A 141,000-nucleotide genomic window follows, 5' to 3' on the forward strand; every position below is an offset into this window, starting at 1 on the left:
GTTTGTCTGGATCGTGTGTGAGGCTGAGGAGCTCCTTTGGGTTCTGTTAAAGTCAGATAAGGTGAGTGTATTAGTCACTGAGATGGGCTGTCTCTAAATAGTTGTTCAGCTGACGGCTCTGTCAGACAAACATGAAAACACACTTCAAGAATTTTAGGGAAGTTCCTGAGTTCTAATTTAGTTTCACTATCATCTCCACACAGAGATCACATGATTTATTTTAACACAACAAACTGTTTACACTGTCACACTCAGTGGATACTAACACTAGTATCCATATTTATCAATACTTAAACGGCATCAAACACTTTATCTTATGTACTTTATCAGTTTTCTATTCTGGTCAAAATGTGCTTCATTGTTTGATTGCAGTACAGCAGAGCTCCAGAGGTGAAGATAGAAGTCAGCAGCAGCCCAAGTGTCACCTGGCAGTTTATTGCTCTCTGCCAGGTGATTGGCTGAAGAGCTGTGAAAAGGTAGTGGGTGTGTGGGGTGAAGTGAGCGCTCTTCTGTGGAAAAAACCCAGAGGCAATTAATTCACTCAGGTGCGAGTGGGTATACTGTCGTGTGACCACGAATTTTAATAGAAGAATTGATCAAGCCCTAGATCGACTGCGCGCAGGGAAACTGATCAATATTCTGTGCTGTCTCTGCTGTCCTTTTTTCGTTCTTTTGATTGATTTGTGATTTTGTTTTGGTTAGAGTAGAGTGGTTATTGATTGAGAGTAAGTTGTGTAAGGGCGGACTAACCTCCCTTTTTGTTTTTTTGTTTAATTGTTTGTGCCACTTCCCTTTATCTCCCAGATCGCAGGCCATGCATAGCACTGATTCCCAGCTGCGCTGAGACCCGAATTGTTTGCAGTGTGTGTCGCTAAGCGGGGTGTGACGGGTTGCAGTGTTGTTATTTTCGCACAGTTTGTGTGGTAAGTCTCATGTGCAGCTGGGATATCAGCACGATGTGTTGTAAGTCCTGTCTGGAAATGACTGGGAATTTGTATGTCTAACTCATGTAATAAAGAAATGATCAATTTATTTCTTTGCCCCGTTTACTCATCCCTTGTCCTCTGTTACAAATAGAATATTTGTATAAAGTGAAGTAAATTAGAGGGGAAGAGAAGGAGAGAGAGAGCTGTATACAGACATCAAACATACCAACTAATTAGATTGCTTTTGAAGGTTTAGGTTAAACTGAGATTTGCAAAAGTGAAAAAAGATTAAATATTTTTGTAAGCATCATATTTCTTTAGTATTTAGTGCAATGCACTGTATGCATGACATACCCCCAAAGGTTTGATCCTGGAGTCGTCCCTAGAAAAAGTCTATAACTATAACTTTGCTAAACATAAACAAAAAACAAATAAAAGAAAACAACAACAAAAACAACTTTCCCCCTCTTTTAAAGAATATTATGCGTTATATGTGTTATACTTCAATCTTCAGGGACGGTTTCCTCCTTATCATTGCTCACTGATAAAGGTCAAGCTCCATGTTCACGTCACTCGGAGTCATTAGTTGTTACGCTCATAACAGCGTCAGACGTTTTTTGGTTGCATCTAGAGCGAGGATGGCGGGTCTGCTGCACAGGTAACACTCAGCGTGGTTCACTCACTGATGTGTGTGTGTGCTACATTTACTCGTCTGTTTTCACAGGTAAAGATGTGATCGGACTTTTTGTTATGTTTGGAAACTGCGCACCGGAGAGCGCGCGCTGTGCCCGATCATTCAGTGTCACAGTCTGACATCACAGTGATACTGAAACATGAAGCCGCTGATTAAAAACTTTGAATGTGAAGAAGAAACGGGAACTGTTGATCGAAGATCCCGCAACACTGCAGCGCGCACGCTGTTCTGACTCCAAGCCGGATTTTGCGCTTTTACGTGAAACCGGAAGTGTTCATTCAGATCTGTTTGTTGTTGTTTCGCAGTGTGACACTCCCAAGAGTGCCGACAAAACACGAAAAGTGTTACGACCCTCATGACCCAACAGTTAAATTTGTCGATAAGGAGGATGATTTGGACTGTAAGTATCACGTGAGCACTTTTCACGGCGATGTCAAACAGATAGAATTTAATGGAGAAACAGTAAAAAAGAAAACAATCAAATGCATAAACCAATGTAAGAACAGACATCAGCATATATTTCTGTGTAACACTGATTTTTGCTTCTGTGTGATTGTTCTCAGTTTTGTGTGAAGACTTCAAATCTCGCAGAGCTCAGATGTCCTGTGGTCACGCTGTGACCCCGACCTCTCTCACCAACTGGTGTCGCAAGTTGTTGGACCAGGTAGGCCACTAAAGGTTGTCTTTGTTAAAATAAACAGTATGTAGCAACAAAAACGAGTGATGGGGAAAAAGAGAGAAACAAACGATGATTACTAGGATGGTGGTGTGGTGATTGGGAGTGAAAAGCTTTACAATTACAAGGAAAATCCAGCAACGGAACCCAGGGAATGACAGCTATATATCTGGTTCAAACATATGGTAATTATCAAGGAGGCGCTCAGGTCTGCTATACTTTAGACAGAGACACGGCTAAGGTCATTTGACAGGTATTTAAAACAAACCAATTGCACATATACCATTAATCACTTCAGGGCTGCAGCTCACCAGTGAGCAAATGGACTGCCAGAAGAAGACCAGAGAATCACCAATCCACAGGTGCATCTCACCTCTAATTAACACTTAAATTAAAGTTTAGCTCAAACCAGGGCTGTCTACACCGGCTCTTGCTTACCCTTACCCATCCCTGTTGCTTGTCTTGTTCACACCTTGTTCCAAATTATTATGCAAATGATATTTTTCTCTGTTTTTCCTAAATAGTTGATTCAAATGACAGTCGGCATATTTTTCCAAGTCATCGACCAATAGAGTATAATTCAAATGTCACTGAACAAAACTCCCAATGAAAACAGTACGTTTTTCAAAAATAAAAAACTTAAAATGCACTGTTCCAAATTATTACGCACACAGAGTTTCAAAAGATTTTATAGGTTGTAGAGAATTGAAAATGGTCATTTGTTGAATTTGCAGCATTAGTAGATCAATTTCACAGACATCAAAAGCTATTTCAATCAAAAACATCTTAACAGGTCAAGTTACATATTAACATATGAACCCTTGTGCATTTTCTGCTGGGGTGTTTTTTCTGTTCTCAAACTGTTCTCCCATTAGGAGCTCAGTCTGAGTGGAGGTTTCTTTCTCCTCCTCTCACCTCATGTAGTGTATTTTCATTGTTTTTTTTTCCCCCTATCAGCCTACCTCTCTGACATGTCTTCCCAATGTGATGTTTGTGTAAAGTTTGGTCAGAGGGTTCCTTTGTAAGTGCGCATGCGCCATTAGTGTGCTACCTGCTGCAACCTATAATTTCCTTTGGGATTATTAAAGTATTTCTGATTCTGATAAATAACCACGGAACATGGAAGTATATCCCACCAGCAAAGCCACCCACTGACCTCCACTTTAAGCCTTCAGCTTCTGAATAAAATAAAACAAAAAAGTTGTTTATAGATCCAAAACATGAAGACAATCAATCATGGTAGTAACAAACTGGTCATCTGCAGCTATAAAAAGGTCCTTCCAGTGGTGTAAAAAACATTAGTATATTACAAACCAAAGGCTTTTCTTTTTAATCTTATTGGTGTGGCCTTTCACAACAGTCCCAGTTTCTTATGTGGCTCCTTGGGAAAATTAATTGTCCACCTCTGGGATCAGGTTTTACCGTAGCTGCTCTGGTGATTAACTGACTTTTTAAATAATGCTCTGCTAAACAACTTTATATCCACATTGTCCACGGCAAAGTTAAAGTATTTTGAGAAGTCATGTCCTTCTTTTGCACCTCAGGAGTTTTGGACTTATAAAACAGTATTTAAAGTTAGATTAGTAACCAGTGAATGTACAAGCCTGTATGGAAACACTGGGACTGTAGATTCTGGCTTACTGCTCTTACTGCCTTATTTGGCTTTTTTGAGACTCCAGTGCAGCTTTAATTACACCTGTGCTTTTATAGCTGTGACCTTTGAATGTTTTCTGTGTGAAGAGCCTTTGCACAGATGACTTTAAGACAGAATTAAGCAACAAAAATCACTACAGTGTTTCAACAAACAATGGCATATTTAGCAATGCATTTCTGACGGATGAGGAAATATTTTGATTATGATTTGTTTCATTAGGTGTTGAGCAACCTTTCTCCACAATATAGAGTTTAATATTTTAATATTTTAAGCTTAACTGGAAAAAAAGAGGAAAAAAATATTTCATCAACTTGTTTGGAACAAGTCTGATAATTCTCCCATCTCTCATTATCTCAATAAAGGGTGAAAGCAGATTTGTGTGTGGCGGGTCTGGTTGCAGTGCTGAGTGGACTTTTTCAGAGGTTTGGAAAATGGCTCTTCTGACCCCTCAAGAAACTGAGCATTTTCAAAACAAATTGGCTGTCAATGCTGCCTTGCAGACGCTTATTACCAAATCGGTAAGTATCTCATTAGAATAGTATAATGTCATGAAAATAGAAATGTATTTCTTGTAAGATTTAGTTCTTATTAAATATTGTAACTCTCTTGTCTCCATGTAGTGTCCTGTATGCAGATCCACTTTGATGAGAGAGAATGGATCAGATTTGAATGTCCTCTGTAAAGTGTGCACAGCAGTAAAAGGACGACCGTTTGAATTCTGCTGGCAGTGTTTGAGGGAGTGGAAGGGTCCACGGCCTCGGAAAGACCGCTGTGAAAATGATGGCTGCTGTAACCACTCACTAAAAACACTAAAAACCTGCCCAGATATCAGCTTTGATTCAGTTGAGGGAGTCAACGGGTGTCCCTCTGTACGTGCCTGTCCCACCTGTGGGTTACTGTTGGAGCACAACAAGAGGCATTGTAAATCTCTTGTTTGTCCTCGATGTAAGGTGAAGTTCTGTTTTGTGTGCCTGAAGATCTTCACTAAATGTATGAAAACAAGTGGCCCTTATGCAGCATGCTCCAGTGGTGTAGCCCCCAGACAGACATCGATACCTGTATGGAAAAAGAAATAATTAAAAAGACACAAAGCTCTCAAGTTTCACTTTTAATGCCTTTTCTGTAAATAATATACCATGATGTTTTTTGTTTTTTTTACATGACCTGTGGTTATAGTCACTTGTTATAATTCTCTATTGTGTTGGAACAGTTATCAGATATAATCAATGTTGGCTTATATTGATGAGAAATTTGCTACCAAATGTGATCTTTACAGCTGTATTATGTCTGAATCATAACGACAATAAACCTGAAAAATGTCGTTCATTCATAAATTTGAAAACAAGTTAATCATACATTCTGTGATAAACGCATTCTTTGCCTCAATATTTAGTTATTTTACATTATCCTGTCATTGTCTGTTGCATCTTTAGCATCAGCATCTTTGGCATTAGGATCTTCTAAATTGTTCTAAATTTTATACATTTAATTACAGGTTGTAAAGCTAAAATACAGATTAGAATAAATGCATTAACAAAATAAATAGCACAATAATAGCGCTTTGAAACACATTGAATAATTCATTGGCTACATTTTAAAATAACACTTTAAATACATTAACTATTCTAATTTTACAACAATTAAAGTTTATCTGACTCGGATCTCTGGACCTGTTCACTTTCATCCACCAGGTGGCACTTTGTTTACTCTGTACATGAGGTCTGTGAATTAGAGGGGTGTGTCCAGTTAGACACAAATGTTTTTAACCTTCCTGTTGTGTTCTGGTCAAAGACTCCCACCGGAATGTATCCACACTGCACCATGAAGGCTGCATGGTGTTTAAAAGCATTTGTGTGTAACTGGAAGCACCTCCCAGTGCTCTAATTCATGTGCAGAGTACACAAAGCTCCACTTGGTGGCTGAAGGTGAACAGGTCCAGAGATCGGAGGCAGATAAACTTCGACTATCCAAATTTTACAATACTTAATATATTCAAAGTGTTTTTTTAATGTAGGGAATGAATTATTCAGTGTGTTTCAAAGTGCACCACGCTTTCATTCATTTTTATCTTTCTTTATATTCTTCTGTAACAAGTTATTTATTTTTATCTGTCAGTTGTCAGAGGAGGGTTTGATCCCATATTCAGGCAGAAATGCAGATTAATCGTCCAGCGGCTTCCCCACGACAATCAGCTGGACTTCAGCCAGAAGATATCTTACACACACAACACGGGAGAGAGAGAACCTCACTAAATATATAAACGTGTCACAAATAATTATATCATGTTCCCCAACCACCACTGAAGATTATGTTTAAGATGCACATGACTTTGGCCACTGCTTAAAACTAAGTGTGAAAAACATTTATTTCATCTGCTTCATAAACCTGCAGCCCACAACAAAGGCTTAATAAGACAAACAAACCAAAACATGCTCCAGGACCGTCAGGGAAGTTCCTAATTTAATTTACTTTCACTATCACTTTCTTACAAGAAAACACTCCTCCGACCTTTGAGTTAGCAGTTGCTCAGTTCGCCACTGCGCCCAACCTCTTTAGGCTGTATCCAGAGCGTCCGGCAGAAAGATCGACGTTGGCGGCATTCACGTGTCCGGAGGTAACACAGCTTCGTTCAGTCAGTGATGTGTGTTGCACTTGGTCGGATATGCAATGGTGTGAGTTCACTGGTAACGACTCTTATGATCGCACTTTTTGTTATTGTTGGAAACACTGGAGAGTTCACTCTCTCCGTCTGACACACACACACACACACACACACACACACACACACACACACACACACACACACACACACACACACACACACACACCACTAAAGTGCACATTCTGGTTTGTTTATCATTTCGCAGACTGATGGCCTCAAATATGACAACGAAACAGGAGAAGTGTTATGATCCGAATGACCCAACACTTAAGTTTGTTGATAGAGAGGATGATTTGGATTGTAAGTAACACTTGGGCACTTTTCAAACTGGTGTCCGTGACGTTAAATTATATTTTAGAAATAATAAAATAAAATCATTTTAAGCCTTTGTATTACTATTGACATTGTGCAATGTAAAAATAAAACGGACATTCCTGCATAACACATTTTCTTTTAAATGGTGTGTTTGCTTGTTCTCAGTCTTGTGTGAAGGCTTCAAATCTCTCAGAGCTCAGATGTCCTGTGGTCACGCTGTGACCCCGACCTCTCTCACCAACTGGTGTCGCAGGTTGTTGGAGCAGGTAGGCCACTGAAGGTTGGCTTTGTTAAAATAAATACATTTAAAAAAAAACTGCATAAATAAAAATATACCTAAATAAATAAGAAACAGAAGTAATCAGGCATCGTGGCAGTATCCTGATTTTGGGATAAATCAGATAATAAATGAATAATTTGGGCCTTAATTATAGAAGTTAATGGTTTTAATGCTACCACCCACAACTATTTTAAGCACACGTTTGTGATAAACACACATGTGAATAAATGCAGAAAACATATTAAATCACTTAAATAAAGAGATCCAAAGCGCACTTAAATAAATACCATTTTACTGGAATGATTATTGTCATATAGGTGAGAAAGAGAGCGAGAAAGACTAACTGAAGTCAACAGAGGGAGTGGTGCACTTAACTTATCTCGATAGAAACCCCCTCTGCTTTCAAGGAACAAATAAAATGGGACAGAAATGTTCAGCTCTGATTTCTGTCTGCGTTGTTGTCGCTTGTAGCATTTATGTAATGTAACTCTTGCTTTAGTTAAGTGAAAGTTTCATAAACGGGAGTTTCTCAATATGTAACGCAAATGCTGCAGACGCATGACTCATCAGTGTGTACACAACATTTCAGTATATAATCCTCTGAGATGATTTAGATAAAGAAATGTTTGGTCACTGCTGAACAGCTGCTCTTCCACACTTATTGTTTTCAAAGAACAGTTTAGTAAGCAGAACAGGACTATGATCTACATCTTTTGGTCATTTCAATCCTCCACCCATGCTCCATACATTTTTAATATGTACATATATTGATTAACACTGATGTGCTGTTGAATCAGCAACTGTGATACACAGCAAAAAATTACACATCCGAGAGCCTCATGGGCACGTTCTGGGTTTGAACCTGTGCTTTGCTACACAACATTACATCCACAATTTCAACAGCAATATGAAAGTTTTTTTGAGAAATCTCTTTACTCTTTTGCATGTCACAAGTTTTTGGGAAAAGCTACTTAAAACTAGACGATGAATGTCAGGTAAAAAGAAATGTCCTGGCAGTTTTCTGTTTTTATACAGACGTTCACAGACTTTCCTGTTTATATTACTATTACAACATTTGTGTTCATTAGAACAGGACGGATGGATGACCACAGCCCTCTTAGCACAGGGCTGATAGGACTTTTCTCTCATATATTAAAAAATGAAATTCACAGATTAAAACATTAAAATAAACATATATTAAAACAGAGTGTTATAACATAGGTGTTTCACAGACAGGTGGTCAAAATGCAAAAACAAGTTTCTAATATTCTAAATGAATCAAATGTTTGGCCTCAAAGAATACGTCTGTGTCTGTATTATGTCCAGTATTACAGTGCTACACCAGGCTCTGACACCAAAGAACACTTCATCTGCATTTGTGACACATCAGCGGTATCTGTCAGAACGTTATTTAAAGTGCTGGGTTGGGACAAACTTACAGATAAAACTGCATTTACTGTATTTGTTTTGCCTGCTCTTGCTTTTCAAAAACAATGAGGAGCAAAGTACAATTAGTAGTGCTTGTCTTGATGAAGATTTAATCTGTTTAAACTGTAAACAGCAGCTAATTCAATTCAATTCAATTCAATTTTATTTATATAGCGCCAAATCACAACATAAGTCGCCTCAAGGCGCTTCATAAGTGAATAAGGACCTGTATCCACAACTCCTCAACAGTAACAACACTTAAAGTGCAGTACCTGTAATACTGCAGGTATTACAGGCATGCTCTAATAATTCTAATAGAATACTATCATCAGCAATATCGAATGCTGCACTAAGGTCTAGCAGGAAGAGAACAGAGATGAGTTCACTGTCAGAGGCCATAAGAAGATCATTTGTAACCTTCACTAAAGCTGTTTCTGTGCTGTGATGAGCTCTGAAACCTGACTGAAACTCTTCAAATAAACCATTCCTCTGCAGATGATCTGTTAGCTGTTTGACAACTACTACTATTTTTTAGCTAAGACAGCTGGGCCAAGAGATGACTTTTTAAGTAACGGTTTAACTACTGCCAGCTTTACATAGCCGATTATTAGAGACAGGTTGACCATTTTTAAGATTGAAGCATTAATGGTAGGACTTTTAGGTGTCTTGTAGGAATGGGGTCTAAAAGACACATTGATGGTTTGGAGGAAATAATTACTGAAGTTAACTCAGAAATATTAATTGGAGAAAAAGACTAAATATATATCAATTGTTACTAAAAGTAGCTGTAGATAATGTTACATCTGCAACATTATTATGAGTATTTTTTTCTCTATTTGTTCAAATCTGTGAAGAAGTTCATGAAGTCACTACTAGTTAGTGTTAAAGGGATGGTTGGCTCAACAGAGCTCTGACTTGTTTTAGCCTGGCTACAGTGCTGATGAGAAACCTAGGGTTGTTCTCAATATGAATAGTGAGATGTTCTAGCTAGCAGAGTAATTTTTTGATAAAGCAGGCATTTCTCCAGGCAAAATGGGGATCTTCTTGATTTGTGATATGCCATTTCTGCTCGATATGCTTTGAGGTGCGTGTTTTAGAGTTACCGGTATACCAGGGAATCAGGTCCTTCTGATTTGATACTCTCTTTTTCACAGGAGCTACAGTATCCAGTCATATGTAGTGAAGAGGTAAAATTATTAACAAGACAATCGACCTCTGTTGGAGTAGCATTCATGTAGCTGCACTGCTCTGAGAAGCAGAAAGATGAAAGTCTTTTTTTTGCTGTTGTTATTAACTTTTAAACTAAAAATAAAACGAATAAAGCTACAATAGAACAGCACAGAAAAGCCCTTTATTATCATTGTACATGTACAACAAAATTATAGGTGCTCCACACCAACCGTGCAGGTATAAAATATAATTAGCAAGACAACAGGAAAAAATAACAAACAGGAGAATTATATGCAAACTAGAGGAATGTATACAAAAAAGAGAACGGCACACATTGAAAAACAAAGTGTAAAGACTTGGTCTTTGTTTAACACTTTACAAAGTTTAATACTGAGCAAACTGAGGTGGAAAATGACTTGAAAACAAATTAAAATTGAATGGATTTGTATACCCTTCCATTGAAATCCAGCAAGAAATAACAGAGTATTACACAGCATTCAGTTGTAATATGAGCAGTTTATTATTAAAGTAACACACGTTCCTTGAAAAACTAAAACAAATCATAACATGAAACTCACCTCGTTTCTGTGGAGAGGTTGAACAGGGTTTTTCTTCATGTTCTCAGACCAGCTGGATCATCACCAGCTTGCATCTTCATACATCTTTCCTTCAGTGAAGTCTTTACCTTTGTTGCCATTCATCTGTGTTGGAAAACCAAAGTGTTGGTTCTAGCTTATGAGTCACTGTTGATCTCAAATAATCTCTAAGCAGCTGAATGTTAAAGAAAGACACACATATTTCTCCTTATCATAGGCTAAAAGCTTGATATAGACACAATGACTTGCATGTCAGCAGCATCCCCATAAGGCATATAAAGCCCTGCAACAAAAGTTAAAGCGAAGACATAGTTACATGGATAATGTATCTGCAAATATTAACTCAACATTTCTATGTGCTACAACATGGACATAATGGCACAATGATAAATCTGGTTTGTTTACAAAATGAGTCTAATAAATAATTTCTCGTTTACTATTTCAATAAAGGGTGAAAGCAGGTTTGTGTGTGGTGGGTCTGGTTGTGGTGCTGAGTGGACTTTTGCAGAGGTTTGTAAAATGGCTCTTCTGGACCCTCAAGAAACTAAGTATTTCCGAAGAACATTGACATTCAACGTCGCCAGGCAGACACTTGTTACCAGATTTGTAAGTATCTAATTAACATATTATATTGATTATAAAAATTTTGTTATGTATTAAATGTTGCCACTCTTTTGTCTCCATGTAGTGTCCTGTATGCAGATCCACTGTGGTGAGAGAGAATGGATCAGATTTGAATGTCCTCTGTAAAGTGTGCACAGCAGTAAAAGGACGACCGTTTGAATTCTGCTGGCAGTGTTTGAGGGAGTGGAAGGGTGCACGGCCTCGGACAGACCGCTGTGAAAACGATGGCTGCTGTAACGAATCACTAAAAACACTAAAAGAATGCCCAGATATCAGCTTTGATTCAGTTGAGGAAGTCCACGGGTGTCCCTCTGTCCGTGCCTGTCCCACCTGTGGGTTCCTGGTAGAGCACAGCAAGAGGCGCTGTAAATTTGTTGTTTGTCCTCGATGTAAGGTGAAATTCTGTTTTGTATGCCTGAAGAGCTATACTAAATGTATTAAAACCAGTGACTACTTTGGAGCATGCTTCAGTCGTGTAGCTCCCAGACAGACATCGATACCTGTATGGCAGAAGAAATAATGAAAAAGACACAAAGCTCAAGTGTGTGAGAGTGCCTTTCTGTAGTAATATACCATGTTGTTTCTTTTAATTATCTTTTGATAATTCTCTGTTCTGTTGGAACAGTTATCAGATATAATCAGTGTTGATTTTTCTTGATGAGAAATTTGCTACCACATGTGATCTTTACGGCTGCATTATGTCTGAATCATAACGACAATGAACCTGAAAAATGTTATTCAGTCATAAATTTGAAGTAAAGTTAATCATACATTCTGTGTGTACTCATCTTTTTCCTCAACATTTAGTTATTTTATGTTGTCTGCTGCTTCTTTAGCATTAGCTTCAGGATATTTAGCACTTATACTACTCAGGTCAGACTTTTCTTTCTTGTTTTGACTGCTTAGTTTTTTTTTGTAAAATGTTTAAAGAAATCAATGTTTAGTTTCTTGAAACCTTGTTATGCTAAATCAAAGTAGAAAAAAATGTGGTTTTGTATTTTCACCTTCAGCCACCAGATGGCACTGTTCACTCTGTACACGAGGCGTGTTAATTAGAGCACTCACAGGTGCGCCCAGTTAGACACAAATAATTTTTAATACCATGCAGCCTGCATAGTAAGTTTGAGATAGGATTTTGGCAGGTAATCAACAGCTACTGCCTAATACACATCAAAAGATTTATATAAATGTTACCATAGAATACATTTGTTATTTTTCTGCCTGCAAAATGCCTCTATAATAAACATACAGTGTTATTTATTGCTCACAGTAAGTAATACTGCATTTCATAAAAAGAACATCATGCCAACAGTTAAACGTGGTGGTAGCAGTGTAATGGTCTGGACTGCTTTGGTGCTTCAGGATGACCTGCTGCTGATGAATCCATGAATTCTGCTCTCTACGAGAAAATCCTAAATGAGAATGTCCAACCATCAGTTCATCCCATCCCATGAAGCTCACTTGTGTTATGCATCAGGACAATGAACTGACAGCAGCAGGTCCACCTCTGAGTAGATAAAAAAAAAAAAAATTAAGGTTTTGGAGTGTCCGAGTCAAAGTCTGGACTTAAATCAGATTGAGTTGCTCTAAGATGCATGACCCTAAACAGGATGCTAATGCTTGTAAACCCTGCAATGTAGCCAAAATTCCTCCACAGTGATGTAAAAGACTCACAAACGCTTGATTGCAGTTTTTGATGCAGTCCAGTTATCATGTTAATGGGGAATGAATTACTTTTTTTTGCAGGGTATATTTAGCTAAGTGTAACGCGGTTAAAGGACCAGGGCGCCTGACTGCAGCCTCATAGACAATGAGCTATCAGAATAAGATTCGACTATGGAGCCTGAGGGTGTGAATAAAACACAGGAAACAAAAGTAGAGCTCAAATAAATAAATATATATATATATATATATATATATATATATATATAATGTTTGTTATGAGAAGTGTATAGACGGACGTACAAAAGAAATAAAAACATATGCATATATATCACAAACAAAAACAATGTTGACAATACAAAACAGCTTAGTAGGTTCCAAAAGGAGGTGGGATGGGGTGTAGTCCAGTATGTGATTTAGTTTAGGTCCATGGACCTGTGATAGGTCATTGTCAACAATTTGTGATTCAGTCCATAGGTTCACAATTCCTACCGCAATGTAGCGGTGGTCGGGTGGCTCGCCATCTCGCGCTGATCAGGGCAGATCGCGGGAGAACAAAAAAAAAAAACCTGACCTAAACAAGGTCAAAAAACAGAAATTATCATTCACAGAAGAAAATGAAACCGCATTCTACTGCTGTGACAAAATAAATCCATAAATAACAAAGTCAAGTAATCAATGCCACGTTTCATACAACAATCAATAAACCATCATCTCTTATAATGAATGTCATTCTAAATACTATTCTAGAAAGATATTCTCATGGGTCCCATCAAAGTATATCAGCGTTAAAGCTAATAAATATTATCCAAAGTTAATCAAATATATTTACAAAACTCATTTAATCACAGGTGTTGCGCAACAGATTCAATAATGTAAATGGAATTTAACTCAATGCAAAATCTCATAGGCCGTTTCGGCATTTCATCAGAAAAGTAACAAAAAACATCCAAAACGGACAAAACTACAAAAATCAAATCACTCATTCAACTCTAGATACGTTAAATCAACATTCGGCCACAATGGAATAAACAAAAACAACAATATTCAATAGATGACACTAGTAATTGCACTTACTGTCGCTAGCCTAGCATTAGCTTACCGGCATTGTAGGATGTGCGATCGCGGCTCCGCATGTACCTTAATTGTGACAAAACAAAACAAACAAATAACTCACCGTTGAGTCGAGTGTGAGGTAGTGTAAAGATGAATGAATCGGCCGGGTTATTGCACGCTGTCAACTGGCCTGTAGTGCAAAATTTGTCGTGATCTGACAAGTACGCCAACCACAGGGACAACAGCAGCCAGAGAAGCAGGGACATGCAGCTGATTGACCCGGAACTTATACAGGATTCATTCCCGCCACAATAAAGGGACTGGCGGAAGTGGGGTCAGAAGTTACCGTGGTTACACAAGCAAAGCAAGGCTACTCAACAAGAACCCAAGAATAAATATACAGAGCTACAAATGAGCACAATGGGTTAAATTCAACAATCATTGCATTTATTTTTAAACAAGATGAAAGCAGAGCATTTATGAGAATCAGCTGGAAAGTCAAGATAACTAAATATTAACCAATGATTTCATCACTTTTTTTTAGGAACATTGATATTCATGGGGCTGCTGCGTAACCGTACATTTGTTGTCAGCTTTTGGTATTTCAACTACTAGTAAGTTACACAGGCTAGCAACGAAACAAAAAGAGAAATAAAAAAAAGAAATGTTATTATGCCCTATTTGTGCATCATTTACAACTTGTGATAATAAATTAGTGCTGATGTCTATATAGGTATGATAAAAGTCTTAAAATCTAAAGGAGGATACAAAAGTGTAGAAGAGAACCAAAGATCAAAGATGACACAGTCCCAGCTAGCAAAGATGATGCATTGCGTCCTTTGGTGTATCACATTCCAGTCCTGAGGTGAATCTTTTGGGTGGAGTTAAGTTCATCGATGATGATATCTGTTAGCCTCCGTGGACCTTCGCCACCATCTGCACCACAGACGAGGGTTTGATCCCATACTCTGACAGAGATGCAGAGTCATCGTCCAGCGGCTTTCCTGAGACAATCAGCCGGAATTCAGCCATAAGATATCCTACACACACACAGGAGAGCGAGAACCTCACTAAATATTTAAACATGTCTCAAATAATTATATCATGTCTCTGAACACCACTGAAGGTTGTTATTTTTAAGTTGCACTCAGACAGCACATGGCTGTGGCCACTGCTCAACTAAAACTAAACTTAGTGTGAAAAACATTTATTTCACCCGCTTTATAAACCAAAGTGTGCTCTCACAGTTTGTGCGACGAAAACACAATAACAGTGAGCTATCCAGTTGAATGTGTGTTTGAAGTTGTGTCGTATTATTGTGCTTCGTGATTTTTGCACGACACAAAAACCTCACATAACAACTAAACAAACTGAAACTGACACGGAACATAACGAACACCAAACTGAACCGAAAGAGTTTTGACAATAAACACTTGATACAGTTTAAAAAAGATATAAGATTCTTGAAATAAATGAGGACATTTGAATGAGTCTGTGTCATTTGTGTCACTTGATTTTCATTAGATTGCAACACGATCGCTCGACACATAGCTTCACTACTATTTCTTCTCTTTATAGTTTCTCTTTTGATATGTTTTGAGTTTTTGGGCTTACCTTTCTTTGGAAACAGTTGCGCTGCTTTCATCTTCAAGTCTTTCACGGTCTTCTGCTGCTTTTTGGAGTGATTTAATTTGATAACCCCCAACTCACCTGCAGGTGAGCGGACGGACAAGCTGTACTTGCACATTGTGTTTGTCTGGTGTGTGAGTCTGAAGAGCTCCTTCGGTTTCTGTTAAAGTCAGGTGAGTTCAGAGTGTATTAGTCACTGAGATGGGCTGTCTCTAAATAGTTGTTCACCTCATAACAAACGCTTTATCAGACAAACATACGAAAAGATCTCTTAGGAATCCAAATGTTAGCTAAGTTCTATATCTAATTTAGTTTCGCTATCATTTTCTTAGAGTTAAAAGAAATCACTTTCTTTCTTTATGATTAATTTTAACGTGATGTTGGGTTCACTTTGTTGGTTTGATAGTTTGTCGTCATTGTTGTTTATTCATAGGCCTGCTGTCTGTTCACCTTTTAATGTTTTATTAATAGCTTGCACATTAAACTGTATATAATAAACAAATCCGGCCACACGTTTGTGTTGACGTCACTCAGAGTCAGCTGTTACTAGGCTCATCGCGGCGCCACACGTCTGTTGACTGCACCGTGCGTGTCCCGCAGCAGGATCGACGATGGCCTTATTCACCTACCTGGCCGGTCTCCCGCACAGGTAACACTCAGCGTATTCACTCACTCATGCGCGTGTTACTTTTGGTTACATGTTCAATACTCTGATTTCACTGGTAACGACTTTTTGTCATGGTTAGAAAGTGCGGACCGGAGAGTTCGCTCTTTACTTCGATCATTTAGAGTCTGACGGTCTGACGTCACAGTGATCCTAAAACATAAAGCCTGTGATTAAAAACATAGTACTGAAAGTTCAGAACTTACTGTTACCAGGGCTGGAGTGGTAATTTGGCACACAGGGAATTTCACAGGCAGGGCGATGGATCAGTTCAAGGGCCCCCGAAGAGTGAGCAGCCTATTCGTTCATTTTCATTATCGACACTGTGTCGTCCAATAAAATATCTTTACGCAACCGGGACCTCCCCTACCTTCCCTGCGCGCTCCGGCGCTCGAGTTTAGTGTGGAAAAAAGTTCTGAAAAGATGGAGCTGAGAAACTGAAACCGAAAAATAAAAAAGAACTAAAAATAGATGCACAAAATATGTCAAAAGAACAGAGATATTATCTGCAGGGGTGCTGTTGAGGAGGGAGAAATTAAAGAGCTGGAGAGACGTCATTAAGATCCAAGGATCTTACTAAAAGCCGAAGTGTGGCTTTAAATTATGATATGCGACATTTCAGTGTAATTGAGAAATAACCCAGCAACAACCAATCTGATTAAAACCTGCTTCAATATCTCAATGCCTTTTTTTGTAGTTTTTTTGGCCCATTCCCACTCCGAAATCACACACACACACACACACACACACACACACACACACACACACACACACACACACAGCTCAAACTCGGAGGGGGGGGGGGGGGTTGTCTCTTTGAAGTGACACTGTGCTCTGTTACTGTTTCGCAGACTGATGGCCTCAAATACTTTAACAAAACAGGAGAAGTGTTACAACCCTCTCGACCTGACATTTAAATTTGTCGATAGAGAGGATGATTTGGACTGTAAGTATTACTTGGGTGCAGCAATAATGAGAATAATTACAATAATAACGGTGAAAATCATTTTAACCAACGTCACAAAACATTTATTCTTGAATTTGTGTGTGATTGTTCTCAGTTTTGTGTGAAGGCTTCAAATCTCTCAGAGCTCAGATGTCCTGTGGTCACGCTGTGACCCCGACCTCTCTCACCAACTGGTGTCGCAGGTTGTTGGAGCAGGTAGGCCACTAAAGGTTGACTTTGTTAAAATAGATAAAATAAAGTCAGCATAAATAACAGTGTACCTAAATAAATAAAAGCAGAAGGCATCGGGCGTGGTACCAGGTTTCTGATTTTGGGATAAATTAGATATTAAATTAATCTTGATAATATTTTTAATCCTACCACAACATACAAGCACACACATGTGTAAGTGATGAAAATAATACCTGATCTATTATCACATCTTGTTTTAAACATAATACACAGCAAGCGCTCTTTACTTGGTCTGCAGACACATCACTCAACAGTGTGTACACAACATTTTAGGGCCTATAATCACCTCGTGTTCAATCAGCACCTGTGAAGCACTTCAAGAAATCACACATCTAAGAGACTGATAAACCGTGCTCTTCTAAACAACCTTACAGCCACTTTTGTTTCCTTATTCTTTTGCATCTCACAAGTCTTTGGAAACAAAAGTACCAAAAACTAGATGAGCACCTAATGAAAGCCTGTATCAAAAATATTAACCTGAAACCTGTTATTTTTATCATATACTTTAGATTTCAGTGCAATGACTTACACCTTGTCCAGCTGTGACATTTTCAGTGTTTTATCAAACCACTGCATATCTAGCAATGCAGGTATTAGCTACAAGAAAAATTTTGCTAATGATAAATATAATTTCTTTTATTAGCTAATAAGTTAATGAATTACAGAGCATGTCTTACCCACAATATGGTATTTATTGATTAATGTGAGTTTAACTGAAACAACAAAAATCCAGCTCATCAAATTGTTTTGTGTTTTGTTTCCAACATGTGAGTCTAATAATCCTTTTACGTCTCATTATTTCAATAAAGGGTGACAGCAGGTTTGTGTGTGGTGCGTTTGGTTGCAGTGCTGAGTGGACTTTGGCAGAGGTTTGTAAAATGGCTCTGCTGGACCCTCAAGAAACCGAGTACTTCAGAAAAACCCTGGAATTCAACGCTGCCAGGCAGATGCTTATCACCCGATTTGTAAGTGTCTCATTAACATATTATATTTACTGTAAATTTGTTATTATTGTTAAATGTCATTCTCTTGTAGTGTCCTGGATGCGGATCCGCTGTGACGAGAGAGAATGGATCAGATTTGAATGTCCTCTGTAAAGTGTGCACATCAGTAAAAGGACAGACCTTTGAATTCTGCTGGCAGTGTTTGAAGGAGTGGAAAGGTGCACGGCCTCGGAAAGACCGCTGTGGAAATCGTGGCTGCTGCAACCAGTCACTAAAGACGCTAAAAGAATGCCCAGATATCATCTTTGATTCAGTGAAGGGTGTCCACGGGTGTCCCTCTGTCCGTGCCTGTCCCACCTGTGGGTTGCTGTTGGAGCACAGCAAGAGGAATTGTAAATCTCTTGTTTGTCCTCGTTGCAAGGTGAAGTTCTGCTTTGTGTGCCTGAAGATCTTCACCGAATGCACCACAACAAGTGGCATTTCTGCACCTTGCTCTAGTGGTGTAGCTCCCAGACAGACATCGATACCTGTATGGCAGAAGAAATAATAGTAACAACACAAGGCCATCAAACTTCACTTTGTTTTGGTGTGAAAGTGCCTTGGAGTTGATGCACTTTAAACTATATCGTAATTATATTAAAAAAAATAACTTTTTGCTCCCACATTTACCTAGCAACTGCCAGAAACCAGTCAACAATTCCCAGAATTTCACTCTGACTGGAGATTGCCAGGTCACTGAACTTATACTAGGTCTGCATGGTTAAGCTACTTCCAGTATCCACTTGTCAACCAGTCAGGAAATAAACATGTTTCATAGAAACCTGTGGTTGGCATTTATCTGTAATAATATATCATGTAATATAATGCTAAAGAAATGCCTGATTTGTAAAATCTCAAAAATACATTTTAAATGTGAAGTTAAACACACATTCTTTCTTTTTGCAAAACCTTGTTGGGTTAAAACAAAAGTTAAGATGTAAAACATGCAGCTCATTTAAATAAATTGTCAAAATGTTGTCATTTATCATGTTGTGCTGGGTAGGTGATATCAGTTTTTGTTTTAATTAAAGAAATAATCTCTTTGGGTTTTTAAAAAAAATTATTTACAGTTTCAGTTTGTTTCAGTTTGATTCCAGTATTTGAATTATTTTATGGAGATTAAATGATTTTTAAACATTTTTTATTCACTTACATATAATTTCCAGTTGGTGGAAATTGGGCGAAAAGTCCTTAAATGTCTCAAATACAAATCACTGTACATGACGGGCCTTTATCATGAGTATCAGGCTTTTATGTATCATTTTACATAATATACATGACAGTCTGACTCTGACTCTCTGACAGTCTGAAGTAATAGGCTACAAAGCAAATCAGAATTTTATTTCTTGCGTAACTTGCAACTAACTAATCTAAAAGTGCAATCCAGTCCATGACAAGTACAGTGGTATATGTTTGTTTTTATTTACATCACAAAAGCACAAATGATAAAAATCAGTACATGATTTACTTTCTTGAGGTTGTTCTGTGTGCCTTTACATTTTCTCATTTCTTGGTGGTTATCATGTGGCTAATAATATTGCCACATGATTGATTTATTATTTATAATCTTTGGCTCTGAGCACAGAAGCCCATGAGGTGGAGCATTTAATTTCCCCGGTGTGTGTAATCTTACATTTGTTATTGGTGTCCCACACAATTTATCAACAAAACAAAAAAAAGAGAAAAAAGAAAAAAGTAGCTAATGAATTGTTTACACCCTGAGAAACAGCTCGAAATAACTGCACAGGTTTAACAGCGTACAAAAGCATTTTTGTCCTTGGTCTGTGTTAAACGGTTGGAGCTCGACGATGGAGCTCAGTCAGCCTCCGTGAACCTTGGTCACCATCTGCACAACAGAGTTGGGCTTGATTTTACAGTCTGACAACGACGCAGAGTCGTCATCCAGTGGGTTTCCTTCAACGACCAGACGGATTTCACCCAAATATTTCTCTACACATGGGACACAAGGAAAACAGAAAGTTACTCCGCAAGCCTTAGAATAAATAAACAGGCTACATGTCCCCGCATTAAAGGTTTTAACGCGGGCATTAAAATACTGGACTTATTTAAATGCCTCTGTTAAAGCCGCATCGCAGAGAACAGCAGTTCAGTTAGTAACACTTTCACTGTCTATGCTTCCGGACAGTCTCCAGGTTGTGGACCAGCCTCGTCAGTTCCACGTTTATAATGTTTCAACAACTGACAACTGAACTGATCGTAATTCTAAAAATAATTTTAAACATACAAATCACATTTCACAAATCACAAAAAATAGGCAGCATGATTTAAATGTATTGTTTTGTTGTGTAACAGATTGCTACAGTGTTTATTTTTATTTTTTCAAATCTTATTTTAGGTTCGCCTACCTGTGGGAAACGCTTTGAGCGCTTCCTTCCTCAGCTGGCCCACCGTCGGTTGTTGGACGGGCAGCTGTTTGGAGTACAGGCGGACTGTTTTCATCCCGCCTGAAGGCGAGACAACAGCGACATCATATCGACACATCGTGTGGGGGAAGCTGAGAGTTCCTTTCACTGTCTCCGTCTGAATGTTATGCGCAGTTACGCTAAATTTTTATACAGCGGACCCGGAAACATGCGTCTGAAATGGTTTGTTTCGCTTTAAGAAGGAAACAATAATGTAACCATGACATTTATTTATTTGTTTATTTATGAGAATAAAATAATGTGGATGTTATTGACACTTAATCCAACTAAATCGGCCTACAACTAATCGATTACAGTGTGAGGGAGTAACAGAAATATAAGAGTGAAAGTTGTTGTTGTATTTGAATTGGACTCATATCGAGTTGACCGACTCTTTGGAATCACTGCACAGGTTAATTCAATATTATCTCCCGTGAATCACAGTGACTTTAATCTAAAACACTGTATATGGTCTCCTTATGATTTACAAAGCAAACCTAAACCAAGAGCTTAGCGTTAGTCTTTAAATGAGTCTGCGGGTCACGTGTGGATATGAGTTACACAAGTAAACTGTTCTTTATCTTGTTCGTGTTAAACCATTTTATTAAAAAACAGTCTGTAAATCTGCTTTTTCTATCATAATCATAATATCGTTTCAGAATTATAAAACGGTAATTGCGCAGATGTTGCAGTTGCGCAGTTCTGCCGATAGTAGTGAAGCTATCAGATAAGTAATGAAGTGTCGGTGTGTCAGGGGAGTCTGGCGTTTCTCGTCTTTGATTTAGAAGAAATCACGTGATTATTCACCTTCACCGTGTGGTCAGCAGTTTTTCTGCCAATCGATCAGACATTTGCTTTGAAACAGCGGGCTTAGTGTCGGTTACAGGATTTTATTTATCCATATATCACGTCTGCACATCCTTTAATGTTGTATCTGTCGCTGCGTTTGGTAGCCTATAATAATCTTATTTCTAGGCATTTGAAGATATGATACTCCACTGCTTTAGTAAATATACTCCAGCCCACACAAGTCTTCTCAGTTCACCGCTGTTCACGTTATTTCAACAACCGCTACTCGAGTCTCGCTGTGATAATGTCCACATCGTAAGTGGATCAGTCACAGCTCTGCTGCTCAGGTAAAGCACGATGTGGTCTAATAACTACATTGTTGATGTGCATATTAGATCGGACTGCCTGGTTATTGTTTTAATATTTTGGAGGATGGAGGTTTTCTAACGGTAGGAAACTGCGCACCAGAGAGCGCATCCTCTACCCTCATCTCTCAGTCACGTCTTTTAAAATGCTGAAAGGCCCTTTGTAACAAATGCTCACCACAATACAGGAGAAAATGTAGTTGTTTATACAGAGAGATGGTGGTGTGTTGTAAGAACGTCCTGGTCCGAATCCACCTTCAGGCTGGCCTGCGACAGGCTGGTGCTTTGTTTATGTCTATCCTGCGTTTCACTCCAGTTTTGCTGGGGACCCTGAATTGAATAAGTGGAAGGGAACAGATGGCTGAACTATGGAGCTTTTCATTCTTAAATATGAATGTAACTGAACAAAATTTTTAAATTTTACATTTATTATTGTTTAATCTTTCTTTTTGTCCCTGGTCATACTGTTACCCATGTGTTTCTCATTAAGGTTGGACAGGCCAGGGCACACATAAAACCCATTTACAGTCATGCATGTCAGTGGACTCTGGAAGGAAGCCAGATTTTTGAGTAGCATAGGGAGAACATAAAAACTCCAGACTGGTGGATTAAAACCACGGACCTCTATGTATGAGGCATCATACTAATATTCTTGCAGTGCAGTTCTGAAACATGCAAATAAATATTCAGTTTCATTAGATGATACGTTAAGAAATGATACAGAATTCTGCTGGAATTATCTGAGGGAAGCATCCACGACCTCTTTGCTGCAGTCAGTCTCTAAAAGTACTGCCTTTGAGTCTGTGAAGGGAGTCCATGTCCCTCCATCCATGCCTTACTCACCTGTGGCTTAGTGTTGGGACACAGCCAGACACATTGCAAATCTCTTTGTTTGTCCTCAATGTAAGGTGAAGTTTTGTTTTGTGTGCCTGAAGACTGAATGCGTGACAACAAGTCAAATATCTGCACAATGCTCCAGTGTGTGGGCCGCCAAACAGACCTCTATACCTGTTAGGCAGAAGAAATGATGGAAAAAGACAGCAGCCTGCTGGAGCTTTGTTTTCTTTGCGTGTAACGTAATTTCCCATACTGTGTTTCATGTCCTTCTCTGGTTATAACATGAGGTCAGATTTGGCATATGTAATCATTATTGGCTTTTGTTGGTGAGATATTTTGCTGTCACATGTGATTTTTTTTTGCCTATACTGCTTTTAGTTTAAGTCACAAGGACCATAACAAGTCTGAAACTTTTCATTTATTCATAAATCTGAAATATGGTTGAACCTGCATATACTTTATGTATGCATTCCTTCATTTCAGTTTAATTCCATGAGATAGTATATTTTACTTAGTTTCAGTTATTTAAAGCCATAATTAAAGCCTTGTTTTCCCGGCATGAATAGGTTGCGGATAAAATTCCCCACAGATCCACCTTTATCCTAAATGCTGGTTAAGTGGCACAAAGAAGAACATTTCAGCAGACTCAAGGGTATTACAGAAAATATGCAATAAGATTTAAATATGGAACCGAAGATGACGCGTAAACCAGAAAATTAAAATAACTTTCAAACATATAAATAACGCTCATCATAATGCCTGCTAGCTCAGTTTCGAGTTGAATCACTTTATCAGGCATGATGCTGTCATTGAGATGAAAACTGGAAACTACCTAATACACCCGCACCAATGTGTGTTATGTAACCAGAACAATGTTTGGTTTGGTTTTTTTGCTGTTTCACATCCTGGTTGTCTTGCCAAATGATAGGTATGAGTGGATTCATCAGTAATCTTATTATCATATCATTTTTTTATCCAGTTTGATACACATTCATAACACCACAATGGCAAAAGTAACACAATAACCATTTCAATCTCTCCAAACAAGACAATAAATCCAGTTGATAAGCCAGCCCAGTGAAGCTGATTGGTAGATCGGGTACTTTCCACAACTTTGGCTACATGGTGCAAGGTTCCAAAAGTAGAGTGATAAAACCAATAAATGCACAAAATAAGATATTAAACCTGGACTCGCTGCAGAACTAACACTGATTACATAAAATAAAATGTACAAAATAATCCTGGCTGCTAATCTGCAGTTGCATGAGTTTTCGTAGCTGGTGGAGAGAAACCGAAAGTGATAACGAATAAATAAAAAACAATCTAGGGCATTTCCTGGTGTGTGCAGACAACAGCTTCTGTGTTTACTGCTCATTCTAAACCTGAGAAGGATACCAGGTGAATGGTGATAATTCAGAGAAAACTGAAAGGACAGCTGAAAGAGAGGGACTGAGAATCTGCTACAGCAGAAAGAAGGGTTGTTTTGGGAGTGCAGTGAGGAAAGAGATCACAGAATGACAAAGCTGAGTGCGGCACGAGCTGAGTAATGAAAAAGGATTCAACGTAGATGCCGCAATCAAGGAAACAAAGGCAACAAATGTCAGGGTGCCGCGAGGGGAAAACCCAAGCCATATTGAGAAGTGTGTTGAAGACAACAGAATCAAAACAACAGCAAAGTGGCAAAAATACATATATTTGTGCAGGTAAAAAATGGCTTTACTATGATATGAGGTCTGCCCAGTTAAAGACAGATCAACATGTTTAAGATCCTCCCACAGATTTCATTTATGTTCACATCAGAGGACCGTGAGGCCTCAAAAGCTTCATTTTATGCACTGTAGGTAATAGTGGAAATTTATGTCTGCTTTGGGTTGAACCACCAGCCTTCTGATTAGTACATGAACTGCTATACTGCATAAGCCACCAGCAGAAACTGGTGTGGTAATAATATTGCTTAACGGCAACTGCAATCTAAAGGCAGCACCCAACAGTCCAAAAAGAAACTGTGGCTGGGTGTCATGGCAGAGACTGATGAGGAAGCGGTCCTGAGCTGTAGCTGGATGCTGTTCCGATCCCAAGCAGACAGAATAACCCCACGGTTTGCATTTTCACCTTTAGCTACCAGCCAGCTCTTCTTCATATTACTCTGTATATCAGGTATGTGAATTAGAGCAGTGATAGGTGGTGCCTATTAGAAACAAACAGATTTTTAATGCCTGCGTGTAGCAGTGTGGAATCTGTAGTATACATGGACTATTGAGATTAGTTTTCAGAACACAAACTGTAAAAAAAGAAATTTTTTTTATTATTGAATAAGATGGAAAAATATCTCAAATGATATACATTCATAGTTATTTTTGATATACCAACAAATAGCAAGTTACACAGCTTAGCAGGGAAATAAACACAAAATACATTATTACATCCTAATTATTCATCATTTACAGCTCATCATAATTAATTAGTGCTGAACTCTAAGCAGGTATGGGACAAGTCTTGAAAGAGCCAAAGATGATGGATTTTGTCCTTTGGTGTCTCATATTTCAGTCCTGCTGTGAGTCTTGTGGATGCAGTTGAGTGCATCAGTGATGATCAGCCACCGTGGACCTTCGCCACCATCTGCACCACAGACGAGGGTTTGATCCCATATTCAGACAGAGTTGCAGATTCATCATCCAGCGGTTTCCCTGCGACAACCAGCCGGACTTCACCCAGAAGATATCCTACACACACAACGCAGGAGAGAGAGGAACCTCACTAAGTAAATAAAGATGTGACAAATAATTATATCATGTTTCCTGAACACGACTGAAGGTTGTTATTTTTAAGTTGCACTCAGACAGCACATGACTGTGGCCACTGCTCAACTAAAACTAAACTAAGTGTGAAAAACATTTAATTCAACTGTAAAAAACAAAACCTCAACAACACAGTTTGTGCGACTTACTGAAACAGCAACACAGTACACAGGAAACGTGTTTGTAATTGTGGTCATATCTGTTAACACAGCCTGTCTGAGCTGGCTTGAGCTCACATGTTTACTCAGACTGAGATGTCCACTTGAATGTGTGGTTGAAGTTGGTGTGTTGCATTATTGTGCTACACAAATACCTCACATAACAATGACGCCAAACTAAATCGTTCTTAACTATATTATTATTACCAATAAAATTAAACACTTCATGTAGTTTTTTTTTTAAATATATAATTTAAAAGATTCATAAAATAGGCAAAAACATTTGAATGTAGGCTTACAACAGAGCCATGTGATCACTCAAGAAGTAATTTTTCTCTTTGATCTGTTTTGGGGTTTAGGCTTACCTTTCTTGGGAAACAGCTTCAGCGCTCCTTTCTTCAGGTCACTGACCGTCTTCCGCTGCTTCTTGGAGGGGTTTAACTTAAGAATCCTCATCTCCCCTGCAGGTGAGAGAACAGACAAGCTAAACTTGCACATTTTGTTTGTCTGGATCGTGTGTGAGCGGTACGAGCTCCTTCAGGTTATGTTAAAGTCAGAATGGGCGTGGGCTGAATTTATAATTGAGATGGCTTTTTCCTTTTAGGAGGGTTGTCCCAAATAGCTGTTCACAAAGACTAGCAGCAGCAGCTTATATGAGCCTACAATGGTGACTTTATCAAAAAGCCACACCAACAGATGTGTTTGGACTGTTAGGGAAGTTCCACATCTAATTTAGTTTCACTATCGTTTTAAATCGAGTTATAAGAAATCGCATGGTTTACTTTTGCCACACATTATGTTTACACTGTAGGGTGGATAGTTTACATCAGCTGAACGGACAAACCCAGGGCTGGACTGGGACAAAAAATCAGCCCGGGCATTTTGACTAGAGACCAGGTATTATAGGAAAAGCCATAAAGCCTTTGAATGAAAACAAACGCTGTTGTGACAGTGACGTCCACTATCTTGTCGGTATAAATGAATGATTTCTATACATTTTACATCAGATGACCACTTTGGTTGAAAGATTTAGATAATTATTTATTAAAAGCGAGACATTTTAAATGAGAATAAGGAAGAAAAGTATTTATTTTTGTCCCCCTTCCCTGTTAATGCCCTACCTGACCCCCTGGCATAACTTTGCTAGACCCGCCCCTGCACAGTTACCAGCTGTCAGCTACTTAGAAAAGGATCCTGGTGTTATTTGTCTCTCAGAAACAGTTCATAACTTCAACTCATTCATGTCATCTAAAAGGTAAACCTGTTTCTCCATCACAGCTCTGATGATTCAGTAAGGACATCTCCTGGTTTCATCTTCATGTTTCCTCTCACCAGATAATCAAACCGACATCATGACCAGCAGCTTTACAGCTGTGGCTCCAGCAAACATCAGCTGGTCCTAGAAAGTAATATTAAATAAATTATAACAACAACTGATCAAGCTTAAACATGCTGTTGTTGTTCAGCGTGAAATCTGCTGGTTTCCTCTTTCTGGTGCAAAGTGGGCGATAAACAAACAAGAGAGAAAAGCCGATCAGCTGATCATTGATCAGTTTCATGATTGAAGTAGCAACAGAAGAGGGAGGGGAGAGGATAAGCGAAGAAGAGGCAGCTGTGCAGTATAAAATCACAGAATAACTCCAGCTTTGTCTTTTTTTTCTATTCTAGCTGAAGTACGGGACAAATCGTGTTCCTTTTCACCTCAATACCATGTTATTCTGTCTGTCTGTGACAAGACTGCTTTTAGAGCCATTGCCCAAGCAAGGAGGAAGGTGCATATTGTGTGCATATTTAAAGACAAGATCCAGAAAGCTATTCTTAAAGGTTTATTATGGCAATGAGGTGAATGGATGGATGTGTGATTTTGTCTAGACATTCAAATAAGAACACACAATAACAATTAAGGATCAAACCAAATCACAGTGCTATCATGCTACTGAAAGGATTCAGTAGATCACTGAATCCACTGAATCTACACTAATGCATCCAACATCTTAGCATTTCCATTTCTTTAAATTTATGGCTCTGGTGTAACACAACCAGGGGGAGGGAAGATCTATTTACATTGCATGGCAACCAGATATAAGGTTAAACAGAGTCATCTTTGTTTACCTTCTCTGGTGAGGAGGTAAAAGCCTACCAGGCCAAAGTGGAATTATAAAGACTCCTGGGTATTTCCAACAGCTGGTGCTGGTGTAAGGAAGTTGGATTCCTGCCTGTGGCCATCTCCCTGTACACCTCATCCACCTAACACACTGCATACTGTAATAGCCACACCCTTTTTGCACATACTCTTATTTCTTTCTTTGTTAGTCAGATATTTATCAGTAAGTGACTTATATGTATGTATATATAGCATATATTGTGCTATTTCTTACTTCTTGTATTGTCTGCACGCTCGTGCAGTAAAGAGAGTGTATGTTGTAACACAAGACACAAAAAGAGAGCTGATTAAGTTGTCTAACTAACTCATCTACACCAGGCATGCTGTAGGATATGTAGCAGCACTGAGGAGGTGGTTTGACTCGATTAAAAAATAAATCAAAAAAGGTATTTCGACTTTTTTCATTTTTGATTTTCAACTATTTCGAGTTCAATCTCGAAACTTAGAATTAGTTCTCAAAATGAACACTAATGAATGAAATTAAATAATTAAATTTTTTTTTTCAATAAAATCAGGACTCGTCGTAAAAACCAGCAGGCAAGGCTAAACTCGAATTTTACCAACGACAGAGGTGCGGCCCTGAAAACACACACACACACACACACACACACACACACACACACACACACACACACACACACACACACACACACACACACACAGTGGGAGAGAGAAAGAGATGGGAGGGAGGGAGGAGTATCGCTGCTCATATTCACCGCAGAACAACACGATTCTTAGTCGACCGCTGGATATACTCCCGTGAACAGATAGTGCGCAGTGACAGTAAAAGCCAAGCCAGATGTTCAACCGGACCACACCTTTGTGTTCACCTCACCAAGATTCGGGTGTTGCTCCGTTCATCAACGTGCCAGATGTCTATTACTTGTATCCAGTGTGTCCCGCAGACAGAGCGCCGATGTACTTGCCCCCGCCTTTGCTGCTGCACAGGTAACAACTCAGGTTACATCTGCTGCTCCGATTTCACTGCTAACGATTTTTATGCTCTGACTTTTCGTTACGGTTGTAAACTGCACAATGCGATAATTCAGTGTCACAGTCTGACATCACAGTGATGCTGAAACACGAAGCCGCTGATCAAAAACTTTATGTTAAGAAGAAACGCGAGCTGTGTGCAAGTATCAAAAACTGCGCAACACTGCAGCTCACACACTCTCTTTTTTGAAGTGAAACCGGAAGTGTTCATTCTGATCTGTTTGTTGTTGTTTCGCAGTGTGACGCCCCCAAGCGTGCCAACAACACAGAAGTGTTACAACCCTCATGACAAAACACTTAAATTTGTCGATGGAGAGGATGATTTGGACTGTAAGTGTCACGTGGGCACTTTTCAAAGTGACATCGAACAGATTCACATTTGATATAGAATTCATGACATTAATTAAATACAATAATTTTACCTGTGCTCACATTAGTCTAGGTTAAACAAAATCGGCATTAGCATTTATTCGCGTGTAACACTGATTTTTTGCTTGTGTGTGATTGTTCTCAGTTTTGTATGAAGGCTTCAAATCTCTCAGAGCTCAGATGTCCTGTGGTCACGCTGTGACTCCGACCTCTCTCACCAACTGGTGTCGCAGGTTGTTGAACCAGGTAGGTGATTAAGGGTCAGCTTCATTAAAATAAATAAATAACAGACAACATCAGACACAGTGGCAGAATTCAGATTTTAAACAGGGCAGAATAGTTTTGCCTGTGTCTTGAAATTACAGAAGTTAATGTTTTTAATGCTACACGCACGTGAATAAATCAAGAAAACAACGCCCAATATATCATCATTATTAGTATTATTTTCCTGTGGATTGGATTGGAACGATACTATTTCATTTGTTGATAATATGCAGTAACCCTCACACAACATAGTGTTTATAGTTTTATTAATCAAAGATTAACCTAAAGATATTAACTGCAATTCCTGAGATTGTTCTCTCGTTTGTTTTCAACCCCTGAACTGTATAAATAACGCACCTTTCTATATTTCAATAAAGGGTGAAAGCAGGTTTGTGTGTGGTGCGTCTGGTTGTAACGTTGAGTGGACTTTTGCAGAGGTTTGTAAAATGGCTCTGCTGACGCCTCAAGAAAATGCATATTTTAGAAGAACCATGGCGTTCAATGCTGCCAGGCAGACACATACGACTAAGATGGTAAGTGATTCATTAACATATATATTTCATGTAAATGGAGAATTGTTAGACATTTCATCATGTATTACATATTGTCCCACCTCTGTCTCCATGTAGTGTCCTGGCTGCAGATCCACTGTGACGAGAGAGAATGGATCAGATTTGAATGTCCTCTGTAAAGTGTGCACATCAGTAAAAGGACGGCTGTTTGAATTCTGCTGGCAGTGTTTGAGGGAGTGGAAGGGTGCACGGCCTCGGAAGGACCGCTGTGGAAATCGTGGCTGCTGCAACCAGTCATTAGAGACACTAAATAAATGCCCAACTATCACCTTTGGTTCAGTGAAGGAGTGTCCCTCTGTTCGTGCCTGTCCCACCTGTGGGTTACTGTTGGAGCACAGCAAGATGTATTGTAAATCGGTTCACTGCCCTCGATGCAATCTGTCATTTTGTTTTGTATGTCTGAAGAGCTCCGGTACATGTTTGATAACCAGGTGTATTCTTGCCCCCAGACAGACCTCTATACCTGTCTGGCAGAAGAAATAATGGGAAAGACACGAGGCTGTTAAGTTTCACTTTCTTTAAATTAAGAGTGTCTTTTTTAAATCAATGTACCATGTTTTGTTTTTTAATTCTCTGCTTTAAATGTCATCGCATTAAAAATTAAAAAAAAAATATGGTAGTGAGAAATGTATTACCAAATATGATCTTTGCAGCTGTGTCATGTCTGAACTGTAATGATAAATCTGATAAATGCCATTCATTCATAAACTTAGAATAAAGTTAAACATTCTGTGTGCACATCCTGTCCTCTGGTTACTTACATATATAACACATGTCGTCTCCTTATCACACATTTTGTTTGTTTTGCAAACTACGTGATATTAAATCTGTTTAGAACAAATGTTTTCGTGTAGGAAAATCTTGTTTTGTTTAATCAGTGTCAATGCTCTTATTTCCTCTAAACTGTTTCGAGCAAATGTGTCTTTTAATAAAACCTTGTTATGTTTAATTAAAGTCATTGTGTAAAACATTCAGCATATTTAAGTTAATTGTTTCATTTTCGAAATTAAAAATAAAAATGTGTCTCTGAGGAAGAAAAGCTTGCAACACCATATTTAATACAAGCCTGTAGATTTTTTTTCTGCCTTTTTGTTCCTTAGTGTATAGAAAATGAACACTGTCATGTAAAATGTGATTCTTTACTATACATTGTTAAAAACAATATGGTCCAAATGAAATGTTGATTTGAAAGTTAAATTAATACAGTGACTGAGTTAAAATGCAGATTTTTAATTATTATTATTGTTAGGTTAGTCATACAGTCTCAGCAAGAGAAGGCTTCGTCACTTTGTGCTGTTGAGTTGGGGAATGCAGGAAAACCTGTTTTCATTCTGTTCTTCATTTAGACAATATAAAATATTTAACTCTTAATCTGATTAAAGTTTAGCTGTTTGAAGGTTAACTTAAATTTCAAGTTTCAGTGTGAATCCAGGGATATCAGTATATTTTTTACTCTTTTTAAATTATGTAAAATCATTGTTAACGTATTCACATGTAAGTCACAGCATGTATTGCACTGAGGTAAACATTTTACAGAAGAATTTCTATCTCTATTTAACATCCAAGCTCTGATATGTAATGTTCCAAGGAGCAAAGGTGTCTCGCTTTTTCCCCGGACATAAAGGTTTACTAGGCTAAATAAAAGAAAAAGAAAAACATCAGTCATCTTTGCTTCCAGAGTCCCACTGCTCTACTCTCGCAATGGTTGTCCACACCTGCTTCAACCTCTCCCTGACATAGGTGGTGCTACTTTTTGCACCAGGTTTGCTGATCTTGATCTTTGGAAAATAGCCCGAGCCCTTTAGACTTATTGCCAGGTTGCCAACCCGAGCTTTTGATCTCAGACATCCGTGATAAAGGCCTATGAGTCCGTGATACGCATATCAGTTAACCATTGTAAACTTATGTGTTTGTGTTCCCAGCATGAGGTCCTTTACCGCTAAGGAATGGATCAGCTCCAGAATGATCTACATTTGAAGCAAGTTGTTTCCCTAAGTGAGTTTAAATAAATGCTTAAAATTTTAAATCGGCAAAGATCGGCATGCAAATGTTTTAATGGATAAATTATCTGACTACTATGTGAAAATGATTTGGGACTTTTTTCTTTCTATTTCTATGTGGATGATCACTCATCTATCATAATTTGTAAAATTTTATGTATTTTAGTGTTGTTGTAAATGAGATTTTGAATCTGAATGGGGTTTTTTCCTGGTTGAATTAATCAGGAAAAAAAAATTGTATTTTATTTTTTTAAAAAGGAACGTGTTCTGGCTAAAATTCCCCACGTGTTCTCCTTTCCCCCTCAATGCTGGTTAAGTGATACTCTGCATTGCTTTGGTTTCCAGAAGAAGAAAAAAAGTTATATTAGAAAATACACAAAAAGATTTAAATATGGAACCCAAGACGAACTGTAAACAAAACAGTTAAACTTAAGCTGAAACATGTAAATGATGCTCATCATAACGCCTCAATTTCAAACACAATCGTTTAGCTGAAAACTGTAAACGACCTAACAACTAAAAATTGCCCGTATCAGCGTTTGTAATGTAGCCAGAACAATGTTTGGTTTGGTTTTTTTGCTTCTTTACATCCTGGTTGTTGTGCCAAATGATGGTTATGAGTCGACTCATCAGTCCCAGTTTACAAACATTCAGATTAAATAATTTTAACATCCAGTTTGATGGACATTCAGAACATTGCAGTGGCAAAGGGAACACAATAATTCCCCCAAACTCACCAAATAAAATAATAGATCCAGGTCATAATGCGACACAGCGTCACTGGTCAGACCAACTTTGACTACAAGGTGCAAGTTTACAAAATATATAGTGATAAAACCCATAAATCATCAAATAAATAAATAAACCTGGACTCTGGGCAGCACTAACACTTTTATTATATAAATTCAAATCATATAAGTGCTGATCTGCAGTCGTATGACTTCTTGTAACTGGTGGAGAGAAACTGAAAGTGACAAAAACAAAATAAACAAAACAGTTTTGGGGACGTTCCCTGGTGTGTGCAGAGGTCAGTGTCTGTGTTTACTGCTCAAACCTGAGAAGGATAACAGCTGGGAGCCAAACAAACAGAGTACAGATAATTCTGGGAAAACTGAACCTTTAAATTTGTCTTATTATGTGGTTTCACTGTGAAGGCAGTAAAAGTTTGACTTATAAAGTTTAGCATCTTGTTGCTTGCTGGGCAAGATCTTCTAAATTCACATAAGCTAAATGTGAAGAAGCTGGGGTGAGAATCAACACCTCCAAGTCTGAGGCCATGGTTCTCAGCTGGAAATGGGTGGAGTGCACATCAGCACCACTAGTCAGGGTTGAGCTGCTATGTTGGGTGGAGGACTTTAAGTGATGGGGGAGCGGAGCAAGAGATTGACAGGCAGTTTAGTGCTTTACTGGTTTGGTGTGGTGAAGAAAGCTGAGCGTAAAAGTAAAGCTGGTGATTTACATGTTGATGTATGTTCTTCCCCTCACCCGTGGTCACGAGCTGTGGGAAGTGACTGTAGAATTAGACTGTGGATACAAGCAGCAGAGTTTTTTTGTGAAGGATGAGGGCTCAGCTCTTGAGATAGAGAGGTATTATTGTTGTTGTTATACTCTTTCTTTAGAAATATTATCATCATTTTCTTGGACTCATTCAATAATAAATGATGGGAATTCCACTCGTTTTTTAGGGCTGGAATGAAGGCTATCAAATACACATGACAGTGGTTTGTAGAGAGCCAGGGGAAATCCTGTGTTTAAAGTAGTTTCACTATCACTTTCTCTTCAGACATTTAAAATAAATAACATGAGTTAATGTTAAATAATACTGTGTAAAAGCTGAGGAGCATTACATGGTTTATCCACACGTAACCAATGTCGCACCTTGTAATATTTTACTGAGTATTAAAGTCTTGTATGTGTAAATCTAAAACATAACATTCATTGTCAAATTTGATCCCTGGATTTGAACAAGTCAGCAAAACCTCATTTGATATGAGCCTGTGGATTTTCCTTCCTTCCTGCAACATTTTGCTGAGATCCCATATTGACAAATGAAAATGATCGTGTAAAATGAAATATTTTATAATACTTTATTTTTTATAAAGTGGTCCAATTGTGCCAATTGATGGGTCTGTCTAACACAACCCCTCGCTGGAACGAGACAATTCTATTACAACAGCAAAAGCAAGACGCAATTTACCAGAGCTCTTTGTGTTACTCGTGCACGAGGGAGAGAACTGGACGAGCGCCGTTCCTTCACTTGACACCAGTGCTCTCGTCTGCTCCCCCGTAACACTGCTCTTTATTGAGGTTACATGAATATGCATGACGTCTTACACAGATATACATGTGAACAAAGAGTACCTTGTCTGTGTGCTGTGTAGGTATATGTGTGTGTGTGATCAAGATGTGATCCTGTGAATGACTCCCCAAAATCTGCTGGCCTGGAAGTCCAGCAATTCATCTAAACAAAAGGTACTTATACTAAACAGATACAGAGTAGGTGTCCTCCTATAGTATAAATCAGTAAGAGAAGGTATGATCTCTCTCATGACCTTAAGTCATGTGTGTGCATGCCAGAACACTCTGGAAAGCACACAGTCTCTACAGACTACTACGGATCGAACCTCTATTATTATGCAATCGATTATAAAACTCTAAGCATATATGAGTAAAAATTTCCAAGCATAAATGACAATCAACAATATAAACCTTACACCAATGCTGATTTAGAAGTATTTACAGGAACAGCTAAAGTTGTACAATAATCAAGTTAAAGTGGAATCAAAAAGTTTAAATAAATATGAAACACGTGAACATCACGATGCTTTTTGGCTCAGTTTAGATTAAAATTGTTAAACCTGATTTCAAAATTATTTCAAATGTTGTCATTGACTTAAAAACGGTAAACTACTCAACGTGCAGACATCAGTGGTATGTGAGCAGAACAATGACATTTGGTAATGTGTATTTATTCATGCACATTACAAATAGCAAATATAAAATAGGTCTTTTTTCAGTATGTACTTTTTGGAGGTTGCTCTATATACAGTTACATTTATTCTGATTTCTTCCTGTGATGATAATAATCGGAGGCTCCTTAATTATTGTTTGTATCCTTTGTTTCAGATATGGGATGTGTGTAACGTCAGTGAGAGGAGATATTCCTAATATTCTCAGGCACACACCTCTGACTGTGAGAACAGAAGCCCCAGAAACTTGTTTGGAAAAAAAATGCACCCCAATTAATCATTATTTACTCCATATGATATTGAATTAGTGCTGAGTATAGGTATGACAAGAGGCGTAAAATGCAAAGAAAGCACAAAGGAGAAATAGACGCCAAGCTTCAATTAGAATTATGCGTTTTGTTCTTTACATGTATTTATAGTTCGGTGAATCCTGTAACTTTGATGTAATCAGATGAATTGATGATGGACTCCTTCATCCTCCGTGAACCATAATCACCATCTGCACAACTGAGCCGGTTTTGATTCCGTATTTTGTCACTGGTGCAGAGTCGTCGTCCAGTGGCGTGCCATCAACGTGCAGCTTGAAATCCTTCTCAGTGCATCAGAAAGAGATGACTAGACTAAATATAGCTACAAATATGTCATAAATAATTATATTACATTTCCTGCATTATTCATAACATAACATAACTTCATAACATTTTATAAATTTTTTAGTGAAATTTTTTTAAGACATTTGAATATAGAGTCATTAAGCACTGGTAATTACAATTTTAACGTATATATTTTTTGTTTTTTTTAGGTTACTAACCTTTCTCGTTGACCATTTTCTTCACTTTCTGTTTGAAAATGCTCACAATCATTACTTGCAGCTGTATGGCGCGCAGGAGCATCAGGCATCTCTGACCATTAGCCATGATAATGAAGATTTCACACATTGTTTTGGCTACCACCATCTGAAGGTTATGAGAGGTGATGGTTAGTACTTTGGTTAAACAGCACTTAACACATTTACTATACCACATATCATAAAAAATAAAGCACAAATATTTTAGAAACCTTTTCAGTGAGTCCTCTAAGTGCAACCATTTTGAAATGGAGTGAGGAAACTCAGTTCATGATTTTATACCAAAATATTAATAAGGAAATACGTGAATTATAATTTATTCCAGGTAGTATTAAATTAGTGTTGATCACAGGTGTGACAGGAGCTGTAAAATGTAAAGAAAGCTAAAATAACGATGGACCCTCCATCATAAACGTTTCTCACCATCTGCACAGCTGAACCGGACTTGATTCCACATTTGGACAGTGGTGCAGAGTCGTGGTCATGTGACTTTCCTCCATGATTCTTCGTATATCCTAAACACATATAACACAGGACAGAGGGGACTTTACTTTGCAGCCTTTAGACTAAATATAGCTCCACACATGTCATAGATAACTGTACCATGTTCCCTGCATTAGACTGAGCAGATGTTATTGTTGAAAGTAAAGGTGTCCAGTTTAAAAAGATTAAAAATGGTTTAAAACACTGGACACAGATTAACTGAGTATTGATAATTTCATTTTTATGTATTTATTTTCAGATTTTATTTACCTTGGTTGACGCGCGTTTTCAACACCTGGTTGAGCTCACGCAGGGTCGCATCTGGCAGCTGGTTCATGTGCAGGTTCACCCCCCACCTCTGGCTCACAGGCAGTACAACAGCAGCAGACATCGCTTTGTTTAGGAAGTGAGGCTGCGATCTTTTCAGGTTCTCAGTCTGAAGGTTATGTGAGGTGACGGTGTGGTCACGATGTTTATAACTTCGCCTGAGGGGCGGGGATTGCCCGTTAGTTGTTTCGTTTTAACCAGGAAATAACAATGAACAAAAACATATGAACAAGGTATTGATCTCGTTATCTGCGAGAATACTGTTTGTATCAATAACACGCCTTTAAAATTGTGAAAGCGTTTTGTGCGTCTTTTTTGTGTTGCTTTGCACGCAAACAGTTTCTAAGTTAATAACAAATACAATAAACAACAATCAACCACTAAAAACATTTTCTGTTGAGGAACGCAAACAAATGATTGTAATGTGACGTCTTTTAAAATAATAATGCAAGGTGTGAATATTTTTCTGCTTTTTTGTAAAAAAAGAAGAAGAAGAAATCATTAGTAAAATAATCATCCTTATCAAATAGTTTGCGCATTGGTGGATTAACCATTCTACATAGAAATTAAAAAAAAAAAGATTATGGTAATTACTAATAAAGTTTAAATTGAAATATAAAAACATTCAAATATAGTACACATCAGCTGTGGTATAAACCTGACACTGGCGGCCTAATTCATTTGTAAAGCACAACGGTGTGCGCACAAGGTCACTCACGGGTCTGCTGCCAAGGCGAAACAGCGTGGGTCAGTCAGTGCTGTGTGTGTCGTATGAGGCAGAGCGCTCACTGACTTAGATTTTAGATTTTTTAGTCTCTCTCTCTCTCTCTCATCCAAGACACACACACACACACACACACACACACACACACACACACACACACACACACACACACACACGCACGCACACACACACACACACACACACACACACACTCTTGCTTCAGACTGAAAATGAAAGTGTATCTCACAAAAAGTCCCGAAAGACTCAGCTCACAATGTTGCTGTTACTACTTCCAGAAGTGAACAGTAGCAGCAATCTCGTGGAACTATTTAAAACAATTTAGTGCATGTCATAAGTTCATGTGTGACACAGATTTTTTTCTTGTGTGTGATTGTTCTCAGTTTTGTGTGAGGCTTCAAATCTCTCAGAGCTCAGATGTCCTGTGGTCACGATGATGTTGTTAGACCATGTTGGACACTAAAGGTTGACTTCATCATTGAAAATAAGAGCACACTTTTAACAGACACATCAGAAAGGAACACATGCCCAGGTGTAATGGAGACAGGGATGGTTGTAACAGCATCACTTTCAATAAGAAGGGATATCCTAAGAGCCATGTAATCAGTTGTATGTATGAAAACATTCTCCATGGCCTTATATGTGAAACTGGGAAGCTGTGAAAAGAAGCATTAAGAGTTTTTAGCAAAATCACTGACTTCTAGTTAAGAAAGTGTATATTTTGATCATTCCTGCTCAGATTAGATTGTTTAAAATTGGTGTCTTGTGTAAATTGTCAGTAAACTTCAAACTATCTTGCTGTTGCGGCTAAAGTAAAAGGCTGACAGGCGTGAGAATAGTTATAACAACAACAAAAACAGTTAAAGCTACCTCCATGGTGACATTTAAATGCTTTTTTCCTTAATTTGCAGATTTGTTTGAGAATGTCGAGACAGTGGATGAGAAAAGCTTTACCACTGTGAGAGGAAAATAAATTGTTTATCTCATAGTGTAGTGTCTGTGAAGGTTCTCAGTCATCCAGGTCATCGCAGTCAAAGGAGCTTGCAAAGAAAAGCGTCTGGACTTCTTTAAGTTGCTTGATAGTTCATAGTACATATAGTGTAGTGCATATTTTAGAGCAGGAAGAAGTGTTGGTCAGCACACATTAAATGATTAGATGAACATATTGTGATATAGTAGCAATTTTTAACTGTTAATTACATTTTTATAACCAATATCTTCTCGCTCCTCGTCTAGTACAAACACATTCATGTAAAGTTAACGTGGGATTATAAATTGGCCATGGATGTGAAGGAGATAAATTGCTAAAATTTAAAATACTTTCAGTTAGTAAGACACGAAAATCACTTTATAAATGAGAAAAGTAATGACTTTTAAAACAACGCAAGCAGTGTCCAGACTCTTCTACTATGAAGCCACGCTGTTGCAGTTTAGCATTGTCTTGCCAAGAAAACGGCAGCATTTCTGAATCATGTTCACGTAAGGAGTCATATCTGTATGACAGAGCTTTAACTTGTATTTGTGGATGGTGCGGTGAATCTCTGGATGCGTTCCTGATCCCATGCAATGATTTCTATGGCAGAATCTTTTCTGTTTTTACTGCAGTGCTGTCTGACAGTCCAAAGATGACAAGCATCCAGTTTTGATTTTGGACCTTGTCCCTTGAATACCAAGATTTCTCCAGATCACTTGGATGTGTTGATGATACTGCACACGATGAGATATTCAGTCGTCACAGTTTTACACTGGTGAATTATTCAGAAATCTTTCCACAATTAGTAGAGGAATTTTTTGTGTTGTTGTTTTTGTTTGTTTTTCAGATTATTTACCTTTTGTTTCAAGCACTGGGCTTGCACATGCTGGTATCACGTTTTAAATGACATGACACCATCCATGTATCAGTTCTCTGGAATGCTGGGAGCAGTAATCAGTGTGATGATGTCCACACCTCCATCTCCTTGGCCTCCTGCTCCAGGTCTTCTGGAATACACTAAGTTGTTCCAAGGCAGCTGATAGACATCATCTATCTAGCATGTCCTGGGTCTGGGGCAGTGGTCCCCAACCCCTGGGCTACTGGCTGTGAGAGTTGAGGCTCGGGTGTGAAATTTATGGTTTTCAGGGTTTTTATTGTTATTTTTTAAATTGTTTTTATCGTTAACTCGGTTTCCCTGGGTCTATTCTCATGTGTTAGGAATAAATCTTCTTTTTTATGGTACTGGTACTGGTTTTATTTTGTTGTATTTATACGCGACACCTTAAAGGCCAGTCTGTGGAAATATTATCGGACATAAACTGGTCCGTGGTGCAAAAAAGGTTGGGGACCACTGGTCTGGGGTATTGTTTCACAGGGGTGTGCAAAGCAGATTTGTATGTGGCAGGTCTGGTTGTAACATTGAGTGGCCTTTTGCAGAGTTTGGTAAAATGGCTCCTCTGACCCCTGAAGAAATGGAGTACTTTCAAAAAACCATGGTGTTCAATGCTGCCAGGGAGACCCTTAATACCATTTTTAAGTATCTTCCTCATTTATTACAATTTATGCAAATAAATATTTATTATTGGGGTGGATGTAGCTCAGAAGGTAGAGCAAGTCATCCCTTGATCAGAAGGTTGTTGGTTTGATACCTGGCTGCATGCCAAATATCCTTGGGCAAGATGTTAACCCTAAGTTGCTCTCCGTTGCATCCATCGGAGTATGAAAAAACAAAATTAATTTCAACATGTTTAATCAAAATTAAATATATAAGACATGCAGTTCATTTAAATAACTATTTTAATTTAAAATAAAAAAACATCCCTGAAGTTAAACATGCAAGCAAACAGCACGTTTAATATATGTTTGTAACAATACTTCTTGAAAAGAAAGGAAAATAGATTTGTGGGTTGAGCAGCAGAGTTCAGCATCAGATCTCCTGAGCCAATGCCAAACTCCACACTTTGACCCTATGATCCAGCTGCTATAGGCAGAATCTGGATTCATTGCAGAACATAACGTTCCAGCATGTTCTGGTTCCAGTGCATCTTGCTGATAACAATACAAACAGTGCAGGGCAGTGACTGAATGTGTAGTGAGCCATCTGGCAGAGCCTCTTGAAAACCTTGACTGCGAATCTGTAGCAGACTGCCTAAAGATGGTAAATGCTGACAGGGAGAGGAAATGTGCCCACTTGGAGGTTGGTCTCTGACATTCCCTGTTATACTTGGCCTTCAGTTTGGAGATGGTACTAGTGCTTACACCAAATACTGCTGCAGTTTGGTTTTGCACAGCACCAGCTTGAAGTTGCCCTATAGCAGTAATGATCACAATGCCTGGTAATTCATTGTAGAAATAACTCTCCTTATTAAATTTAAATATTGTCATTCAGATGAAAACTGGAAACTACCTAACACACCCTCAACAGTCTCGTATGCAACCACAACAATGTTTGTTTTGTTCTTTTTGCTGCTTCACCGATTTGTTGTACCAAATGACGGCTATGAGTGAATTAATCAAACCTTTTGTAAAACCATATAAAAAGTAAAACATTTTGACATCCAGTTTGATGCACATTCAGAACACCACAATGGCAAAAGCAACACATGAAGCCCACAAACTGTCCAAGATAATCCAACCCAGAGTCACTGATCCAAAGATCGGGTACTTTCCTCAACTTTGACTCCGTGGTGCAATATAACCCATACATTATAAAGTAAATAAACAAACCTCAACTCTCAGTATTGCTAACACAGATTAAGTAAAACAAAAGTGTTTAAAATCATCACGACTGCAAATCTGAAGTCACATGACCTCTAATAAGTGATGGAGAGAAATCGAAAGTAATAAAGAGTGAATAAAAAAAATCTTAGGGGCATTCCCTGGTGTGTGCAGAGGGCAGGTTCGGTGTTTACTGTTCATTCAGACAGGTGAATGTATAACAGATGAAATCCAAACGAAACAATTGGAATCAATCCTGGGAAAACTGAAAGGACAGGGGAAGGAGGGGGAAAGGAGAGGGACGGAGAATCTGCTGACAGAGAGACCAGCGAGTACCTCCTCAACATGTCTTGAATTCCTCCAGAGGCCTGGCAATGAACTCATCTTTTGATTCAGGTGTGCTGACCCAGGGTGATATCTGAAATCTGCAGGACACTGGGCCTTGAGGCCTGGAGTTGCCCACCCCTGCGTTAAAGGAATAACAGTATTTTTAAGATCTTCCCACAGATTTTCACTGATGTACTGTGAGCTTTAGCAAATGTTTTCATTTGGTGTAGTTTATATTGAAGTCTAATGGCTGCTTTGGGTCATTGTTTGGTTCTAGGAGTTCATCGCTTTCTCAGCGTTCAACTTTACTGGCTGTAAAAGAGCCTCAGTATTTTCACCCTGAAGAACAACAAGTGCAAAGTGTTCTTTCATCAAATGCTGAACGATGAGTTCACTGCACTCAAATGACGTCTGAAGTTCTGCAGACATAAGAGGGTTCAATCCTTATTAGCAAGGTGTAGCTAATAAAATGTCGGGTGAGGGTATCCGTTTTTTTTTTAAAGCAGTTCACGTATCATTTGGTGCACAGCCCCACCTTGTGGAAGTAGCAAAAGTATTTTTTTACATACTTCGTGAACTATAAATTTAAACAGCCCTGATCAAAAGTTTAAGACCACTTGAAGATGGAAAAAAATCTAATTTTGTTCTATCTTTCCAAGAAGAGCTTCAACATGCAACAGAAAGAAATGGGAGTGAGACAAAACATTTTTTTGAGAATGCAATTTATTGAAAACAACTCTTAAACTGAAACATCCTGTTTTACAGCTGTTCAAAACTTTGATCAAACTCAGAGGATTTTAAATAAATTTTACAACCTTTAGCGTTATCGACAGTGAAGAGAGCCAGGTAGGTGAGCGTTTCCCGTGTTGCTGTACGGGTGCCAGTATCCAGACCTGGGGGTGGGGCCTTGTCGAAGATCAGGTGAGTTAAGTTATCCATCTTGTTTAGTGTCTAATTGCCTTTTCTGTTTTGTTTCAGTGACATTGATCTGGCAATACAGGCTCATTAACCGTTAAATTTTTAGGGGCCTTCTCTCAATTAATGTTATTGGCCAGGATGTGGCCTCTTTATTTGCTGTGATTTCCACGGTTGATCTTTCATGTCTGTGTAGTGTGCTTTTTCAGTGTGCTGTGGTGTAATCACTTGTAGTGCTTAGGTTCTTCGAGGAAGGGGAACCCCTGTAAACTGCAGAGTGGTTATTGGAGAGAGTAAAATTTTAACAAGGATGTTTTGGAAATTCTAAATAAATAATAATAAATAAATAAATTTCAAGTGCTTCAGCATTTCACTGTTTGAATAATACTTATTTTTGGTATCATAATGCAGACCAGTTTAACAAAGGTGCTGGCATTATACTGGTGGAAGCAGTGGGATACAATTTGAGTTTTCTATGGCTCTTTACCACAGCCTGCCTGAGCACATACTTCAGCACAAAACAAACTGAAGCTGACAACAAAAACAATGAAAAACAAACTAAATCTACAGATTTTAACAATATAAGTAAATATTTGACCTACTTTTTTGAAAAGATTCTTTTTTTTTCTGACATCCTTTCCTGACTGGCAGCTTTTACAATCAGAGTTGTGATCAAGGTCCATTCAAGTGACATCTAATGAGCATCCTGATGCAGTCATGTGACAAGTGAGTGGCTCTGACTACCCATGACATCATTTCCAAAACAGCAGCATACCTGGGGAGCTAATTTTAGAAACCTAGTTTTCTATTACCAAAGGTCAATTTCAACCAGTTCAAGAATAATAATGTGTCATTAAATAATGTGTCCTATCGCACATATAACCTAACCTCTAAAATAATTTCACAAAGAAGAATGTTGGAAAGACCGATCTTCTGAGCATGCTTCAGGCATCCACTGGAAGATTAGTAGTGAGGATGCATGCTGAAGTAGACTGTATCAGAGAAATCTTGTGTGGGAGTCTGCCGAATTGCTTCTCTCACAGTCATTCCTACTGCTGATATTGTGCTAGAGCAAATGCTGGATCATGAATAAATTCTCACACTGTATTTTGACACACTGCAGTGTATTCTAACCGATAGGCCAGGAAGTCATCCTTTCAGAGATCCACTTACATATACCGCTACCTGCAAGTAGTATTCAATATTGGTGATTCAAACAAGATGTGGTATAATTTCCTAGAATGAGAGAAACCTTTGAACATGCAACCATTTTCCTTCCAGCCTGAAGCAGTTAGGTCAAATACACTCATCTGCATATCTTCAGGACTATGACCTGAGACTAGGCTGCAGACATGTTGAGAAACTTGTACACATTCACACAGCAGCAGCAGTAGCCAAGGAAATGAAGCAACCCTGACTGGAGGAAGGAGCACAGTCAAGGTCTATGGGAAACTTTGGACTGATTTACTTCTAATGCATCCCAGCAAGAAAGACTGCCCTTGTTAAAGCAGCAGGAATTAGACACACAATGTCATATTTGCTGCCCTGCTAGTCTGTTCCTACAGACTGGTTGCCCTCCACAGTCATCTCCCTACCATCGGCCAAGGGAGAGAAAGCCCCATCCACCTCAGGAGCAGTGTTGGGCAAAATACTTAAAAAGTACTTCTAAAAAGTAACTGAGTTAGTAACTGAGTTAACTAACCCATCTACACCAGGCATTTTGTAGAGTATATAGAAGCGTGGGGCAGTGGTTTGACTTGAAACAATTTTTTTTTACTATTTTCCTTGAAAAGCATTTCGAGTTTAATCTCGAAATTTTGACTTGATTCTAAACCTGAACAATAATAATTACAAATTTAATGTATTATTTAATGTGGACCCAGGGCTGGAGTGGTAATCCGGCATACCGGGAATTTGCTCTGTGTGCTGATTCGTTCATTTTCATTATCGACAGTGTATTGTCCGATAAGATCTCTTTATGCAAACACAACCTCCTCTTCTCTGTGCGCTGGTGCACCTTGTAGAACAGAGTTTAGTGTGGAAACAAGTGGCGAAAAGGTGGAGCTGAAAAGCTGACACCTAAAAAGAAAATAAACTAAAAATAGCTGTGACAAATGTGTCAAATGGACCCACAATGTAGGGCTGCTTCTTCTTCACCGTCCACAGCAGCATCAGCAACAAGAGAGAAGAAGAGGGTGAAAATAAAGGGGTGGGGAGACGTAATCAGAAAGTGACATATTCAAGAATCTCTAAGAATCTAAAAGCCGAAGTTTCTTTTAGTCATTCAGAGGTACGGCCCTGAAACACACACACACGGGGCGAATAGAGAGAGAGGGAGGAGCATCGCTGCGTACATTCAGCGCAGACCAAAGCTACTCTCAGTCCATCGCTGCATATCCAAGCCAGATGTTCAACCGGACCGCACGTGTGCCTTCACCTTACCCAGATTCAAGTTTTGCTTCGTTCATCAACGTGCCAGATGTCTGTCGCCTATATCCAGAGTTCCCCGTGGACAGAGCGACGATGGACCCAGTATTCCCGCCTCTGCAGCACGGGTAACACGTGGTTCACTCACTGTTGTGTGTGTTACATCTGCTGCTCTGATTTCACTGACTTATTCTATTGTTGTACACTTCGCGATGTGATCGTTCAGTGTCACAGTCTGACATCACAGTGATACTCACGGTTTTTGATACGGGCGACACGGGCGGTTGCCCGGGGCGGCATCGTGGGGGGCGGCATCACGGGCATCGGCAAAAAATAATAATAAAAATAAATAAATAAATAAAATTGCTCGTACTCATGCTGCCCCGACGCCATGCCAGCGCAGTTTGGAAATGGCATAGGCGTGCTGCTTGCGGCACAGGGAGGAGAGGGCGGGGCGGCGGGAGATTCTCTCGCTGGCTGGAGAAGCGTCTAATAACCATCTCACAAAATAAAACAAAATAAAAACAAACCAACAAACACAAAAACAGCAGACATCATGATACAGACTTATAATTTGCACCGATGTTTTTTCGAAATTCTATACGCGAAAAGTGAGCACGAGAGCCCTCGGTGCGCCTGCTTGCTGCTGAAGTCAAAGTAAACTTTATTGTCATCTCCGCTACATACAGTCCAGACGAGAGAGACAAGAGGACGAGGCTCCAGTTACAACAGGGCAAGTAAACAAACAATAAATATAAGAAGAGTAAGAAAATAAATACACACTTTAGGACTCGGGGTAAAGGGATCAATAACAATTCAAAATGTATATTTTATACTTTGGTGATTTAATGTCTCACACACAACCTGTCGAAATGGGAGGATCCCCGGCTGCTTCCAATTAGAGCACATTTCATTCATAATGTTGTAAATCCAAGCCCATTATGTGTTCATGATTTGAATCCTGGGTTGTGTGAAATCCCAGAAATAAACCAAAGTGAATTTGTGAACTAAGGTGTAGGTCTGTTAGGTTATGTTGTGATGATTCTCAGGATGGGGGATGGGTGTTCATACTGGAGTGCAAAGTTAAAACCAAGATGGACAAGGAAAGTTCAAAGCCATCAGGTCCTCAGTTTAGAAAAAAGAGAAAAGAAGAGGAGGAGAAATGAGCAAAAGATACAGGTAAGCAGATGTGTCATTGGATAATGGCAGGTCATCCTGAAACAATCAGAATCAGAATACTTTATTAATCCCTAAGGAAATTGGAGTGTTCGCCCAGGGCGCCAGACAGGCTAGGACCGCCACTGGTGATACTGAAACACAAAACCGCTGATCACAAACTTTATGTTAAGAAGAAACTGTGTGAAATCAGAAGTGTTCATTTTGATCTCGTTTTTTTTGTTTCGCAGTGTGACGCCCCCAAGCGTGCCACCAAAACAGGAGAAGTGTTACGACTTTTGTGACCAAACACTTAAATTTGTTGATGGAGAAGATGATTTGGACTGTAAGTATCATGTGGGCACTTTTCAAAGTGATGCCCAACAAATTCAAATCCAAAATATAAATAATGATAAAAATAAAAGAAAACAGTTTTACCCATATTCACACTAACTAATGTTAAATAAAACTCATCAGCATTTATTCACGTGTAACACTGATCGTTTGCTTCTGTGTGATTGTTCTCAGTTTTGTGTGAAGACTTCAAATCTCTCAGAGCTCAGATGTCCTGTGGTCACGCTGTGACCCCGACCTCTCTCACCAACTGGTGTCGCAGATTGTTGGATCAGGTAGGCCACTAAAGGTTGGCTTTGCTAGAATAAACAAGCAAACAAGTAAATAAATAACAGTGTCATGCAGGATTGTGTTGATTTGTAACAGGACAATGTTATGAGCTCGAATAAATAAACAATAATGAAAACAGGGTCCAATATGTCATCATTTTTTGTTGTCGTGAATTGGATTGTAATGTTTGCTTTCATGTAGATGAGAAAGAAGCTACGCTGACTTAAATCAACACAGAGCAGCTCACTGCTCTGTAAATTCACGAACTTCTCTTAGCAGAAACCTGCTGTGCTCTCAGGGATATAAAACTGTCAGAAATGTTCAATTTCTGTCTTCTCTATTGTAACTTGTAGTGTTTAAATCAATTAAGTTGAATTGCCTCTGCAATTAAACCTGTAATACATCACATTTCTTTTCCAACTTTGTGACTGTGCATGCTGGCTGACTGATCTGCCCTCTGTGAGGCCTCAGTGTAGCTTTGAATTGGACCTGTACTGTTACAGCTGTGATCATTTCAGTATTTCTATAGAGTAAAGAACATAAATAGCTTTCAGACAAAATATAGCAACACAACTCTGTTTCATCAATACAGCAATACAGTTGTGATGTATGATGAAATATTTGAGTGTTTGTAGTTTTAACGCTTTCATGCGTAGTGGTCACTTCAGTGGACAGCAATTCAGAGGCTGTTTTCTTGGATTTATGTTGATGGCATACTTGCACATAAACCACTACATTGGACTGATGTGTCACTCCATACCCAATTCATAAGTAAAAATGTATGTTGTCCACCTAAGTGGACATGTAAAGAAAACAATTTGAAAAAGAACAGGTTTTAAAAAAGATGAAGTTCAAAAATCTTGTTTTCATGACTAAAAGTGAATAGAATAATTAAGAAACAAATCCAGATTGAGGTTCTCATAATTCATGCATGAAAGGGTTAATAACGTGCTGAAATTTTTTTTTTAAATTGTTTAGTGTTTTGTTTTCAACATGCGAGTCTATTAATTCTCACCTCTCCATATTTAATAAAGGGTGAAAGCAGGTTTGTGTGTGGTGGGTCTGGTTGTAGTGCTGAGTGGACTTTTGCAGAGGTTTGTAAAATGGCTCTTCTGGACCCTCAAGAAATGGAGTACTTCCAAAAAACCATGGAATTCAACGCTGCCAGGCAGACACTTACTACTAAGTTGGTAAGTGTTTCATCAACATGTTATTAAATACTGTGAATTTAGACTTAATAGACATTTTGCTATTTATAAAATGTTGCCCCACCTCTGTCTCCATGTAGTGTCCTGGATGTGGATTCGCTGTGACGAGAGAGAATGGGTCAGATTTGAATGTCCTCTGTGAAGTGTGCACAGCAGTAGCAGGACGGCCGTTTGAATTCTGCTGGCAGTGTTTGAGGGAGTGGAAGGGTGCACGGCCTCGGAAGGACCGCTGTGACAATGGTGGCTGCTGCAACCCATCACTAGAAACATTAGAAAAATGCCCAGATATCACATTGTGTCAGTATGAGTATGAGGATGACGATGAGGATGAGGATGGCGATGACGATGAGGATGAGGATGAGGATGGCGATGAGGATGAGGATGGCGATGAGGATGACGATGAGGATGGCGATGAGGATGACGATGAGGATGACAATGGCGATGACGATGAGGATGACGATGAGGATGGCGATGACGATGAGTGTGATTCTGGAGTCCGTGTGTGTCCCTCTGTCCGTGCCTGTCCCACCTGTGGTTTGCTGTTGGAGCACAGCAAGAAGTGTTGCCCATCAGTTGTTTGCCCTCGATGTAGTGGGACGTTTTGTTTTGTGTGTCTCAAGCGCTCTGGCAAATGTCAGATGACCCGGTGCATTCCTGCCCCCAGACAGACCTCTATACCTGTGTGGCAAAAGAAATAATGGGAAAGAAACACTGCTGTTAAGTTTCACTTTATTTTTACCGAGAGTGTCTTTTCTAAATACATTCACTATGTTGTGTTTTAAATTCTCTGCTTTGAAAAACATCAGGCTATAAACAAAAATTATTGTGTTATATTAGTGAGAAATTTACTACCAAATATGATCTTTTCAGATGTGTTATGCTGAACTGTAATGATAAATCTGAAAAATGTCGTTCATTTATAAATTCAGAATAAGGTTAAACATTCTGTGCGCACATGCTGCCCTCTGGTTACTTACAGATTTAACCTGTCACGTCTCATTTCCACACATTTTGTTTGTAGTCCTAGCTACATGATAATAAGTTGTTTAGAGAATATGTTTTTTTCAAAGTAGTTATGTTTAATCAACGTCAATGTGTAAATGTAAAAAAAAATGTATCTGTGGGGAAGGAAAGCCAGCAAAACACTGTTCAATGAAATCCTGTGGATTTTTATTTATTCCTTAGATCCTGTAAGTGAACACTGTCATGTAAAATGTGATATTTCATTATACATTATTTAAAAATGGTAGAAATGGACAGCTAAATTAATACAGTAACTGAGTTAAAATACAGATATTTTCATTATTGTTAGGTTACTCATACAGTCTCAGTAGGAGAAGGCTTCACCACTTTGTGGTGTTGGGTTGGGGAGTGCAGGTAAACCTGTTTTCATTCTTTGTTTTTCATTTCTAGTGAAACATTTTATAACGGACAATATAAAAATATTTAACTCTTAATCTGATTAAAGTTTAGCTGTTTAGAGGTTAACTTTAATTTCTAGTTGTTGGTGTAATTCCAGGATGTCAGTATATTTTTCACTCTGTTTAAATCGTTTAAAATCATAGTTAACTTATTTGCATGTAAATCACAGCATGAATTGCGCTGAGGCAAATATTTTAGTAATTTCTGTTTCCCCAAATCCAACTTACGATATCTGATATATAATACTTGTGTCAGAAAAGCCAGTCTGAGACTGTGAGATGAGGCTAAGCTCTTTGCCACTGCATTCAGCACCTGGTCGTGGTGCCACAGATAGCAGCCATCGTGGAGAGGCTGTGGGCAGCTGCTGAGAAGATGATCCAAGGAACCTCGTCTAAAGGGGAAGAAAGGGGTCTCACTCTTTCTCAAGATGACAATGGTTTACCAGTTTAGCCAAAACATCTATTTTTCCATACTCCCACAGTCCTACTGCTCTGCTCATTCCCCGTTTGTCCACACCTCCTTCAACCTCTTCCTGATGTAGGTGGTGTTACTTTTTGACCCAGGCCTCTAGGCCTATCACCAGGTTGCCGACACGGGCCTTTTGTCTCAGATGACCATGATGAAGGCCTATGATTCCATGATAATCAGTTAACCATTGTAAACTTAGGTGCTTGTTTTCCAAGCATGAATGTTCTGCTCTCCCCCTTAGTGCTGGTTAAGTGATACATTATGAAGAACATTGCCTGCATTGGTTTGGTTGCAGAAAATGTATTACAGAAAATACACACTAAGATTTAAATATGGAACTGAAGTCGACGTGTAAACGAAAAAGTTTAACTAAAGATGAAACATGTAAACGATGCTCATCATAATGCTTCTGAGTGTAGAAGTAAATCTGGTTTTCAACATGATTTCAAACACCGTCATTCAGCTGAACACTGGAAACTACCTATTAACTAGAACTGTCTGTATATGTGTTTGATATGTAACCAGAACAATGTTTGGTTTGGGTGTTTTTGCTTCTTTACATCCTGGTTGTTGTGCCAAATGGTGGCCCTGAGTGGATTCATAAGTCCTGTTGTACAAACATTCATATTAAGTAATTTCAACATCCAGTGTGATGCACATTCAGAACATTGCAGTGGCAAAAGGAACACAATAATCCCCCAAACTCTCTAAATAAAACAATAAATCCAGGTCATAATGCAAGAAACACAGCGTCACTAGTCGGATCAGCTTTGACTACCTGGTGTACGTTCATAAAAGAGTGATAAAAAATAAATGAACCTGGACTCTCAGCAGCACTAACCCTTTTATTACATATAGCAAAACCATATAAGTGCTGATCTGCAGTCGTATGACTTCTGGTAACTGCTGGAGAGAAAGTGAAAATGACAAAAGAAAAATAAACGAAACAATCTTGGGGACGTTCCCTGGTGTGTGCAGAGGTCAGTGTCTGTGTTTACTGCTCAAACCTGAGAAGGATAACAGGTGGGATCCAAATGAACAGAGTTCAGATATTTCCAGGAAAACTGAACCTTTAAATTTGTCTAAAGATGATGTGGTTTCACTATGAAAGCAATTAAAGTTTGATCTCTACAGCTTAGTATGTTGTTGTTTACAGGTTAAGATCTTCTAAATTTACATATTTTCTCAATGTTTGTGCAGGTAATGAACACCTTTACTGTGATGTGAGTCACTGATTACATAGTTTGAGCAGTTAAAGAAGTTGCAGTATTTTTAAGATCCTTCCACACATTTTCACTTCTCTTCAGGGAGTGTGAGGTCTCAAAAGCTTCAGCTTCTTTTTTTGAAGTCACAATTTTCAAAACAAGCTTTTACATAGCTCATTATTTTTAGGTAATGAGGCTGAGAATGAAGAAGCTGGCATGAGAATCAGCACCTCCAAGTCTGAGGCAATGGTTCGCAGCTGGAAATGGGTGGAGCTCCCATCAGCACCACTGGTCAGAGACGAGCTGCTGGAGTCGAGGACTTCAAGTCTCCTGGGGAGTTGTTCACGAGTGATGGGGGAGTGGAGCAAGAGATTAACAGGCAGTTTGGTGTTTTACTTGTTTGGTGTGGAGAAGAGAGCTAAGCGTAAAAGTGAAGCGGATAATTTACACGTTCTTCCCCTCACTGTGACGGTCACGAGCTGTGGGTAGTGACTGTGAGAATTAGACTGTGGATACAAGCAGCAGAAGTTTCTCCTGAAGGGTGAGGGCTCAGCCTTAGAGATAGAGTGGTATTATTGTTGTTGTTGTTGTATTCTTTGTTTAGAAATATTATTGTAATTTTATTAGAATCATGAAATGATAAATGCTGGGAATTCCACTCGTTTTATAGGCCCGGAATAAAGGCTATCAAATAAACATGACAGTGGTTTTTAGAGTCCCAGGGGAAATCCTGTGTTTAAAGTAGTTTCACTATCACTTTCTCTTTAGACATTTAGAATAAATGAGTTAACTTTTAATAATATTGTGTGAAAGCTGAGCAGCATTACATGGTTAGTATATGTCATTATTCAGTTTATCCACATGTAACCAATGTTGCACCTTTTAATATTTTACTTATTTTACCTGTGGGTTTTCCTTCCTTCCTGTAATGTTATTGCTGAGAGACCATATTGATAAGTGAAAACGTTAAATGTGATCTTTTGCAATACTTTATTGAAAAATGTGGTCCAAATGCAGCAATGTTGATTTATTGATTTACAATAATCAGGTTAAGCTGGAAATTTCCCCAGAGAATGTTTCTTTTCCCCAAAACTAAGGTTTTGGACTTCATTTTCTCCATGCCCCCTGACTCCTCTGAAACAGTCTTCTCTTTTGTCAAAGCAAACCATGAGAAAGCCAGATTTATTTTTGTTTCTTCGATATTTAACAGTCATTTAACATTTTATGAATATACATTTTTGTGGTTGCTAATAGAATAAAACATGTCACAGAAAATAAACAATTAGATTGAAAAACATGATCCAGGGTCATTTTTGAATAAAAAAAGTTTAAATAGATATGAAACACACAATGCTCATCATAATGCTATTCAGCTCAATTTAGATTAAATTAGTCAAACATGATTTCAAAATGTTTTCAAATGTTGTCATTGACATAAAAACTAAACCACTCGACATACAGAAATCAGAGGAATGTGAGCAGAATAATGACATTTGGTGATATGTATTTATTCATGTAGACTGTAAAAGGATAATGCGTGAAGTAGTAAATAGAAAATCACTTTTTTTCTCAGCATTTACTCTGTGGAGGTTGCTCTATGTACTGTTACATTTTTTTTCTGTTCTTCCTGTAATGATAATTTTACAAGGTTCCTTCCTTATTGTTTGTATCCTCAGTTTCAGACAGTGGATCTGCGTGATGTCACGCACACACCTCTGACTGTGAGCACAAATCCCCACCAACTTGTTAATAAAAATAACAAGTTGGTTAATTAAAAATGTACACCCCAATTAATCATTATTCCTTCCATGCAATATTGAATTAGTGCTGGTATGGTAGGAGGCATAAAATGCAAAGAAAGCACAAAGGAGAAGGAAAGCCATAGATGCCATACTTCAGAGTTTTGTTCTTTACATGTATTTATACTTTGGTGTATCCTGTAACTTTGATATAATCAGATGAATTCATGATGGACTCCTTCATCCTCCATGAACCTTAATCACCATCTGCACAACTGAGCCGGTTTTGATTCCGTATTTTGTCACTGGTGCAGAGTCGTCGTCCAGTGGCGTGCCATCAACGTGCAGCTTCATATTATCCTTTGTGTATCCTACAAAAGCTTAACAAAGCACAGAGAGGATTTTACTTTACTATGTCATAAATAATTTTATTCTGTTCCCTATGTTAGAGTGAGCCTCATCAGAATGTAATAATAAATAAAGCTGACTGGTAGCAATTTTATTAATGATACTAGGGTTGCTTTTGTATATGCGGTTAATGCCATTGGCAACACAATTCCTCCACTGTTTGTGTTCCCACACACACATTATGCAGACCACTGTGTCAGAGATGGACCAGTAGGAAGTATTGGTAGTGGAAATAAATCAGGATGGGTGCAAGAAACAGATTTCCTCATCTTTCTGAAGCACTTTGCAAACCACACCAAGGTAACCCAGGATAAAAAGTAATGGAATTGCGATGCTGGTGAACAACTACATTTTTTCAGCTTCATTGTTATGTTCAAAATTGGTGCAAGAGTTGTAGGTTATAATGCCCACTGAGCCAATGAGGCCAAACTCAAGGAAGACCAACCAAAATTAATGAAATATTCAGTTGCAGAAAATTCCATAATTTGTCTTTTTTGGGGGGTTGGAATATGTTCAAAAGCTAGATTTCTGCATTCTGTCACACACACACACACACACACACACACACACACACACACACACACACACACACACACACACACACACACACACACACACACACACACATAGCTACATAAATGGCTCTAAGTGCATTCATGTGTTGAATAAACAAAGATTACACGTTAATGTTTTGTTAGTACCCTTATTTCATTGTGTTACATTTTACCCCAGGATATGTTACAACTAACCCAGACTATGGGGTTAATTGTAACATTTCACTCTTCGTGTTTGAGACCATACCATGCAATGGGTAATTGTACTGCAGAGAAAATAGCTGCACTATTTAATAGCCGAGACATGTAAATACTTTGCATTACATTTTGAATCCACTACCTTAAAAGAGCTTCAATTTACAGACAGAAATGTCAAAAATGTTACAACTATCCCCGGTCTCCCCTACTATAGAGCTCCATAAACGATGGTAATTGATCACATGAGACCACCGCAGAAGAGCCTGTTGTCCGCTTATTTGATTCTGACATCACACCATGACTCACACAATAAATGATGTAATGTAACCCGGTAAAAATGAAAGCAGATAAATCAATTACTTACTTTTGTATCGGTTATTGCGTTGATGGATGCATCATGCATGCTGGGTACTTTATTGGACTGGCTTTATAAAATGTGCTACGCTCCTTTTCAAGTTGCGACATTTTATTTTTCTTAACCTTTTCCTTCATTCTGCTACAACTTTAACATATTCTGTCCAACTTCTCTTACCTGCAGTAAAAACCTGAATATGTAGTTTTTTATTTTTGTAATGTAAGACACAAAAACTCTAGAAAGAGTCAGCTGACGGTGTTGCTGTTACCAGTTCTAGAAGTAAAAGGTAATAATTTCATGGAATGGAGAATGATTTAAAACATTTTTGTGCATATATACGTACGTCAGAAGTGCATATATCTTGCCACACCGCATGTGCGGTAAGCTAGCTAAAGTAGTTACTGTTAGCCAATTACGTTCAACCTTATCACAGATTTTAAACCCTTATCCAGGGTACATTCGCATGGTTGCTGTTGTTTCCACTTGGTAAAGTTTGAGGGTTCTAATAAGGGTTGCCAGATTGGGTTGATGCTTAAAATCCTGCCAGATGTTATCTATCTATCTAGTTCTCAGAGAGAGAGAGAGAGAGAGAGAGAGAGAGAAAGTTAGATAACATTTATTATGATTGATTTCTATATGCTGTATCTCAGTGATTTCTATGATGGATTCATGTCTGTTTTTAGCGCAGTACTGTCTTACGGTCCATAGACCACAAGCATCCAATTTCGATTTTTCGGCCTTTTCCCTTGCATGTGCAGATTTTTCCAGATCTTCTGAATGTTTTGATTATACTGCACGTGATGAGATATTCAGTCATCACAGACATCATCCTTTTATCATTTTTCTGCCACTTATTTGTTGTGTTGCTGGGAGGAGTATTCAAGGTGATAATGTCCAGAACCTCGATCTCATTGGCTACCTTCTCCAGCTCTTCTGGGAGGACACCAAGGTGTTCCCAAGCAAGCTGACAGACATAATCTGTCAAGCATATCCTGGGTCTAGGGTATGTTATATTGTTTCAGAGGGGTCTGCAGTTACAGTGTACCTATTGCACAGACTTCTCACTGAAGTGTAAATCCCAAGTAACTCCACCATAGCAGAAACCCTCTGCCAACTAGCTGTGCCTAGAATTTCCAGAAAAGTTGTGAACATAATCATTGACAAAGGCAATGGTGGCAGAGTCCAACCCAAAACAGGAACAGATTTGACTACTGAAATAGGCTCTTGTTATGGTTGTAAAGGGACTGGTAATGTAATGTAGACCACGCAGGCAAATTCCCAAACATCCTCATAGAGCTGGACCAATGTTCTGCAACCCACACAGAAACAGCATTGCTTCTGAATCTGAGGTTCAGATAAGAGATCGACTCTCGTCTCCAGCACCCTGGCTTAGACCTTACTTGGGAAGCTGAAAGGGGAACCACCACTATGGTCTGCCACTTCAGAGGCACAGACCCACAACATCCAGTGCCTTAATGAATTCAGGGTGAATCCTATCCTGGTAAATGGTAAATGGCCTGCATCGACCCAAGGGGCCTGGCTACTGGATACTCGACGATTATATCACAGTTCAGTGCAGTTTTTTTTTTAATTTAATGATGATTGTTTACTAAATGATTTTAGTATGTTTAATTAAAACTTGATGTGTAAAACATGCAGTTCATTAAAATAAATTATTTCCATTTCAAAATAAAAAAGAATCCCTGAAGTTAAACATACAAGCAGTTTAATATATAGTTTTAACAATGCTTCTAAGAAAGGAAATAAATAAAGGAAAATGGATTTGTAGGTTGAGAAGCAGAGTTGAGTATCAAATCTTCTGAGCTAATCCCAAACAGCTCCACACTTTGACCCTACAATCCAGCTGCTATAGGCAGAATCTGGAGTCACTGCAGAACCTAAAGCTTCACCATGTTCTGGTTCCAGTGCATCATCCTACAGTTTCCCTATGACATTCCCCTGCTATACTTGGCCTTCAATTTGGAGATGGTACTGTAATTAATAATGCTGCTGCTTGCCCTTGAAGAGCCCAAGCTTAAAGGTGCTTTATGGTAGTAGTGTTCACATCACCATGCCAAGGAATTCAGTGTAGAAATAAATCTCCCTGTTAAGCAAGATTTTACATGTTATCATTCTGATGAAAACTACCTAACACACTCTCATTTGTAATGAACTGGTTCTTCTATAGCACTTTTCTACTCTATCTGAGCACTTCCACTTTATACAACTACTTCATTCACCCAATCACACAAGCACTTTTCTCCAAGCTGTTAAGTGCTTACTATCTAACATTCACACTTGGAAATAAAGTGCATTGGAGAGCAACATGGGGTTGGTATCTTGCCCAAGGATATTTGGCAAGCAGACTAGGATTGAACCACCAACCTTGCAGTTAGTAGCTGACCTGCAACCACCCCATTTTGTCTGCTTTTGTTGTTGTTGTTGTTGTTTTGTTTTTGTTTTTTGCTGCTTCACATCTGGTTTGTTGTGCCAAATGATGGCTATGAGTGAATTCATCAGTCTTTTTGTAAAAACATATAAAAAATAAAACATTTTAACAGCCAGTTTAATGCACATTCAGAACACCACAAGCAACACATGAAGCCCACAAACTCTCCAAGTAAGATAATTCACACAGAGTCTCTGATTGGTAGATCAGGTACTTTCCTCAACTTGAACTACTTGGTGGAAGGTTTCAAAAGTAGTGCAATAAAACCCATAAGTCATTAAACAAATGAATAAACATTGACCCCCCGCAGCACTAACAGGGATTGTGAAAGTGTATAAAATAATCACAACTTCTAATCTGTAGTCACATGACTTCTCATAACTGCTGAGTTGAAATCGAAAGAAATAAAGAATAAATAAATAAAAATCTTAGGGGCATTCCCTGGTGTGTGTGAAGGCAGTTTCAGTGTTTACTCGTCATTCGAACAGGTGAAAGGATAGCAGGTGAAATCCAAATGAACCGACTGGCAACAATCCCAGAAAACTGAAAGGACAGGGGAAGGAGAGGGACAAGGGTACTGGGAATCTGCTGACAGAGAGTAGTGAGGGTGATGCAGATGGAGGTGTGCAGTGAGGAAGGAATTTGGCAGAATGACCATGGTGCAGCATGAGCAAAGCACCACAGCACTCGTGCCAGCAAACAGGAGACTGTGAATGGAAAACCCAAACAAGAATAAATCTTTTGATGAAGATAACAGAACCAGAATCACAGCACAGTGGCAAGATGAGAAGATTCTACAAAGAGATATGACCTTCTGTGCAGCAGAGTATGCTGTTGCAAAGACCAAAGTCTTCTAAATTCACATTTGATATCTTTATTTGTGCAGATAATGAGCAGCTTTACTGTGATATGAGGCATGCACTGGCTGCACAATTAGACCAGTTAAAGCAAGAACAGTATTTTTAACCCACAGATTTTCCCTGATATGGAAAAGTACTGTGTATATATATATATATATATATATATATATATATATATATATATATATATATATATATATATATATATATACACAGTACCTGGCAATATTTGGATGGTCCTCAGAGTCACGTCAGCTGCCCCTCTATCTCCAGATGGCAGCGGACCCTGGGATGGCGGTGGCAAAGAAACTCATCCTACTGACTTGGAAGTCAACTACCCAACCAGGTTTGGAGTACTGGCTCAACAAGATGCTGTCTGTTCTACAACTGTGTTACGACTGTGACCGTAATTGTGTGTGGATTTGAGTGTCTAGGTGCTCCTCCGGGATTGACGATTTGGCGTTGGTAATGTGTTGTTTTTGCGTGACTGTTATGTGTTTCCTACTTTACTTTGAAAGTCTGTGTTATCTTAGTGTGTTCAGTTTACGTTTCCTTGTCTCGTCAGTTCTAATTTGCCCCAGCTGTGTTTCCCTCCTGTGGTCCATTCCCTGATTGCTCCTTCTATGTATTTAAGCCTTGTGTTTCAGTATGTCAGGGTCGCGATCTTCTTCCCCCCCGTTGTAAATAGTTTGGCGCCTTGTGTTGTGATGTAAATAAATATCATATTTTGCTTTAAAGAAAATAGTGGTCGATACTTTCGTTTTGGGATGATTTTTGTGGAAACCCGTATTAGTTTTTTCTCGTGTGTTTTTACCTTATTTTTATTTTCCTGCGTTGCACCCCGGTTGCCTAGGCCGGGGTGTAACATATGGGGGCTCGTCCAATCACTGTGGGGTCCGAGGGACCGCTCCAGCCTCCATCAGCTTCGTCTGCCTTCATCCGCCTTCGCTGGGGGGAGGGTCCGTGGGACCGCCCCAGCCTTTGTCGTCGCTGGAGGGTCCGTGGGACCGCTCCAGCCTTCATCCGCCTTCGCTGGAGGGTCCGAGGGACGGCTCCAGCCTTCGTCGTCTGCTGGAGGGTCCGTGGGACCGCTCCAGCCTTCATCCGCCTTCGCTGGAGTGTCCGAGGGACCGCTCCAGCCTTCATCAGCTTCGTTTGTCTTCGCTGGAGGATCCGAGGGACCGCCTCAGCCTTCGTCGTCTGCTTGAGGGTCCGTGGGACCGCTCCAGCCTTCATCCGCCTTCGCTGGAGGATCCGAGGGACCGCTCCAGCCTTCTGCAGCTGGTGGGCTGCGTGTCCGTGTGTGCAGCTGGTGGGCTGCGTGTCTGTTTTTGCAGCTAGTGAGCTGCTCGTCTGTCTTCGCTGGAGGGTCCGAGGGCCCGCTCCGGTTTTCCGTTTCCACTGGAGGACCCGTCCAGTCATCAGCGTCGCCTGCGGGACGGTGGCCGGTGCTGGACATGGAACAAACATTTTTCGTTGGGGTTGTATGTTTTAAATGTTTGTTTTTTTGGGTGGGGGGTATGTTAGGTCTATGCTGGGTCAAGTGTGCTGCCTGTGCAGGTGTTTACACAACCCACTGGTGTTCCTTTCCCAAATGTGCAACTCCAATCAAAGACTTATGCGCTGGTCCTTGTTGTTGCAAGATTTTAACTTGGAGATCAGTTACAAGAAAGGGAAGGATAACGTATTGGCTGACACCCTGTCTAGAGCACTGTCTCCTTGAATTAAACATTTTGGGGTTAATGTTAATTCTTGGGTAAGGGGGTGTTACGACTGTGACCGTAATTGTGTGTGGATTTGAGTGTCTAGGTGCTCCTCCGGGATTGACGATTTGGCGTTGGTAATGTGTTGTTTTTGCGTGACTGTTATGTGTTTCCTACTTTACTTTGAAAGTCTGTGTTATCTTAGTGTGTTCAGTTTACGTTTCCTTGTCTCGTCAGTTCTAATTTGCCCCAGCTGTGTTTCCCTCCTGTGGTCCATTCCCTGATTGCTCCTTCTATGTATTTAAGCCTTGTGTTTCAGTATGTCAGGGTCGCGATCTTCTTCCCCCCCGTTGTAAATAGTTTGGCGCCTTGTGTTGTGATGTAAATAAATATCATATTTTGCTTTAAAGAAAATAGTGGTCGATACTTTCGTTTTGGGATGATTTTTGTGGAAACCCGTATTAGTTTTTTCTCGTGTGTTTTTACCTTATTTTTATTTTCCTGCGTTGCACCCCGGTTGCCTAGGCCGGGGTGTAACAACTGGAAAAGCTCAGACTAAATAAACTTGGCACTCAAAACTAATTTGGGACGATGTGGGGGCCTTTTTTGGCCCAGTGTAACATCGATCTGCATTTATAAGAACATTTTATGTCAACACATTTTATGACAACTTTTTCTGTAAAGTTATTTGCCAATTCATTTGTTTACCTGAGGGTTCCCACATTAACTATGGCTACTATTGGGAAGGATATCCTTGGTTTCTGCACCTTCTCTTCTTTTTTGAGGTCTCTAATGTCTCAACATGTTTGTCTGTTTTTTGTGTGGAATATTTTTTTTAGTTAGTTCTTTATTTATATTCTGCACTAAAACTGCTAAATAAAATATTTTAAAAAATAGATGCACCAAACTTTGTTAAATGATCCGACATGTTAACTGCAGGGCTGCAGCTTCTGCACCATCTACGGCAGCACCAGCAACAAGAGAGAGGAAGAGACGGAGGAGTGTGAAACTAAGGGGTGGAGAGATGTATTTAGGAAGTGACAGATTCAAGGATCTGTAGCTTTGAGTCATGATATGTTGCACTGCGGTCCAAGAACGAACCTAACAACAACCAACCTGAATTTTTACGGATTTTTTTTTTTTTTTTTTGCTATTATTTTTAACAGAGCGACCATGGGTCAGACGCTCGACACCTTATACGCCAAACGTTACCCAGTGTCAGGTGTTGCTCCGGTGTTCGTCACCGCGACAGATGTCTCTCGGCTGTATCCAGACAGAGCGACGATGGCCCCGGCTCACAGGTAACACTCTGCGTGGTTTACTGACTGATGTGTGTGCGAGCTGCTGGTCTGATTTCACTGCTAACGATTCTTATGTTTGGACTTCTATTGTTGCAAATTGCGCGATGTGATCATTCAGTGTCACAGTCTGACATCACAGTGGTAGCTACTGAAACACGAAGCCGCGGATCAAAAAGTTTATATTAAGAAGAAACACAAAACGTGTGCACGTATCCGAAATTTGCGCAACACTGCCGCGAACACACTATTTTATCTTCAGGTGGATTTTCTTTTTCGAAGTGAAACCGTTAAGTGTTCATTCTGATCTGTTTGTTGTTGTTTGGCAGTGTGGCGCCACCAAGCGTGCCAACAAAACAGGAAAAGTGTTACGACCCTCATGACAAAACACTTAAATTTGTCGATGGAGAGGATGATTTGGACTGTAAGTATCACGTGGGCACTTTTCAAAGTGGCATCGAACAGATTCAACTATGATAATAATAAAATAAAATAATTTTACCTGCATTCACATGAACCAAGGTAAAACAAAACGCATCGGCATTTATTCCTGTGATATTGATTTTTTTTTTTTTTTGCTTGTGTGTGATTGTTCTCAGTTTTGTATGAAGGCTTCAAATCTCTCAGAGCTCAGATGTCCTGTGGTCACGCTGTGACCCCGACCTCTCTCACCAACTGGTGTCGCAGGTTGTTGGACCAGGTAGGCCACTGAAGGTTGGCTTTGTTAAAATAAACAAGCAGACATATATAAATGAATAACAAGGGTTGGCAGGGTTGCATTGATTTTTAACAGGACAATGTCACATGAATGTGAATAAATAAAGAAAATTTGAAAACAGTGGCAATTATATCATCGTTATTTTTTGTAATGAATTGGATTGTGACTTTTACTGTCATGTAAAGAGAAAGAGAGAAAGAAGCTACGCTGACCTAAATCAACACACAGAGCAAATTGTAATTAACTGTAAATTAATTATATTATCTCAGCAGAATCCTGCTGCCTGATCATGGAAATAAATAAAAAGGACAGAATTTTTCAGCTCCTGTCTTCTCTGTTTTAAGTTGTTGAATTTAAATCCTTTAAAGTTAAATTGCCTCTGCAATTAAACCTTTAATAGATCACACATTTCTTTTTCAACATGGTTGATTGTGCATGCTGGCTGACTGATCTGCCCTCTGCGAGGCTTCAGTGAAGCTTTGAATTACAGCTTTTCTGTTACAGCTGTGATAATCATGTGTGTGTTTCATCAAATAATTGCCACATATAGCAATACAGTTCTGATGTTTTATGAAATATTTCACTATTTATGATTTTTAATCTAACTTACAGGGGAAAACAAACAACTCATCAAATTGTTTGGTGTTTTGTTTCCAACATGTGAGTCTAATCATTCTCTCACCTCTACATATTTAATAAAGGGTGAAAGCAGGTTTGTGTGTGGTGGTTCTGGTTGTGGTGCTGAGTGGACTTTTGCAGAGGTTTGTAAAATGGCTCTTCTGGACCCTCAAGAAAAGACATACTTTCAAAAAACAATGGAATTCAACGTTGCCAGGCAGACAATTGCTACTAAGTTGGTAAGAGTTTCATTTTAATATTATGTTTACTGTAAATGTAGAATTGTAATTAGACATTTCATCAGGTATTAAATGTCTCACATCTGTCTCGATGTAGTGTCCTGGATGTGGATCTTCTGTGACGAGAGAGAATGGATCAGACTTGAATGTCCTCTGTAAAGTGTGCACAGCAGTAAAAGGACGGCCGTTTGAATTCTGCTGGCAGTGTTTGAAGGAATGGAAGGGTGCACGGCTTCGAAAAGACCGCTGTGAAAACAATGGCTGCTGCAACCCGTCACTAGACACATTAGAAAAATGCCCAGATATGACATTAAATTCATATCATGGTGTCTGTGTGTGTCCCTCGGTCCGTGCCTGTCCCACTTGTGGGTTACTGTTGGAGCACAGCAAGATACTTTGTAAATCGGTTGTTTGCCCTCGATGCAATTTGAGGTTTTGCTTTGTGTGTCTGAAGAAGCCTGTTGAATGTACAAAAACCGGGTGCATTCTTGCCCCCAGACAGACCTCTATACCTGTTTGGCACAAGAAATAATGGGAAAGAAACTTAAACACTGTGTGTAAGCACATGCTGTCCTCTGGTTAGTTACACATATAACCCGTGTCATCTCCTTAACACACATTTTTGTTTGTATTCCTAAGTATGTGAGGACTGCTCTTGTTTCCTCTAAACTGTTCCGAGCAAACTTCTCTTTTAATAAAACCTTGCTATTTTTAATAAAAGTTAATATAGAAATGTAAATAAAAACGCATCTCTGGGAAGAAAACACTGCAAAACCATTTTTAATCCTGTGTATTTTTCTTTCTTTCTGCCATTTTATTCCTTAGGTCCTGTAAGTGTAACACTGTCATGTAAAATGTGATCCTTTATGGTACATTCTTTTTTTAGTGGTACAAATGAAATGAAAATACAGTAACTGAGTTAAAATGCTGATATTTTCATTATTGTTAGGTTACTCATACAGTGTCAGCAGGAGAAGGCGTCATCACTTTGTGCTGTTTGAGTAGGAGAATGGAGGAAAACCTGTTTTTATTCTGTTTTTTTATTTGTACCCCAAAAATCTGATAATAGACAACATATACGTTTTTAACTCTTAATCTGAGTAAAGTTTAGCTGTTTGAAGGTTAACTTAAATTTCTAGTTTCAGTGTAATTCCAGGGGATCAGTATATGTTTTACTCTATTGAAATGATTTAAAAACATTTCACAGAAGATCTTCTATTTCCTCAAATCCAAGTTCTGATATGTGATATTCCAAACTGCATCCAGAGCAAAGGAACAGAAAGGTGTCTTGCCCTTTTCCCAGACATAAAGCTTTATCAGGCAAGGCAAAACGTCCATGCTTTCACAGCCACACTGCTCTACTCATTTAGTGTTTGTCCATGTCTGCTTCAACCTCTCCCTAAAATTGGTTGTGTTCCTCTTTGCACCAGGTTTTCCTAATCTTGATCTTTGGAAAATAGCCACTTAAATTTCTAGTTTCAGTGTGATTCAAGGGTATTTTTTACTCTGTTTAAATTATTTTGAAACATTGTTAACTTCTTCACATGTAAATCACAGCATTAATTGCACCGAGGTAAACATTTTAAAGAAGAACTTCTATTTCCCCAAATCCAGCTTATGATATATGCACACCTCAGAAAAGCAGGCCTGAGACTGTGAGATAAGGGTGAGCTCTCAGCCACTGCCTTCAGCAACTGATCGTGGTGCACAGGTAGTGTGCGGGCAGCTGCTGAGATGGTGCCTGCATTGCTATGGTTTCCGGCAGAACAAAAGTTGTAGAAAATACACATTAAGTTATAAACATGGAACCCAAGATGATGTGTAAACCAAAAAGTTCAACTAAAAGTAAAACAAGTAAACAATGCTCATCATAATGCCTCATAGCTGAGTATAGAAGTAAATCTTGTTGTACAACATAATTCAATTAAGATGAACACTGGAAACCACCCAACAACTAAAAACTGCCCACACCAGTGTTTGTTATGTAACCAGAACAATGTTTCATTTGGTTTATTTGTTTCTTTACATCCTGGTTGTTGTGCCAAATGGTTGCTGTGAGTGGATTCAAAAGTCCTGTTGTACAAACATTCAGATTAAATAATTTTAACATCCAGTTTGATGCACATTCAGAACATTGCAGTGGCACAATATCACAATAATCCCCCAAACGCTTCAAATAAAATAATAAATCCAGGTCATAACACTAAAAACACAGCACCACTGGTCAGATCAACTTTGACTACACCATGCAAGTTTACAAAAGATAAATGGATAAACCCCATTAATCATTACATAAATAAATAAACCTGGACTCTCAGCAGCACTAACACTTTTATTTATAAGTGCTGATCTGCAGTCGTATGACTTCTTGTAACTGCTGGAGAGAAACTGAAAGTAGCAAAAACAAAATAAACAAAACGATCTTGGGGACGTTCCCTGGTGTGTGCAGATGTCAGCATCTGTGTTTACTGCTCAAAACTGAGAAGGATAACAGCTGGGATCCAAATGAACAGAGTGTGGATAATTCTGGGAAAACTGAACCTTTAAATTTGTCTACAGATAATGTTGTTTCACTATGAAATCAATAAAAGTTTGATTTCTACAGTTTGTTGGTTGCAGGGCAAGATCTTCTAAATTCATTTTTTCCTTCTCAGTGTTTGTGCAGGTAATGAACGGCCAAACGTGGCTTTACTGCGATGTGAGTCATGAACCGATTACACAGTTTGATCAGTTAAAGAATTTGCAGTATTTTTAAGATCCTTCCACTCATTTTCACTTCACTTCATGGACTGTGAGGTCTCAAAAGCTTCAATTTTCAAAACAAGCTTTTTCATATCTCAGTTATTTTTAGGTATTTGAGCTGAGCATGAAGAAGCTGGACTGAGAATCAGCACCTCCGAGTGTGAGACCACAGTTCTCAGCTGGAAATGGGTGGAGTGCACATCAGCACCACTGGTCTGGATTGAGCTGCTGCCCTGAGTGGAAGATTTCAAGTATCTCAAGGACTTGTTCATTAATGATGGGGGAGTGGAACGAGAGATTGACAGGCACTTTGGTGCTTTTCTGGTTTCTTTATTTATTTTGCAATAATAAACATAGGAAACCATTTTGTAGGCCTGGAATGAAGGCTATTAAATAAGCATGGCAGGGAGTTGTAGAGTGCCAGAAGTTTTAAGCAGTTTTGCTATCATTTTCTCATTTTCTCTTCACACATTTAGAACAAGTAAAATGACTTATTGTTACATGGTATCGTCATTACTGATAGGGTCGTCTAGGGCACAACACCATCCCTGGAACAATCAGAGACAATTCTGCTACAATGGCAAAAGCAAGACGCACCAGAGCTCTGTGTGTGATCTCGTGCAGGAGAGAGAGAGCGAGACGAGCGCTGCTCCTGCCGCTTGAACCCCAGTCCCTCTCATTTAGCTCCCCCGGGGCACTGCTCTTTACTGTGGTACATGAATATGCATAGGTTCATTAACATATGACATCTTACACAAGCATACATGTGAACAAAGAGTACCTGCCTCTGTGTATTTGTAAGTACGCGTGTGCGTGTGTCAAAATATGACTCTGCGAATGACTCCCCAAAGCTAGGGTTCCGGTGCTAGGAACACAGCGGACCACCTAAACAAAAGGCTCATATACTTAAACAGATACAGAGTAGGTGTCCTCCCATAGTATAAATCAGAAAGAGAAGGTACGACCTCTCTCATGACCTAAGAATGTGTGTCCATGCCAGAATGCAGTGCTTGCAGACTACTAAGGATCAGACCTTCTATCAACATACAATTGATTATATACCTCTAAGCATATATGAGTATGTGTTTCTAAGCACAAATGACAATCCAACAATATAAACCTAAATTACATGCCCAGCACATCTTACAATTCGAGTTATGTGCAACCAATGTTGCATCTTCTTTTGCTGACTATTAAAGACTAGTATGTGTGTAAATATAAAACACAGCATTTATCGCCAAATTTGATGCATACATGTGAACAAGTTAGCAACACCTCATTTGATGTAAACCTTTGGCCTATTTTCTTCCTGCCTGCTTATTGATTGGAGCTCATATAGATAAATGATCTTATTAAATGTGATCCTTCATAATACTTTATCAAAAAATGCGGTCCAAATGTGCCAATGTTGATAGAAGTATTTACAGGAAGAGAAAATCTAGTACAAATTTTTCTCAAAATTCAAGTTGAAAACTGGAAGCCTTTATATTTAATTTTCTCTATGACTGTCTGACTCCTCTGAGACAGTCTTCTCTGTTATCAACGTTAAAAAATGCAAACCAGGAGAAAGCGAGATTTCTATTTCTTTTTTTCTATATTTACATTTTAGTCGTTTAACATATTCTGAGGATTACCTTAATTGCTTGGTTGCTAATAGAACAAAACATGCTGCAGAAAATAAACACATCAATTTAAAAACTTAATCCAGAATCATTTGTGCATCAACAAGTTTAATTATAACTGAAACACATAAACAATGATCATCATGATGCCTTTCAGCTCAGCTTAGAAAGAATTTATTAAACATGATTTCAAAAGCTGTCACTGACAGAAAAAGTGGAAACTACCAAACATTCAGGCATCAGTGATCAGAACATTAACATTTGCTGATATGCTTTATTTATCTACATCAGAAAAGGATAATGTGTAAAATGGGAACCTGAAAATACACTTGTTATTTCAGCATTTGTTTTGTGGATCTTGCTCTAAGTACCATTAGATTTATTTTGATTTCTTTCAAAAAACGTAATAATCTAAGGTCACACACACACACACACACACACACACACACACACACACACACACACACACACACACACACACCCCTCTGACTGTGAGCACAGAAGGTCCACCAACTTGTTGTTATAAAAAAATAGAAATTTACATGAAAAATGTACACAATAATTCATCATTAATTATTCCAATTAATATTTAATTAGTGTCAAGCATAGATATGACACAAACCGTAAAATGTAAAGAAAGTGCAAAGGAGAATGAAAACCACAGATGTCACACCAATGAGAATCATGCATTTTGTTACTTATGTGTATTTATAGTTCAGTGTTTCCTGTAACTTTGATGCATTCAGATGAATTTATTGTTGACTCCTTCAGCCTCCATCAACTTTCCTCGTCATCTGCACAGCTGAGCCGTCTTTGATTCCACAATCGGCCAGTGATGCAGAGTTGTCATCCAGTGGCTTGCCATTAAAGTGCAGTTTGATATTTTCCAAAGTGTAATCTAGAAAAACTTAACACAGATAGGGAGGGTTTTACTTTGCAGTTGCAGCTTTAGACTAAACATAACTGCACATATGTTATAAATAATCATATTATCTTCCCTGCATTAGAGTTTGATTGAAAATAAAGGTGACTGGTAGCAGTTAGCAGCTAAGCAATTTTAGTCTAAGTGACCATACGTATAACATAAAAAAATAAAATTAAATAAAATTAAAAATAAGGTACATACAAAACCAAGTTTTTGAATGTAGAATCACTTAGTAGTGATAAATACATTTTTTTAATGTATTTGTTTTCAGTTTTTAAGTAACCTACCAAGGATGAAGAGCTTTTTCAGCACTTCCCCTTTAAAACAGCCCACAATCATTGCTTCCAGCTGTATCTTGTGCAGCCAAATCGAATGCCTCTGACCATCAGGACAGATAATGATGATTTCAATCATTCCTAGGAGATGAAGCCTTAATCCTTCCAGGTTCTCCATCTTAAGGTTATGAGAGGTGACAGTTAGTACCTTTGTTAAACAGCGCTTAACACATTTCTTAGATTACATATCATAACAACAGAACAAAAACACAATTTTCTTTTTTTAGAAACATGTCACCGGTTTTCTAAGTGCAACAATTTTTGAAATGCAATGAGCAACTTCAGAGTCAGTTCATGTTTTTATACCCAAATATAAAGTTACGATAAAAATGTAAGATAAAAATTTACACAAAATTAATCATTTTTCCACGTAGTATTAAATTAGTGTTGAGAGTGAAAGGAGACGTGACATGTGAAGAAAGCTCAAATTAATGATAGACTCCTTCACCCGCCATGAACCTTCCTCACCGTCTGCACAGCTGAACTGGGCTTGATTCCACATTTGGACAGTCGTGCAGAGGCGTGGTCATGTGACTTTCCTTGATCATTCTTTGTGTATCCTAAACACACATAAGACGGGTCAGAGCGGATTTTACTTTGCAGCCTTCAGACTAAATATAGCTACAATGACATTATAAAAAACTATATTATCTTCCACGCTTTAGAGTGAACAGTAGCAGAAGTTATTGTTGAAAGTAAAGGTGGACGGCAGCAGTTAGCAGTTATATTGATATTATACAGGTCCAAGTAACTGTATGTGTAAATTTCATGCGCTAGAGAAAAACGCAAATGCAAAACATGTTTTAAAACATTGAATGTAAGCTCACTGAGAACCGATAATTTCATTTTTTAAGTTAATTAATTAATTAATTAATATTTTTACCTTCGTTTGCGCAGATTTTCAGCACCCTCTTGACGTCGCTCAGGGTCACGTCTGGCAGCTGGTTCATGCGCCGTTTCACCCCCCTCATCGGTCTCACAGGCAATACAGCGGCGGCACACATCACTTTGTTAGGAAGTCAGGATGCGATCCTTTCAGGTTATCAGTCTGAAGGCAACAAGTTGTGCAAGGTGTGTTACCAATTTGTTTAACTTCGCCTGAGGGGCGGGGTTGTCCATTCGTTGTTTCCTTTCAACCAGGAAATAACATTGTAAACATATAAACATGGTATTGATCTGATCTGATGTTCATTAGTCATTTTGTATAACCATATAAAAATTAAAACATTTTAACATCCAGTTTGATGCATATTCAGAACACCACAATGACAAAAACAACACATGAAGCCCATGCACAAACTCAGATTATCCAACCAGTCTCTGATCTGTAGATCGGGTACTTTCCTCAACTTTGGCTACATGATGCAAGGTCCCAAAAGTAGTGCAATCAAACCCAAACAGATTTATTTATAAAATAAATAAATAAACCTCAAATCCCAGTAGCACTAACACGGATTATGTGAAATAAAAGTGTATAAAATAATCAAGAATTCTAATCTGTAGTCACGTGACTTCTCATAACCGCTGGGTTGAAATCGAAAGGAAAAAATATCAACACAAAAAATCTTAGGGGCATTCCCTGGTGTGTGCAGAGGGTAGGTTTAGTGTTTAATGTTTCTTCAAACAGCTGAAAGGATAACTGGTGAAATCAGTTTTCCCAGGAAAAGGGGGAAGGGAAGGGAAGGGAAGGAGGGGGGAAAGGGAAGGACTGGGAATTCACCATCTTGATTTTTCAAGAGTTAAATAAAGTGTGTCATCTATTTACTGTCTTTAAATTCATTTTCATATAATCGTTCACAAAGGTTCTACCACATCACACCTTTTAATGCTGGCTGGAGGATTTAATAATCTTAATGAAAGTCTCAAAAAGTTTTATATCCCAGACTTTAGGTAATTGTTTTTACTTTTTGCCTTGCATTTACCAGTTTGGTAAGGACTTTTTCTTCGCTCTTCTCAGAGGTGAGAGCCTGAAACACACATAGGCGCGCACGCGCGAATAGAGAGAGGGAGGAGCATCGCTGCCTACATTCAGCGCAGGCAAAAGCAACTCTCAGTCCATCGCAGGATATTCTTCCGTAACCAGAGACAGAACGCAGTGACAGTAAAATCCAAGCCAGATGTTCAACCGGACCACAGGTGTGCCTTACCCAGATTTAGGTGTTGCTCCGTTCATCAGCGTGCCACATGTCTATCGCCTGTATCCAGAGTTTCCCGCGTACAGAGCGACGATGGCCCCATACCCGGTTCCGCAGCACAGGTAACACTGCGTGCACCTGTTGCTCTGATTCCACGAGCTTTTTTTGATATTGTTGTAAACTGCGCGATGTGATCGTTCAGTGTCACAGCGGAGCCAGAGACTCAAAGCATGGGGGAGGGGGGCGGTAGAAACTACTGATAAACATGCTGTGAAGTTGAAGATTTATTAGGCTGTGTTTTGAGTTTTGTTCGAAATAGAATAACTTCATATAAGAAAAAGAATATCACACATGCATGACATATGTGTACTTATATATCTACTTTTTCTACCTTTTCACCATATATCTTTTTTAATTAGGCAGCAAGGCAGAACAAAATCAGGGCTGTATCAAGGCACGAGGACTAAACCCCAATTCAACCAGACCCAGAACTGATCTGGAATTAAAACAGGACTACAACAGTTCAAAATCAGGACTACTTAGGACTTATCCAAGAAAGAACTAGAATAAAAACTAGATAATAGTCGCACTGAAAATCATTATAGACCTGTACTACAGTTATTTTTTTAATTCTACCAAAGTCCACTATTTGGATTCAGAAAAGTTTATTTAACTATTTAGCCTTGTTGGGCTTATCATCAACTTATCATAAACCAGATTTTTACATACTCTCCAGATAAAAACACAAACACTTTTTTAATTGTAAAAAATCAAATCAGTTTTGGTTGTTATCTCTTGATTTTCCCATGTCAAAGAAACGGGCTCTGTGTTTTGCCTTATATGCGTCCACAGGTGTGCCACCAATTTACTCACGTGGACTTTACTCCTAAATCAGAAGCTTCTTAAGCTCAGAATGGAATCGTCTGCAGTTTTCTTATTAATTAAAAATAAACTCAGTGTATATGTACTCCTAAATTTGATGACAGTGATACAAAAATAGACATCTCTCTCTTTATTCTGTTTACTCTAAATTGATGTTTAACAGTAAAAACACTTCCCTAAAGTGTATGTAAATATCTGGTTTCAATTGTGAATATACTGCTGTGTATTGAAATTTCTCTTGTTTTGCATAGAAATGTATTGAACAACATACAGCATAATATATAAAATAACAATTACCTGAGTAAGGTAAGGCTGCCCTGGGGCCTCCTCCCGGTGGGACATGCCCGGAAGACCTCACCCAGGAGGCATCCTTGTCAGATGGCCGAACCACCTCAGCTGGCTCCTTTCAATGTGGAGGAGCAGCGGCTCTACTCTGAGCCCCTCCCGGATGGCTGAACTTCTCACTCCATCTCTAAGGGAGAGGCCAGCCACCCTTCGGAGGAAGCTCATTTCCGCCACTTGTATCCGGACGTAGATCGACCGGTAAATTGAGAGCTTCGCTTTTACACTCAGCTCCCTCTTCACAACGACGGACCGGTGCAGCGTCCGCATCACTGCAGCCACAGCACAAATCCGTCTGTCGATCTCCAGCTCCCTTCTCCCATCACTCGCGAACAAGACCCCGAGATACTTGAATTCCTCCACCTGGGGCAGGAACTCATCCCCGACCCGGAGTCGGCACTCCACCCTTTTCCGGCTGAGAACCATGGCCTCAGATTTGGAGGTGCTGATCCTCATTCCCGCTGCTTCACACTCGGCTGCGAACCGTTCCAGTGCAAGTTGGAGGCCTTCACCTGATGAAGCCAATAGAACCACATCATCCGCGAAAAGCAGAGATGAGCTTCTGAGGCCACCGAAGTGAAAGCCCTCCGCCACTTGGCTGCGCCTAGAAATCCTGTCCATAAAAATTATGAACAGAACTGGTGACAAAGGGCAGCCCTGGCGGAGCCCATCACCCACCAGGAACGAGTCCGACTTATTGCCGGCAGTGCGAACCAAGCTCTTGCAACGGTTGTATAGGGATCGAATGGCCCGTAGCAATGGGCCAGACACCCCATACTCCCGCAGCACCTCCCACAGGACACCCTGAGGGACTCGGTCGAATGCCTTCTCCAAGTCCACAAAACACATGTAGCTTTTGCCCCCTGGTAGGGTCTCCCATGGCAAATTGGTCCTGGGTGAGGGACCAGACAAAGAGCGATTTAGAAGACCCTCATGAACAAAACATCAAGGGAACAGTTTACCCTGCCCGGGATAGGGTTACCGGGGCCCCGCCCTGGAGCCAGGCCCGGGGAGGGTGCCCGAGGGCGAGCGTCTGGTGGCCGGGCCTTAGTCCATGGGGCCTGGCCGGGCACAGCCCGAAAAGGTGACATGGGCCCATCCTCCCGCAGGCCCACCACCTGCAGGAGGCGCCATAGGGGTCGGGTGCATTGTGTGCCGGGCGTCGGCCAGGAGCGGAGTGATCCCCGGCTGCCAAGACTGGCAATTGGGAAACACAAAGCCGCTGATCACAAACGTCATGTTAAAAAGAAGTATCTGCCTCTAGGAAAAGTATTCTACTTTGAAGTCCAACTGGAAGTGTTCATTCTGATTTGTTTGTTGTTGTTTCTCAGTGTGACGCCTTCAAGCGTGCCAACAAAACAGGAGAAGTGTTACAACCCTCACGACCCCACACTTACATTTGTAGATGGAGAGGATGATTTGGACTGTAAGTATCATGTGGGCACTTTTCAAAGTGACATCGAACCAATTCAAATCTAAAATATAAATAATGAAAAGAATTTAAAAAAATAGTTTTATGTGTTTTCACACTAACCAGAGTAAAAAAGAATGCATGCGCATTTATTCGTGTGTGACATTGATTTTTTTACTTCTGTGTGATTGTTCTCAGTTTTGTATGAAGGCTTCATATCTCGCAGAGCTAAGATGTCCTGTGGTCACGCTGTGACCCCGACCTCTCTCACCAACTGGTGTCGCAGGTTGTTGGACCAGGTAGGCCACTGAAGGTTGGCTTTGTTAAAATACACAAGCAAACAAATAAAAACAGCATCCGGCAGGGTTGCGTTGATTCTTAACTTGACTATGTTACATCTACGTGAATAAATAAAGAATAATGAAAACAGTGGCCAATACATCATTGTTTTTTATTGGTGTGACTGTAACGCTTACTGCCATGTAGCGGAGACAGAAAGAAGCTACGCTAACTGAAATCAACACACAGAGCGTTGAAGTGCTGTAAATTCATGAACTTCTCTCAGCAGAAACCTGCTGTGCTCGCAAGGAAATAAATAAAACAGTCAGAAATGTTCAGCTTCCGTCTTCTCTATTGTAACTTGTAGCATTTAAATGATTTAAGTTAAATTGCCTCTGCACTGAAACCTGTAATACATCAGTGAGGCTTCAGTGTAGCTTTGAATTCCACCTGTTCTGTTACAGCTGCGATAATTTCAGTGTTTCTCTAACGTAAAGAGCATAAATGACTTTCAGACAACATATAGAAACAAAACTCTGTGTTTCATCAAATATTTGTACATATAGATGGACATTTCTGATGTATGATGAAATATTTCTTAATAATGTAACTTCTTGAAAAAACTCATCAACTTGTTTGGTGTTTTGTTTCCGACATGTGAGTCTAATCATTCTCTCACCTCTCCATATTTTAATAAAGGGTAGAAGCAGGTTTGTGTGTGGTGGGTCTGGTTGTAGTGCTGAGTGGACTTTTGCAGAGGTTTGTAAAATGGCTCTTCTGACCCCTGAAGAAATGGAGTACTTCCAAAAAACCATGGAATTCAATGCTGCCAGGCAGACACTTACTACTAAGTTGGTAAGTGTTTCATCAACATGTTATTATATACTGTGAATTTAGACTTAATAGACATTTTGCTATTTATAAAATGTTGCCCCACCTCTGTCTCCATGTAGTGTCCTGGATGTGGATTCGCTGTGACGAGAGAGAATGGGTCAGATTTGAATGTCCTCTGTAAAGTGTGCACAGCAGTAAAAGGACGGCTGTTTGAATTCTGCTGGCAGTGTTTGAGGGAGTGGAAGGGTGCGCGGCCTCGGAAGGACCGCTGTGGAAATCGTGGCTGCTGCAACCCATCACTAGAAACACTAAAGAAATGCCCAGATATCACATTTCATGGGTATGACGATGAGTTTGAGTCAGAGTATGAGGATGACGATGAGTTTGATTCTGGAGTCCTTGTTTGTCCCTCTGTCCGTGCCTGTCCTACCTGTGGTTTGCTGTTGGAGCACAGCACGATGGCTTGCCCATCAGTTGATTGCCCTCGATGTAATGTGACATTTTGTTTTGTGTGTCTGAAAAACTCTGGCGAATGTTTGACCAGTTGCATTGCTGCCCCCAGACAGACCTCTATACCTGTGTGGAAGAAGAAATAATGGGAAAGAAACAAGGCTGATAAGTTTTTCTTTCATTTATTGAGAGTGCCTTTTCTAAATGAATTCACTATGCCGTGTTTTAAATTCTCTGCTTTGAATAACATCACATAATAAATAAAAATTGTTGTGTTTTATTACTGAGAAATTTACTACCAGATGTGATCTTTACAGTTGTGTCATGTCTGAAGTCTAATGATAAATCTGAAAAATGTTGTTCATTTATAAACTTAGAATAAGATTAAACATTCTGTCTGCACATTTTGTCCTCTGGTTAGTTACATATGTAACACAGGTTGTTGTCTCCTAATCACACATTTTGATTGTATTCCTAGCTACACATTGATAAACTGTTTAGAGAAAACGTTTCTTTTAGTAAAATTTAGTCATGTTTAATCAGTATCAATGTAAATAAAAACGTATCTCTTGGGAAGAAAAGCCAGCAAAACCAACTTCAATAAAATCCTGTGGATTTTTATTTATTCCTTAGGTCCTACAAGTGAACACTGTCATGTAAAATGTGATCCTTCATTATAGATTATATAAAAATGGTCCAAATGAAATATTGACTTAACAGTTAAATTAATACAGTAACTGAGTTAAAATGCAGATATTGTCATTATTGTTAGGTTGCTTATACAGTATCAGCAGGAGAACGGTTCATCACTTTGTTCTGCTGAGTTGGGAAATGCAGGAAAATCAGTTTTCGTTATTCTTCATTTGTACAAAAAAAAAATGATAAAGACAATATAAATATATTTAACTCTTAATCTGATTAAAGTTTAGCAGTTTGAAAGTTAATTATTTTTTTAGTTTCAGTGTGATTCCAGTGGATCAGTATTTTACTCTGTTTAAGTTATTTAAAAGCATTGTTAACTTATTCACATGGATTGTGCTGAGGTAAACATTTTGTAGAAGAACTTCTATTTCCCCCAGTCCAAGTTATGATATGTGATATTCCAAGGAGCAGCTTCCAGAGCAAAGGGGCAGAAAGGTGTCTCTTTCTCAAGACGATTGAAGTTTACCAGGTTAGCCAAAACATCTGTTCTCCTTGGTCCTAAAGTCCCACTGCTCTGCTCATTTCCTGCTTGGCCACACCTGCTTTGACCTCTTCCTGACGTAGGTGGTGTTTTTCTTTGTAGAGTTGGATGTCTCAAGACCAAGACCGGTCTTGGTCTTGAGACCACTTTTACATGGTCTTGGTCTTGAGACCACTTTTACATGGTCTTGGTCTTGTCTTGGTCTCGCTGTCTCGGTCTTAGTGGTCGGGAGATTTAGAGTCAACAGTATCCACGACACACAACGTAACGTTCGATAATGTGTCGTGCGCAAAAACATCAGCTCTAAGAGCCGTGCTTAGAGAGTGCTTTGTAGTGAATCAGAAGAATCGACTCCCATTGAGCGAGAGCCGGCTCCTCACTTAATTTCCTTTGGCTGCTCAGCTCTCACACAGTGGCTCAGCTATGCTCCAATCCCTCCATATTGTGGCCAACCGCATGCGAGGATATGGGATAATATCATTGTGTGAAAAACAGAGAGGGTGAGAGACGCGACAGTCAAGTGGAGCGTGAGCCTGTCCTCTCAGTAAGTGAGTGAGACAGTAGACAGCGGTGAAGAGGAGTGCATCGCAAAAACACATAAATATGCCTGACACCTGTAAACGAAGCAGCATCTGGCTGCAGTTTAAAGACATTTTTGTCTCGGTCTCGGTCTCATCTCAACTTTGTCTTGGTCTTGACTCGGTCTGTCTTGGTCTTGTCTTGGTCTCGATACCCTCTGGTCTTGGTATTGTCTTTGTCTTGGTTTAGGCGGTCTTGAATACAAGTCTACCTCTTTGCCCCATCACCAGGTTGCTCACCTGGGCCTTTAGTCTCAGATGTCCACTGGAAACTACCTACTAACGAGAACTGTTTGTATCAGTGTTTGTTATGTAACCAGAACAATGTTTGGTTTGGTTTTTTGCTTCTTTACATTCTGGTTTTTGTGCCAAATGAAGGCTAGGAGTGGATTCATAAGTCCTGTTGTACAAACATTCATATTAAGTAATTTCAACACCCAGTTTGATGCACATTCAGAACACTGCAGTGGCAGAATTAACACAATAATCCTCCAAACTCTCCAAATAAAGTAATAACTCCAGGTCATAGTGGTAGAAACACAGCGCCACTGGTCATATCAACTTTGACTGTATGGTGCAAGTTACCAAAGAAAAAGTGATAAAACCCATAAATCATCACATAAACAAATAAACCTGGAGCCTCAGAAGGAAAGTAAAATCGTATAAGTGCTGATCTGCAGTCGTATGACTTCTTGTAACTGCTGGAGAGAAAATGAAAGTGAAAAAAACAGAATAAATAAAACAGTCTTGTGGACGTTCCCTGGTGTGTGCAGAGGTCAGTTTCTGTGTTTACTGCTCAAACCTGAGAACGATCACAGCTGGGATCCAAATGAACAGAGTGTGGATAATTCTGGGAAAACTGAAATTTTTAATTTGTCCCAAGATGATGTGGTTTCACTATGAAAGCAATAGAAGTTTGACTTCTACAGTTTAGCATGTTGTTGCTTGCAGGGCAACATCTAAATTCATTTGTCCTCCTTTTTTGTGCACGTAATGAACAGCTTTACTGTGTTGTGAGCGATGCACCAATCACAGAGTTTGATCAGTTAAAGAAGTAACAATATTTTAAAGATCCTTTCACACATTTTCACTTTACATCAGGGACTGTAAGGCCACAAAAGCTTCAGCTTCTTCTTTTGGAGAAGGAATTTTCAAAACAAGCTTTTTCATAGCTCAGTCATTTTCCAGGTAATGAAGCTGTGTGGGAAGAAGCTGGGATGAGAATCAGCACCTCCAAGTCTGAGGCCATGGTTCTCAGCTGGAAATGGGTGGAGTGCACATCAGCACATGTGGTCAGGGATGAGCTACTGCCCCGAGTGGAGAACTTCAAGTATCTCGAGGACTTGTTCATGAGTGATGGGGGAGTGGAGCGAGAGACTGAGAGGCACTTTAGTGCTTTACTGGTTAAGTGTGGTGAAGTGAGCTGAGTATAAGAGTGAAGCTGGTGATTTACATGTTAATCTATGTTCTTCCCCTCACCCATGGTCATGAGCTGTGGGTACTGACTGTGAGAGTTAGACTGTGGATACAAGGAACATAGTTTCGTCTGAAGGGTGAGGGCTCAGCCTTAGAGATAGAGTGGTATCATTGTTGTTGTTATTGTCATTTTATTACAATCATGCAATAATAAATGTGGGGAATTCCATTTGTTTTGTAGATGGGGAAATAAACATGACAGAGGTTTTTAGAGTCTCAGGGGAAATCCTGTGTTTAAAGTACTTTCACTATCACTTTCTCTTCAGACATTTATAATACATCACATGAGTTACTGTTAAATAATTCGTAAAAGCTGAGCATTACATGGTCAGTTTATGTCATTATTCAGTTCGTGTAGCCAATGTTGCACCTTTTAATATTTTACTGAATATGAAAGACTTGCGCGTAACTGTAAAACATTTTATTATTATTATTGATATAAACCTGTGGATTTTTCTCCCTTCCTGCCTCGTTATTCATCGTATAATGATCATGTAAAGTTTGATTCTTTATAATCCTATTTCTTCAACGTTTACACCTGAGGCATTTCACATCTGAAAAAGATTTCCTGTGTCGTTGTAGTGGAACATAACATGTCACAAAATAATAAACAATTAGATTTAAAATTATAATCCAAGATCATTTGTGAACCAAAATGTTCAAATTAATCTGAAACACAGAAATAATACTCATCACGATGCATGGCAGATCAGTTTAGAAATAATTTATTAAACATGATTTGAAAATTATTTCAAATGTTGCCATTGACATAAAAACCAGAAACTACTGAACACAGGCTACAGGAATCCTTTTTCTATTTATGTACATCATAAAAGGATAATGTTGTGTAAAATAGGAAATTGAAAACAAATTTCTTTTTTCAGCTTTTATCTTGTGGATGTTGCTCTTTGTACTGCTACATAATTATAATAATATGAGGTTACACACACACACACACACACACACACACACACACACACACACACACACACACACACACACACACACACACACACACACGTTTAAAATTTATATTGGATATAAAGGTGATATTCTCTATACTTATTGTTTAAGTGATTAATGTGAGCTAAAAGATCAGAAATCTAAAAAGGCTCTGTTTCAGACTGCGGATCTGTGTGATGTCAGTGAGAGGAGATAATCCTAATTTGTCATCCCTGGAACAGAAGCCCCACCAACGTAAATAAAATAAAATAAAATAAAATAAAAACTTACAGGGCCATTAATCATTATATATTCCGAGCTGAAAACCGGACTATTCATTTATGCGTGCAAGTGAGCGAGCTCCATGTAAAAATGAAGAAATGATGAGAGAAGGAAAGTCGGAGATGCCAGACTTAAATCAAAATGATGCGTTTTCTCTTCTTCGCGTATTTATAATTCAGTCCATCCTGTTCATTTGACGTGGTCACATGAATTAATGATGGACTCCTTCACCCTCCGTGAACCTTCCTCACCACCTGCACAGTCGAGCCGGCTTTGATTCCACAATCGGCCAGTGATGCAGTGGGCCTGTCCAGTGGCTTGCCATTAACGTGCAGCTTGACATTTTCCTCAGTGCATCCTAAAACACCTTAAGACAGGACAAAGAGGATTTTACATTGCAGCCTTCAGACTAAACATAGCTACAAATATGTCCTAAATAATTATAACATGTTCCCTCCATTAGAGTGAGTGGCATTAGAGGTTATTGTTTAAAATAATGGTGAGTTTAGGGATTTTATCAGTATTATACAGATTTAGGCTAACTGTGTGTGTAACTTTACAAGCAAAAGTAATCTGTTTAAGATGTTTGCGCGTTTGTTCCACATTTTTAGTAATCCCCCCCCCCCCCCCCCCCCCCCCCAAAAAAAAAGGCATGCTAACAAAAAAAAACCAGAATATGCTTTATAATGTTTGCATATAGATTAACTAAGCACTGATAATTACATTTTTTAAATGTATTTATTTTCACATTTTTGGTTATTTACCTAGGATGACGATCGTCTCCAGCATTTCCACTATGAAAGAACTCACAGCCATATTAAGCATTTCGGTGTGCAGCGGCATCAGATGCACCTGACCTGCAGGCGTGACAACGGCGACTCCTGCCATTATTTTGTTCAGGAGGCGAATGTGCCTTCCTTCCAGCTTCTCCGTCCAAAGATTACGCGAGGTAACGGTTTGTTTACGCTACTTATACCTCCCACTCGGGGTTGGAGGCAGGCTGCTGTCAGTTCGTTGTTGCGTTTTAACAGGGAAATAAAACGCTAACGTGTCATCGTTGGGATTTTTCGGTTATGATGATATTCAAGCTATTATTAACATCTTTTTAAAAAACGAAGTGAAAGCATTCCTGTCTTCTTTTGTATTGTTTCGCAGTCAAAAATGTACACGGTAAGTATAAAGACATGGGTAAGTAGGGAAGATAGTTTCAGTTGTTTAATCACTCCTTATCAAATTCAGTGTACGCTACCAAACGTTTCGACACGCCTTCTTATTTCATGTTTTTTCTTTATTTCCATGAGTATTTACATTGTAGATGAACACATATGGAATTATGTGGTAACCAAAAAATGTGAAATAACTCAAAATATGTTTTATATTTTAGATTCTTCAAAGTATCGGCCCTTTGAGCTTCACAAGGTAGTCACCTAAAATAGTTTTCCAACAGTCTTGAAGGAGTTCCCAGAAATGCTGGGAACTTGTTGGCTCTTGTCCCTTAACTCTATGATCAATCTCATCCCAAAGTAGTTCACCTGAACAGTAGTGGTTTTTGATATGAGCGACCTGGGTCGTTGCCCAGGGCGGCATCGTGGTGGGGGGCGCCATCAAAAAATAGTTGATTGCACCCATGATGCAACGACATCATGCCAGCGCATTTTTGGGATTGCATGAGCACCGATCGGTTTTCTATCGCCCATTTGCGAGGAGTAAGGGCGCCCCCTGTTTGTTTATGTAATTGGATTGCACTTTGTCTCTGTAGCCCCTTGTCTTGATCAAGTGCTGCTTTTGACAGTGCTGCAATATTTCCGACAGGAGAAACAGACCCAGACTTTGACAGGCAGCTTTGTTCACTTCTAGATATTGAGGAGCTTCTTCAGAAAGCTGTTGTAAAAGTTGGTAGACCAGATAGTGGAACTATCACCACTATCTGGTCTACCCAATGCCATGACTCCAGACAGGGTTGAAAGATGGCCTCAGGATTTCCCAATTCCTACATTTTCCTATGAGATAGAACTCGTACTTGGTGAGGGTGATGTTGATATGAGAGAAAAGGAAAGGCTCTCAAGTTGTTTAGGGAACAAAAGCATGACATTCTTGAAATTCTTGCAGCTAAAATGCATAGTTTCAATGCATACCCCAGTGATCGGGATGTATCAGTGGTAGCTGAAGCTCTTGTCACTAAGCATCCTTGTCTAAAGGAGCCTGGATCACAGACAGGTCAGCATGGGTGCAAAAATAGGACGTTTAAGATGGGGAACTATCATGCTAAATTGAGTCGGGTTTAATCTGTAAACCTAAAAGTTCAAATAAAGGCTAAGCATGTAAATGAAGTTCACCACAATGCCCATTATTCGGTGTAGAAATGAATCTCCTTATTAAAAGCATGATTTCAAATGTTGTTCAGATGAATACTGGAAACTACCTAACACACCCTCATCAGTTTGATATGTAGCAGAACAATGTTTGTTTAGTTTATTTTTTTTGCTGCTTCACATCCGGCTTGTGCCAAATGATGGCTATGAGTGAATTCATCAGTGCTGTTATATAACCATATAAAAAATAAGACATTTTAACATCCAGTTTGATTCACATTCAGAAAACCACAATGGTGAAAGCAACACAACAAGCCCAGAAAATCTCCAAGTAAATCACCCAGAGTCTCTGATCTGTAGATCAGGTACTTTCCTCAACTTGACTATGTGGTGCAAGGTTCCAAAAGTAGTGTGATAAAACCAATAAATTCATAAAATAAATAAATAAACCTTGACTCTCTGCAGCACTAACAGGGATTAACTAAAATAAAAGTGTATAAAATAATGACGACTTCTAATCTGTAGTCACATGACTTCTCATAACTGCTGGGTTGGAATCAAAAGTAACAAAGAATAAATAGAAAAAATCTTAGGGGCATTCCCAGGTGTGTGCAGAGGGTGTTTACTGTTCATTCAAACAGGTGAAAGATTAACTGATGAAATCCAAATGAACTGATTGTCAACAATCCCAGGAAAACTGAAAGGACAGGGGAAGGAGAGGGAAAAAAGAGGGACTGGGAATCTGCTGACAGAAAGAGAAATGAGGTGAGGCAGATGGGGGTGTGCAGTGAGGAAAGAATTTGGCAGGTTGACGCAGCCTGGTGAAGCATTAGCACCATAACACCAATGCCAGCACACAGAAAACTGTCAATGGAAAACCCAATAAAGATCACAGCACAATGGCAAGATGAGAAGATTCAACAGAGAGATAAGCCTTCAAATTTGTCTGAAGATTATGTGGTTTTGCTAATGTTTTAATAGTAACCTGCAACACACCCAGTGAGCGTGATTCAAAGTGGATTTAATAAACACACTGCAATGTGGAGAGAAACATCCCAGCCAAAACACTAGGATCATCTCTGCTCATGGCTGCCACCCTGAACTTTTTTGTACACACACAGACAAATACATTACATGCTGGCCCATGTCACGGGAGGCTGTACCTTCATTATTCATTATTTTTTGTGTAGTTTTTATTGAAGTCTAATGTCTGCCTTGGTTCATTATTTGGTTCTAGGAGTCATCACATTCTCAGTTTTCAAATTTACAGGAAAGAACCTCAGTATTTTCACCCTGAAGAACAAAGAGTAAAAAGTGTTCTTTCATCAAAAGCTGAACGATGAGTTCACTGCATTCAAATCACCCCTTTCTGAAGTTCTGAGGGTAAAAGGGGGTTTAATCCTGTACTAGCAAGATGTACCTAATGAAATGTCTGGTGAGTGAATGTGTCTTTCTTAAGAGCTCAGCTCACACATTGGTGTACAAGCCCCACCTTGTGGAAGTAGGAAAATAACTTTTTTTTTGGTACTCCGTTAACTAAACAAAAGGTTGATTCTGTTCATGTGTATGTAATGTTTTTAGTGGGAGAAATGTTTTATCATTCATCCAAGTGATTTATCCAGTCTAAAGACTGAAGGCTGAATAATTCAATAAGATAAAAATGAAAGTTCACTGCAAAAAGTGGCATCAGAGTTCAACTGTTTGAATCATAAACAAAGGAAACTGAGAAGAGTAATAACAGAATTCCCTCATTCAGAGGATTTTAAATGAATCTTACAGCTTTTAGTGTTACCAACAGTGAGGACAGGTGTCACTAGTTAATCTGGCTGTGTAATAAACAGATAAGATGATCAGTGTTATCTTTGCTTAATGACTGGTTTTAGTCTTGACAATCCACATTGCTGCCATTGCATCTTTTAACATGTTTGTGGGTAGATTTCATTTCACCAGATGTAAGTGCAGCCACTCAGCCTCTACTCAATGTGGTCATATGCAGGTGCAAATGTGTCACAAGTTAATCTAGTAGTACGCTATGGCATAGGTGGCAGTAGTGGACTGAGCTCCATTTGAGACTGCTCCAGCTGCTATGTGATAGTCAGTGAACCTGCTACAAATTGAAGATCATATGGAAATTTTGGAAATTAAATCATGAATCATCCTAACTTCGATTTAAAACAATAGATTTCCAACTCTCCTCCAGACTCGACAACACACGACAAACCAACTGACACACCTAAGTCACTCACGTTCTTAAATCCACTCACTCTCACAAGCTCTACTAAATCACAAAGGCGCTTGTTTATTACTAATCACTGTGTAACTGCTGTAAATTCACGAGCTTCTGTCTTCTCTATTGTAACTTGTAGCACATAAATCTTTTAAGTTAAATTGCCTCGGCAATATAAACCTGTAATGTATATATCAAATATTGCACCTCCAAATATTACATCTCCATGTAGTGTCCAGGATGCGGATCCACTGTGACGAGAGAGAATGGGTCAGATTTGAATGTCCTTTTTAAAGTGTGCACAGCAGTAAAAGGACGGCCGTTTGAATTCTGCTGGCAGTGTTTGAGGGAGTGGAAGGGTGCACGGCCTCGGAAAGACCGCTGTGAAAATGATGACTGCTCAAACCTGTCACTAGAAACACTAAAAAAATGCTTGTGCAGATATCACATGGTATGGGTATGGAGTCCATGTGTGTGCCTCTCTGTCCGTGTCTGTCCCACCTGTGGTTTGCAGCAATTAGGAATGCCCATGTACATGTTTGTTAACCAGTTGCATTGCCCCCAGACAGACCTCTATACCTGTTTGGAAGAAGAAATGATTGGAAAGAAACAAGGCCGTTAAGTTTCACCTACTTTGTATTGAGAGTGCCTTTTCTAAATGTACAGTAAGTGTCAGCATGCTGTGTTTTAAACTCTCTGCTTTAATAACATCACATTATAAATTTACTAACAGATGTGATCTATACAGCTGTCTTATGTCTGAAGTCCAGTGATAAATCTACATAAATCTAATGTCATCCATTTAAAAAATTTAGAATAAGGTTAAATTGTCTCCTTATCACACATTTTGTTTGTATTCCTAGCTACATGATAATAAATTGTTTAGAGCAAATGTTTGTTTTAGTAAATTGTAGTTATATTTAATCAACGTCAATGTTTAAATGTAAATAAAAATGTATCTGTGGGGGAAGAAAAGCCATATCCTGTACAATAAAATATTGTGGATTTTTATTTATTTCTTATATCCTGTAAGTGAACACTGTCATATAAAATATGATCCTTCATTAAACATTATATAAAAAATGTTATAAATGAAATATTTATGTGACAGTAAATAAATACAGTAACTGATTTAAAAGGCAGATATTTTCATTGTTATTAAATTGCAGTATCGGTAGGAGAAAGCTTCATTACTTTGTGCTGCTGAGTTGGGAAATGCAGGAAAACCAGTTTTCATTATTTGTTTTTCATTTGATAATAGACTACATTTAACTACATTAACTCTTAATCTGATTAAAGTTCAGCTGTTTAAATGTTAACGTGAATTTCTAGTCTTAGTGTGATCCCAGAATGACTATAGTTTTTACTCTGCTTAAATCATTTAAAATCATTGTTAACGTATTCACATGTAGATCACTGCATGAATTGCACTGAGGTAAACATTTTATAGAAGAACTTATGTTTCCCCAAATCCAAGTTATGATATATGATATATAATACACATGTCAAAAGAGCAGGTCTGAGATTCTGATATGAAGCTAAACTCTAAATCACTGCCATCAGCACCTGATTATGGTGCCACAGATAGCAGCCATCGTGCAGAGTCAGTGGGCAGCTGCTGAGTAGATATTCCAAGAGCAAAGGAGCAGAAAGGAGTTTCACTCTTTCTCAAGATGATAAAGGTTTACCAGGTTAGCCAAAACATCTACTCTCCTTGCCACCACAGTCCCACTGCTCTGCTCATTCCGTTTGGCCACACCTGCTTCGACCTCTTCCTGAAGTAGGTGGTGTTCCTTTTTGCCCCAGGCCTCTAGGCCCATCATCAGGTTGCTCAAGCCATCTTAGACCATTTGTCTCAGATGACCATGATGAAGGCCTATGATTCCATGATAAGCTTATGAGTTAACCACTGTAAACTTATGTGCTTGTATTCCCAGCATGAATGCTCTCCTTTTACCTTTAATGCTGGTTAAGTGATACATTATGAAGAACATTACCTGCATTGCTTTGGTTACCAGCAGAAGAAAATGTATCACAGAAAATACGCACTAAGATCTAAATATGGAACCCAAGATGATCTGTAAATGATAGAGTTCAACTACAGCTGAAACATGTAAACGATGCTCATCATAATGCCTCGTAGCTAAGTGTAGAAGTAAATCTGGTTTTACAACACGATTTCAAAGACTGTCATTAAGCTGCACACTGGAAACTACCTACTAACGAGAACTGTTTGTATCAGTGTTTGTTTTGTAACCAGAACAATGTTTGGTTTGGTTTTTTGCTTCTTTACATCCTGGTTGTTGTGCCAAATGAAGGCTAGGAGTGGATTCATCAGTCTTATTTTACAAACAGTCAGATGAAAACTTTTAACAATCAGTATGATTGCCGGGGTTGTGGGCGGGTGGGTGCATGGGGGCCCGGCCCTGGAGCAGGGTGCCGCCGGTGCATCGAGCCGCCTGGGGGGCTCTTCAACTGGTGGGGGGGATGGTCACATCTGGCAGGAGCTTTCTTCTCTCAGGAACTCTCTGCAGGAGGGGGAGATACAGGAGAGGTGGAGGAAGATCTCAGCCTGGGCGTTTACCGTCTTATGTAGTCTGGAAGATGTGTGGTTGGTGGGGTGGGTGCAGTTTTCTCTGTGGTGGGGTTGGGTGGACTGTCCAGGGCTCTGTGGAGCCGGGGGGCGCTACTGCACTGGGCCCCGGTCTGATGGGCCTGGGCCCCCCTTCCCTGGCGGGTCGCGGAGGGTGGGAGTGCCTACTGGGGTCAGCGGGGGAGCTGGCCCCAGGGAGGGGTTACCTGCCCCTCCCTTCCTTCCCTCCCCATCTCCAGCTGCCTCCCTCTTCCCGCTCCTCCACAACCACCCACACATGCAGGGCCTTGGAGTGGGGGTATGTCACCAGGGTGCAGAGGAGGCGACCCCCCCCCCCCCCGTCCCCTTCTGGCTGCCTCTGCCTCAATTTTATCCCACAACTTAGACATTCACATTATTCACACTCTCATTACACATACATATAGGATCTTGGGGGTGGGCACAATCACGGAGTCCAAATCACCATCAGGGTGTATACCTCACCCCTGACGTCGTTGCCCACCTCTCAATTTTAAATACACTTAGTCATTGAGGGTTAGCAGGAGGGACTATGCGCTTACCTGCTGCTCCTTGGCAGGTAGCTCCATGCCCTCCTGGGTTTTAATTGCACCTTAGAACACATATGCATCAACACTACAATGAGCGGGTGGAGGGAGGTTTGGAGTCTTCTCCCACCCCCATTCTCTGCGGCCTGCTGGAGCGGGAGGGCTAGTAGGAGGAGTTGGCCGTCCGACTGCGGTCTGGGGTGTGGGGCCTCCCTGCTGCTGCGGAGTCGGGGTGGTCTGCCTCTCCCCACCGCAGGGAAAAGGGTAACACCACCTGGGTCTGGGTGCAATTCCCCCCTCCAGGGGCAAGGGTACCTAGACCCGGTTTGTAGAGTACGCTTGGGGAGTGTGATTGTGTGTACAGCGTCTCTTTATGTCTGTCTCCACGTTGGTTGAGTGTGGAGTGAGTGCATATGAGAGCATGAGGGTGGGAATGGATGTTTGTGTCTGTGTGTGCCTATATGTCTGTGTCTATATGTCAGGTTGGGTATCAGACGCCACCTCTCTGGGGACACCTCAGGCCCTCCAAGGTTTGGAGGCCTATCTCCACCCACCACCACTTCCCCTGCCGGTGGCGGACTCCCTCAGGTGTCGGTGTGTTGGTGGTTCTTTGTGTCTGGGGGTGGGCGTCCGGGTACACACCGGCTCACTCCTTGGCGGCCGCTTGTCGGGGCCTGGGGCCTGGGGCTCGCTTGGGCCCCTTTGGAGGTGGGGTGCCCCCGGCCTCTCGGCCTAGGGCTCGGTCACTCAGGCGCAGCTGGGGGCCGGCGGAGCTCACGGGCGCGTCACTGCAACTCCCCCTGACTTCTGCTCCGCGGCTGCTGGGCGAGCCCTCATCTGGGACTCTCCTCAGCTCTCACTGGGACAGTGGCGCGGCTGCCCCTCTGTTGGTCTTCCATGGTCTCTTGTGTTCTGGGGGCCTCTGGATGTCTGGAGTTTTGATCTCCTCCATACCCGCTTCACACCCTGGAGGACGGGGCTGTGGCCCCCCCACACTCCCTAGCAGATCATTACATGGAGAAACCTTTGGAATGCAAGCATGCTGATCCACACAGGTATGCACACATGGGTATTCACAGACGCGGACTAAAGCTTTCTTGGCTGCTGCCTCAAAGCACACTGTGCGCTGTCTATCTTGCGTGCTGCACAATATCGTTTATTACTTAGTAAATACTGATATCTATGACTAGCTAGTTTATTGTGATGGTGCTTTGTTTTCTCTATTATTATGTTGCTCTTTGTTGTTTGCTGTCTCCTCTGTTTGTTTGTTTGTTTGTTTGTTTTTTTTTTTCTTCTCCATACAGGTGACCCAGGAGTTTTTTTTTTTTTTTTTTTTTGTCTCTCTTCCCCCCCCTTCTCACCGTCTCTTCTCCCCTTTGGTTTTCTTTCTTTCTCTCCCCCTCTCTCTCTCATTCATTCCCCCTGTCCTATTTATTAAAAAAAAAAAAAAAAAAAAAAAAAAAAAAAAGACAAAGGATGAACTGAAGCTCTGCCATCACGTAATGTCGCATACTGCTGTTTCTGATGTCATTTAAAAAAAAAAAAAAAAAAAAAAAAAAACAATCAGTTTGATTCACACTCAGAATATTGCAGTAATGCAACAATCCCCCCAACTCTCCAAATAAAATAATAAATCCAGGTCATAATGCTAGAAACACAGCACGACTGGTCAGATCAACTTTGACTATATGGTGCAAGCCTATAAAAGATAGTTATAAAATATAATCAATTAAATAAATAAACCTCAACTCTCAGCAGGACTAATACTTGTATTATATAAAGTAAAATCATATAAGTCCTGATCTGCAGTCATATGACTTCTTAAAGCTGCTGGGGAGAAACTGAAAGTGACAAAAAACAAATGAAACAAAAATATATTGGTGACGTTCAGAGACCTGGTGTGTGCAGATGTCAGTTTCTGTGTTTACTGCTCAAACCTGAGAAGGATAACAGGTGGGATTCAAATGAACAGAGTGTGAATAATTCTGGGAAAACTGAACCTTTAAATCTGGCCAGGGGGAGATCTTCTAAATTCACTTATTTTCTCAATGTTTGTGCAGATAATGAATGGCTTTACTGTGATGTAATTCATGAACCGACCAGTTAAAGAAGTCACCAAATTTTCAAGACCTTTCCACACATTTTCAGTTCACTTCCGGGAATGTGAGTTCTCAAAAGCTTCAGCTTCTTCTTTTGGAGTAACAAGAGGGCCCATCAGCACCGCTGGTCAGGGATGAGCTGCTGCCCCAAGTGGAAGATTTCCAGTATCCCTAGGACCAGTTCATGAGCGATGGGGGAGTGGAGCCAGAGACTGACAGGCAGTTTGGTCCTTTATTAGTTTGGTGTGGTGAAGAGAGCTGAGTGTAAAAGTGAAGCTGATGATTTACAGGTTGATCTATGTTCTTCCACTCACCCGTGGTCACCAGCTTTGGGTAGTGACTGAAGAAATGAGACTGTGGATACAAGCAGCAGAGTTTCTTCTTAAGAGTGAGGGCTCTGCCTTAGAGATTATTATTGCAGAATATTATTGCCAAATTTCATCTATGCATTTGAACAAAACATTTGATGTAAGTCTGTGGATTTTTCTTCCTTTCTGCCGTCATTATCTATCTATCTATCTATCTATCTATCTATCTATCTATCTATCTATCTATCTATCTATCTATCTATCTATCTAGGGGTGGGGAGACGTGATTAGGAAGTGACACATTCAAGGCACTGCAGTGCAACTAAGAATTAATTCAACAACAACCAATGTGATTTTTTACCTTGTCTTAAATGTAATACATTTTTAAACTTCATCAATTAATTAATTAATTAATTTTATTTTTTTATTTTTTGCTGAGCGATCATGATGGGCCTTCTGGACCAAAGTCTGATTTTTATTTTTATTTATTTTTTGTCCCAGTCCAGCCCTGTGTGAACCAAATATCGTTGTTGTAAACTCAGGCAATCAGCCTAAACTGGAGTTTCTTCACACCTTCAGAGGCATTACCCTGAAACACACGCCCGAATAGAGAGAGAGAGGGGGAGGAGTATCGTTGCTTACATTCACAGCGGACCAAAGCGACTCTCAGTCCATCGCTGGATATTATTCTGTGAACAGAGACAGTCCGCCGTGACAGTAAAAGCCAAGCCAGATGTACAACCCGGCCTTACGCGATCACGTATCACGTTGCCGAGATATTTTACTGACACGAAGGTTTGCTTCGTCCATCGACGTGCTAGATGACTATCACCCTTACACGGAGTTTCTCGTGGACACAGCGACGATAGCCCCAGCATTCCCGCCTCCGCGACACAGGTAACACTCACTGTTGTGTGTGTGTGTGTGTGTTTCATCTGCTGCTCTGATTTCACTGACTTTTTCTATTGTTTTAAACTTCGCGCTGATCACAAACTTTATGTTAAGAAGAAACTGTGTGCAACTATCTGCCTCCAGCGAAATTATTTCTCTTTAATGTGAAACCGAAAGTGTTCATTTGAATCTGTTTTTTTGTTTTGTTTTGTTTTTCACGCCCTCAAGCGTGCCAACAAAACAGGAGAAGTGTTACGACCCTCACGACAAGACACTTAAGTTTGTCGATGGAGAAGATGATTTGGACTGTAAGTAGGCCTGTTACCTGAGCACTTTTTAAAGTGACATCGAACAGACATACATATACATACATATACATACATATATATATATATATATATATATATATATATATATATATATATATATATATATATACACACATACATTATATTAAAATATTTTTACCTGCGTTGACACTAAAGTTAAACAAAACGCATTAGCATTCATTTATGTTTGACACTGATTTTTTTTTTGCTTGTGTGTGATTGTTCTCAGTCTTGTGTGAAGACTTCAAATCTCGCAGAGCTCAGATGTCCTGTGGTCACGCTGTGACCCCGACCTCTCTCACCAACTGGTGTCGCAAGTTGTTGGACCAGGTAGGCCACTAAAGGTTGGCTTTGCTAAAATAAACAAGCAAACAAATAAATAAATAACAGCGTCATGCAGGGTTGTGTTGATTTTTAACAGGATTTTTATGTTATGTCAACGTGAATAAATAAAGAAAAATGAAAACAGTGCCCAATATGTCATTGTTTTTTGTGGTTGTGAATTGGATTGTAATGTTTACTGTCATGTAGATGAGAAAGAAGCTACGCTGACTTAAATCAACACAGAGCGACACACTGCTCTGTAAATTCATGAACTTCTCTTAGCAGAAACCTGCTGTGCTCTCAAGGAAACAAATCAAACAGTCAGAAATGTTCAGCTTCTGTCTTCTCTATTGTAACTTGTACTTGTGCATGCTGGCTGACTGATCTGCCCTCTGTGAGGCCTCAGTGTAGCTTTGAATTACACCTGTACTGTTATAGCTGTGATCATTTCAGTGTTTCTATAGAGTAAAGAACATAAATAGCTTTCAGACAAAATATAGCAACACAACTCTGTTTCATCAAATTTGTACATAATTTGTACATATAGCAATACAGTTGTGATGTATGATGAAATATTTGAGTGTTTGTAGTTTTAACCCTTTCATGCGTAGTGGCCAGTTATTCAAAGGCTGTTTTTTTGTATTTGTGTCAGTGTTGATGGTATACTTGCACATATACCACTACATTGGACACTGATGTGTCACTTCATACTCAATTCACAAGTCAATACGTGTATTGAGTTTAAAAAACTCTTTCGAAAAAGAAAATGTTTGAAAAAAATGAAGGTCAAAAATCTTTTTTTCATGCCTGAAGATGAATAAAAATATTTAAGAAAAAAAAATCCAGATTCAGGTTGTCATAATTCATGCATGAAAGGGTTAATAACCTACTGAAAAAAACTCATCGAATTGTTTAGTGTTTTGTTTCCAACATGCGAGTCTATTAATTCTCACCTCTCCATATTTAATAAAGGGTGAAAGCAGGTTTGTGTGTGGTGGGTCTGGTTGTAGTGCTGAGTGGACTTTTGCAGAGGTTTGTAAAATGGCTCTTCTGGACCCTCAAGAAAAGACGTATTTCAGAAAAACCATGGAATTTAACATTGCCAGGCAGACACTTACTACTAAGTTGGTAAGTGTTTCATCAATATATTATATATACTGTGAATATAGACTTGATAGACATTTTGCTATATATCAAATATTGTCCCACCTCTGTCTCCATGTAGTGTCCTGGCTGCAGATCCACTGTGACGAGAGCAAATGAATCAGATTTGAATGTCCTCTGTAAAGTGTGCACAGCAGTAAAAGGACGGCCGTTTGAATTCTGCTGGCAGTGTTTGAGGGAATGGAAGGGTGCACGGCCTCGGAAGGACCGCTGTGAAAATGATGACTGCTGTAACGAGTCACTAGAAACACTAAAAAAATGCCCAGATATCACATTAAATCGGTATCTGTATGACGATGAGTATGAGTCCGAGTATGGAGATGAGTATGAGTATGGAATCCGTGTGTGTCCCTCAGTCCGTGCCTGTCCAACCTGTGGTTTGCTGTTGCAGCACAGCAAGAAGGGTTGCCCATCAGTTTTTTGCCCTCGATGTAATGGGACATTTTGTTTTGTATGTCTGAAGCGCTCTAGTACATGTTTGGAGATCAGGTGCACTCCTGCCCCCAGACAGACCTCTATACCTGTTTGGAAGAAGAAATAATGGGAAAGACACAAGGCTGATATGTTTCACTTTCTTTGTATTGAGAGCGTCTTTTCTAAATGTAAATGGCACTATGCTGTGTTTTAAACTCTCTGCTTTAATAACATCACTTTATGAATAAAAATTGTGTTTTATTAGTGAGACATTTAATATCAAATGTGTTCTTTACAGCTCTCATGTCTGAAGTCCAATGATAAATCTGCATAAATCTAATGTCATTCATTAAAAAAACTTTAGAATAAGGTTAAACATTCTGTGTGTGCACATGCTGTCCTCTGGTTAGTTACATGTATAACATATATTGTCTCCTTATCACACATGTTGTTTGTATTTCAAGCTACATGGCGATAAATTGTTTAGAGAAAAGGTTTCTTTTAGAAAAATTTAGTTATGTTTAATCAATGTCACTACTTAAACACTACTAAAATGTAAATAAAGATTTATCTGTGGTAAAGAAAAGCCAGAAAACTCCTGTGGATTTTTATTTATTCCTTAGTTCTTGTAAGTGAACACTGTCATCTAAAAATAAGATCCTTCATTATACATTATATAAAATGTGGTACAAATGAAATATTGACTTTATTGCTAAAATAATTCAGTATCAAAATACAGATAATTTCATTATTGTTAGGTTAGGTTACTCATACAGTCTCAGCAGGAGAAAGCTTCAGCACTTTATGCTGTTGAGTTGGGAAATGCAGGAAAACAATTTTTTGTTTTTCATTTGTACCAAAAAATTTGATAATGGACTAAATAAAATTACTTGACTCTTAATCTGATTAAAGTTTAGCTGTTTGAAGGTTAACCTAAATTTCTAGTTTCAGAATGATTGTATGATTTTTACTCTGCTTAAATCATTTAAAATCATTGTTAATGTATTCACATGTAAATCACAGCAAGAATTGCACTGAGGTAAATATTTTACAGAAGAACTTCTGTTTCCTCAAATCCACATTATGATTTATGATATATAACACACATCTCAGAAAAGCAGGTCTTAGATAGTGATATGAAGCTAAACTCTCAACCACTGCCTTCAGCACCTGGTCGTTGTGCCACAGAAAATAGTGTATTACAGAAAATACGCACTAAGATCTAAATATGGAACCCAAGATGATCTGTAAATGAAAGAGTTCAACTACAGCTAAAACATGTAAGCGATGCTCATCATAATGCCTCGTAGCTAAGTGTAGAAGTAAATCTGGTTTTACAACATGCTTTCAAACACGGTCATTGAGCTGCAAATTGGAAACTACCTACTAACGAGAACTGTTTGTATCAATGTTTGTTGTGTAACCAGAACAATGCTTGGTTTGGTTTTTGCTTCTTTACATCCTGGTTGTTGTGCCAAATGGTGGCCCTGAGTGGATTCATCAGTCCTATTTTACAAACATTCATATTAAATAATTCTAACATGCATATTCAGAACACTGTAGAAGTAACACAATAATCCCCAAAACTCTCCAAATAAAATAATGAATCCAGGTCATAATGCTAGAAACACAGCGTCACCGGTCAGATCAACTTTGACTTCATGGCGGTAGTTTACTAAATATAAAGTGATAAAACCCATAAATCATCACATAAATAAATCTCCACTCGCAGCAGCACTAAGACTCTCATTATATAAAGTAAAACCATAGAAGTGCAGTCGTATGACTTCTTGTAACTCTTGGAAAGAAAATGAAAATGACAAAAACAAAGTAAAACAGTCTTGGGGACGTTCCCTGGTGTGTGCAGAGGTCCGTGTCTGTGTTTACTGATCAAATTTGAGAAGGATAACAGGTGGGATCCAAATGAACAGAGTGCAGATAATTCTATGAAAACCGAAGCTTTAAATTTGTCTGAAGATGTGGTTTCACTTTGAAAGCAATAAAAGCTTGACTTCTACAGTTTAGCATGTTGTTGCTTGCAGGGCAAGATCTTCTAAATTCACAATTTTTCTCTCGACGTTTGTGCAGGTAATGAACGGCTTCACTGTGATGTGAGTCATGCACCAATTACACCGTTTGACCAGTTAAAGAAGTTAACTTTTTTTTAAAGATTCTTCCACACATTTTCACTTCACTTCAGGGACTGTGAGGCATCAAAAGCTTCAGCTTCTTCTTTTGGTGTAACAAGACAAGCTTTTTTCATCGCTCACTCATTTTCAGCTAATGAAGCTGAGTGTAAAGAAACTGGGATGAGAATCAGCACCTAAAGTCTGGCCATGGTTCCAGCTGAAATGGGTGGAGCTGAAATGGGTGGAGCGCCCATCAGCACTACTTTTCGGGGATGAACTGCTGCCCTGATTGGAAGATATCAAGTATTTTGAGGGCATGTATAATAAGTGATGGGAGAGTGGAGCAAGAAATGGACAGGCAGTTTGGTCCTTTATTGGTTTGGTGTGGTGAAAAGAGCAAAGGGTAAAAATTATTAAGATTATAACTAGAAACTCAAATTAAAGATCATAACAAAATACTTAAATGTGGCCTGATGTATTTGAGTAAAATATTGGCCTGAATTGTCCAAGCTCCAACGCCAGGATTTGAACAAGTTAGCAACACCTCATTTGATATAAGCTTGTAGATTTTTCTTTCTTCCTGCCTTGACGTTACTTAGAGCCCAGCAGATAAGTAAAAATCATCATGTAAAATATGATCTCTTTTTTAAATTTGTTATCAGAAAATGTGGTTTAGTTGTCCCAATGTTGATTTTAAAGTATTTACAGAAACAGCTAAACTAGTATAATAATCAGGATAAGGTGGAAATTTCCTCAGAGAACGTTTCTTTGAGGTTACATAATGGAACGTTTTGCATTTAATTTTTTCATTGACAGTCTGATTTCTCTAAGACAGTCTTCTATTTTATCAAAGTTAAATGATGCAAACCACGAGGAAGCCATATTCCTATTTATTTCTTCCACATTTAGCTTTGAGTCATTAAATATATTCTGAAAAAGATTTACTTAATCGTTGTGATTGTTAACTGAACAAAACATGTCACAGAAAATGAACAATTACGTTTTAAAATATAATCTAGGATCATTTGTGAATCACAATGTTTACATACAGACATCAGTGAGCCAACCAATAACATTTGGTGATGTGCATTTATTCATGTACATTGTAAAAAGATAATGTATCACATAGGAAATTGACAATCAATGTGTTCCTTTGTTTCAGTATTTACTTTGTGAAGGTTCGTCTGTGTATAGTTACATTTATTCTAATTTCTTCCTGTAACAATAATAATACGAGCTTCCTTACTGATTGTTTGTATCCTCTGTTTCAGACAGTGGATCTATGTGATGTCAGTGAGACTAAATAATCCTAATATTGTCATCTCAGGCACACACCTCTGACTGCGAAAACAGAAGCCCCAGAAACTTGGTAATAAAATAAAACAAAACTTTTGCACCTCAATTAATCATTATTAATATGTAATACTGAATTAGTGCTGACTATAGGTATGATAGGAGGCGTAAAATGTGAAGAAAGTACAAAGAAGAAGGAAAGCCATAGATGCAATACTTCAATCAGAATTTTGTGTTTTGTTCTTTACATGTATTTATGGTTCGGTATATCCTGTAAATTTGATGTAGTCACATGAATTCATGATGGACTCCTTCATCCTCCGTGAACCATAATCACCGCCTGCACTTTTTTGCCGGCTTTGATTTTTAGTACAAAGCCGTTGTCCAGTGGCATGCCATCAATGTGCAGCTTCAAAACATCCTTAGTGTATCCTACAACAGCTTAACAGAGGACAGAGAGGATTTTACTTTACAGTCTTTAAAATAAACATAGCTACAAATATGTCATCAATAATTATACCATGTTCCCTGCATTAAAGTGAGCCACATCAGAGTGATTGTCAGTAAAGGTGATCCGTAGCGGTTAATTAATAATATATTTTTATTATGAATAATAATAAAAAATAATTTCAAGAAAAAAATCTTCCAAGGCATTTGCACTTCATAAAATTTTATTGATTCTTTTAAATAAAAAAAATAATGAATGTAGAGTCATTAAGCACTTATCATTATAATTTTTATTTATTTGTTAACAATTTATAGGTTACTTACTTTTCATCATGAGCATTTTTAGCACTTCCTCTTCGAGAAGGCTCACAGTCATTTCTTGCAGCTGTTTAGCGCTCAGAGGCATCACGTGCCTCCGACCATCAGGCAAGATAATGAAGACTTCTAAAAGCATCTGAAAGTTATGAGAGGAGACGGTTACTACCTTTGTTTAACAGCGCTTAACACATTTATTAGATCACATATCATAAAAAAAGGAAAACACAAATACTTTAGAAACCTGTCTTCTCTTTTCAGTGAATGCTCTATGTGTAACTGCTTTGAAATGGAGTGAGGAAACTCGGTTCATGTTTTTATCCCAAAATATTAAGTTAAAATAAAAATGTAAACTAAACATTTACACAGAAATGAATTATAATTTATTCCCTGTGATATTAAATTTGTGTTGGGCATAGGTGTGACAGGAGCCTTAAAATGAGAAGAAAGCTCAAATTAATGATGGACCCCTTCCACCTCCCTGAACCTTAATCACCTGCACAGTTGAGCCGGCTTTGATTTCACAATCAGCCAGCAATGCAGAGGGGTTGTCCAGTGTCTTGCCTTCAACGCGCAGAGTGACATGTTTCTCAGTGTATCCTACACACACAGTATTAAACAGGTTTGAGTAACTGTATGTGCAACAATTAAAAAATTTAAAAAAATCTTTGAAGGTGTTTGCACTCCTATTCACAACATTTAATAGGTTTTTTTTTTTTGGTAAAATAAACAACAACAAAAAACAAAAAGAAAACAGGTTTTACGGACAGTTGATTATATCCTCATTAAAGACTGTAGGTTAGATCATTATTTATTTAATGTACCAGTTTTCAGTTCTTAGGTTATTTACCATGGATGGCCCACACTCTCAGTATGTCCTCTTTGAACTGGCTTACAGTCATACTCTGCAGCTGTCCGGGGCACAGCATCATCGACACCCTCCGACCATCAGGCAAGATAATGAAGACTTCTAAAAGCATCTGAAAGTTATGAGAGGAGACGGTTACTACCTTTGTTTAACAGCGTTTAACACATTTATTAGATCACATATCATAAAAAAAGGAAAACACAAATAGTTTAGAAACCTGTCTTCTCTTTTCAGTGAATGCTCTAAGTGCAACCATTTTGCAATGAAGTGATGAAACTCGGTTCATGTTTTTATACCAAAATATTAAGTTAAAATAAAAATGTAAACTAAACATTTACACAGAAATGAATTATAATTTATTCCCTGTGATATTAAATTTGTGTTGGGCATAGGTGTGACAGGAGCCTTAAAATGAGAAGAAAGCTCAAATTAATGATGGACCCCTTCCACCTCCCTGAACCTTAATCACCTGCACAGTTGAGCCGGCTTTGATTCCGCAATCAGCCAGCAATGCAGAGGGGTTGTCCAGTGTCTTGCCTTCAACGCGCAGAGTGACATGTTTCTCAGTGTATCCTACACACACAGTATTAAACAGGTTTGAGTAACTGTATGTGCAACAATTAAAAAATTAAAACAAATCTTTGAAGGTGTTTGCACTCCTATTCACAACATTTAATAGTTTTTTTGTAAAATAAACAACAACAAAAAACAAAAAGAAAACATGTTTTATGGTCAGTTGATCCTATCCTCATTGAGGACTGTAGGTCATAATTTTTTTTTTAATGTATCAGTTTTCAGTTCTTAGGTTATTTACCATGGATGGCCCACACTCTCAGTATGTTCTCTTTGAACTGGCTTACAGTCATACTCTGCAGCTGTCCGGGGCACAGCATCATCGACAACCTCCGACCATCAGGCAAGATAATGCCGAGTTTACAATTTTCCTTGTTTAGGCGGGGAACTTGTGATCTTTCCAGGTTGTCTGTCTGAAGGTAATGAGAGGTAACAGTTAGTACCTTTGCTAAACAGCGCTTAACATTTTTTATACCACATATCATGGAGACAAAAGAAAACGCAAATATTTTAGAGACATGTCACCGCTTTTCAGGTAGCCCTCGACGTCCAGCTATTTTGAACTGTAGTGAGGAACTTCAGACTTAGTTCATGTTTTTAAAAAAATATAATATTAAAATAAAGATGTCAGATAAAAATGTTCACTTCAATGAATTATTATCTATTCAGTTTAATAAAGAATTAGCATAAGTATGACAGGAGCCGTAAAATGTGACAAAAGTGCAAAGGGGAGCAAAAGCAAAAGATGCTACACTTCAATCAGAATCGTGCATCTTTTTCTTTACGTGTATTTATGATTCATGAATTTGATGTAGTCAGATGAATTAATGATGGACTCCTTCACCCTCTGTTAACCTTCCTCACCATCTGTACAGTTGAGCCGGCTTTGATCCCGTATTTTTTCACTGGTGCAGAGTCATCATCCAGTGGCTTGTCATCAGCCAGCAGCCTGATATTATCCTTATTGTATCCTAAACACACATAACACCGGACAGGGAGGATTTTACTTCGCAGCCTTTAAACTAAATATAGCTACAAATGTGTCATAAATAATTATATTATGTTCCCTGCATTAGAGTGAACTGCATGAGAGTTTGATTGTAAATAAAGGTGATCCTTAGCAGTTAGCAGTTGAGCCGTTTTGTTAGTAACTATAATATAATATAATATAATATAATATAATATATGAAGAGATTAAGAAATTATTAAGAAATTTGAATATAGAGTTTTTAAGTGCTGATAACTATAATTTTAATGTATTTATTTTCTGTTTTATGTTACTTACCTTTCTTGATGAGCATTTTCTTCACTTCCTCTTTGAAAATGCTCACAATCATTACTTGCAGCTGCATGGCGCTTAGGAGCATCGAACACCTTTGACCATTAGCCAAGATAACGAAGATTTCACACATTGCCTTGTTTAGGAGCACCTGAAGGTTATAAGAGGTGACAGTTATATCTTTGTTTCCATGTAGTATTAAATCAGCGCTGAGTATAGGTGTGACAGGAGCCTTAAAATGTGAAGAAAGCTCAAATTAATGATGGACTCCTTCAGCCTCTATTTACCTTCCTCACCACCTGCTCAGCTGAGCCAGGCTCGGCAGTGGACAGTGGTGCAGAGTCGTGGTCCAGTGACTTTCCTACATATTTCTCAGTGTATTCTAAACACACATAGCACAGAACAGAGAGAATTTTACTTTGCAGTTTTTAGACTAAATATAGCTACAAATACGTTTTAAATAATTATACCATACATTAGAGTGAACCACAACAGAGAATATTTTAGAAATTAAAAAAAAATAAAATAAAGGTGACCGTAGCAGTTAGCAGGTCAGCAATTTTATTCATATTATCTGATACCTAAGTGTATCTCTAGGTACAACATTACAAAAAACAAATATGTGAACGTGCTTTCGCTTCACAAAATTTCACAGATTTTTTTGTAAATAGCAAACAAACATGTTTTAAGACATTTGAATAAACTGGGACAGTGGCGCGGCTGCCCCTCTGTGGGTCTTCCTTGGTCTCTTGTGTTCTGGGGGCCTCTGGATGTCTGGAGTTTTGATCTCCTCCATACCTGCTTGATACCATAGAGGACAGGGCTGTGGCTCCCCACACTCCCTAGCAGATCATTACATGGAGAAACCTTTGGAATGCAAGCATGCTGATCCACACAGGTATGCACACAGGTGTACACACGGGTATTCACAGACGCGGACTACAGCTTTCTTGGCTGCTGCCTCAAAGCACACTGTGTGCTGTCTATCTTGCGTGCTGCACAATATCGTTTATTATTTAGTAACTATTGATATCTACTGCTAGCTAGTTTATTGTGATGGTGCTTTTTTTTCTTATTATGTTGCTCTTTGTTGTTTGCTTTCTCTTCTGTTTTTTTTCTCCATACAGGTGACCCAGGTGTTTTGTTTTGTTTTTTTTTGTTTTTTTTCTCTCTTCCCCCCTTCTCACCGTCTCTTCTCCCCTTTGGTTTTCTTTCTCTCCCTCTCTTTCTTTCATTCTGTCCCCCTGTCCTATCCCACAGTCATGTCTGTCCCGTTTGTAGCAACTGAAAATAAAATAAATTCATAATTATAATAAAGGTCAATCAAATGGACCAATATGGCAAGGCCATGATGATCCACTTGGTAAAATAAATCCGCTTGGCATCTTTCTTGGCCTCAAGACAACAATTCTGATGGCTATAGATCCAAACGGGACAAAAAAAAAAAGACATTTGAATATAGACTCATTAAATTACTAATAATTACACATTTATTTCAGTTTTTATATTACTTACCTTTCAGCAGGTGGGGATTTTTCTTCAACCCCCACCCATAGTGGGGGTTCATAACATCGACTGGCGCCATTGCTTTGTTTAGAAAGTGAGGCTGCGATCCTTTCAGGTTCTCTGTCTGAAGGTTATGTGAGTCGACGGCGTGTTTATATTATTTATAGACTCGCGGGTGGGTGTTGCCTGTTCGTTGTTTCATCTTCAAAGGGAAATAACATTGCACAAATTAAATTATTATCATTCATCTGACTCTACTGTGGGTATTATCGACACACCTTTAAAATTCAAAGTGAAAGCATTTTTGTGCATTTTTTCTGTTGTTTCCCCACACAAATAATTTCTTAGTAAATGAAAAAGACATGAGTAATAAGAAAGACATTTTCAGTTGTTTAAACAGTGCTTAACAAACAGTGCTTATCATGCCACGTGCTATAAAAAAGAAAATGCAAACTTGTCTCTGCTTCTCGGTATGTCCTCGATGTGCAACCATTTTGAACTGGAGTGAGGAACTTACACTCACTTCATAGTTTTATACCAAAATATGATGCAGCACATTGGACTACTCTGAAAAGCCAGAAATTAATCAAACACAAAATTCAACCACTGAAAACATTCAGTTTAGCAGTTCAGGCAAGCAACTATAATTTGGGGTCTTATAAATAATAATAGTGTTTTACTATTTTTTCTTACTTTTTGTAAAACAGTATCTTAGCAAACAATGACTGAGAACCTTCACAGACATATTGCCCTAAACTTTGGGAGGAACACCCTTCAATTGGTGTGGAAGTATAAAAAGGACTCAAGGAAACTAGCGGATTATAGGAACAATCTCCGCATCAACCTAAGATACAGACAAACTAGAGTCGTTCCTAAGAGTTTGTGCCTTGGATTCATGGTCAGGGGACACAGAGCTGTGTTGATTCTAGGGAGAGCACAAAATAACTTCTAAGTGAAAGGATAAGACAGGTCCATTTCACTGTTGATGCCCTCCGGACCAAATTAGCCAGACTCTGCAGGAAGTGAAAACACTTCTACCCTCCCCTATCTTGTAAACAAGGCTCAGCATGCCCAACTCACTAAAGGAAAAGAAAGACAACTCAGGAAATTTCACACTTTACTAACAAAAATTAGAGCCTATGCCACACAGAGGAGAACAGGAAGACTTCACAACTGAAGGCAGTCAGGAAAAATTCAATAATAATGTGGGCTGTATTCTTAAATGAAAAGAACAAGTAACTGCTTTGGAGAGGGGAAAAGCATGTAGCTAAAAAACTAAACTAAACTCCAGTCCAGTGGAATACCAAAGAAAGATGACAAAAAATGATTACTTACCTGTTTTAGAGGGTCCCACCTGAAAATGAAGCAGCTAATGAAAGAGGTGAAGAGAGAAAGATGGCAGCTTGGTCAGCATTAGTGACCTACATATACCCACATGTATATGCAAATACATGTGGGTTGGAATCAAGCGCGCCCCCAGAAGACAAAACAGAACCAGCAGATTGAAACTGAACAAAGAGAATTGTAAGCAAAACAAAAAAATTATAGTTTCAATTGTTTTATTTTTTTCAGTTTCAATACAAGATTTTTTCAGTACATTTATTTCAGTTACAATAATTTTTTTTCAGTTTCAATATTTTGTCAGTTTCATTTTAAGTTGGCATCAATGCTTAATCAAAATTTAATAAATAAAACATGCAGTTCATTTACATAATTTAATTTCAAATTACAAAACAAAGTATCCCTGAAATTAAAAATACAAGTAACACGAAGGTTTAGGGAATTCGGGGTGACCATTTCTATTCTGTGTTTATCATTTGTACTGCGTGATTCGGGCTAAACTCAGCAAAAAAATTTAGGAAATTTGTGTTTGGTTCTGGTTAATTATTTCTTTTTTGTGCTTCTTGGCAATAAAGGAAAACTAATTTGTGGGTTGAGCAGCAGAGTGAGTATCAAATCTTCTGAGCCAATGCTAAACAACTCCAAACTTTGACCTTTCGATCCAGCTGCTATAGGCAGAATCTGGACTCATTGCAGAATATAATGTTCCACCACATCTTCTGGTTCCAGTGAATCATTTTGGGAATAACAATACAGACAGGTCTGAGTGCAGGGCAGTGACTGACTGTGTAGAGAGCCGTCTGCCAGATCATCCTGCAAACCATGACCATAAATCTGTAGCTACAGCCTACAGTTCTCCTCAGTGCTGACACTGAGAGCAAACTTGTTCACTTTGGGGTTTGTCTCTGACATTCCCCTGTTATACTTGGCCTTGCATTTGGAGATGGTACTGGGGCTCGCTCCAAATAATGCTGCAGCTTGGTTTTGCAGAGCACCAGCTTGAAGTTGCCCCATGGCAGTAATGTTGATCACAATGCCTGGAAAATCATTGTAGAAAAAGATCTCCTTATTAAATCAAATGTTGTCATTCAGATGAGAACTGGAAATTACCTAACACACCCTCATCAGTCTCATATGTAACCACAACAATGTTTGGTATTTTTCTGGGTTTTTGTCTGCTTCACATCAGTCTTGTTGTGCCAAATGATGGCTATGAGAGAATGCATTAGCTGTGTTGTATAACCATATAAATAATACAACTTTTTAACATCTAGTTTCATGTAAATTCAGAACACAACAGTGGCAAAAGCAACACAATAAGCCCACAAACTCTCAGAGTAAGATGACTACATGGTACAATGTTCCAAAAGTAGTGCAATAAAACCCATAAATCATAAAATAAACCTGGACTCTCAGGAGCACTATGAGGGCTTAAGTAAAATATGTATAAAATAATCATGATCGTTAATCTGCAGTCACATGCCTTCCGATTACTGCTGGAGAGAAACCGAAAGTAATAAAGATTAAATAAATAAAGAATTTTAGCAGCATTGCCTGGTGTGTGCAGAGGGCATGGCAAACCGTGGGGGGTGTGGGGAAGGAGGACCCAGGCGCGGTGCTCTATGTACAAGCAGTGCGTTTATTTACAGTGATGGAACTGATACACAACAATAATACATCCCCGTGTGCTCCCGACTTCCACTCCGTGTCTGCTCCCTCGTGCCAGTGCACTCTGTGTCTGCTGCCCTCTCATCCAGCAATCCTTCCTGGGAAAATAGAGGCAGTAGTTAGTACCCTCAGTTCACTTGGTAAGCTCACACTCACAAACAGACCAGCTGGAGAACTGACGGGAAGTCTCACAAAATGATCCCACGCCAGTGGGAGCTCCAAGACTCTCTTAAGTAGCTCCCCCGACGAGGCCTGATCAGCAGCAGGTGTGTGGCTTCGGGTGTGGCCAGTCCGCCAGCAGGGCCATACCCACCAGGCCTGAAGGCGCCCGCAGAAACACACACACACACACAAGCAGGGATAACGAGGGACAGCAATACAAAATATATATTATAATATTAGTCCATAACTGCTCAGGGATCCCAGGACCCTGACAGGTTCAGTGTTTACTGTTCATTCAAACAGGTGAAAGGATAACCGATTGGCAGCAATCAGAGGAAAAAGAAGGGAGACTTAACACAGAGATATGACTGTCTGTGTTTGTGGTTTTGCCATGAAAACAAACATTTCATGTGTGCAGCAGAATCAACTTTTGGAGATTTACTTACCTGGATGGTTGAGCATGCATCAAGATGTTCTTTTTTTTGTAGTTTATATTGAAGCCTAATGTCTGGTTCAGGTCATTATTTGGTTTCTCACTGTTTAACTTTCCTGGCTGTAAAACAACCTCTGTATTTTCCCTCTAAAGAACAAAAGTACAATATGTTCTTTCATCAAAAGCTGAATGATATCTGGTTAGTGCATGTCTTTCTTAAAAGAAGTTCACATGTCATTTGGTGCACAGCCCCACCTTGTGGCAGTAGGAAAAGTACTTTTTAGGTACTCCGTGAACTATATGAACTGCAGTATATCCGGTATCTGTGATTAATGGTCCTTTTATTAGAAAAAAGACTGATTCAGGTACTAATGTGATATGTGGAATGCTAACTGACACTGATAAACCCATCAAGACTTTTAAATGTAATTAAATAAGCTTTAGTTGATAAAACTGCTGGTGGTGCTTTATTGTAGTTTTAATATGTTGATGTTGAAAAGAATCAGCTTGGTTGCAAGAGTTAAATAACTTTAACTGTGTTCAAATTAACTTCCATGTAGTCATTCATATTAACTATAGACTAGAGGACTTAATGAAAGCCTAAAAAGAAAAACCCCAAAAGCATTATATCCCAGATTTCAGGTCAGTCCTTTGCAGTAACCATTTTGGTAAGGACATACAAACAACAGCTCAGAGTAACAGTTCATGAACATTTTAAAGCCACAGTTTTAAATTCGCTTTCAGAACAATTTCTGAAAGCTGAGCCCACGTCCTCATTTTAGGTTTGACAGCTTTTAGTTGGTAAAGATGAACTGCTTGGACAAGAACTGAGCTGTCGCCTGATCATTGGGATTTAAATTTAAAATTTAAATTTAAATAAAATTGAATTTAATTGAAATATTTAGATATTTCCGAAAACACATTGTAGTGACGTATACTGAACACAATAAATGATATAATGTAAACAACTACCTGAGAAAAAGCAGATAAATTAATTACAGGCATTTACTTTTGTATCGATTATTGCATTGATGGAGGGAGTGATGTATGCTGGGTAATGGCACAGCTAGTGACTGGGTGACTTTATTCACTTTATTCATACCCGCTTTGGATGTTATCAGTCCATACAATGTGCGTTATTAGCACAAATCTGTCCCATAGATATGGGCCATCTCCACCTGCTAATTTGTTCAGAAGGTTGTTATCATCCATCCAGATGGAGGATCACTAAAAGGAGCGTGGAAAGACTCCAGAATCCACTCTGGCTGGAATCCGGTGAATACAGCAGTGTTTACAGGTAAGACCATTTAAATGGACAGCATTTATAGAATGACTATTAAAAGTCAGTGAGTGTCAAAAATGTTAATGTGGTAACGTTTATGGTGTGAGCATTAGATTATATTGTAGTAAAGCTGTTACTTTTTAAACCACGTTAGGACAGAAATATTAGCTTCTGTTATGGACTAATGAAGTTACTAGTTAATAAAGTTTCCAGTAAAGTGATTTATCGCTGCCACAGATTGACAGTAAATATCCTAATTAGCTTCATTGCATCAATGCATCAGTTTCAGTACTTCATTTAAACTGTATGACACTTATACTGACCCAGGGTCAGTGTAAAATACAATCCTAGCTGTGTGAACAAAGCCTGGCTCTTTTAATCCTGCATGACAAACCGCAGGATGCAGGTTTATTGAGCCTCTTTCCTGCTGGCACACCTGTCACACCTGAGAGTCAGCTACAAACTTACAGTAATGTGTACATCTTGCAAAGACTGCCAGACTCTGTAATACTGTAAATGATCAGTGACTCGGGTTAAAACTAAACCTTAAACAGTACCTCTGTGTCTGTGTGTGTGCTGAACATCTAGAATCAGGATGAGTCAGGCTGCACATTGCTGGCATTGCGTCTTTCAACAGGTTTGTGGGTAGATTTGGATGTACCAGGGGTAAGTGCAGCCACTCAGCCTCTACTCAATGTGATCATAGCAGCAGGTGCAGATGTGTGTCACAAGTTAATCTAGTAGTAGGCTATGGTTCTTGGCCACAGGTGGCAGCAGTGGACTCACCTCCATTGGAGACTGCTCCAGCTGCTATGTGATAGTCAGTAGATGGATTCCAAATTGAAGATCATATGAAAGTTTTGGAGACTGTTTATTACTAATCACTGTGTAACTCCTGTAAATTCACAGTAACTGCCATCTCCTTACAAATGTTTATTGGATTAACCACACTTATACAGACTGTATATAACTACCACCTCTAAAATGTTTGTTTGCAGAGAAAAGACACAGACAGACGATGCTTACAGGATGTGATGTGACAACACTAATGAAATATTGATGTGTCATTTTTGTTCAAGACGTTTTTCTTATGGGCCAAAATATTAAGATCATGATGAACAGGGGTGGTGATTCCTATGACTTTGTGTATGTAATTTGGAATTTTTTACAAATGTGGTCCAAAATAGATACATGATATCATTTCATTCATTTTAAAGGTTTATTTGCATGACGCACAAACAGACAAAATTGAAAGGTACAAATGTGTTGTGCATGAAACGAATTCAAACGTGGTGCAGATGTGTGTCACAAGTTGATCTGGCTGTAGGCTGTGGCACTTGGCCAGAGGTGGCGCTGGTTGATTCGAGTCCATGTTAGTGCACAAAGTAAACTGCTCGCTTTAGTTGTGCAGCAAAAACGCTGAAACCAGAGAAATAAAAACGTGCGAGGGGGACGATAACGACGAGTCTCCCGATCGTTTACTCTTGCTGTCCCGTGAACAACATCGGCGTGGTGTTAATTGTTTGCTGTTTTCGCGATCGCGTCGCGCATGAGGATATCACCAGGTAAACTCGCGACGTTTTTAAACATTATTGTTCAACAGCATCAAGACTGACGGAGTGTGTTAACCTCACAAGTGTCACAGATGACACATTTGGCGTTTTTTTTGCTGGTTTGTCGGTAGCAGCTCCTGAAACGCAAGACTGCCACACATCTGTTCGACCAACGCCAGTTGATCTAAACGCCAGTTGATCTGGAACACCGGCTGTAGCTTTTCAACTCACAGCCCGACACATACCAACAACAGCATAGAGAGCACAGACGTTAAGGCGGCGAGGCGTGATTGCGGGTGCCGCTCAGGTGCGTCCTTTTCCCCTGGAGCGGCGCTGCAGACCACGCCCGCCACGCACATTAACCAGGTAAAATACACATTTAGGCAGAATTTTGCAAATATCTATTTTTAATTTTTTAGCAGCATAGTGCTTTTTTTCCCAATTATTTTTTAAAAGTCAGGTCAAGGCTCCAAAAGCCCAAAGGCGATATAAGGGTGGCGGCTCCCAACAGTTTTTGTTTGCTACATGGATCATTTTAGTTCAGCTGGGTGTCTTTCCTTTTGTTATATTTCTTTAAGAGTTCAAAATGTGTTAATTACATAAATAAAATGTAATTTTCTCTGTGGCACTTCATAAGCAACACACCTTAGTTGTTCACACAAAGCATAAAGGTAAAAAACAATATAAACAGTGTTATCTTCATTTTCAATCAATCAATAATTTTAGATGTCAAAAAGTATTTGCAAAAACATACTCAGGAGAAATGTATAAAATCAGCTTTATTCTATGATGTTATACACATTATTATAAAAATCATTTTCTCATGACTGGAACATCAACTACCTGAGAGTAAAAGTGCAACTAAGTTAGAAAACCAATTTTATGCCATTTATGTGGATATAAACATATTTCAACTATATTCATTTTAAAAGGTGTGCTGCACTGTCAGCCTATGAGCACAGACCTTTAGACAACCTATGTAGTGGTACCAGCTTAAGTTGTCAAGTTTTGGAAAGAGGCCACTGAGTGGTGCTCCATCCCTGCAATGCGTGGGCTGACTTCATGGCTGCAAAGGTCACAAAGTCATGAGGGTTGTTTTAAAGCTGAGCCAGCTGCTTCAGCGCCTCCCCCTCGCAGCGCATGCAGTGGTAGCCTATGGTAGCAGTGGCATCGAAGCAGCCCTGGCCGAGGTAAAAGTCCATCGATGGTTTGTTCCAGTTCAGGATGGTGAAGTTGAGCTGGTGGCAACCAGCAGCCAGAGCCAGCTACAGGAGGGCAAAACCAAGAAGGAAGACAGGAATGACTGCTGAGCTGAGATCTGTATGCTACCTCTGAGACACTGTTCATCATTTTTTTGTGCAAATATTGAAAATAGGAAAATCCTCAAGGTTTATCTTCTACAGTGTTCACACGTTTTACTCACCTGTGCCACCTTGGTCATTAGTGCTTTACCAACACCCTTCCCTGAAAGACAGATCATGTGCATTACTTGAGATTTCGTGCAAATACAGATGCACAGCGATGATGTGACATCTTCTCAGAGGCTGTACTGTACCTCTGAACTCAGGCATCACGTACAAGTCCTCCATATAAATGGCTCTGCCTACAAACGAGCTGTAGGAATAGAAGTAAAGTGTATAGCCGACCTTCCTGTGTCCTGAAAGAAGAAAAATATCAGTAAGCTAGCTTACAGTTTACGGTTAACAGCTTCAGTATTCTTAAATCTTTATATTTGTTTTGTTGTTCCTTCCGATTGAGTTAATGTCGGTGAATATTCAGAACACTGATTATTAATAACATAATGTTTTATTGTAAACACATAACTATGTAACATTTCCTTTATATCACTGAAAAAAATGATCGGATTTGTCGTGTTGCTCAAACTTAATGTGCAACAGCCTTTATAAATGTAACCTCACAAGAAGGTGACTGTTTACTATCTCTCGTATTGTCTTTCCCTGATGAGCGACAAAGACTTCATGTTCCCTCTAAAACTTAGAGGCACACTTAGTGTCAGTGCACTGAAAACCACAAATTCTATTTTACAGAGAACTGAATTTCTCAGTGGGACAAGATTTTTTACATGCTGATGTTTTATCCTAAACATACTTGCTCCGCAGCGTTTTAGATCAGTGCTGGCTAGGTAGTTTTAGGAGTTTGTTAAGATTTTAGACAGCATAGGTTCATTTTAAAGTTTCTTCTATTTAACAATTACCCATCAGTTTCGAGTTTGTGTAAGTGTTGGGTCTGTGTTTCCACATGCCCCGCTAGTTTAGAGACTTATTCCTCATGAAGAACACACGACATAACAGATCATCTTCAACCGGTCTTTATCTCGCTAACAAGGGAAAGGTTTGGTCAGAACCAGGCAGTGGAGCATAATGCTCATCACCTGTCTCTATCCTAAATCCTTCAAAGAGCAGCTGTCCTGCGTTTGTGTGACCTCCTGCTCACCAAAAGGACCATAAAAGCAGGAAGCGTACAACACAAGAAACAGATCTTTCAGATAGGATGTATCTGCAATAAAACCTCCCCCAGCACAGAGTGGCTGGAGAGGTGGTCAGGATCAAAGGAATGGCTTTGATCCTACTGCTTGAACTAAGACTTCACAAATTTAAGAAACACAATGACACATTCAACAATTTGACTTAACAGTAAGTAACTGGGTTAGAGTTGTTCGATAGTAGCTTGAAACAGTGTGTGTGAAAACTGTGTAAGATGATCTTCCTCACCTTCTTTTGTTCTGTGCTGCTCTGGCACCTCAGCGATGATGCCATGAAAGAACGGGTTATTGGAAAAGCCATCTTGCTCCAAGTCTGAAAAGAAATTACAGACAACTAAACATAATAGATCTAATTTTTTTTACTGACATTAAAGTTACACATTACAGAATATTTTCAAAACGGGGACATTTAATTTATATTTAACATTGAGAACCTTTTACAGTTGTAGCTCTGACGGGTACTACCAAAACTGGTGTTTTGGACAGAATAAAGAGGGCAAAGACACTTAGTGGTGGAATGAGGAAGTGTGAGAAAGTATGAAAAGAATTTCTGCTCTAATTCATCCCAAAGCTGTTCTGTTGGTTTAAGGTCAGGACTTCAGGACTTTGCAGGTCAGTCAAGTTCTTATGCTGGTGCCCAGTCAGTCACTTTGTTGTAATACCAAAAACAGCTGACAGTGGAATATGGGAATATGTTGAAATGTCATGACTGGACTTGTTGCACAGGTGGCATTCCATCACGGAACTATACTGCACTGAGCTCCTAAGAATGACCCGTTCTTTCACAAATGTTTGTAGAAGCAGTCTGGAAGTCTAGGTGCTTGATTTTATACACCCATGACCATGGAAGTGATTTGATCACCTGAACTGAATGATTTGGATGAGTGAACTAATATTCTTTGGCAATACAGTTGTTAGGTTTTGTATTGTTGATTGTCATTTATGCTTAGAAATATTTAACCATATATGCTTAGAGGTGTATAATCAATTGTGTAGTGATAGGACTGTGATCTTTAGCAGGCTGTAAAGGCTTGGTGTGTATTCCACACTAGAATGCACACCCACAGTCTAGGAACATCAGAGAGGTCCTATCTTCTCTTTGTTGATATATGGTATAGCAAACACACGTATATCTCTTCAAGTATAAGAGCCTTTTGTTTAGATAGATCTGCTAGACGCCTGGCACCAGCTTTGGGGAGTCTTCACAGGGTCACATCTTGACCTCACACAAATCACACCACATACACACACACACACACACACGATACTCTTTGTTTGTATGTAGACGTCATATGTTAATGAACCTATGCATATTCATGTAACCTCAATAAAAGAACAGTGTTACAGGAGAACGAACGAGAGCAACTGGGGTCAAGCGAAGGAATGGCGTTTGTCCGGTTCTCTCCCGTGCACGAGAAACATGAAGAACTTTGCCTACTCGTGTCTTGCTTTGCTGTGTAATTATATTGCCTTCAACGTTCCAGCGAATAGGTTCAAGCTACAAACCTATCAACAGTGCACCTGTTGAGATATAGGAGACAGCAGTGGAGTTTTTAACCAGACTTCGGAGTCTTCCGCTTATCCGTTCCAGGGTCACGGGGGGCGCTGGAGCCTATCCCAGCTGTCATAGGGCGAGAGGCGGGGTACACCCTGGACAGGTCGCCAGTCTGTCGCAGGGCTAACACATAGAGACACAGACAACCATTCACACTCACATTCACTCACAGATTCACAATTTAGATTGACCAATTAACCTATCCCCACTAACTGCATATTTTTTGACTGTGGGAGGAAGCCGGCGTACCCGGGGAGAACCCACACAAACACAGGGAGAACATGCAAACTCCACACAGAAAGACCCCGGCCTGATGGTGGAACTGAACTCGGGACCTTCTTGCTGTGCAGCAACAGTGCTAACCACCGTGCTGCCGTGCTTAAACCAGACTTACAAACCAGATATTACAAAGTTCACATTACTACAAAATTAATATGCAATTCTGGGTATGTGATGTCATTGAACTTCATTTGGCAAAGGGTGTTATTTATGGTACTGTGCCAAAGTGTTGAGCCACCCTTCGTTCCTTAGTATTTTACTTCCAAGGAGCAAGATTTTCTTTAATTTTTCTTTTCTAAATGGTCTTGAGCAATAGTTCTCCAAGCTTTCTGAAGGTCAGTCAAAATTTATCTTTTACATTCGCTGTTTTTTCATAAATTTTCAGTCGAGTTATATCTGGGCATTTTCAGAGGAATTTTAGATTTTATTTCAACACTGAATCGTTCAAGCAAAAACAAAAAAGGCACTTGTCATGGGGGCTCAGAGGCCAGTATGTGGATGTGGATCCAAGTGTAGATTCAAACACATGAAACAGCAAAATGGTTCTCTCCCTAGCTTTGTTGCTGAACATACAGTAAATGTGAAAAATTGTTACAAGGAAGGAATGGGAGGATCTGAAGTAGCGGAAGTGTGGACAGATGGAAAGTGTGGTTAGGAAGGGAGTGAGGGAGGCAAAGACTGATAATCGTGGGAATGATTGGATTTGTGTCTTACTTGGCAGGTGGAGTGAGTATGGCTCTGGTAGGAGGGGAAATGGCTGGGTGAGCATCCTGGAAGGTGAATGAGTGGAGAGAGTTGACCTTGTTAATACAGAGATCCAGAAGAAACAAAGGCAGGTGGGCAGGCAGGTTGCGAGAAGTTTATCAGTGACAGAGAAGCAGAACAAAGAGTCTTGTTGTGGCAACCAGCATCCTGGAAATACGCTCTGAATGTAACTTGACTGATGGTTCCAGGTGGGCAATGCCCCCTGCGTTCGTGTTCAGACGTGACAGTATTGCATATGATGCTGGACCGAAGGAATGGCAAGCTCCACCTCGGCTGGCAGCCTAGAGAAGCTTCAAAAGGGGAAACCAGTTGTAGATAAAATGAGGGAATCATGCACATACTCAACCCATGGAAGGTGTGATGACCATTTTGGCAGATTATGTGTTGTGATGCAGCAGAGAGTGGACTCTAGCTCCAGGTTGAGTCTCTCGGTCTGGCTGTGGTAGCCTGAGCTGAGATTGGATGGGCCAGAGAGCTAAGCAGAAAGCGTTTTTGATTTGTGAGGTGAATTGGGGTACTGTGTGAGAAAAAAAATCTCAACCAGGATGCCGTAAAGCATTTATCTGCTTTAATGTACAACCGGTTTTCCAGAAGACATTGAAATATGAAATGCTGAGGTGAAACAGTTAGCAACTAAACAATTAGCAAGACAGAAGACATTCCAGCTAGTGATGTTTTGCCCAGACCAGTCAATATGTGGATTAATAGAATTAGTGGGTTGTCAGAGGACATGAATGTGAAGAATGCGAGCATCTCCCGGTGGTTGCCAGACGTGACTAGGGAGACAGGCTTGGTTTGGAGGGTGATAAGGGCAAAAACTTGATTCTTCGGCGCCGTGGTACGTATGGGGGGGATTAAGCAGAATTAGGGGCAAATGCAACTGCTTGGCCAGCGTAGTGTCTGTTAGATTTGGCTTGGCCCCAGAATTGATGAGGGCATGAAGGGAATTAGTGGTCTGGTTCACACTGAGAGACACAGGTTTTAGAAAATGGTGTTTGAAATGAGTTAGAGATCCACCCGCCCATATCCCCGATGTTGTAACTTTATTGCAGTTTTGTTTGATAACAGCATTCTGATTATTTTGTAAGTGATTTAAGTGTTAGTCACATGTTTAGTGAGGGCTGTTAATTATAGATTTAATTTTCTGCTAAAAGGGAGCATTTAACAGTTATTTTCATTAGAAACTGCGTTTCCCAGAATCCTTTGTGGTAGACGAAAGTTACTCTGGGGTTTTTTTAGCTAGCAAAGAAAGTTTGGGAAGCCATTATATGTTGCTCTGATGTCGAGCAGTTTATTTGTTGTACATTCCCCCTTTTGAAGCCTTATATAAAGACTATCGTTTCTCCAATTGATGTCCGATCCATTTTTTTGGCTAAGTGGATTCGCCACAACACCCAGAATTACTGGTGAGTGGAGCCTTTTGGCCCAATTGGGCAGACCGCGAGGTAGTGATTGAGAGAACCACATAAAAACACTCGCGGGTGCGAAAATGTCGTTCCCGCTCCTCCAGAGAGAGCTGAGAGTGACCAGTTTGCATGGGTCCGACCTTGTTAATCAAGATATCCAGAAGAGGTGAAGGTAGGTGGACACGGAGGTGGTGAGGAGTTAATCCGTGACAAAGAGTCTTGGTGTGGTGGTGACCAGTGTCCTGGAAATGGGAGCTGCAGGTAACTCGAGTGAGAGTCCCATGAGTTGACTACAGGCACAAGGAAACTGAGGTATATGCAACACAGAAACAATGAGCATGAAGCAATGCTGCCTGCTACTGGCAGAGAAGAGATGTGGATGCTGTTCTTAAATACTGCACTATACTGTTGACTGTCCTGAATCTCCATCAGGTGAGCTGAGCAGGTGGACTGACAAGTGGTCCGCCCAGAGGTGAATACACAGGGAAGTAGTAGAAAAACACAGACAGCTCACCCAGACCATGACAGCGCCTAACTTAAGGGATCAAACCCGTAACTGAAAAGATGAACCAGCAACTTAAGAATGAATGACAATTTAGCAACAAACCTATCTTAAATTCTAACTTTAGCCAGTTTATGAGCCTGTTGTAATCATTGTCATCATCATCATCATCATCAAGTGCTGCTCCCACCAATGGTAACACAATTTGGCAGACAGAAAATAGAACTTTTTGCACTATTTGCACCTTTTTACAAGGTGACTTCTAAAGAGCTATTACCTCAAACATTGGCATATCTCAGCATTTTGTGCAAGGTGTCTTTAAAAACAGAAGAAAATACATTATGCATTTTTTTTCTATTTTTTTCTTCTTTTTTTTCTTTTTCTGCTCATTCTGTTGGTTTTTGCCCTTCTCCCCCATCCCTCTTCTCAGCTGTTTCTCTTTCCCTCTTTCTTTCTCCCCTTCTTTCCCCCAGTCAAGTCTGTCCCATATTCAGTAAGTGAAAATAAAATAAACAATAAAAGGTGAATCAAATGGACCATTATGGCAAGGCTGGGATGGTCAATTTGGTAAAGTAAATCCGTTGGGCATCTTTCTTTACCTTTAGACAACAATTCTGATCGCAAAAGAGCCAAACGGGACAGGCAAAAAAAAAAAAAAAAAAAAAAACAGAAGAAAAGAGAAGTGTGACAAAGTCAGCATTACCTGAAAGACATTGCCTTCAGAAATTGTGCTCTTCAGTTGATCCTTCTACTGTTTACTGAGGCACAAAATGACGTATTTGCATGATTCAACAAACTGCTGCAACCATTTCCCATTTTCCCAGCAAAATAATAAGAAATGAGGGGTGGATTAAGATTTTCAGTACTGTTCTTTTAATGACCATTGACATGCAAAGCTTACCTTTCCTGAAGCAGCTGAAATACACATTTAACAAAATGTCAGCTGAATATCTTTTTTGGTTCACAGTTTATTTTACAGCTGCAGATAAAGATATTAAAAATCTTCTTTCTGTGTTTTACAAAAGATTTTTGGAAGGGCAAGAATAAACTCTGAACCATGTTCTTATAGTTAATTAACAAAAACATAAAACACAATGTGAGATGTGGAAAAAAAAAGTTCACTAAAATAAAAACTAGACTTCTGAGTTTGATTGGTAAAAATGTGGTAAAAAAACAAACCCAAAACGTTATTAGAACTTGTCTGCTTTGACGGATGTGTTTCTTGAGACTTTGGGTGTCTACGAGACTGTGAGCTAACTGCTTTCATAATGATGTGATATTGTGTTTGTGTTTTTATTGTCATACCTGTAATAATTTTCCTAAATCTGGCCTCTGACATATGTCCTCAATACAGTTAGAAAAAGACTAAAACTAAGACTGAAACTAATAAATAATCAACTAAAACTAAACCTTTTCAAACAATAAAAACTAAAGTGAAATAAGAAAATCAACTCTGTAAACTAAACTGAATAAAAAACAATAGTCAAAATAACATTAAATAAATAACAGAAAAAAACTACAATAACTCAGCTCTGAACCTCTATTGAGATATCACCTTGGATTTCATGTTTGTTTGTTTTTAAATAAAACAATATATTTAAAGTCAAGACAGAAACTTGAGACATCGCTACATACATTACCTTTCTGGGTCACTTTCACATGCTCTGCCAGGTTCTCATACTCTGCCAGTTCCTGGAGAAAATCATAAATAGGATCAGCTGCCATCATTTATTAGGACTTCACTGTTCCTCAGCCAACAATAAAAACATTATTTACAGGGAGTTTATTAGCCTGTTTGCAATAAAACTAACAAGCAGGACAAGCACAGTTCATCCAATAATATCTCAGTAATCTAATAATAACTGCAGAGTTGTGTTTTTAATACTCTCAAACATTTAAAAATAGATAAACATGTAAAAACATCAACAAAATAAGGCACAACAATTCTAATTTCCACATTTCAGTTTTTCACAACATAAAGCTTTTTTAACCAATACCTACAGTAAATCATAGGAATATATGAACATTGCAAACCATTTCCAGTGACAAGATATGCTGTAAACTTTGTATTCATTTTTGATCCAAATGGCACAGCAGCCTCAGCGAAAACATTTAAACGAGGCAACTTCAACATATGTACATACAAGGTTGCTCACTTTACCATAAATTGTATGGGTGTGCATTTTTTTTCTGCATATTTAGAAAAAATATGCCATTTCTCCACTCAGTGAAGTGATGGTTAAGCTTCAGCAGCAGTTTGCTCTCATGTTTCTTTCTGTGAAGCTGTAACTGTTTAGCAGTGAACAGGAGTGCTGCCTGACTAAAAAGTCCTTCACAGGCTCCAGATGCAGGAAGAGCTGTGTAAGGACAAGAAAGACATTGTGGACAAAACAGGACACCCCCCATAATCTTTAGTTACAATATTATAGTTAGTTAAATGGTCTGATTGTTCAAATCTGTATTTTCTTTGATTGTGGTAAAATAATGTGTGCCCCAGTCTCCAAAAATGACATAGTGCAGGAAGCGTAGTTATTCCTCCGTTACACCACAAGAGGGAGTATCCCCTAAAATGAGCAGCTCTAGCGGGAGTAAATAAGCCCAGCCACTACCCATAAGGCAGTGCGCCTATAAGAGTTGTGTGCGACTGCAAAGGTGTGTAAAGTTGTGCTATGTCCATGTATATATTTGCAGGTAAGCAGATACAAGATGGTAAATAACTTAAAATGTATCTACAGATGAGTCCACGGGGTTGCAGAGAATGTGGGAAAGTTGGCCGTTAATCCCCACTATGTGCCATTAGTGTATAAGTTATTGGTAGCGATGTGAATTAGCCGTGATGCTAACGATTAGCAGCTAGATCTAATTCATTAGTTTGTGCGGAAACCTCGTGGCACTTTTGTGGATTTATACCTGTACCGGGCTGTAATCACAGCAGATATAGACTGGTGGATCACACTATCTTTTGTTTATGTTTATTTCATTGTTACACTGTAAGAAATATTAGTGATTTGAGTTTAAAGACTACCCATAAGGCAGTGCGCCTATAAGAGTTGTGTGAGACTGCAAAAGTGTGTAACGTTGTGCTATGTCCATGTATATATTTGAAGATGCAGTAAAGGCGAACTCACAAAGCCACACTGGTTTCAATTCATTTTAATCCAAGTGTGCAACAGCTGTATTGACTTTGATTGACAGCTTCTTGATGTGAGGAAAGCCATGCAATAGATCCGAACCTTCAGTGAATGGACATGAATGGTACCTCTCCAGCTCCCCTGCTTCTGGCTTTCCTGACCCCATGGATCCAAAAAAGTCATCTTTGTCGAATAGGCCGCTGTTTGTGCTGGCTAGTGATGTGTCAGTCGCGAAGAAAACGAGAGCCGGATCATTGACATGAACGACGGGAGTCGGAGCCGTATTTCTTTTTTCCCCCTTTCTCTCACACTCTCTCTCTCACTTTTTTTTCGCTTCATGCTGCACGTGAGCCTTGTGTTTGTGCTGAGCAGAGGGGGGAGGGGCGCAGACACAGCTTTATGCTTGCCGAGCAGAAAGGGGAGGGGCGGTAGTTACACTGGCAGTAGCACAAGAACAGAGCAGGAGATAGAGAGAGAGCCAGGGGCAACAACAAGAGACAACATCGTCACATTAGAAAGGTATAGTAATCATCCACAAGTATTTTCAGTTGCAGATGATAAAGGATTCAGAAAGTTTATTCATGCAGTGAATCCTATGTATGCAATTCCAAGCAGGAAAAAACTCTCCCACAAAACCATCCCAGGCCTATATGACAGAGAATGTGGATCTTCTTTTTGTTTTGCATATTTTAATGTATATTTTATTGTGTTATGGTTTGCAGTGTTTTGTGTTGTTTTACTTTAAATTTGTTTAAAAGGAAAAAGCTGAAAATATAAATAGTCAAAAAGTTAAAAGTTGAATTGTAAATAGTTGTTTTTTGTATTTTATAATTTATTTTTTAAATTTATGTGGAGTGAATAAATAAGAGCACATTTATATATTAAACATATATAAATAAAACCACATTTTTTTTACATTAGTACCGTATTTCCCGGACTACAAAGCGCACCTGAATATTAGCCGCACAAGCTAAAATCAGGGGAAAATCCTGTTTTGTACATACAGTAGCTGCACCTGACTAAAAGCCGCAGGTGTTTCAATGTTGACTTATCATATGTAAGAGAATATGCACAAAGGGAATTGTCAGGAAAGAGATGGCTGTTTGGAGACACACCCCTTTTATTAATATTTTGAAAAACAAGTTATGGGTACATATTTGCACAACTTTTTTGGTATATGTACAAGTAGCGGTAATTACAAGTACAAAACATGTACTGTGCTTCATAAATGAGTAACAAATGTAGTACATAACAATAACCTATAGCACACCAGAAAAATAGATTCGGACTACCTTTTAGGCTCAGGTGCAGTGACACGGCTTTAACAAGAAGAAAAGTCAGTCATTCACCACCATCTTCCTGCACACTAAAACCACCAAAGTCCTCTTCTCCAGTGTCGGAAATGAACAGGCTCAGGATGGCTTCGTCATCCACTCTCAGCTTCTCTCCTTCGTTGTCAGTGTCAGAGTCGAACACCCTCAGAAGGGCCGTGGCGGTGTCCTCCTCTCCATCATGCAGCAGTCCAGCCCTTCGAAATCCGTTGGTGATCGTGGATGTTTTCACACTTTTCCACGCTGTCAGATTCCACCGGTGGAGTTGAGCATAACTTGCTTTTCGCAAGTTTATTGTCGCTTGTCATCCACGCCTCCGGCTGAACGTGTAGCGCTACTTTGAAGTTTGTTTTTCGCGCTATTTGTACGGCACTATGTTGCCTGGCGGATGGACACGTGACCAACATACCACTCTTGAACTGTGTGTCTGATCACATGCCCTTCCGCCAGGCAACGTAGTGCCGTACAACAGCGGAACAAACAAAACAAATCGTCTTACGATATGACAAAAATCATGGACAATCCAGAGAAAAGCCGCACCTGACTAAAAGCCGCAGGGTTCAAAGCTTGTGCAAAAAGTAGCGGCTTATAGCCCGACAATTACGGTAATTCATTTTGTGCATCATTTTATATTGTTGTTGATAATAAATTAATTAAAGCAACAAAACAACCTGAAGAGCCGGTTGGGAGCCGAAGATCCAGCTCTTTTTAGTGAGAGGATGAACAGGATGAAGAGGATGAACATCAATCAATCTTTATTTATAAAGCAATTTTCATACAAAGATGTAGCACAAAGTGCTTTACATGGTTAAAAGCAGCCCACCCCGCCCTCCAACTCACTCCCCACACTCTCATTAACATGAACGATCATGGTTACATATACCCCCCCCTCACGCACGCACGCACACACACACACACACACACACACACACACACACACACACACACACACACTTAAAGAGTAAAATTGGGCTGGGCACACATGGTGTTGGGTGCCATCTCCAACAACGATGAGGCGGCCTACATGGATGAAGTGAAGAATCTGGCATCGTAGTGCCAGGACAACCACCTCCAGCTGAACGTCAGCAAGACCAAGGAGCTGGTGGTGGACTTCAGAAGGGGTCAGCACAGAGACTACAAGCCCATTATCATCAATGGAGCTCCAGTGGAGAGGGTGCAGTCCTTCAAGTATCTTGGTGTCCACATCTCCTCAGACCTGACATGGGCTGCCCACATTCAGGTCCAGACCAAAAAGGCTAGGCAGCGCCTGTATCACCTACGACAACTGAGGAAGTTCAGGGTCTCTCCAAAGATCCTCAGGATTTTCTATACAGGCGCTGTGGAGAGCATCCTCACACAGAACATGACATCGTGGTTCGGGAACAGCTGTGTGAAGGACCAAAAAGCTCTCCAGAGAGTGATCCATACAGCAGAACGCTGCTGCAGGATTGCTCTCCCCCTGCTTCAGGACACCTACACCAGGAGATGCCGGACTAGAGCAGCGCAGATACTGAAGGACCCGTCCCATCCTGGCAACAAACTGTTGCAACTTCTGCAATCTGGTAGAAGGCTCCGCATCTTCCGGGCAAGGACAGAGAGACTCAAGAGACTCAAATTGACTGAGACAGGACTCTTCCAGACACTCTAAACCAAGGCACAATGTACATTTCAATTCCTTTAATTTTAAATATGTTTATATTGTCTATCCTGTAAAATAGTCAGATGTCTATTCATATTAATGTACAGAATTCACCTGCTTGCTGCTACTACTGCACATTCACCCAGTGTATATACTATATGTATATATATATATATATATATATATATGTAATGTTCTTCCTCTACACCCCCCCCCCCCCCCCCCCCAATTTTTGCACATGTCGAGGAGCGTGTCAGGCTACATTTCACTGTGTGTTATACTTGTATAACTATGCATGTGACAAATAAAGAACCTTGAACCTTGAACCTTGAACATGAGCCAGGTGAGGAAACACTATCACGGGGAGCCGTCTGCACCGGGAGACGGTCACAGACCGCAGCCTCTAGGCTGGGCACACAGCAGGAGGGAGGCAAAGAAGCCCCCCAGCCAGGCTGAGAGGACCCACAGAGCCCCAGCAGCCACGGTCGATCACAGCCCCGGTGCAGAGAGCCCTTTTCCCATTCCTCCCTGTACTTTTGCAGCCTTTTTTTCCCTCTTTCTCTGAGGTGAACAAACATTGCTGCTCTAATGCTGGGCTTACACTGTGTTATTTTTGGCCTATTTTGAGACGATTTTTGAGTATATGAGTATATGAGTATTTTAGTATATGTGGGGTAACGAGAAGCGCTCACACTGCTCAAGCGCAAACACGTAAACGTCGGTGAAAAAGACGGAGCAGCATGGCAGTGCAGCATGTGATCTGGACACAAGCGATGGAGGCACAACTTGTAGAACTTTGGAAAGCTCATCCGAGCCTTTTCGATGTGGCATCACAAAATTATCACGACCACAACAACCGTGAAAATAGTTGGATTTACACTGCTGCTCAATCACAGCCGTATAAATGATGACACTGGACGCAGCGTGTTCGGGTGATGTTTTCCAACTTTACTCGTAACCCGGAAGCTCCCCCCACACACAGCCTTATGGGAACAGTAGTCTACTGCTACACCTCCTCCTTTTAGCTAAAGACATACTTCATAACGTCTCAAACAGCTCACTAGAACAGAAATGGGGAACATCATGAAACGTGAAAATTATACACATCCCTCATTTGTTCACTTACATTTAAACAAAACACATTATTGTAAACATCTCTGACAGCTTAACCCAGCTTTGAATAGGGTATGAATGGATAACTTCAGAGAATTACACATCCAGTCTTTCAGGAGGTCTCACCACTCGACCAGATCTGGTAATAATAATAATGGATTGGATTTATATAGCGCTTTTCAAGGCACCCAAAGCGCTTTACAATGCCACTATTCATTCACTCTCACATTCACACACTGGTGGAGGCAAGCTACGGTTGTAGCCACAGCTGCCCTGCGGCAGACTGACAGAAGCGAGGCTGCCATATCGCGCCACACTTTCTGTCCTGACGATAGTTCCGGAAGCGGTCTGACTCTATGTCTGCGGTTGTAGTGTTTTGCCTGCTCACGCCTCCCCTCCTCATCTTTTTTGCGAAAAACCTGTAGGTCAGGCCACTTTGGCACCAGCTTTGCCACAGCTTGTGGCAGCGTGGTCCACAGGTGTCTCCCCATAAGCAACTGCGCCGGCGAGAGCCCATGTTCCAGTGGGGTGGCCCTGTACGCTAGCAGTGCTCTGGTGTAGTCACAGTGCTTTTTCCACAAGTCTTTAATGGTACGAACAGCGCGTTCTGCCTCCCCGTTGGCTTGGGGGTACCTGGGGCTGCTCGTTTCATGTGTGAACTGGTACTCTTTGGCAAAGTGCTTGAACTGTTCTGATGAAAATTGCGGCCCGTTATCCGATACCACAGTCTCGGCAACACCATGTCTTGCAAAGGCTTCTTTTACAGCATTAATAGTGACCTCTGCAGTTGTGTGTCTCAGTTCAGCTATCTCAATGTACCTTGAGAAAAAATGAATAATCAGCAGGAAGTGTTTCTTTGACCACTCGAACAGATCCATGCCGACTTTTTGCCATGGGCGGTCGGGAACAGGAGTTGCCAGCATTGGTTCACGGCACTATAACCTATGTTTTTGACATGTTTCGCACCTGTCTACCATTTGACGTATTTGGGTTGAGATGCCCGGCCACCACACAGACTCTTTTGCTCTGGCCCTGCATTTTGAAACGCCCTGGTGGCCTTCATGCAAACGTGACAAAACCTCCGCTCTCATTTGAGGTGGTATCAAATTCAAATTCAAATTCAAATTTTTATTTGTCACGTACACAGTCATACACAGTACGATATGTAGTGAAATGCTTGGACAACTGCTCGTGACCTAAAGAAAACAAAAAAGGAAAAGGCTATGAATAAGATAGGAAATAAATATGAGAAATTAAAAAGGGTAAATTTAACTAAGAAGGAATAAAATATAAATTAAGGTTAAAATGAAATAACTGTACAACACAAATTAGAATGAAGGGTAAATTTAACTGGGAAGGAATAAGATAAAATATATAAATTAAAGTTGAAAATAAAATAACTGTACAACAAAATACACAATACACAATATAGAACTATATAAGAATGTATGAAGAAATCTAAATATAAATAAATATATACACAATAACAGCAGCTGTACAAGTATTAACCGGAAATGAAGAATATAGTGACCAGTGTTGTGCAAAAAAAACCAATGTGTGCAAAAACAATGTCCAGAAAGTCCAGTGTGTGTGTAAGAACCATATGTGTGGGTCAGTACTGTGTGGTGGTGTGATTGAGAGACCGTATCGCCTGCGGGAAGAAGCTCCTCCTCAGTCTCTCTGTGTTGGTCTTCAGGGAGCGGAATCGCTTTCCTGACCTCAGCAGAGAGAACAGTCTGTTGTTGGGATGGCTGAGGTCCTTCACGATCTTCCTGGCCTTGGTCCAGCACCGCCTGCTGTAGATTGAGTGCAGGTCAGGGAGCTCGGAGCGGATGGTGCGCTCAGCTGACCGCACAACCCTCTGTAGAGCTCGTCTGTCCTGCATGGTGCTGTTCCCGAACCAGGTTAAGATGTTTCCCGCCAGGATGCTCTCTATGGTGCACGAGTAAAAGTTCCTGAGCACCTTGGAGGGCAGTTGGAAGTCTCTCAAGCGTCTGAGGTGGTAGAGACGCTGTCGGGCCTTTTTCACCACGGTGTTGATGTGACAGGACCATGACAGGTCCTGCGTGATGTGAACTCCGAGGTATTTGAAGCTGTCCACTCTCTCCACTGGGCACTCGTTGATGACGGGGGTCTGGTAGTTCCTCTCCTGCTTAGTGCTGAAGTCCACTATCAGCTCCTTTGTCTTGCTGACGTTTAGAAGGAGGTTGTTCCTCTGGCACCAGTTCTCCAGATTCCTAATCTCCTTCAGGTAGGCCGTCTCGTTGTTATCAGAGATCAGGCCCACCACGACGGTGTCGTCAGCAAACTTGATGATGGTGGTGGAGCTGGTAGTGGCCACACAGTCATATGTGTACAGAGAGTACAGCAGGGGGCTCAGAACACACCCCTGGGGGGCTCCAGTGCTGAGAGTGGTGGAGGCTGAGACATGTCCGCCCATCCTTACTGCCTGTGGTCTGCCAGTTAGGAAGTTGGAGATCCACTGACACATAGATGAGCTGAGTCCCAGATGCTCCAGCTTGGTGGTGAGTGTGGAGGGAATTATGGTGTTAAATGCAGAGCTGTAGTCTATGAAGAGCATTTTAACATAATTCCCCCTTCTAGTGTCCAAGTGAGTGAGTGATGTGTGGAGGAGATGAGAGATGGCATCGTCTGTGGAACAATTTGGACGGTAAGCGAACTGTAGTGGGTCCAGTGTGTCTGGTAGTGAAGAAATGATGAAGTCTCTGACCAGGCGTTCAAAGCACTTCATCACTACTGAGGTGAGGGCTACAGGGCGATAGTCATTGAGAGAAGCAGGGTGGGGTTTCTTCGGGACAGGAACAATGATGGACTCTTTGAAGCATGTGGGGATCACCCACTGAGATAAAGAGATGTTGAATATCTCAGTGAACACAGGAGCTAGCTGGTATGCGCAGTCTCTTAGGATACGACCTGGGATGCCGTCTGGTCCTGCTGCTTTCCTGGTGTTCACTCTTTTGAAGGCTCTCCTTACTTCATGCTCGGAGATGACGAGCACGTTTCCGGTGCTGGCAGTATCTTCCTGTCTGCAGCACAAGTCTCTCCCCTTTCATGAGAAGACCATGGACTAGATTGAAGTCCATTCTGTATTGCCAGTACCCCTTTAACTCTGGATCTAGTTTACCTTTTTCTGGCCAGCCTGTCCCACATTGATACACCACCTTTCTACACAGGTCATCCATTTCCTGCGCCAACTTAATCTCCTCCAGCCTTTTATCTGTTGCTGGGAGATGGGAAACTACACCGTCCACGAAAACCTCCACCTCTTTTTCCAGCTGAAGATCCCCAGCAGAAGGAGGCCCTGCCAGCGGTGCTCGTGAGAGAGCATCAGCAGTGACAAGGTTTTTCCCTGGAACATGGACAATGGTGAAAGTAAAGCGCAGCAGCCTGAGGCGGAATCTCAGGATGCGTGGAGGCAGGTCGTCCAGGCCTCTTGTGCTCAGAAGAGGGACCAGGGGTTTGTGATCTGTGATTAGAGTGAACTGTAGGCCCATGAGGTAAGATGACAGTTGTTCACACACCCACGTTACAGCGAGCGCCTCCTTTTCTATCTGCGCGTAGCGTTTCTCTGTGTCTGTGAGACCTCTTGAGATATATGTGACCGGTCGCCAGGAGTTGTCAGACTGTTTCTGAGTGAGAACAGCCCCGACACCGTATGACGAAGCATCTGCAGCGACTCGTGTATCTGCTGAGTTGGAGTACTGAGCGAGCACTTCTGGAGAGCTTAATATCCCTTTTAGTCTCCTAAATGCTGTTTCCTGTGGCTCCGCCCATATCCACTCGTTTCTGTCTTTTAGCAGTTCCTTTAATGGTGTGGTGATTGTGGCTAGTTGTGGCATAAACTTGGCAAGATAGTTGGCCATGCCCATGAGACGGCGCACATCTTCCACGCTCTGAGGCTGCGGCAGCTGCTGGATTGCTGTTATCTTGTTGGGATCAGCCTCAATGCCTTTTGCTGACACTTTGTGTCCCACAAAGATTATTTGACTTTTAGCAAACTCACACTTCTCATTCAGAGTGAGACCCTCCTTCTGAAACATTTGGCGCACACAGTGCAACCTCTGGTCGTGCTCCTGCCTGTCTCTGCCATATACAAGCACATCATCGGCGTGACAAATTGCCCCTTCAAAATCTTCCAGCATCTGTGACATTCGCCTTTGGAAATGTTCCGGCGCTGATGCAATGCCAAAAGGAAGGCGGTTGAACTGAAACCTTCCAAAAGGCGTGATGAAGGTAGTGAGTGGCCTTGACTCTGGCGTGAGCGGAATTTGCCAGAATCCAGACCGGGCGTCGAGCTTTGTGAACACTTTAGCATCTTTCATCATCGCTAGTGTTTGATCTACTGCTGGGAGGATGTGTCTTTCTCTTTTGACTACTGTGTTCAGGGGTGTGAGGTCCACACATATTCTGGGGGGCTTTCCTGCTGGTCTGGGGACCACTACCATGCCAGAACACCACTCTGTAGGCTCAGTGACTTTGGAGACAACACCCATTTCTTCCATTCTGTGCAGCTCATTTCTCACTGCATCTCTGAGGGGAAGAGGAACACGTCGTGGGGCAGATAAGGCTATTGGTACAGCTCCTTGCTCTATCTCAATGTGATAAGGCTCCCTCAGCACGCCTAAACCTTTAAAAACGTCTGGGTATGCTGCCCTGAAATTTGTCACCGATTCCGTTACTGTGCTTACTCTGTACACAAGACCCAGAGCCTCACACGCTGGCCTGCTTAGCAGTGGCTGTACTAGACCTGACACAAGGTAGACGTCTTGAGAAACATTGCGCCCTTTCACTGCTAGCTGTGCCTCGAAGCAGCCTTTAACATTGAGTGGGTTACTGCCCGGCCCTAGTAACTTCTTTCTGGGTCTCTGCAGCTTACCATCCCTGTCTGGACTTTACAAACCCTCTGGAATAGATGTAACATCCGCCCCTGTGTCAAGTTTAAAATATACATTTTCCTCATTTAACTTGACCTTTTGCACCCAGGGCTGTGACCTCCCAGTCTCTACTTCACCCAAGAACACACAATCCTCGCTGTCTGCATCTTTCTGATTTTCTGTCACTTTGCGTAGCGCTGTAGCTTCACTACTGCGACAGACCGCATCAAAGAGCCCTTTTTTCTGACATTTTCGACACTGTACCTCTTTGGCTGGACATTCTTTCCATGAGTGTTTGTTCTTGCGACCACAGCGGCCACATTCCTTTCCGCTTTGCTTGATTGGCTTTTGTTCTTTCTTTTGCCACGTCTGCGTTTTCCCGCGTGTTGTATTTGTCCGTATTGTGTCCATGTTCAGTGTTTTCTCCACTGCCGCGCTGCTGTGAAGTATTGATTGTTGTTTCTTTACCGTTTCGCTCTGCCTAACTTTCTCAGTGGCTTTAGCAAGAGTCAACTCTGAGTCCATTTGCAGCAGCTCGGACAGTCTTTTGTCTTTTATGTCAACTACAATTCTGTCCCTTATGAGTTCGTCTTTGAGTGCTCCAAATGCACAATTTTCTGCAAGTTTGTGCACAGCAGTGATGAACGACTCTGTACTTTCCTCTTCCTGTTGCCGTCTGGAGTTAAACTGTGCTCTTTCAAAAATTACGTTATGTTTTCCTACGTAATGTTTGTCAAATGCCTCTTTGACAGTTGCATATTTCTTTTTATCTGCATCGCACAGTGGTAAAACTGCCAAAACATCATCAGCAGCGTCTCCCATAGCGTACAGGAGTGCATTAACTTGATACTCGTCTGATTTGTTATCAAGAGCAGTTGCAATGCGAAATCTTTCGAACCTTCTGATCCACTTTGGCCATTCGGCAGGATGAGAAAAGTCAAATGTTTCTGGGGGTGTTATTTGTACCGTGGTCGCCATCGTGACGTGTGGATCCCTGGCTTCCTCGCGTTCAGAATCCAAGCTTTCCGGTGCGCCGACCTCGTCTCCTCCTTCCGACATGTGAAGCTCGTGCTCGACCGCGCGCGCGCACGCGCCCTGTTGCTAGCGCCGGTCACAGCCTCGGCCACGCTTCACCTGCATGCCAGTCTTGTTCGGGTTACCAATGCGAAAACTTCTGTAGCAGTTAACTGCACAGTACTATACTCGAAAAAGAAGAAGAAGAAAAAAAACTGTGGAGACCGCCGTTCGCACTTCTGACACCACGTATAAATGATGACACTGGACGCAGCGTGTTCGGGTGATGTGTTCCAACTTTACTCGTAACCCGGAAGCTCCCCCCACACACAGCCTTATGGGAACAGTAGTCTACCGCTACAACAGCTGCCTGACCAGTGTTTTTCATTAGCAATTTAGCAAAGTTGATGGTGGTGGTGTGTCTGTGTGAGTGAAAGACAGAGAGGGAGAGAGAGCGAGCGAGTGACAGAATTTCTGTTATAACCTTCATTTTAAGGAGGCACAGTGTGAGCACTCAGGTCGCATCAGAGCATCGGGCGGTATAGTGTGAGACCCTGCATCGTGACCTACCAACTTCTAACCCCTGCGAGTCAATCGTGCAGTTTGAGCAGGAGCTGAATAATGTGACTGAAAAAATCGCAGTGTCTGGCCAGCTTTAGGTGTACTGTCGTCTGAGACTTGCACCGCAGTGTCGGCATTTGTTTCCCTGTTGGAAACAAATCTGAATTGTCATACTCGAATTGTCATAAGTGTGCTGTCAGTTCATTGGTCACAAAGCAGGAGAGGGGCTGGGAATTATGTTTTCAAACAAAGCGTTAATTCCATTAACATTTATAGACTACTTTTGATTCTCACTGTATTACGGGACAAAGTGCGTCCCTTATTAGCTCAATATGGGACGATTCCGTTTTTAAAGGGACGGTTGGCAACCCTATCCATGACCGCTGGCAATAAGGAAAGGCTGCTCTTCATAGAGGACTCACGCTCGGGGAGACGTTTTCTGGTTGACTCTGGCTCCCAGAAGAGCCTCAGGAACTCACGTGTTGTCGTTGTATACCTTGTGAGATTATTATATTATCTTATGCCACGTTACACCCCTAATTAAAGATTGTGAGACTATTATGTAGTTTTAGTTTGCATTATTCTCCTGAAGAGGTGATAACTATTAGATTTATTAAACTGATTTGTATTACATTAGACTGCTGATTTATTGTGAATGAATGATATTGTTTTATGATGCATTATACTGCTGAGTTATAAGAAATACAGAGAGTTATGGCCTTATTTGTCTGATTAGAAGAGAACAGAGCATACCGGAGAGGTTTTCTGCCCCATCTCATAAGGAGAAGATAAAACAGGGAGCCAAGGCCGTCACTTAGGCGCTGTAAGAGAGAAAGAATGTGGATGTTTAGGTTTTTACGACTAGGTGGGGGCCACCAGAGGCTATAAGAGTTTGAGTAACCCTCCACCATTTTGAGATTTGCTGTGACCCTCTTCATGCATGTCTCCCCATCCGGATGGTGTATGCTCATAAAGTGTTGAATTGTATGGAATAAAATAATTGTTGATTGAGCATTTATACACCGAGTATTGTCCTTCCTTCAGCCCAAAGATCAAAAGAATTGGGAGATTTTAACAACCTCCACAATGGTATATTATTTAATCTCAAAAAAATTTGTAGATTCCCCACTGTGGCGGGGCGTGGCCTGCGGTGCCGTGCAGAGGAGGCGGACGCACCTGCACGGCATCCGCAATCACGCCCCGCCGAATTAAATATTGTACTGGGTCCTGTGGTTGGGTTGTTGGTGTTATGTTGAGCGGGCAGCGGGAGAACTGCAGCTCTGTGAGTATTGTGGACAGCAACCGTCAAAGCTTTAATAAAAAGCATCAAAATGCCACTGGGTCTGCCGTGTATGTTTACACCCACGTACTACCAGAGAGAGCCCGCGTACCACAGTTTGGAAAAGACTGATCTAATGTGTAAAAGAAAAGTAATGAGTCAAATATTGCCAAATATAGTGGAGTAAAAGTAATGTTTCTTCTTCACAAATGTACTCAAGTAAAAAGTATGGTGCAATAAAAGTACTTTTAAAAGTTTTTTTTTTTCCAAAACTTACTTGAGTGTAGCTAACTCATCACTACCCACCTCTGATCACACACACAGCTGGACTGCATGTGTGAGGATGTGTCAGCTCACCATGATCATCCGCATGATGTCCTTGCAGTCATCCAGGTTTGCCGTGCGGATGGAGAAGTCCATGTCAAGTGGATGCAATGAGGTTTTGCTCCAGTCTGTTAGAGGACGGACTACTTAAGAAGTAGGTGAGCTCTTTATCTTGGTTGGACATTGTGGGTGGGCGGATTAATCCAAATATTGGATACTTTAGTTTGCTCTTACTGAATGTTTTTGTTCTCCATTGTTAATCATGAAAGAACACCGAGTGATTTTGACCCACTTGGCAATCCAAACATTCTGCAACTCCGTTTAAACAAAATCCCATCGTTTCACATTTTCTGACTTTTCCTAAAATGGCCTTATTCGTTAAATACTGAATTTTGGGGTGTGTAGCTAAAAATAATAAATACATATGAAAAACTTCCTTTTGAAAACATCATTTTGAAACCATATGAGTTAATGTTATTTTGTGTGTGTGTGTGTGTGTGTTTTGTTGTTTGCTCATTTTCTTTTCATGATTTTATTCTCAGTCCTGGTTCCACAATTTGCAATTAGTGAGTTTATAGCAGAGTAGCTTGAAAAGCGTGTTGTGTTGCAATGGCCCAGGCAAAGTAAAGACCTCAATCTTACTTAAGTGCTGTGCATAAACAATGTCAATTCAATTCAATTTTATTCTTATATCGCCAAATCACAACAAGTGCCTCAAGGCACTTATGTCCGCAAACCACAATGAACTGAAGCACCGTCGTAAAGAAGAGTGGGCGCAATAGAGTCATAGAGTAAACTTACTTAAAGTTATTGCTGGTAAAGGTGGTTCTACAAACCACTGATTTAATACTGTGTGGGTTATCTCCAGGTATCCTCCCACAGTCTAAAGACATTTAGTTAGTTAGGTTAAATGGTGATTCTAAAATTGGATGCAGATGTGGCGTACCTGCTTTGCGCCCCATGGCAACTGGGATAGACTCCAACCTACTTCCATACTACTCTCAGCAGTGTCCTTGAGTGAATTTTAAACTGAACTTGAAAGAATAGAAGAGCAGATCAGAATTGTTAAAGGATCTTTTAACAAAAGGCATTCACTTGGGGGTTCATACTACAGAAAACGAATGATTAAACCTGATTGATCTATCTATAAAGAGTATTTGAAATGTTAGATTTATGTTGAACACTAAAACAAAACATTTGACACTCAAGTTTAGGTAAAGTAGTATCATCATATGAAAAAAATTAAAATACAATCTTAGTCTAACAGTGAGGGATTTGTTTCATGAAGATGGGCTTTATCCACCAAACAGTGAGCCACCCTACCATGATAACAAGTGCTGACATCTCCTAACTACAGGTGCTAAATAAAAACAAAACACAAAAAACAAACAAAAAGGTTTTTTCTAACTTTTAGTAACCCAACAACTCATCTTTTTTTTTAAAATCACTACACTGCAAATTAAACCGTTGTTCATGTGGTGAGGAGCATGAACTTGTTTTGAGAGTTCAAAGAGTTTAAAGTTTTACTGCTTCCAAAGCAGAAAGTGTCACTGGCTCTTCACACTGTGTGCTGTCTACTCTAAGCAACCAGCTTGAGTAATGGGCAGAACAATTACATTCTCTTCCACTAGAGGACAGTACAGCTACCTGCTCTAATTAAATGGGTCGCCAACTGCCAGTAAAACAGAAGAAGACGAAGAAGAAATCTAATAGAGATTGACAGACCACGTGACTTTCGCGCATTGCATGCCGGGAACTCGTGGCAAAACAATCCAAGTACCGCATCAAATGCAAGCATTTTCAGCACCGCAAAACGTTCATTCTCCGGTTCCAATACCTTCTTGCTTTTTCTTTGCCCCCCCAAAAAGTAATGTACAAAACGAAGGAGAACGATGCTCATTTCACCCCACATCACCCTCCTTTGACTTGCATACTTCCTACAACTAAGGAGCACATGCTCAACTGTCTCCATAGCATTGCACCCATCACACAACCCAGTCGGATGTTTCCCCATCCTAAAAAGAGTACCATTTAAAAAGCAGTGGCCTGTTCGTATTCTACTCATAATAACCTCCTCCTGTCTCTTTAATCCGCTACTCCTCTTAGCTTCTATTTGCACCCTATATAAATGTCTCCCTTTTGTTTCATTATCCCATGCCATTTGCCAGAAATTCTTACTTTCTGTCCAAACTACACTTTTCCCCTTCAGATTTTGACAGTGGTGTCTGTACATCTATATTGACTATTTTAACAGCTGCTTTGGCCAACCTATCTGCTCTTTCATTACCCAAAATACCCACATGAGCCGGAGTCCACATTATTACTACATACTTATTTTGATCAGACAATCTATGATGAGCAAAAAGAACGTCATACAAAATCTGCTGATGGTAATTTGTGTTTCCTTGTTCAATACTTAATAATGCTGACAATGAATCACTACATATTAGTACTTTTGAGATTCTGCTGTCTTCCACCCATTCTAGAGCCAGCAGTATGGCATATAACAACTGCATATATACCCAGAAGATTTGACGTTCTTTTCGCAATCTTTATATTTAACTCCGGAATTACCGCTGCTACACAAGTGCTGGGGGATCGATCGATCGACTGTCTTGTTTTCTTCATGATGAATAAGTCTCTAGAATTAGCGGGGTTTGTGGAAACACAGACCCAACATTTATTTGGTCCTTCGAGCCAGAGTCTAACACATCGCATCCACCGAGGAGAGGGAGAGGACGCCATCGCAACGTCTGGGATGATTGACGTAAAGCCCTGGTGTTTCACTTTGCTTTGTTACCAGGCCGGGAAGTTTGCCCCTGACCTCCCCTCGGGATGGATGACGATTGACGGGATCCAGAGACTCTTCCCATGAATGTAAACAAACAGTGAGTACAGAAGGCCTTAGAGAGCGGCTACGTGCCCGTGCGTTAAAGCAGGTACGTGAGCGCGCAAGCTGTGCGTGTAGACGCAAGCTGCCTGGTTTCTCCGCCAGTGTTTTTGTTTTTGTTTTAATCTTTTTGATTTATTTAAGGAGGGTTAAGTCCGTTTCTCCACCGAAGGAGGTTTAAAGAGGTTTCTCCACCGAATAGAAGGAGGGTAAGGACGGTTTCTCCACCGAAAGGAGGATAGAGCTCTATAAAATAAAAAGGGACTCTGCAGTTAAGGGCATTGAGTGAATGGTTTCTCCACCAATGTTAAGGAGGAAAGAGCTCGCCGCGGTAAGGGGGATTATAGGCCTTAAAAAGAGTGTGAATGAGCGTATGCGTGTGTGAGTGCCAGTAAGTGAACGCAGCAGCACAGAAGGAAACCTAAAGCGGTGTTAACGTAATTCTGTGACCTGTTGTGTACACGTAGCCTGGGTTTTGGAGTAAGGTGTTACCTGCTGTAAACTTAAAAGAATTGTCATAATGGGGAATAAAATATGTAAGTCTGCCTTAGAAGGGGATGTAAAATTTATGGAGAAATTTTTACCGGGCAGCACGCAGTATGTAGGTTGTTGGCGTGAGAAATATGGATTTGAAGGGACATTAGTGGAAGTTAAGTGTAAAATGCTTGTAGAAAGAATAGCTGTAAGTGTAGCAGGTAAAACGGGGAAAGCGAAGCAGAGGAAGGAATTGCAGTTAGCAGTTGCTAAGTTGTGGCTGGAGCAGGCTCAAAAGAGAAGAGAAGCACAGAATGTTAAAAGAGCAATATTGCAAGCAGTAGTTGTGAAACCTGAGGATGAAACCACAGCTCAATCCACTGCAACTACTCTAGAACAACACCGTAGACAAGCATTATGAAGAGCAAGAATGTTAGCAGAAAGAAGAGCCAGAGAAGAGCGTGAGAGAGGCAGAGGTGGAGGAGAAATTAAAGGCTGAGTATGGAGAGACATTAGGAGAAGCATTGAGTCCAAGACAGACTAGGCAGGGTAGGAAACAGAAAGTAAAGTTAGTGAACACAAACGTTACAACCACATATCCATCCCTGACACAACACAAAAAAAACATATTTCTGTCCCAGAGTGTGAAGATGAAGAAAGTTTTACTCCTAATCCATTCCGTGAGTGTGAGCATGTTTGACGTCACGGTGTGTGTGAAAAGGTATCCAGCTGGGGCAGACATGATTCTGCAGGTCACCTCCCCAGTGGACGAAAAGAAATAAAATAGTTGTGTGGATGAATGATAGCATGAAGAGTGTTTGGTGTTTCTCAGTCTGAAACAGCTGTAATGCTACTTTCTGTTTTGGAGAAAAGTACAGTTTAAAAAAAAACAGAGAGAGATGTGTGATGAGAATAATGAAAGTGTGATGAGAGAGGAAAACAAAAACATACAGAAAATGCATTAACTATACTAACCCTACATGCATATACACATACAATGATACTCATGAAGACCAGACAGCATCTTAAGCATGAGATTCTGTTTGTCATCTTGTCCAAGTCACTAGTAAGATGAAAGTGATACATAGACTAGTGGACTGAATATTATAGGAGGACAGATGGTTGCATCATAGAGGAGAAAACAGAATGCTGATGAGAGGTCTTAAATGAGTGAGCTGAGTGAGCTGATTGTGAGTTTCTGGTGTGTGAAGAAGTTTTACCATGGCACACATTTAGTTACATGAGAAGAAACTTATTATGTGACGAGACAACAGGGTTATGTTGTATGTTGTGTGTATGGCTGATTTGGATGAATGTTTGAGATTAAACTGGCTGTTTATTTGTCTTTTGTTATTAAGTTGAGCCTGCCAATTGGGTTGTTACGATTTATCCCCCTGGCATGAAGAACACGTGTCATGACTTAAACAAGGCCTTTCTTTCCTTTGCTTTCCTTTATTTTCTTTCTTTTATTTTGTTACTTTCATGGTGCACTGAAAGTTTTGGTTGATGATCTTCGTTTGAGCAGATCTGCACGATTAGAACCGAAGCGTCGAGAAAACTGTTGCAAAGTGAGCTTCTCCAAAATTAAAATGGGCTCAGGAGAAAGCCACTTATTTGGGACAATTAGGAAACAAGTTCCTGTCCAAAAGGATTCAACGAGGAAATCCAGTCTAAATTATTTTTCTTTTTGAAATGACGTTTTTTTGCTGAGCGTGGAAACGAATGCGACGATAATTCCACAATTAGCAAAAGAAGGAATCACTGAGTGAATGAGTGAGAATTTTTAAATAAATGGGGAAGCTGACATGACTGACTGACTTAACACCATTGTGTGAAGTTAACCCCCACCTGACAAAGGTGTGGATGTATCTCTGTGTGTGTCTCTGTTGCAGGAGCAGAAGGAGACCACAGGAGGAAATTTGGGTCACATGACTATATGAACTCTGAAAATTTAACCTTTTTAGTTTAAATTTTCTGTGTCTGTGAATTTACCAGGTACCATTCACTACCTTGTGTTGTTCACAGAGATTACTGTGAGAAAGAGTGTATACACCTGTGCAGCGCTAACATTTACATTTCTTTTTACAGCAGATGGTTAATCATGTGATTCGATCATGTGATTTACAGCAGGACACAACTTAATGATGTTTTTCTACCACAGGATTACTGAGATTTTGTATGAAGAAAACTGTAGTTACAGGCTATATGTTGATGATGAAATTACACTGTTGTTGAGAGAATGTTGGAGAGAATGTGAATGTTAAAGGGAGAAATTAATACAGTTTGAGACATACTGTGATGAGACAATTGTTACTTTTTCCACAGCGAGTGTTAACTTTATGACTTTTCACAGCTTCTCTAGAATCTGGATGGCCGACACCTGACAACCAGGACGAACCGTGTGTTTGGCTAATGTTTGTTTTTCTTTAAGAGTGCTTATAAAGGATTCAGCACAGACAGACAAGTGACAATTGAACAAATGTGCAGTTACAAAATAGTTACATGGGGCTCATTATCTGACCACACTGTTGGGCTCATGGTGAGTGACAAACTTAAGGGACGTCACTGATTACAATGTGGAATGACGTTGAGATGTTAAATAATTTGGAACAAATTATGGGAAAAAGTAGGAGTTTAATGAGTTTAGAATAAACCTGCAATGATCCTTGTCTCTGTGACGCTGAATACTTTATTACACTTATGATCTATAGTTGGTTGCAAATGTGAAGTTGTTTTAACTTTAAGACTTTTTCTTCTAGGATACAGGCTCTGGGTGGAGCTGGGAGTTAAACAAGCAAAACATTTAATTGCTGATTAATGTTTTTACACAGGGTTACAGGTTGGAGTATGGGTGCTCCAAGTGGGAAACCCTGGAGATTGTTTTAGGGAGACTGTGCAACATACTTGTACATGTCTCATTGGGGAGTTGACACATGGCGAAAGCCGTGTGGTGAGAGGAGTGTCATTTTTTAATTTGTAGATGTTGTGAGGTGCCATGACGAGAAGGAGTGACTCAGAGGATCGTCCACAAGATGGAAGCTGAGGCCTGTAGAGAGTCGTCAGGACTTCAGCACAGAGAGCTGTGTTACTGGGCTTCCAAAGGATTGTCACGAGGAGATTTTGAACAGCAAATCTTAAATAAGATGAAAGAGTTTTGACGTTGAGGAAGACAACTAAGGTGTACGACGTGCTCTGCTTTAAAATCTTGAGCAGCATTGGAAAATGGAACCTGAGGGAGCGTGCCAAGCTCCAAAAGTGACAGCGCAGAGGAGGTCCAGCGATGGACTTGTGGTTCTGTGAACAGCACAAATGCTAGGTGACTGTAAAATAACTAACAGCACTTTTTCCACAAGTGAAGCCAGTAACTTACTATCCTAAAAGATTAGCTTTAGTTGCTCGTGCTTTACCTCCATGCGTGAGATCAGTATGTGCAGCAGCTTAAGCTGTACAATGTTTCAGGAAATAGTTTATTTCACCTTTTGACACTGTTAGCTCCACACGAGGTAGATGTTTACTACTGCAGACTAAACTTACATTTCTGTCACCTACAAGACACTTGTCTTTAATGTTACTGTTACTCTCACAACCACACATATTACCATAAAGTGGTGCACAATTCTGAATCTGTTAAACCCTTTTTGCCAACGAAGGAAGAGGGCACTTCTCATGAGTGTAGAGAGCGTGAGGAGAAGAAGTGTAAGCCGAGGGATGACTTAATAGATGTGCCACTCGTTGAGGGAAAGGTTTGGTTTGTTGATGATTTGAGTTTTACAATAGCAGAGGGACAGACTAGAACAGGTTTTACTGTAGTAGACAGTGAGAAAGTTATCTGTGCAGGACAACTAGCATGTTTCATATTTACTTGAGCAGTAGAGATGCTAGCTTTAATGGAAGCATGTACAGCTGCAGAGAAACAATATACACTGATAGCCAGTATGTATTTGCTACTGTACATTTCTTTGTAGTGCAGTGAGTGAGACGAGGTGTGACAACCTCTGCAGGGAAACCTGTAGAACACGCCAAACTCTTGCAAAATCTGCTGGAGGCAGTGTTATTAACCAGTGGAATTGCCGTTTGCGAATGTGCAGCACACATGTGAGGGAAAGATCCTGTCATGGTCCCGGGCCATGTGGGCCCGGTATTCTCAGTTTTTGTATGTTTTGTATTTCATCCCCTAGTCATGCCTTGGTTCCTAGGTTCTTCTGTTAAGATGTTCCTTATTTGGTTACCTCCTGTGTGCCCCTGTGTAACTGTGAGCCCTCGTGTTTTATTCCATGTCTTCCTCAGCCCGTTATGTCTGTGTTTTCCCCGTGCTCTCTCTCCTCCTGTTTGAACCTCTGTACTTCCTGTTTGACTCGTCAGTGTTTGACCCGTCAGTGTTATGTTCACCCCGCCCTGTCTCGTTATGGTTATCTGTGTCAGCTGTGTTCCCCGTGTGTTCCCCGTGTGTTCCCACTTTCCTCGTTAACCCTCTGTGTATTTCTGTCTGCGTCTCCCTCTGTTCGGCGTCGCGTTCTCCCTCATGTTGTGTGGATCTTCCTGTGTCTACCTGCGAGTGTTAGTTTACTTTTCCCCAGTTTAGTTTTGTATTTCCTGTGTTCTGCCGTGCCAGCATTAAAGCTGTGTTTCTCGAGTTCATCCCCGTGTCTGTGAGTTTTGCATTTGGGTCCTCATCCTGCCTGCCACACAGCGATCCATGACAGATCCAGTTACATTAGGGAAAGTTTTTGCAGATAAGATCACAAAAGAGGCAGCTGTAGTTAAACATGGTGTTCACATTTTAGCAGTGCAACATCAACAGACATATAGGGCCACTCACCTACTGCAGGAAAACAGTTGTGACTTACAGAAGGAGCGAGCTTGCAGGATGGTGTTTATTATCTGTGTGATAAACCAATATTGCCTAATAATTTGTATAAGACTGCTGCTATTTTGAGCCATGGGCTATACTATGTCCCAACAGGAGGGAGATGAGCAGTAGTTTATACTCACTCTAGGATTATTACCGTATTTCCCGGACTACAAAGCGCACCTGAATATTAGCCGCACAAGCTAAAATCAGGGGAAAATCCTGTTTTGTACATACAGTAGCTGCACCTGACTAAAAGCCGCAGGTGTTTCAATGTTGACTTATCATATGTAAGAGAATATGCACAAAGCGAATTGTCAGGAAAGAGATGGCTGTTTGGAGACACACCCCTTTTATTAATATTTTGAAAAACAAGTTATGGGTACATATTTGCACAACTTTTTTGGTATATGTACAAGTAGTGGTAATTACAAGTACGAAACATGTACTGTGCTTCATAAATGAGTAACAAATGTAGTACATAACAATAACCTACAGCACACCAGAAAAATAGATTCGGACTACCTTTTAGGCTCAGGTGCAGTGACACGGCTTTAACAAGAAGAAAAGTCAGTCATTCACCATCTTCCTGCGCACTAAAACCACCAAAGTCCTCTTCTCCAGTGTCGGAAACGAACAGGCTCAGGATGGCTTCGTCATCCACTCTCAGCTTCTCTCCTTCGTTGTCAGTGTCAGAGTCGAACACCCTCAGAAGGGCCGTGGCGGTGTCCTCCTCTCCATCATGCAGCAGTCCAGCCCTTCGAAATCCGTTGGTGATCATGGATGTTTTCACACTTTTCCACGCTGTCAGATTCCACCGGTGGAGTTGAGCATAACTTGCTTTTCGCAAGTTTATTGCCGCTTGTCATCCACGCCTCCGGCTGAACGTGTAGCGCTACTTTGAAGTTTGTTTTTCGCGCTACTTGTACGGCACTATGTTGCCTGGCGGATGGACACGTGACCAACATACCACTCTTGAACTGTTTTATTTTATCTGTTTTATTTTATCTGTTTATTACCGTCTCTGTGATCTGTGCCTATAAAAAATGCCAAGCCACTGTGCATGGTGTGAGTTGTTCTCAGCAGCTCACCCGTGTACACGTTTAGCAAAGAAAGTAACTTTGTCTCATTGTGTCTTTATTTCTCCTGGGTTTTTTGCAGAGTTTTCTCCCAACAAATACATTTATTAATATATGAGGTTCCATTCAGTTCAAGGAATTAAATTTTAGTGTGGCTGCAACTTACTCCTTAAGTTAAAAATTATGCTGTATATTGTAGTTTATATGTTATACTACTTTCACAGTGAATCACATTTTATAGTAATACACTCTGAATGAGGATTTAAGTAATTACTCTTAGATCTACAGTAGAAAACAACAGAAATCCAGATGGTGTAATAGTATAATCTCAGTAACATCACCAATTGTTACATTTGCTGTATTTTACAGCTGTTTCCATGAGTACGGTGAGTTACCGTAAAAATAATGTAATCTCAGGGAATTTTCCCACAATTACATGCAAATCACAGTACCAAACTGCAAACATCCTTTAGAGTTTTTTACTGTTGATTTTGCAGTACTAAGCTATGGAAATTACTGCAAAGGCTAACAGTGTAGGAAAGAACAAACGCATAAATAGCATCAGCTGCCATCATTTATCAGGACATGCTAACATCACTGTTCCTCAGCCGACAGTAAAAAGTTTATTAACCTGTTTGCACTGAAACTGTAGAGCACCGCGAGCACAGTTCATCCGATAATATCTCACTAATCTAATGATAACAGCAACATTGTGGTTTTGAAAAATTGCATGAATCGCACACACAGCTGGACTGCATGAGCGTCCACATGTGTGCTCACCATGATCATCCGCGCGATGTCTTTGCAGTCGTCCAGGTTTGCCGTGCGGAGGGAGAAAGCCATGTCAAGTGGATTTGATGAGGTTTTGTTCCAGTCTGTTAGAGGACAGACTGTGAGAAGTAGACAAGCTCGAAATTATTGATACTTCAGTTTGCTTTGCTCCTCTGAGTCCAGTGTGTTACTTCAGTTTCAACAAACAGCAGACATGTCCTGGAACCACTTTGCCCTGCTCCTCCTGCTCTGCAGCTGGACACACTCATGTAGGCTGGAGTGTGTGCCACTGAAAAATCTGATATCGATCCAACACCACGCAAATACAGGACCAGACAGAGAGAAGTGTGTCATGACTGATAAAGCAAATGCATCATCAGAACACTTTATATAACCTATTTCCATACTACTCTCAGCAGTGTCCCTGAGTGAATTTTAAACTGACTCTGAAAGAATGGAAGAGCAGATCAGAAATATAAAGGGATATTTTAACAAAGGGCATTCACTTGGGGCGTCATGTTATGGAAAATGAATAAATACTGAACCTAATAAAGAATATCTCACTGCTGAGAGTAAACCTGGAACACAAAATAAGGTCAGTTCATTCAGCTGTACAATCTCAATTTTTCAGAAAATCAAATATTATATTTCCCTCTGGTTTTCTTTCTGAAAAGTTTTTTAGCTAATAAATCTAATTAAGCTTCTAAACATTACATATTTTCATCGATTTTTTTCAACAATGCATTTTCTTTTTATTTCCATTTTACATATGATCGAAGACTTTTGAAAATAATAAAAAGGGTAAATTTGCAGGTTCGTTAGAACAAACTGTTGAGTGAATGTCCCACTCTGCATCTGTTGAAAAAAACAAACTATAAAGTGCTAAATAATGTGCCATAGTAAGATAACTGTAATCCCAGAAGCCAAAGTGGTCGTGATGAAGAGTTATATTAACCAGGCTTCAGTGTTTTTTATTACTGATATGAATATAATTTGTTTCCTCTCTGACTCCAGAAGAGAAAGAAGTTTATTTGAAATGTTAGACATATGTTGAATACAAAAACAAATCAAAAGATCCAGGAGGAAATGTAGCTTCACATATAAGTCAAACAGAATAAATTCACTGACGTGTGCTGGTCAATATTCATCTGATGTGTTGCCTTGTTTTTGTTAGCTTAATACACATCTGTTGAACTCATCCACAAACAAATGTTTGAAATTTCGCTGATTCTTTGGTATCCATCCAAAATTCGACAGTCCAGTCAAGACTGGCAGCCCAAAGTCCAGCTTGTTATTAACTCCTTTCAGTCTAAGGAACTGGAGACCAAAGGTAGTGACCGCTGTCACAGTTCCAGGTGATCCAGAGGTCATTATAATTCAGAGAAACTGGTCAAGCAAATAACCTGTTGTATCAGTTAATACAAATACACAGTACACAGCAGTACGGTGGGAATTTTTATCTCTGCTTTGAAAGTCAAAATAATAACCAGTCAAAGATCCCTCTTTTTTTAAAAACAAACAACCAAAGTTTGACACACAAGTTTAGATAAAGAAGCATCATTATATGAAAAAATAAAATATAATTTTAGTCTAACAGTGATTTTAGTGAAACGGGTTTGTTTCATGGACATGGACTTTGACCACCAAACATTGAGCCACTCTACCATGATAACAAGTGCTGACATCTCCTGACTAGAGGTGCAAAATATTTTTTTTTCAATTTTTGTAACTTTATGTAGCCAAAGGACTTAACCCATCTACTTTATTTACCATCAGAGTGCAAATTAAACAGTTCTTTACGTGGTGAGGAGGATGAACTTGTTTCAAGAATTTAACGAGTTTAAAGTTTTACTGCTGCCAATGCTGAAAGTGTCACTGGCTCATCACACTGTGTGCTATCCGCCTAGCTGAACTGGTTTAAAAGTAGCATGGTAACTGCTTATTTATAGGAACTACAATTCATATTATAGTATCAAAACAAAAACTGTAGAAATTGGATTTTGTGTTGTCATCTTCAGTGCAGGGGGATGAGTACAACACATTCTCTCAGGTCTCCGTCTTAAAAACTTTTCTCCCGTCACCACTGAGCAGACGTTTCCTCACAGACTCATTGGAGGACTTCTTCTGTGCTTTTGGTTGAGGATTCCTTGTCATGCTAAAATTACTCCTCAGTGGCGCTTGAGCAACCTGGGCCTTGGTGTCACTGAGATGTTGCTCTGCTGTGTTGTTAAAATTACTTAAAAGTTAGACAGCTCTTCCCTGCTCCGGG

The 141,000-nt window shown here is 39.9% G+C and overlaps 12 protein-coding genes and 3 long non-coding RNA genes across 20 annotated transcripts in view; 8 read left to right on the top strand and 7 right to left on the bottom strand.

Moving 5' to 3' along the window:
- Positions 1 to 1,504: 1,504 nt before the first annotated feature.
- On the top strand, positions 1,505 to 5,278 carry LOC309703244 (E3 ubiquitin-protein ligase-like). Its single transcript, XM_082527978.1, has 5 exons — positions 1,505 to 1,584; positions 1,926 to 2,020; positions 2,184 to 2,284; positions 4,313 to 4,468; positions 4,571 to 5,278. The coding sequence occupies exons 1-5, from the start codon at positions 1,565 to 1,567 to the stop codon at positions 5,024 to 5,026; spliced, it is 828 nt and encodes a 275-aa protein (XP_082384104.1). The 5' UTR covers positions 1,505 to 1,564; the 3' UTR covers positions 5,027 to 5,278.
- A 1,104-nt stretch (positions 5,279 to 6,382) lies between these two features.
- On the top strand, positions 6,383 to 11,753 carry LOC309703246 (E3 ubiquitin-protein ligase-like). Of its 3 annotated transcripts, none has more exons than XM_082527980.1 (5): positions 6,383 to 6,622; positions 6,818 to 6,912; positions 7,093 to 7,193; positions 10,852 to 11,007; positions 11,090 to 11,753. In XM_082527980.1, the coding sequence occupies exons 1-5, from the start codon at positions 6,618 to 6,620 to the stop codon at positions 11,543 to 11,545; spliced, it is 813 nt and encodes a 270-aa protein (XP_082384106.1). In that variant the 5' UTR covers positions 6,383 to 6,617; the 3' UTR covers positions 11,546 to 11,753. The 3 variants fall into 3 exon arrangements, with proteins under 3 accessions (XP_082384106.1, XP_082384107.1, XP_082384108.1); XM_082527981.1 differs by having other exon boundaries at positions 6,383 to 6,564; XM_082527982.1 differs by having other exon boundaries at positions 6,484 to 6,556.
- A 2,415-nt stretch (positions 11,754 to 14,168) lies between these two features.
- Positions 14,169 to 16,770, bottom strand: LOC309703257. Its single transcript, XR_014275831.1, has 3 exons — positions 16,243 to 16,770; positions 15,358 to 15,532; positions 14,169 to 14,783 (listed from the first exon to the last, which is right to left on the bottom strand). It is a non-coding gene; the product is annotated as an uncharacterized lncRNA (long non-coding RNA).
- On the top strand, positions 15,451 to 19,202 carry LOC309703243 (uncharacterized protein). The gene is made up of 6 exons (XM_082527977.1): positions 15,451 to 15,545; positions 15,907 to 16,021; positions 16,888 to 16,982; positions 17,098 to 17,198; positions 18,044 to 18,199; positions 18,270 to 19,202. The coding sequence occupies exons 2-6, from the start codon at positions 15,984 to 15,986 to the stop codon at positions 18,723 to 18,725; spliced, it is 846 nt and encodes a 281-aa protein (XP_082384103.1). The 5' UTR covers positions 15,451 to 15,545; positions 15,907 to 15,983; the 3' UTR covers positions 18,726 to 19,202.
- Positions 19,203 to 24,916: 5,714 nt separating this feature from the next.
- On the bottom strand, positions 24,917 to 28,699 carry LOC309703259. Of its 3 annotated transcripts, XR_014275834.1 has the most exons (4): positions 28,383 to 28,468; positions 27,700 to 28,330; positions 25,953 to 26,986; positions 24,917 to 25,354 (listed from the first exon to the last, which is right to left on the bottom strand). It is a non-coding gene; the product is annotated as an uncharacterized lncRNA (long non-coding RNA). The 3 variants fall into 3 exon arrangements; XR_014275833.1 differs by lacking the exons at positions 27,700 to 28,330; positions 28,383 to 28,468 and adding an exon at positions 28,587 to 28,699; XR_014275835.1 differs by lacking the exon at positions 28,383 to 28,468 and having other exon boundaries at positions 27,700 to 28,369.
- LOC309703241 (uncharacterized protein) lies at positions 28,433 to 30,978 on the top strand. Its single transcript, XM_082527972.1, has 5 exons — positions 28,433 to 28,699; positions 28,983 to 29,074; positions 29,259 to 29,359; positions 29,755 to 29,910; positions 30,007 to 30,978. The coding sequence occupies exons 1-5, from the start codon at positions 28,551 to 28,553 to the stop codon at positions 30,430 to 30,432; spliced, it is 924 nt and encodes a 307-aa protein (XP_082384098.1). The 5' UTR covers positions 28,433 to 28,550; the 3' UTR covers positions 30,433 to 30,978.
- A 4,727-nt stretch (positions 30,979 to 35,705) lies between these two features.
- LOC309703255 (uncharacterized protein) lies at positions 35,706 to 37,400 on the bottom strand. The gene is made up of 4 exons (XM_082527993.1): positions 37,294 to 37,400; positions 36,519 to 36,733; positions 36,189 to 36,280; positions 35,706 to 35,874 (listed from the first exon to the last, which is right to left on the bottom strand). The coding sequence occupies exons 2-4, from the start codon at positions 36,637 to 36,639 to the stop codon at positions 35,725 to 35,727; spliced, it is 363 nt and encodes a 120-aa protein (XP_082384119.1). The 5' UTR covers positions 36,640 to 36,733; positions 37,294 to 37,400; the 3' UTR covers positions 35,706 to 35,724.
- Positions 37,401 to 44,385: 6,985 nt separating this feature from the next.
- On the top strand, positions 44,386 to 50,325 carry LOC309703233 (uncharacterized protein). Its single transcript, XM_082527956.1, has 5 exons — positions 44,386 to 44,805; positions 46,084 to 46,178; positions 46,361 to 46,461; positions 47,491 to 47,646; positions 47,745 to 50,325. The coding sequence occupies exons 1-5, from the start codon at positions 44,657 to 44,659 to the stop codon at positions 48,360 to 48,362; spliced, it is 1,119 nt and encodes a 372-aa protein (XP_082384082.1). The 5' UTR covers positions 44,386 to 44,656; the 3' UTR covers positions 48,363 to 50,325.
- A 9,677-nt stretch (positions 50,326 to 60,002) lies between these two features.
- On the top strand, positions 60,003 to 62,682 carry LOC309703236 (uncharacterized protein). Its single transcript, XM_082527961.1, has 5 exons — positions 60,003 to 60,326; positions 60,653 to 60,747; positions 60,923 to 61,023; positions 61,743 to 61,898; positions 61,996 to 62,682. The coding sequence occupies exons 1-5, from the start codon at positions 60,100 to 60,102 to the stop codon at positions 62,428 to 62,430; spliced, it is 1,014 nt and encodes a 337-aa protein (XP_082384087.1). The 5' UTR covers positions 60,003 to 60,099; the 3' UTR covers positions 62,431 to 62,682.
- A 3,738-nt stretch (positions 62,683 to 66,420) lies between these two features.
- On the bottom strand, positions 66,421 to 68,635 carry LOC309703251 (uncharacterized protein). The gene is made up of 4 exons (XM_082527987.1): positions 68,406 to 68,635; positions 67,991 to 68,082; positions 67,475 to 67,640; positions 66,421 to 67,169 (listed from the first exon to the last, which is right to left on the bottom strand). Exons 1-4 carry the CDS (start codon positions 68,524 to 68,526, stop codon positions 67,030 to 67,032), a joined length of 519 nt encoding a protein of 172 aa, XP_082384113.1. The 5' UTR covers positions 68,527 to 68,635; the 3' UTR covers positions 66,421 to 67,029.
- Positions 68,636 to 69,533: 898 nt separating this feature from the next.
- On the top strand, positions 69,534 to 74,450 carry LOC309703239 (uncharacterized protein). Its single transcript, XM_082527966.1, has 5 exons — positions 69,534 to 69,779; positions 72,213 to 72,307; positions 72,491 to 72,591; positions 73,271 to 73,426; positions 73,525 to 74,450. Exons 1-5 carry the CDS (start codon positions 69,640 to 69,642, stop codon positions 73,999 to 74,001), a joined length of 969 nt encoding a protein of 322 aa, XP_082384092.1. The 5' UTR covers positions 69,534 to 69,639; the 3' UTR covers positions 74,002 to 74,450.
- Positions 74,451 to 77,801: 3,351 nt separating this feature from the next.
- On the bottom strand, positions 77,802 to 79,323 carry LOC309703258. The gene is made up of 2 exons (XR_014275832.1): positions 79,081 to 79,323; positions 77,802 to 78,683 (listed from the first exon to the last, which is right to left on the bottom strand). It is a non-coding gene; the product is annotated as an uncharacterized lncRNA (long non-coding RNA).
- A 9,659-nt stretch (positions 79,324 to 88,982) lies between these two features.
- Positions 88,983 to 92,090, top strand: LOC309703237 (uncharacterized protein). Its single transcript, XM_082527962.1, has 5 exons — positions 88,983 to 89,297; positions 89,520 to 89,599; positions 89,850 to 89,950; positions 90,917 to 91,072; positions 91,170 to 92,090. Exons 1-5 carry the CDS (start codon positions 89,134 to 89,136, stop codon positions 91,647 to 91,649), a joined length of 981 nt encoding a protein of 326 aa, XP_082384088.1. The 5' UTR covers positions 88,983 to 89,133; the 3' UTR covers positions 91,650 to 92,090.
- Positions 92,091 to 94,721: 2,631 nt separating this feature from the next.
- On the bottom strand, positions 94,722 to 100,052 carry LOC309703231 (uncharacterized protein). Its single transcript, XM_082527954.1, has 10 exons — positions 99,942 to 100,052; positions 98,714 to 98,808; positions 98,433 to 98,577; positions 98,012 to 98,118; positions 97,389 to 97,560; positions 97,044 to 97,147; positions 96,557 to 96,686; positions 96,203 to 96,306; positions 95,716 to 95,845; positions 94,722 to 95,385 (listed from the first exon to the last, which is right to left on the bottom strand). Exons 1-10 carry the CDS (start codon positions 100,009 to 100,011, stop codon positions 95,258 to 95,260), a joined length of 1,185 nt encoding a protein of 394 aa, XP_082384080.1. The 5' UTR covers positions 100,012 to 100,052; the 3' UTR covers positions 94,722 to 95,257.
- A 6,030-nt stretch (positions 100,053 to 106,082) lies between these two features.
- Positions 106,083 to 141,000, bottom strand: part of LOC309703252 (thialysine N-epsilon-acetyltransferase-like) — a 36,348-nt gene continuing 1,430 nt past the window's right edge. The window contains exons 2-7 of one of the 2 annotated variants that reach the window (XM_082527988.1): positions 138,741 to 141,000; positions 115,022 to 115,073; positions 109,104 to 109,187; positions 107,927 to 108,028; positions 107,795 to 107,835; positions 106,083 to 107,636 (exon numbers count right to left, since the gene is read on the bottom strand). The exon at positions 138,741 to 141,000 is cut by the window's right edge and continues 138 nt beyond it. In XM_082527988.1, coding sequence (XP_082384114.1) covers positions 107,469 to 107,636; positions 107,795 to 107,835; positions 107,927 to 108,028; positions 109,104 to 109,187; positions 115,022 to 115,073; positions 138,741 to 138,803 — 510 coding nt within the window. In that variant the 5' untranslated portion in view covers positions 138,804 to 141,000 and the 3' untranslated portion in view covers positions 106,083 to 107,468. Of the gene's footprint in view, positions 107,637 to 107,794; positions 107,836 to 107,926; positions 108,029 to 109,103; positions 109,188 to 115,021; positions 115,074 to 128,701; positions 128,803 to 138,740 lie in introns of those variants that run through there. The other variant, XM_082527989.1, reaches the window with a different exon arrangement.

Source organism: Aulonocara stuartgranti (assembly GCF_965226115.1).
Source record: "Aulonocara stuartgranti genome assembly, chromosome: 3".
Lineage (NCBI taxonomy): Eukaryota > Metazoa > Chordata > Actinopteri > Cichliformes > Cichlidae > Aulonocara > Aulonocara stuartgranti.

Coding starts and splice junctions, on each gene's coding strand:
- LOC309703244 (XM_082527978.1), top strand. CDS start 1,565: ATGGCGGGTCTGCTGCACAG. Junction 2,021..2,183: donor TAAGGAGGATGATTTGGACT/GTAAGTATCACG, acceptor GATTGTTCTCAG/TTTTGTGTGAAGACTTCAAA. Junction 2,285..4,312: donor GTCGCAAGTTGTTGGACCAG/GTAGGCCACTAA, acceptor ATCTCAATAAAG/GGTGAAAGCAGATTTGTGTG.
- LOC309703246 (XM_082527980.1), top strand. Junction 7,194..10,851: donor GTCGCAGGTTGTTGGAGCAG/GTAGGCCACTGA, acceptor ATTTCAATAAAG/GGTGAAAGCAGGTTTGTGTG. Junction 11,008..11,089: donor AGACACTTGTTACCAGATTT/GTAAGTATCTAA, acceptor GTCTCCATGTAG/TGTCCTGTATGCAGATCCAC.
- LOC309703243 (XM_082527977.1), top strand. CDS start 15,984: ATGGCCTTATTCACCTACCTGGCCGGTCTCCCGCACAG. Junction 16,022..16,887: donor CTGGCCGGTCTCCCGCACAG/GTAACACTCAGC, acceptor ACTGTTTCGCAG/ACTGATGGCCTCAAATACTT. Junction 18,200..18,269: donor AGATGCTTATCACCCGATTT/GTAAGTGTCTCA, acceptor ATTCTCTTGTAG/TGTCCTGGATGCGGATCCGC.
- LOC309703241 (XM_082527972.1), top strand. CDS start 28,551: ATGTTCAACCGGACCACACCTTTGTGTTCACCTCACCAAGATTCGGGT. Junction 29,075..29,258: donor TGGAGAGGATGATTTGGACT/GTAAGTGTCACG, acceptor GATTGTTCTCAG/TTTTGTATGAAGGCTTCAAA. Junction 29,360..29,754: donor GTCGCAGGTTGTTGAACCAG/GTAGGTGATTAA, acceptor ATTTCAATAAAG/GGTGAAAGCAGGTTTGTGTG.
- LOC309703255 (XM_082527993.1), bottom strand. CDS start 36,639: ATGTCTGCTGCTGTTGTACTGCCTGTGAGCCAGAGGTGGGGGGTGAAC. Junction 36,281..36,518: donor GAAAACGCGCGTCAACCAAG/GTAAATAAAATC, acceptor ATATGTGTTTAG/GATATACGAAGAATCATGGA. Junction 35,875..36,188: donor CCGGTTCAGCTGTGCAGATG/GTGAGAAACGTT, acceptor CATAACCTTCAG/ATGGTGGTAGCCAAAACAAT.
- LOC309703233 (XM_082527956.1), top strand. CDS start 44,657: ATGTTCAACCGGACCGCACGTGTGCCTTCACCTTACCCAGATTCAAGT. Junction 46,179..46,360: donor TGGAGAAGATGATTTGGACT/GTAAGTATCATG, acceptor GATTGTTCTCAG/TTTTGTGTGAAGACTTCAAA. Junction 46,462..47,490: donor GTCGCAGATTGTTGGATCAG/GTAGGCCACTAA, acceptor TATTTAATAAAG/GGTGAAAGCAGGTTTGTGTG.
- LOC309703236 (XM_082527961.1), top strand. CDS start 60,100: ATGTTGCACTGCGGTCCAAGAACGAACCTAACAACAACCAACCTGAAT. Junction 60,327..60,652: donor ACGATGGCCCCGGCTCACAG/GTAACACTCTGC, acceptor GTTGTTTGGCAG/TGTGGCGCCACCAAGCGTGC. Junction 61,024..61,742: donor GTCGCAGGTTGTTGGACCAG/GTAGGCCACTGA, acceptor TATTTAATAAAG/GGTGAAAGCAGGTTTGTGTG.
- LOC309703251 (XM_082527987.1), bottom strand. CDS start 68,526: ATGTGTGCCGCCGCTGTATTGCCTGTGAGACCGATGAGGGGGGTGAAA. Junction 67,641..67,990: donor CCAGTTCAGCTGTGCAGACG/GTGAGGAAGGTT, acceptor CATAACCTTAAG/ATGGAGAACCTGGAAGGATT. Junction 67,170..67,474: donor GAAAAAGCTCTTCATCCTTG/GTAGGTTACTTA, acceptor ATCTGTGTTAAG/TTTTTCTAGATTACACTTTG.
- LOC309703239 (XM_082527966.1), top strand. CDS start 69,640: ATGTTCAACCGGACCACAGGTGTGCCTTACCCAGATTTAGGTGTTGCT. Junction 69,780..72,212: donor TACCCGGTTCCGCAGCACAG/GTAACACTGCGT, acceptor GTTGTTTCTCAG/TGTGACGCCTTCAAGCGTGC. Junction 73,427..73,524: donor AGACACTTACTACTAAGTTG/GTAAGTGTTTCA, acceptor GTCTCCATGTAG/TGTCCTGGATGTGGATTCGC.
- LOC309703237 (XM_082527962.1), top strand. CDS start 89,134: ATGTACAACCCGGCCTTACGCGATCACGTATCACGTTGCCGAGATATT. Junction 89,298..89,519: donor TTCCCGCCTCCGCGACACAG/GTAACACTCACT, acceptor CACGCCCTCAAG/CGTGCCAACAAAACAGGAGA. Junction 89,600..89,849: donor TGGAGAAGATGATTTGGACT/GTAAGTAGGCCT, acceptor GATTGTTCTCAG/TCTTGTGTGAAGACTTCAAA.
- LOC309703231 (XM_082527954.1), bottom strand. CDS start 100,011: ATGGCGCCAGTCGATGTTATGAACCCCCACTATGGGTGGGGGTTGAAG. Junction 98,119..98,432: donor GAAAATGCTCATCAAGAAAG/GTAAGTAACATA, acceptor ATGTGTGTTTAG/GATACAATAAGGATAATATC. Junction 95,846..96,202: donor AAGCCGGCTCAACTGTGCAG/GTGATTAAGGTT, acceptor CATAACTTTCAG/ATGCTTTTAGAAGTCTTCAT.